We start from the raw sequence: 144,179 nt of genomic DNA, 5'->3' as shown, positions 1-144,179 counted from the left end.
AATTTACTGATTTATGCATACCAACATCTTATAGAATACATATGAATTTGAAATTTCTACGTACAGCGGTATGGCCATTGCGCCAGATCTACGTAATGAAAATATTTATGAATAAATTACACTCAAGCCTCAGAGTAATCATTATGGCATGTTACAGAAACGTTAAAACACACAAATGCTATAGTCCTGCAATGCATGCATGCGATTTTTCTGAATACATGTATTTATATATTCATGAATGAAGTTCCTACGCTTGAAAATATCTTGGTCTTTATGCATTTTGTTTTGTGATTTTAGTTTACCATTCCTTACACTGTGTAAATGAAGGAAAACTTGGTAAAGGGTGCAATTCTACATGCACCATACAATTAGTATACATGCATGTGTTGCAAAACAAAATGTACATGTAATAACCAGACATGTATCGTCATTTTTCATTGGGGGGGGGGGGGGGGGGGGTACAACAGGGGAAAAAATGGAAAATTGGATTCTTCAAAATTTCTTGCCATTCAAAATAATAATTAAAAAAGAGGAACGAAAACAGCAATAAAATAAAACAAAACACCCAAACAAACCAAGATGTTTTGTCCGATGTTCAAAGTCCTAATGTGGGGTGAAGGGTTAAAGAGTCTTTTACTTTGACTACCTCAATAATTTCCCCCTACACTTCATTTTCTTCAATCGTTGGGGGTCGGATGGGGTGGTTAGAGTCCTCTACTATGAGTGCTTCATATCTTCATTTTCTTAATTGGTGGTGTGTGTCTTCTACTATTATATCAGAACTTTCAAGCTGGGGTAAGTGGGGGAGGGTTTGTCACTCAATGTATCTTTTATTTGCATTACAAACTAAGAAAAAATGGATATTGTTATTAAAGGTGGGTGACAGACACTCTTGTCCTCTCCCCTTGATGTTTGATAACGACGCATAATATGATAAATTCGATTATTACATTTTGCATTGGTACAAATTGCGTCGAGTTCGACGCAGAATGTAATAACGCAAAATGGCATAGATATATAAGATCTATTGAGCGCCAAATTAGCATAAAATGAAGTAATTGAAAATAACATTATTTAAAAATATGTTTAATTTTTAATTAATGCGTGCTTTAAATGAATCAAATAAATCTGTATTATCAATTAATGAGAGCAATATTGAGTTACTAGTACTGTTCTCTTTTTATTGAATTAACGATATCATTTGTCTTAATAAGAGCACGATTATTACAAGATCATCGGTGTTCTCTCTCTCTCTCTCTCTCTCTCTCTCTCTCTCTCTCTCTCTCTCGTCGTTCTCTCTCTCTCTCTCACTCTCTCTCTCTCTCTCGCTCTCTCATCCCATACACTCGTACAGTGTTGTATATGCAAATTTATGTACCTAAATGATTTCCTGATTTATAAATCTGTAATACTCTGACCAGTAAATCATATGGTATAAGGATTCATGAACAATACCGGGTAAATATTATACTCTGATACTTCCCCTGATTGAAGATAGCTGATCGGCACGGGCTAGGTGTGTCACAGTCTGTACAATGGACAATGTTGTTTACTGTTGGAATGCAAATGGAGTTTATCGTTTTGTTTCATGGATTATGCAAATAAAGTTTTACTACTACTTAGAGTATTTTCGACAAGTGTACACGTACATCTGCGGTCCTTTACAGATATTACGAGTAGGCCCAGGTAAATAGTCGTCCGCATTCGATGCGTTTTCATGGCGAGCATACATGCCATTTTTATAAGTACAGTAGTATTTATGTCTTTGCCTTTTACTTGAAGTAATTTTGTATACTCTTTGCTTATTCCATTTTATCAATAGATAAAAGATGAAATATTTCTCCGCATTTTTGTATAGTTTTTACATATTTACCACAAATGTACGCACGTTCACGTAAAGAAAAGGCATTCTATATATAAATTTATCCAAATATATATATTTAGAATGATTTACTACTGTACGATATGTTTATTATAATTTTGAGCACTGCATGGTGTTCCAAAACGTGATTTAATTTCTTCTTGATGTCCTATAAATTAGTATCGGAGATGTACGTGTTACCTGTCGAAGCTACCCGTACAGGTAAAGTGAAGCGTAGCAAAGCTCGTCCCCTTATATACCATGCGAACCCCGATACATATAACAATGGAAATTCCAACTAATATGGCGGATTAGCAGAGAAATATGGCGGACATATAGAATTATACTATATTTATTAATTCATGTCAGCTTTAAGTGTCATGTCATTTGGAAGTTTGTCAAATCTACCAAATCCTTTGTCCGTCAGGAATATATCACCAACTTGCAACTTCTCTAAATGCCACAATGGTTCACAATGGCCAAATCAGATTTGTATCCAGCATACAGATTGGAAATGAGCTGCATTAGGTGCAAGGTGAAGATAACGAACAGTGATCAATTTCATAACTCCTACAAGCAATACAAAATAGATAGTTGGGCAAACACGGACCCCTGGACACACCAGAGGTGGGATCAGGTGCCTAGGAGGAGTAAGCATCCCCTGTGTAATACACATTAAAGTCTTTTCTTTGTGGCGACACTTGTAATTACTGTAAGCGAAAGTCTGGCTATTCATATCAATTTGGTCATATTAGGTCACTTCTGTTGCTTCCATTGCGATTTTCAATTCTTCTGACTTTGATATTTCAGTTGAATGGACACTCCCAACAGTGTTCATGATCCCTTCAAACAAAATTTCATGAATATATGAAAAATATCCACAGAAAATGGTGTATACAGCAACATTTATACTCCCCAAAAATTACTAGGTAATTGAATATTGTGAAATCTGCGCTGACCTATGAAATTGATAACTAGTCAGTGTATAGAAAGTGCATTGTTCATTTTTCCTTAAAGAACCGCTAAAACATACCTTTCCAGGGTCTTTCAGTTATGATCTTCCCAATTGTCATGGATGGTTTCCTTAAATTAAGCAAGTATATTTCTCACTGAAAGTTTACAACATCCTAGTCTTCAAGGGAAGCTGTAAGAACAAAAGCAATGCCATTATAGTATTTGGTGTGCATATAAATTTAGATAACACTGAAATGAGAATGATGAAAATACAGAAAAACCACCTGACACTAAACTTAACAACCGTTGTAACTTCCTGGTTTGATGTACTAGTATCTGGTATTGGCAATACTTGTATCATACACTGTACCTTTTTAAATGTTGAGGGTTTGATGCTGTATACTCGTGATCATGTAGATGCACTCCATTGTTGTCTGGTACAGATATATTGGTAGCAGTATCAACTTCGGTTCTTACATGTACATTTGAAGCAAATGCTTCTGCTTCAGCAGGTTTCGTAACTTTGTGTAAAACTTATACGGTACCAATTTTGATGCACCAGATGCGCATTTCGAAAAATGATGTCTCTTCAGTGATGCTCAACCGAAATGTTTGAAATCCGAAATAACTCTGAAGTCTATGAAAAAAAGTAATATACCATAAGTTGCTGTTTTTATTGACTTAAAGTGGCTCACTACACGACAAAGTTGTCGTTTCTGAAATAAGCACAGAATATGAGTGTTACAGTCATTCTTATCAAGGTCATGTGTCACTTTTACATAATTATACAATAAAAATATGTGTCAGTTCTCTTGAAATTTAATCATGCAGAAGCCTATATACAGGCAAGTAGTATCAAGGGTGTACTGTCAACCCTTTCCCCTTTTCCTAGCAAGGCTATTTTTTCTATATTGATACAATAAATTAGTGTCCCTTCACCTTTTCAGGCGGAAGGGAATTATGTAGTAAAAGATGTTAATAAATGTTGATATCAATAACGAAGAAAAACTTACCCCCCCCCCCCCCCCATTTATGAAATTGTAGTACATGTAAAAAAAATTCCATTATCTTATTTTTATCAGTTCGTCTGTCAAAATCTTTTGTAGACCTACTCAACCTCTGAAATATCTAAACAACACGTCCAATATATTCTGTCAGTTTATACACACGTGTGTTAATTTGACATGATTGTTCGTTAAATTATGATAATATTACGTACCTACATCTTTGTATCCACCGCTTCCTTACTGTAGCATCGACTAGGAACCTAAATAAACTACATGACAGAGTTTTCCCAGTCTCGTATATGCAGCCGATCGCTTAACAATACACAAAATTACATACTAGCGCCGACTCTCTGTTACGACTGTATATATTCCACACGTTGTTGTACCCGGAAGTAGTAAAACCGAAAGTGAAACCAAACGAGACTTACAGACCCTATAACATTCCATGCACTAAAAAGTAAGTTACATAGAATTAACAAACCATGGGGCAGAAACACCACGATGTTTGCCAATCGACATCTTTAACTTAAATCCTAGATCTACCATGCATAAGTCTATAATCAAATTAGCGACCTATTTTGTAGTCTTTGTGCTTAGTGTTTTGTCGTTTTGATGTCTGTTTAGGGCGAAAAGACGACAAAACGAAAAGACGACGAAACGATGATTAACGACTTTCCGGCTCGAAACAGAGAAAAAAAGAATTGGGGAGAAAATTGAAGCAATTAGATCTACTATGAATACACCAGTTTCGTTTGTACATACGAGGGTTGTTCGATATGTAATGTGTATTGTACGATATCTCAAAAAGATTCGGCTCAAATAGTGAAATGAATATTACATTCCTTCAAATTATTCTCCGCGGTGTGAAATACATAATTTCAATCTCTGAATCCATTTCTTAATTGAGTCACAGTACGCTGATTTAGGTAGAACTCTGAGGCACTGACTGATGGCTGAACCAAGGGCTTGTCAGTACTTGTAACGACAACCACATAAGAACTTTGTAAGTTTTGGAAAAAGGAAAATGACACATGGGGCTAGATCTGAAGAGTATGGTGTGATAAGACAGTAACCTTCTCCGACTTCAAAGAATTGCTTCCCAAACTCAGATGTATGTGATGGAGCATTATCATGAATTAGATGAACATGCCTAAATCCTGACACAGAGCGTCGTTTATGATAATATTTCTTGAGCTTTTTTAGTATAACATCTCGGTAATAGGACCTGTACCATCACATGAGAAGAATATGCAATAAATAACCTTCTTTGTGCTAATGGTTCTTTTGGCAACTACATGCCTTCTACCGTGTTTAGTTAGTCATACCGTATAGCAGTTTTTATCCGAAGGTCTAATATTTGGATATGTGCAGGGTCAAAGGTAGGCTAATAATTTTAGCGGAATAAAAAAATTTGGCGGACAAGGAAGAGTTATCTCTCTAGCAAATACCGAAGTCGCAATTGGGTATATATTTGGCGAGTGAAATTTTGGCGGAAAACTATCTAACAGCTGACATAAGCCAAATTTATCACCCCGCGGTATTTTGTTTCCAATTTTTCTTAGTGTTTCGAAATAGTGAACCCATGTTTGTCACCAGTAACAATGTTTGTAAATTGTCTTTCATTGAATTTGTGAAAGATTTTGAGCAATTGCTTAGCAGTTTGTAATCGTACCCGTTTTTGGTCATCTGTCAATATATTCGGTATCCATCTGGAAGAAATCTTTCGTACTTTAACAATACGCTTCAAAATGAAATACACCCGCAATAGCGATATACCAATAGCTTTGGCAATATCCCTTTCGATTATTTCCATGATTTTTTTTAAACATCTGCCTTGCCTGTTACGGTCACAGGTCGGCCATATTGTGCTGCATCTTTGACGGACTCTGCCAGTCAGAAATTTCTTTCTCCACCTACGAAAGAGCGAGTACCTGTTCAGAGCGTTGTGTTCATATTTGTAAAAGACACCCATTAAGATGTTATCATACATTTCATTGGTAAATCTTGATAATATCTTGATGTTTGGTATGTAACGTAATTTGAAGTCAATATAAAGTCCTTGTTGAGTAGTGATGTGGTTTTAGTGGCTGGTTTTAAAATATTGGATCTTCAAAACTACTATTCGATTACATCGCTAAATACTGAATCAAAACGTCACAGAATACTTTACATACAATGTATTGTCCAATACTACAGAGATAGAGGTATTTCACAATAAAACGAAATGTCCTTATCTCAAAGCCCTGTGTACGGTGGGAATATTATCCATTGGCACAATATGATTGGAACTAATCTACTTTTAAGTAAGTCAATATATTTATTAAGGATTGGTTGATTGTATATTGTTTAACGTCCATCTCGAGAATGTTTCACTCATATGGAGACGTCACCATTGCCGGTGAAGAGCTACACACGTTAAGGCTATGCTCGGCCCTAACGACTTTTGACCAGGAATGGATCTTTATCGTGCCACACTTGCTGTGACACTTGACTGCTCCATTTAGTCGCCTCTTACGACAAGCAAGGGGTACTGAAGACCTATTCTAACCTGGATCCCCACGGGATCACTTTTTAAGGAGTGTTGACAATGGGACGAAATTGTATTGCAGATATTGTACCAGTTTACATACGAGAGCAACTAAGCTATGACGTTCTGTATTACCTATATTAGTTTCATCTACTAAACTAGTGATTCAATAGAAACAAATCATATATAACATCAAATACTAATACCAAGGGACTGAATCTAGGAGACTCCTGAACGGTATCTCGTGCAGCAAATAAAACAAGATAAACCCCTTCATCCTAGTTTTTATCATAATGATAACAATAAGTCTTCATCGTAGTTTTAAGGGTTGTAGTGCCCCCTTAAGACTCGGAATTATCAGCACTAAGCAGTAGACTTCTACTGTCCAACACCTAACTCGTGCATTAGATGTTGAAACAAACCCGACATAACATTCCAATCTTGATCGAACTGAATAGCCGTAAGCCCTCCTACAAAACTGGAATAGTTGAATAAGGCCTTGTCTTTGCCTTAATATTCCCAAAAGGCATAGCTGCAGGGAATCTTGAGGGTATAGACATACTAGAAGGTAAATACTGGTTCCCTGACCAAAGGTCCTACACAATCCACCAACACTCGACAAAAAGGTTATTAAAAAAAATGGAATGAGTTGGAGACGGCCAGATGGAATTTTCGGATTTAATTTAATTTATCTACCAGCTAGCAAACATGTGGCAAAATGTTGCAAAATTCAAAAAGATCCTTTATCAACTTGGGCCAAAATAAATGATTAAAAATTCTGTTACAAGTCTTAATGACACCTAAATGACCTGTCATGGGTGTGTTGTGGGCCAAACCCCTGATATTTTTTACGATAAATCGCTAGGACCACCATCTGGTGAACAACACATCATGCATCATCCAGGGTGAGTCAGGTGGTCACCCTTTTCGCATAAGGATACCGTCATTGGTGTAGAAGCACTCACCGGTTTTAACAGCCTAATCTGGTGGAAGTGCCCTATTGCTACATTGGACAATTAATATCAGGACCAGTCACTGCTCTCGACTTAGGAAGTCCTTGCTCTGGTATAACTGCGAAATGATAGCATCATCATCACTGGTTTTCAGTGGAGACTCAATGAAACAGGGGATGCGTACTCCTCCTAGGCACCTGATCCCACCTCTGGTGTGTACAGGGATCCGTTTTTGCCCAACTATCTATTTTGTATTGCTTATAAGAGTTATGAGATTGATAATTGTTCGTTATCTTCACCTTTCATGTGACTGTTTTCATGTGAACTGCTATCAAGGTCAGATAGGAAAGTATCACTGCGTTCCATTCCATGAGATGAGCCAGCCGTGTGAAGAGGTTCAACATGGTTAGTCTCGATTTCCTTTCATTTGGTATCCCATAAACTTGGTAACAGTACAGATTGGATATGGAACGTCAATTTCATAATCGAATGCGACGTTGGCTGTGAATTTTTCACATACTATGGGATCTGGTGCAACTTTGCCTCCAGGTAAATCGTTGTCTAGCAACAAGGAAGTTACATGAACAGGAAAAGTAGGTCTTAGATGTATATCTACGATAACTGGTCCTGTAATAAAATCTTATTTCAGATAAATGCTATGCAAGAGCATATACATACATGTACAATAATATCAATCCCATCTGTCTTAACACCCTGTAATGAAACTGAGTCACCAGTCTCCTCAAAAGAAGTAGAGTGCGTGATATCCAAACGAATGGATTGCTTAATCAAGTGGTTAATACCACACACATGTGCAGTATATTTATACTAAAAAGGTTTCCTATAACTCAAATAAATAGAGTCACGTAATGTTTACATCGAATTGACAAACATCGTTCTAAAAATAGAACGTCTCGATTCCTGTCTAGGTCACGGGTGTCAATCAGGTCACAATGTAGTACACAACATCACCCCTATAAAACAATCAGGTCACAATGTAGTACACAACATCACCCCTATAAAACAATCAGGTCACAATGTAGTACACAACATCACCCCTATAAAACAATCAGGTCACAATGTAGTACACAACATCACCCCTATAAAACAATCAGGTCACAATGTAGTACACAACATCACCCCTATAAAACAATCAGGTCACAATGTAGTACACAACATCACCCCTATAAAACAATCAGGTCACAATGTAGTACACAACATCACCCCTATAAAACAATCAGGTCACAATGTAGTACACAACATCACCCCTATAAAACAATCAGGTCACAATGTAGTACACAACATCACCCCTATAAAACAATCAGGTCACAATGTAGTACACAACATCACCCCTATAAAACAATCAGGTCACAATGTAGTACACAACATCACCCCTATAAAACAATCAGGTCACAATGTAGTACACAACATCACCCCTATAAAACAATCAGGTCACAATGTAGTACACAACATCACCCCTATAAAACAATCAGGTCACAATGTAGTACACAACATCACCCCTATAAAACAATCAGGTCACAATGTAGTACACAACATCACCCCTATAAAACAATCAGGTCACAATGTAGTACACAACATCACCCCTATAAAACAATCAGGTCACAATGTAGTACACAACATCACCCCTATAAAACAATCAGGTCACAATGTAGTACACAACATCACCCCTATAAAACAATCAGGTCACAATGTAGTACACAACATCACCCCTATAAAACAATCAGGTCACAATGTAGTACACAACATCACCCCTATAAAACAATCAGGTCACAATGTAGTACACAACATCACCCCTATAAAACAATCAGGTCACAATGTAGTACACAACATCACCCCTATAAAACAATCAGGTCACAATGTAGTACACAACATCACCCCTATAAAACAATCAGGTCACAATGTAGTACACAACATCACCCCTATAAAACAATCAGGTCACAATGTAGTACACAACATCACCCCTATAAAACAATCAGGTCACAATGTAGTACACAACATCACCCCTATAAAACAATCAGGTCACAATGTAGTACACAACATCACCCCTATAAAACAATCAGGTCACAATGTAGTACACAACATCACCCCTATAAAACAATCAGGTCACAATGTAGTACACAACATCACCCCTATAAAACAATCAGGTCACAATGTAGTACACAACATCACCCCTATAAAACAATCAGGTCACAATGTAGTACACAACATCACCCCTATAAAACAATCAGGTCACAATGTAGTACACAACATCACCCCTATAAAACAATCAGGTCACAATGTAGTACACAACATCACCCCTATAAAACAATCAGGTCACAATGTAGTACACAACATCACCCCTATAAAACAATCAGGTCACAATGTAGTACACAACATCACCCCTATAAAACAATCAGGTCACAATGTAGTACACAACATCACCCCTATAAAACAATCAGGTCACAATGTAGTACACAACATCACCCCTATAAAACAATCAGGTCACAATGTAGTACACAACATCACCCCTATAAAACAATCAGGTCACAATGTAGTACACAACATCACCCCTATAAAACAATCAGGTCACAATGTAGTACACAACATCACCCCTATAAAACAATCAGGTCACAATGTAGTACACAACATCACCCCTATAAAACAATCAGGTCACAATGTAGTACACAACATCACCCCTATAAAACAATCAGGTCACAATGTAGTACACAACATCACCCCTATAAAACAATCAGGTCACAATGTAGTACACAACATCACCCCTATAAAACAATCAGGTCACAATGTAGTACACAACATCACCCCTATAAAACAATCAGGTCACAATGTAGTACACAACATCACCCCTATAAAACAATCAGGTCACAATGTAGTACACAACATCACCCCTATAAAACAATCAGGTCACAATGTAGTACACAACATCACCCCTATAAAACAATCAGGTCACAATGTAGTACACAACATCACCCCTATAAAACAATCAGGTCACAATGTAGTACACAACATCACCCCTATAAAACAATCAGGTCACAATGTAGTACACAACATCACCCCTATAAAACAATCAGGTCACAATGTAGTACACAACATCACCCCTATAAAACAATCAGGTCACAATGTAGTACACAACATCACCCCTATAAAACAATCAGGTCACAATGTAGTACACAACATCACCCCTATAAAACAATCAGGTCACAATGTAGTACACAACATCACCCCTATAAAACAATCAGGTCACAATGTAGTACACAACATCACCCCTATAAAACAATCAGGTCACAATGTAGTACACAACATCACCCCTATAAAACAATCAGGTCACAATGTAGTACACAACATCACCCCTATAAAACAATCAGGTCACAATGTAGTACACAACATCACCCCTATAAAACAATCAGGTCACAATGTAGTACACAACATCACCCCTATAAAACAATCAGGTCACAATGTAGTACACAACATCACCCCTATAAAACAATCAGGTCACAATGTAGTACACAACATCACCCCTATAAAACAATCAGGTCACAATGTAGTACACAACATCACCCCTATAAAACAATCAGGTCACAATGTAGTACACAACATCACCCCTATAAAACAATCAGGTCACAATGTAGTACACAACATCACCCCTATAAAACAATCAGGTCACAATGTAGTACACAACATCACCCCTATAAAACAATCAGGTCACAATGTAGTACACAACATCACCCCTATAAAACAATCAGGTCACAATGTAGTACACAACATCACCCCTATAAAACAATCAGGTCACAATGTAGTACACAACATCACCCCTATAAAACAATCAGGTCACAATGTAGTACACAACATCACCCCTATAAAACAATCAGGTCACAATGTAGTACACAACATCACCCCTATAAAACAATCAGGTCACAATGTAGTACACAACATCACCCCTATAAAACAATCAGGTCACAATGTAGTACACAACATCACCCCTATAAAACAATCAGGTCACAATGTAGTACACAACATCACCCCTATAAAACAATCAGGTCACAATGTAGTACACAACATCACCCCTATAAAACAATCAGGTCACAATGTAGTACACAACATCACCCCTATAAAACAATCAGGTCACAATGTAGTACACAACATCACCCCTATAAAACAATCAGGTCACAATGTAGTACACAACATCACCCCTATAAAACAATCAGGTCACAATGTAGTACACAACATCACCCCTATAAAACAATCAGGTCACAATGTAGTACACAACATCACCCCTATAAAACAATCAGGTCACAATGTAGTACACAACATCACCCCTATAAAACAATCAGGTCACAATGTAGTACACAACATCACCCCTATAAAACAATCAGGTCACAATGTAGTACACAACATCACCCCTATAAAACAATCAGGTCACAATGTAGTACACAACATCACCCCTATAAAACAATCAGGTCACAATGTAGTACACAACATCACCCCTATAAAACAATCAGGTCACAATGTAGTACACAACATCACCCCTATAAAACAATCAGGTCACAATGTAGTACACAACATCACCCCTATAAAACAATCAGGTCACAATGTAGTACACAACATCACCCCTATAAAACAATCAGGTCACAATGTAGTACACAACATCACCCCTATAAAACAATCAGGTCACAATGTAGTACACAACATCACCCCTATAAAACAATCAGGTCACAATGTAGTACACAACATCACCCCTATAAAACAATCAGGTCACAATGTAGTACACAACATCACCCCTATAAAACAATCAGGTCACAATGTAGTACACAACATCACCCCTATAAAACAATCAGGTCACAATGTAGTACACAACATCACCCCTATAAAACAATCAGGTCACAATGTAGTACACAACATCACCCCTATAAAACAATCAGGTCACAATGTAGTACACAACATCACCCCTATAAAACAATCAGGTCACAATGTAGTACACAACATCACCCCTATAAAACAATCAGGTCACAATGTAGTACACAACATCACCCCTATAAAACAATCAGGTCACAATGTAGTACACAACATCACCCCTATAAAACAATCAGGTCACAATGTAGTACACAACATCACCCCTATAAAACAATCAGGTCACAATGTAGTACACAACATCACCCCTATAAAACAATCAGGTCACAATGTAGTACACAACATCACCCCTATAAAACAATCAGGTCACAATGTAGTACACAACATCACCCCTATAAAACAATCAGGTCACAATGTAGTACACAACATCACCCCTATAAAACAATCAGGTCACAATGTAGTACACAACATCACCCCTATAAAACAATCAGGTCACAATGTAGTACACAACATCACCCCTATAAAACAATCAGGTCACAATGTAGTACACAACATCACCCCTATAAAACAATCAGGTCACAATGTAGTACACAACATCACCCCTATAAAACAATCAGGTCACAATGTAGTACACAACATCACCCCTATAAAACAATCAGGTCACAATGTAGTACACAACATCACCCCTATAAAACAATCAGGTCACAATGTAGTACACAACATCACCCCTATAAAACAATCAGGTCACAATGTAGTACACAACATCACCCCTATAAAACAATCAGGTCACAATGTAGTACACAACATCACCCCTATAAAACAATCAGGTCACAATGTAGTACACAACATCACCCCTATAAAACAATCAGGTCACAATGTAGTACACAACATCACCCCTATAAAACTGGGTAAATTCCTTGCTTTACAATTCGAGTATCAGGAAGCCAAAAGAGATTTTCATAGGCCTATAATACTGGTATATAACTTATAATAATAGATTCTTGATATATTTTTTTCTTTCTTCATATTTCTCTTGGGATCCAGATTAGAATAGGTACTCAGTTCCCCTTGCTTGTCGTAAAAGGCGACTAAATGAGGCAGTCCTTCGGATGAGACCGCAAAATCCGATGTCCCGTTTCACAACTACTGTAGCGCGATAAAGATACCTCCCTGCTCAATGGTCATAAGCGCCGAGTATAGGCCAAAATTTTGCAGCACTTCAACGACAATAGTGACGTCTCAATATGAGTATAAATATATGAATAATCTTAAGAGGAAATGTAAACAATATGTAATCAATCAATCAATCAATCAATCATTTTATCATTAATCAAGCTGAATACACCATGCTGGGACAGTGAGTGAATACAGCGTGTAATATTTCCGTATTTATTGATTTGTTAGGAATTTATACCTTTAATGGATTTACCCTTGTCTAATCTTGATAAGCGTAACTACAACTTTAATGCCTCTCATAATCTCCATTCTGGGTGTTTATATATTGAATTTATCTCCCCAACAGTGGTTATGATTGGCGTGCATGCCTTTGCACAAAATCCCTGTCCGACTCAATGGGTTCACCATGGGACTTCGTGTTATGCGTTTGTCACCAATCTCAAAGCAAACTGGATTGATGCTGGGGTGAAGTACCCTTTGATATATTTGTGTTTAAAGTCGCGATCTTTTTTATTGATACTTAGAACGGGCAGATTGGGTTTGTGATTATTATATACTCTGTAGAAATCATCTCGTTACAGGCATTCTGCCACGATGCAAATTCCAAGCTGGCAGAAATTGATTCTGCAGATGAGGATAATTTTCTAAGAACGCATTTAACAGCGAAACATATCTCAGGTTGAAATTTTCTTTGCACATTTTATGTAAGTGGGTGACTAATTATATGAATTGTTTCACGGCACAACATGTACTGTTTAATTATCCTCCTACAGCACAAATATTTTTTAATCATAATTTCTCCCTGTAGGTAACACTATCTTCATATTTCTCACATACCGCCTTTTTTCAGAACATTTCTGGGTTGCAGGTACGGACGCGTTTGCAGAAGGTAAGTGGGTATGGGTATTTACACAAGACCCTCTTGATTACACAGAGTGGAGGCCGTCTGTATGGCGCTAGCCCAACACGAGGGTTATCACTGGAATGATGACTTCTGCAGCAAAGCATACGACTTTATATGCGAAAGAGAGTAAGTTTTCTTGCTTGTATATTGTTGTAAGCCCATTTCCATAATTTGTCAAACATGTTAAGACGTCACCAGCTATACATGGTAAATGAAGTGTCAGAGAAGTAACAGAGGGGGTATTTATCAACAAACACCTACCGTGACATGCAGGGGCGTAACGTCAACAGTAGCACAAAAGTCCGGGTTTACACATAATTTTCACTTTAAAAAAAATAAGTCGTCTAGATGGCCATCCCCGCACTTTCTGGTGAGAAATAGTTTATTCTGAACAAATTGTCAGAAAGTAATATATTTTCCCTCAAAAGTTGCCTAATTGGTGTGTACCCAGGCAGGACCAAAAAAAAAAAAAAAACAATCAAGGCGACCCATGGTTTTTCAATGATTGATTGATTAAATATTGTTGAACGCCCCACTCGAGGATATTTCACTCATATGGAGACGTCACTACTGCCGGTGAAGGGCTGCACATTTTAGGCCTATGCTCGGCGATTATAGCCATTGAGCAGGGAGGGATCTTTATCGTGCCACACTTACTGTGACACGAGGCCTCAGTTTTTGTGGCCTCATTTGAAGGACCACCCCGTTTAATCGCCTCTTACCACAAGCAAGGGGGTACTGAGGACCTATTCTAACCCGAATCCCCACGATATGGTTCTTCAATGAACGGCGAATTCACCAGAACATCTCAGTAAGGGTGCAGAGCCCCAACAAAAATAACGTTTAATTACATTTTCGTACATAATTGTATTATTCTGTACCCTAGCTTTAATCTTAATTGTCTTGGGAAGCTTTGGACTAGACTAAAATCAGGGGATTAAAACATTCCCTCAAGTCTGAATCAATATGAATATAAAACAGGCATCTTATGGCATTTCAAAATGCTTCAATCCGAAGTTGCAGAGGGCATAATGTTTTTGACCCATCCGTTAATCTGTCAGTCCGTCAGTCCCTTTCTTCTCAGCGCAATTAACTCATCTAAGACCGTTCAACATAATTTCGTGAAACTTTGTAGTTAAAAAGGACACACTGTGTAGATGTGCATATTCCCAGAAAATTCTGATTCAATAATTTTTCTGGGAGTTATGCCCCTTTTCAACTCAGAATTTCGAGCCCGCGTGTCCTGTTCTTACAGTAATGCATAGCATTACCATTCATTATGTGAGACATTGTCAAGCAATGTTAGAGCGTGGAGTATGTGAGCTTGCTCACGTTTGCTTTCTTTTATTTGTTACGCCACTGACATGGGGCCTCCGTCTTGAGGTGGTGTCCGAAAGACCCGTGCCTTTAACTTCTAATGCTGGGTGCTTGGGAAAGGAACTGTTACTACCTGTGTTCAATGCTTAAGTTCGACGAGATACCAGGATCAAATCCAGGTTGAGGAACGAATGCTCTAAGCACTAGGGTATTCAGGTGTGTAAGTATATATCTCAGTGTGCAGCTTATCATTACACACACACATAGGTAGATAGATAGATAGATAGATCTAATAATGTTCGCAAAATAAAAGTGGCAGATCGTTCGCTTCGTAACCGGGAGGTCGTGAGTTCGAACCCCGCTTGTGCAATCAAAACTAAGACAACGGGTAGTGATTGTTCATTCGCCAAACGCTCAACATCTAGAAGTGGGAATCCTGGGGCGCGTTTTACAAAAGAACTTACGACTTACGACAAACTCTACATACTGGAATTTTCCGGTTTGTTGTAAGGTCATTAACTCTAAAAAAAAAAAAAAAAAAATTAAATGTTGAAAATCAAACCTAAGAAAAGTTTTACGTAATTTACTTTAAGTAATAACTGTGTAATACAATTTAAGATTTGCAACTTTGCCGTAAGTTGTTTTGTAAAACGGGCCCCTGGGTCTTTCGGGTATGACCTTAAAGACGGAGGTCCTGTGTTGTGGCAGACGTTTACACGTTAAAGAGCCCTTACTGGTACGGCCCTGAGCGCTCAGCATAGGTCTAAATTTTTGGTACTTCACCTACAACTGATGACGTCTCCATTTATGTGAAAAAATCACGACGAGGGTGGGGTTAAAACAAATTACCAACCAAAAACAAACGTATAGTTTTGATTGGTCTGAGCAGGTGTTGTGCATTGTCATTGGGGATAAACTCCTCTAAAGTTTCAGAAGGTAGAGCTGTCATATCAAAAGCAGTTCTGAATGCTCACTTCTGCTACGGGGTGGATGATTCAGTGTTACCGAGACCAAATATTCCACCAGTCCTAATGCTTTTAGAGGCATACTGTAGAGACTGTATCTAAATGATTGGATCACATGCGTATCTTTGCATGCAGTTCCTGTTGATACAAGTTGTTCAAATGTGTATTCAATGGTGAATGAAAAAATTATTTCATACTTAGAAATAACGATTGCATTTTCGTGTATGTTGCAGGATAACCTCCGAGGTCGAGAAATGTTGTTTTATATTTTAAATGACATTCGAGATCAAGGAGGTTATCCTGCAACATACACGAAAACAAGAACTTTATTTCTATTCTACTACGGCTCAGAAATATATAGCCGATCGTTTTCTTTTATATATAGCTACAAATTAGGTCACTGTGACGGCATGAGTTTCCGAAACGGCCTACAATGTTTTGTTTCCTGACAAAAAAGTGAGACAGTAAGGGTATTTTAAATGAATATGTATTCTGAAAAAAATATTTCAAGTATTTTGTTTTTTGTTGAAGGTGAACAGGTATTTTTCAAAAGATAACTGAAACTAAATCGTGATTTTCCTTCCCTTACAGAATTGACAATGCAGGGATGATGATTGGATGATTATATTAAAAAGCGAAACATACATTAAAAAGCGATTTTAACCACATCAGCATGTAATATACTACGTCAAATATTTTTAAAATTCTTCTTTCATATTTCTGTTTTGACCACAATTCCGTAAGTTTCAGTAGAATTTTGTATAAAAAGGATATGCAAAATGTATCAGCCATCGGACAGAAATATTACCAAATGTCTTATTGAAGACACCTGCTATCATGCATGTAGAAATCAAGATGAATGAACACCTATTTGTGAATTCTGTAGTATTGAGGCGACATGTTTCATACATGCATAATTCTATTTCCACAACCTGATGATCTAAGTCTGTTACGATAATACATATCTCGTTACTATGGTGACTGATATGTGACATTTTACATCTTGTCGTCTTTTCGTGATTTCGAGGTGAAAAGATGACGAAACAAAAAACGAGAAAACGACAACTGGCAACTTCTCTCCCTGAAATAACGAAAAGACGACAAAATGAAAAGACGACAAAGAAAACTCGCAATTTAGCGACCAATTTTGTCGTCTTTTTACTTGGCGGTTTGTCGTTTTGTCGTTATTTCGAGGCAAAAAAAAAAAAAATACACAACGAACATACGACAAAAAGATGATAAACGATAAAGGACTACAATTCGCAACGTGGAAAGTAGAAAAGATGACAAAGTACAAGCGAAAAGACGACAAGAGAACCAGATTTATTTCTTATTTTATCTGCCATGTAGTTCTTTCAGATCGTATACACATGTAGTTGTACATACATGTATTAGTGGTTATATGAATTCTTGGCAAGGTATATGGACTCGCATTCCCTGTCCAAGTTTATCTTCTCTCGGGCCGTTATACCCTGTGAAGAATCTATATAACGAATGTCGTACCGCAGAGCGGTCAATGTAGAAATCGGACAAACAAAGCAGTCTGAAAATTAGAATAATTTAATTAAACGAAAATGTGATAAAGCTATGTTTGCATACTTGCATATAAGCATTTGCAGTTATGACGTCGATAACTTGAAATAAGGGCGGAGAAATCATTTGCCAGTTACTGACATAGAACGGAATATGCAAAGAGCATGAAATATAATTAGAAATTATAAAGTACAGATGCCTATGATTAGGTAATGCACATGATATATGTTTGCCTAGAAAATACATCAACCCATTTACCCAGAACCGGAGATGTGGACTTGCCGAAGATAGATAGCTTGTTAGATATTATTTATTGCGATAAATCCACGAAACAAAATGATAAAATTCATTAGTATCTGGACAAAACAATACGTTGTCATCTCATTATATGTACAAACTGCAACATACTTCACCCGGGCCAATCAGGATGTCTTCACACTTCATTATACAGACTACGACACACTTCACCCGGGCCAATCAGGATGTCTACCATTAGGGGAGATGTCGGAGTCGAATATTTGTTTGCTATCAAGGTTTGTTATCTCTAATGATGCCGGAAAAAATCAAAGTGTGCAGGTCATGTCTAGCGTTTCGTGCGAACCGTTCACAACCCTCTCCCCGCCCAAAAATATTTCAATCTTTCCTGACGAGAAATTTCTTTAAATCATTTTATTTGTTTTCATTCACGTGTATATAAAATATATAGGTTTATTCAACATCTGTCTTTGGGAAGAGGACTGGAATATACAAATTGCAAATGTATTTTAACGACACGCGGAATGAATGTACCAAAATAGCGAAACAGACGTGACCATTTCATATTCAGTTTCAATGAATTTAATAGAGCAATGGATCGATAAAATTTGATTAATCAATATTCCATGACGATGTAAATTTTGAATATTTTTCTTTTATTTCCGAAATTAAAAAAAGAATTCATTTGTTTTCATTCCAACGTGTTCATAATTTATAGATCTAATAAGCAAAAATAAAATTTACCGCGTCGTAATGAGTAATCGTTTTAAAATGAATCATTATAATTTCTTTCGCAACCTTTTTAATATCTAGAATACTGCAATTATATTGAAACTATTTGAACCAAATAATACCAAAAAATCAAAGCATGCAGGCCACGTCTACCGTTTCGTGCAGACCATTAACAATGCGTGCAAGCCACGCCTACAAAGTGGTCAGCGTTTCGTGCAAACCGTTCACCGTTCCGTGCAAGAATCGTTTCGTACTGTTCCGTGCAAGTGGTGTAGTAGTACGCTTCAGGGTGTGTGGATCAGTACCTGATGCTATATGTACATCTAATAATGTAGACGTGCTCAAGTCTCTATGTTGTTTTTATTACCTTATCATTTCATCCAAATTTTCTGTTTTAGAAAGCTAAATATCTACTCTCTACCATATACTTAAATGTCATCAAACATATGTTTGACATTATTAAAATGTATTAAAGAGAGCACTTATTATTAAACATAGAGACTTGAGCAAGTCTACTAATAATGGTAAGTGTTTGTGTCGGTACATATTTTAGAAGGAGTCATGTAACAACTCTATCTACTGGTTTCACACCTCCAGTTTACGATCCTTTGAATTGGAGATCAAACCTCCGTAATGAAACAAGAATAAGCACTGTTGATCTGACAAATTTTGAAAACACAAACTTAGACGTATACATATGTAAATGACTAGGCTCTAATGATAGTCGTCTTTGATTATTGTAGAACCCGTTGAAATATGCATAAACATATGCATTTCACATTTCTAAAAGTGTAATTATGACCGGAACTAAACTTAGGATGACCGGAACGTAAATTATTACCCGGTACGAAAATCATAGGTATTTAGCGTTTCTATGGGAACTCTAAACTATCCGTAACTAAGTCATGCGACACCGGACGACAATATATACCGTCACACACACTTTGAAGAAGATCATTTCGATTTGCTGACCAATCAACAAAGAGGGAAATAGTATCAAACGCGTTTCTAGAACTATCCATGAGTTGTGCAACTCGGCTTTATATCAATATTTTCTCGTAATCACGAGAAAATTTTCAATTGATTACGAGAGCTTTTCTCGTAATTACGAGCAAATGGAATGTGAATTTAGAATTATTTTTTTTTACATGATACTAATAGGCTTTTGTATGATGTACCTATTTTGATCAAACAGAAGTTTTGTGCTGCTTGGTTTCAGAAGATTGTTGTGTAGACACATAGACGAATCCAGGAAATTGTAAAAGGGGGGGGGGGGGGTATTGATCCTTTAGTTACAATCGCCCCCCCCCCCCCCTTAAATCCTTTGCTTGTGTACATGATATCTTAGGAGGATCTTGAGACGGTTTTCATACATGAAAATGCCTTATTAATTTCCTTGTCCCTCAGTTCTAGCCATTGTTATCGCTATACTCAGATCTGATAATAAATTTTAAAAAGGATGATTTAAAGGTTACTCTAATTAGGCCAGGGCTCTGGGACCGCCTAGGCCCCCAGAAGCTCTGCTGTAATTGGTGTAAAATCCTGCATTCTGAGGATTTCCTGGCACTTCTTTTTCACTTTTAAATTGTCTGCTTCTTGAACAAAACCTTTATGTTTCTCACACTTTTTAAGAAATCTTAAGGTAGCTCATTACCGGTACATTAAATCTTTAATTAATGACTCGTTAAAACACCTCTTGTAAAGTGTGATTTCATCATCGAAAAAGTGATAGAGGGTCTCAATTATTTTATTTGAATTTTTGCGATTTATCCCGGAATGATAAAAAGGCACTTTTTTCCAAATAAAATACTTTAGAGTTCAAATTTCATTTTGATTTGATGCATAATATGAATATCTAAGAAAACAAGCCTAAACGATCAGACAAAAAAATATTGATGAAAATCCAGAATATTATTTGCTTTTTTTTTAATCTACGGAAAAAAAATCTTCTAAAAACATGTCAATTTGAAACAAGAGGCCCATGGACCACATCGCTCACCTTGGCCCATATCTGAAGACGTTCCATATATATTTGCATGTAAAACCGTAGTCCCTATTATGGCCCCAATGGAGGCCATGATTTTTGCAAACTTGAATCTACACTATGTCAGAAAACTTTCATGTAAATGTCAACTTCTTTGGCCCAATGGTTCTTAAGAAGAATATTTTTTAAGATTTTCCCTATATTTGTATGTAAAACTTTGATTCCCTATTGTCGCCCCATCCTACCCCCGGGGGCCATGATTTGAACAAACTCAAATCTGCACTATGTTAGAAAGTTTTCATGTAAATATCAGCTATTCTGGCTCAGTGGTTCTTGAGAAGATTTTTAGAGATTTTTCCTATATATTTGTATGCAAAACTTTGACACCCCCCCCCCCCTCTGTGGCCCCACCCTACCCCCGGTGGCCATGATTTAAACAAACTTGAATCTGCACTATGTCAGAAAGCTTTCATGTAATAATAATCAGCTTTTCTGGCTCAGTGGTTCTTAAGAAGATTTTTAAAGATGTTTCTTATAAACTTTGATCCCCTATTGTGGCCCCATCCAACACCTGGGGGCCATGATTTGAAAAAAGAAAAAAAGAAAAAAAAACTTGAATCTGAACTATGTCAGGACGCTTTCATGTAAATTTCAGCTTTTCTGGCTTAGTGGTTCTTGAGAAGATTTTAAAATGACCCACCCTATTTTTGCATCTTTGTGATTACCCCCCCCCCCCCCCCCCCCCTTTGAAAGGGACATGGCACTTCATTTGAACAAACTTGAAAGCCCTTCACCGAAGGATGCTTTGTGGCAAGTATGGTTGAAATTGGCCCAGCGGTTCTTGAAAAGAAGTTGAAAATGTGAAAAGTTTACGACGCCGCTAACGACGACGACGCCGCCGACAGACAACGGACACATTTTGATCAGAAAAGCTCACCTGAGCCTTTGGCTCAGCTGAGCTAAAAAAGATAGATCAGAGAAATATATTTAAAAAAGAAATTGAAATGAAATGGTCAAATATTGCGATTTTTCTAAATTGAACCCAGCCCGATCGGAATTATAAAAAAAAAAAGTCATAGAGAACATTGTAATCAGAAAATTGCATTCGCTTGATGTAAAGTGGTTTACAAATTAAAATATTTTATAAAGGAAACTAATTTCTTGATGAACAGTGCATACAATCAGCAACAATATAATTATTTTAGTGATTTCTACCAGTTTGAATATAGTGATTACATCTAAATCTTTTTCATTTCGTTTCAATTTCTTTCTATAATAGATTCCTTCGATATATGTCTTTTCTGACATGTGTTTTGAAGATTTTATTCGTAGCTTTAAAAAATCTTAGAAAAAAGCGTTTTTAATTTTCATAAATATTTTTTCTAAAAAAACTTAGAATGTTTATATTTGAATCTTTTAGGCATGTTTTATTAGATATCCATATCATGCACCAAATTTGGACTCAAGAATCTCTTATTTGCAAACGAAGCACCTTTTTATCATTCCGGGAAAAATCACAAAAAAAATCATATGAAATAATTCAGTGAGCTAATTTTAGTGTAGTGAGCTACCTTAAAAGTGATACTTGTGTCTGACGAAAATATCGTAATCTGTATATATCAGTGTTTCGTCTTATTTACCGTAGAATTAAATGATATACTGGTGTTAATGAATTTGAATAATGCAATTACATGCAAGTATCCACCTTTCACGTGATTTAGTCTCGTTAGAATGGAATAACTTAAATTTTTTGGTCCACAAAAAAAGGAGGGGACACCCCTCTGGATCCGCCATATAACAACAAGCACATCATTATGAAATAAATGACCAGTGGCGGATTTAAGGAGGGGGGGGCGCAGCCGGCACCCCCCCTCCCTAAAATTTTCAAATTTAGGTAAATCTTGATAAAGGAAGCAGTAATCTCCTCCACTCCCAACTCCCTACATTATTAGATGTACATATATCATCAGGTCAATAAATGACAAAATTTTCTGATTTCTTGAATTACTTAATTGGGAGAACTTAATTTTTTTTCAAAACCCCTTAAGATTTGCGTCATTTTACTAAATTCACTTTATTAAATGATTGACAACAGTACAGATGACTTAAATAGGAAACATATTCCAAACCGTATAAAATCTGTGAAATTATATACGGATTGCTGTAAAATCCCAGACCCCTGCCTCATAAAGTGCCCCCCCCCCCCCCCCCCCTAACCGCAATTCCTGGATCCGCCCCTGATCACTGGAAGGAAGTCCTTTTTTTATTTATAATTTGTTGTAATTCACTACAGTGCCGGATCCAGGAGTTGTAATTCACTGCAGTGCCAGATCCAGAGGGAGGTCTGGGAGTTGTAATTCACTACAGTGCCGGATCCAGAGGGAGGTCTGGGAGTTGTAATTCACTACAGTGCCGGATCCAGAGGGAGGTCTGGGAGTTGTAATTCACTACAGTGTCGGATCCAGAGGGAGGTCTGGGAGTTGTAATTCACTACAGTGCCGGATCCAGAGGGAGGTCTGGAAGTTGTAATTCACTACAGTGCCGGATCCAGAGGGGGGTCTGGGAGTTGTAATTCACTACTGTGCCGGATCCAGAGGGGGGTCTGGGAGTTGTAATTCACTACAGTGCCGGATCCAGAGGGGGGTCTGGGAGTTGTGTTAAGGACGCCTTAACCCCTTTCGTCAAAAGATATAAACGAGAACTTCAGCCATTGAAAAAATAGGCCGAATATTCTTTATTCTACATTTTCTTGTATCTATTTGACCGCCTTGACGATGTATGACTGTCAAACATACAGTTTCCGACGGGAGTTCATGCGTACTGCGCAGATTTTCTGGCTATGTACAGCTTATGTACCGATCATCGTCCCACGATGACCAAACATATTCCAAAACTGCTTAGAAAGTTCTCTTCTGTTTGAATAAGTATTTCTGGACCGCACACCAGAATTATCTGGCTACCAAAGTTCTCGGTGTGACTCGTCCTTAACGCATGGCCTACAAAAACAGTCAGGATATTCGGATTTTCCGACAGTTCCTTCAATAACTGGTCCAGACGAAGAAGATGTTCTTCCTCTGGATCCCAATTCAAACCATTATACACAAGAATGAGCCCTTATAGCGGCTAATTTCTTTTCGGATAAGTTGACAGTTACAGTGTACTTTTGTCGCCATGATTCGAGGGAAAATTTCGCTTATAAAGTTTCAACGGAGTGTAAACAAGATTTCATTACCGTACAATGTATTAACTCATAATCAATCTGTTTATCATAAAATCGATGTCCGTGTAGATTATCTTCTACATGTAACAATCCATGATAATTATCAATCGTACTCATTCCTAAGCATAACCTACTATATTCTATTTAATTCATGTCATTGTATGCAAAATTTACTACTATTATCTACATGAAAAAGCCAAAACCGTTTCCCTCTCGAGTTGGATTACGCGGTAAGCATCAAAGGATTGCAAGTACCCTCGATCGCCAGATAAGATAGATAAGGTATACACATGTAGCGGTCAGCCGTATTCGATCCCCGGTGGCCAGATAGCTCAGTTGGTAGAGCACCGACTAGATATTCAGGGGGGCTCGGGTTCAAATCCCGGTCTGGTCCGTTGCATTTTCTCCCTTCCTGTTACATTTGGTGCCTTAGACCTGCCCGGTGAAAATGCCTGCCAGGAGAAAGATCTTGGGTGGATGTCTTCAGGTGTGAAGACATTTAAGGAGGGAGGAATGCAGCGGTCAGCCGTATTCGATCGCCGGTGGCCAGTTAGCTCAGTTGGTAGAGCACCTGACTAGATATCCAGGGGGCCAGGGTTCGAATCCCGGTCTGATCCGTTGCATTTTCTCCCTTCCTGTTACACACAAAAGACTATTAACTAAATGTCCATCAATTTCTAACATCCAATCTGAAGCTTGATTTCTCCTGATGGACAAGGGTTCAGAGACCAGGTAACTTTGAAGGCGGTGCTTATTTTCTCGATCTTTAATCAAATAATGCATTTTGAGAGTGGGCCCCTCCTTCCTTTGAAAACCAAAGTTAATGGTAGACCCCCTTTCAAAACTTCCTGGATCCGCCCCAGCGCTAATTCTACAAATCCTAAAACTCCAACACATAATATTGGATAAGCTCGCATGTGCGAGTACATCAATTTATTCATACACGTGTACATGGACATCTGGAGGTTCATTATTCCACTCAACTCATTCTACAACAGAAAAAAAAAAATGTTAAGCATATCAAAACACAAATATGTAATGAGTAACAAAAACGGACGCCTGCTGTATGACCCCCCCCCCCCCCCCCCCCCCCCCCCTTGCGTCCAATGACTATTGCTAATCGTTTTTTAACAATATATATGATTATATTTTTGTACAAAAGGCCGAATTCAATATAAAAAGGGGTATAATCAAAGAAGATATATCTAATTATATATATGCATTGTTTGCAGATTCCAATGTTTTAACTGTTTTATGAAAAGAAATCTTTACGTCTGACGTAAATGTTAGCAAAACTGTGTATTTACTCAAGCGATAACACGTAGATAGTGTATACAGGCTGACACGCCGCACAGGTATTTAATTCTCAGGACTAGACGGAAGGTCGAAAGAACAGGGAGGCCATGTTGGATTTTAAGGTGAGACTAAATTATTATTATAGTAATGCCCGCTGTGTTTTATACCATATTATAATTCTATTTCGTTAATTGTTTTAATCTGTCAAAATCTTTAAATAAATTCCGTTTTTATTTAATCAACAGTAAACTTCTCGTGTGATCCCGGCATCAGAAATGCATCCCCGACGCAGTGCTCAGGAAGTCCTACTGTGTGACCTCTGTGAAACTGTCCCCCTACAGAGTCACTGTGAACTTTGTAATATAAACTTATGCAAGGCCTGTGTTGGGGAGCACCTCTCGGACTCGTCTAAAAGACACAATGTCGTGCCCTTTTTACACAGAAAGTCTACTCACAAATGTCCAGACCACGCCGATAAACACTGTGAATTTTACTGTGAAAAATGCGACATTCCTGTCTGTTCTACCTGCGTGACTTCAGGAAAACACAAAGGTCACGAAATATCAGATATTCTGGAAAAACTCAGCGCTAAAACAGAAAGTTTACAAAAAGATCTAGAAGAACTCGAGACCAGATTTTATCCCCGATATGAAGGAATGGTGTCTGATGTCGAAACTGAGAAAGCTGAATTAGAAAGGAATTACGGGAAACTGACGACAGATGCCGATGAACAAGGAGAAATCCTACACCGAGAGATTACCGCCATTGTCAACCAGCGGAAATCCGCCATTGCGGAGATGAAAATTAAACATCTGGACGCGCTAAATAAAAATACAGAAGAAATCACACAGAAAATGACTGAACTCAAACAGATCATGTCCGACTTGAAATCAATCCTAAAATCAAACGACGTCTCCTTAACCTCTACTTACAAATCTAGGAATTCCGAATTTAAAACATTACCGCCTAAAGTCCGAGTCACATTACCGAGTTTGTCTCCTCAGAAAATAAACAAAGATCAGCTCAATAAAATGTTCGGTTCTCTGTCGCCATTATCCATTAACACAGAACATGGCGACACAATGAAGTCAGCAGAAGCTGTATCGTCTCCTCCAGTCAAACCACTGCTTGATGAGCCGCGCGTCACCGCCACCATAGACACTGGGTATGAATATCTAACCAGTGTTAGCTGTCTGAGTGAAGATCAAGTCTGGACATGCGGGAATAACAACACCATGAAGCTGCTCAACCTCCAGAGTAAACTACTGACATCAATACAAACCAAGTCAGGGGACACACCGCGGGACATAGCAGTGACACGGGACGGAGATCTTGTTTATACTGATAGTAACACTAAAACTATAAACTTAATTAGGAATAAACAGATACAGACCGTGATCACACTACAGGGGTGGATACCTCGCTATGTCTGCTGTACCGCGGGTAACGATCTCCTGGTTACCATGCTCAGTGATGATTGGAAACAATCCAAAGTCGTGCGTTACTCCGGCTCCACAGAGAAACAAAGCATTCAGTTTGATGACCAGGGTCGTCCTCTCTATTCATCTGGTCGTTACACTAAATACCTCAGTGAGAACAGGAACCTGGATATCTGTGTGGCTGACTTTGACGCTAGTGCAGTAGTGGTGGTCAATCAGTCAGGAAAACTCCGATTTAGATACACTGGTCATCCCTCTAATACCAAGCAACCATTTACTCCACACGGCATCACTACAGACAGCCAGAGTCACATCCTGACAGCAGACTATCACCGTATCCACATCCTAGATCAGGACGGACAGTTCCTCCGTTACATTCACTGTGATTTAAAATGTCCATTAGGTTTATGTGTGGACATCAGAGACAACCTCTTTGTGGTTGAGTGGTTCATTGCTAAAGTGAAGAAAATCCAATATCTATAGACACAGTGTTAATTACACATCTCTACAGTGTTAATTACACAGCTCTACACAGTGTTAATTACACAGCTCAACACAGTAATTTACAAAACTGTGTTAATTCCTTCTACTTGTTAATTACATTAGCTTGTTAATTACACCCCTGTGTTAATTACATTCCTATGTACATTACAGTCCTGTGTTAATTACAGTCCTCTGTTTGTGATGTGTAGCATGTACTTGTGTTTGTGAGTTTAACAGAACATTATTTTGTTTGTGAATTAATTCAATATGTGTTTGATTTTCCAATGTTTATATTAGATAAACATGATACAGAGTTCAGTCTTACATTATTACTGAGTACTTACTTAGATTTGTAGTACTGTAACAGAGAGTGACCCCAAACGTCCAGTCTTCATCACAGATCTTCAGATTCAAGGTCACAGTCTTCTGTTTACCATCAATAACATCACACCACTTATCTAAATCTCCACCGTCCTACAAAATAAACAAAGAGTAATCATATCAAACTGAATTGTCAAGGATAGTCTGTGATATGTAAATGTAATGGGAAGGAAAGAAGATATGGCTGAACCGGGAATCGAATCCAAGGCCCTTCTTTCCCATGATATGACTGGACCAGGAATTGGACCCGAGACCCCTGTATTACTAGTCAGGTGCTCCAACCACTGAGCTATCCAAACCAATATCCATGGTTTGACTGGACCGGGAATCAAACCCGACACCCCTGTATTACATATGTAATAGTCAGGTGCTCTAAACACACAAAACTATCCAGGCCAATATCCACAATACAAAGTGAGCTTTTCCAACTGAAATTTATCTGTTGTTATCGAATTTTCCAGGGTTGGCAAAAAAGTGGTCAATATGGGTATTGACCGAGCCGGCGGTCAATACTGGTTAAAACCGGTCAATACTGGTTAATACTGGTCGATTGAAAATTATTTGGTCATTATAGTCTGTGTTATTTATCTTAAATGTTCAAGTGACCATTATGGTAAATACTGTAATTCATAACATGCACTATCAGTTTATAATATACTTATAAGTCACAATATCAAATAAATAATGTACAAATGACTCTGTTGAATTGGGGAAGATGTAAGAGTTTCTGTTCAAATTCTTTAAGTAAAATTTAGGCCTATGTTCAGCGCTTATGGTCATTGAGCAGGGAGGGAGCTTCATCGTGCCACACCTGCTGTGACACGGGACCTCGGTTTTTACGGTCTCATTCGAAGGACCGCCCCATTTAGTCGCCTTTTACGACAAGCAAGGGGTACTGAGGACCTATTCTCACCCAGATCCCCATGGTACCAAAATATTAAGCAACAATTGATCCACATAATGAAAAGACTGAAGTTATCATTATCTTTGCAAGAAATGTACAAAGATAGGAAAATGGACAGTTTAAATCACAATTGACCACTTGGGGAGTATTGACCGGGATGGTTAAAACCAGTTAAAACCACTGATTAAAATGCCCAAACCTGCTTTTTACATTATCATCTTTTTCTCCACAACCACTTGGCTAATTCCAATCAAAACTGGTACCATTCATCCTTAGGTAAAGGGAATTCATGTTTGTTCAAATTATTGATTGTATCTTGTTTAACATTTAAATTTAGACCTATACTCGGCAATTATGACCATTGAGCAGTGAGAGTTCTTTAGCGTGCCATACTTACTGTGACACGGGACATCCGTTTTTAAGGTCGTTTCCGAGGACCCGTGACATTCACACCTGATGTCGATCGCTTGACGATGGAACTGTCACTACCTGTTTTAACAACTTAGGTCTGTCGTGGCCAGGATTCGAACCCCGGGCTTCCACATGTGGGGAGTGCGCTCTAACTTCTAGACCACCACGGCGGTACTGTTTGTTCAAATGAAGGGTGAAAGGGAAAATAATCAAACAAGAGGCCCATGGGCAACATCGCTCACCTGAGTCACCTTGGTCCATATCAGAAGATTTTCCATATCTATTTGCATGTAAAACCGTAGTCCCTATTATGGCCCCAAACCTACCCCTGGAGGCCATGGTTTTTGCAAACTTGAATCTACACTATGTCAGAAAGCTTTCATGTAAATGTGAACTTCTTTGGCCCAATGGTTCTTGAGAAGAAGATTTTTAAAGATTTTCCCTATATATTTGTATGTAAAACTTTGATCCCCTATTGTGACCCCATCCTACCCCAGGGGGCCATGATTTTAACAAACCTGAATCTGCACTATATCAGAAAGCTTTCACATAAATCTCAGCTTTTCTGGCTTAGTGGTTCTGGGAAGAAGATTTTTAAAGATTTTTCCTATATATTTGTATGTAAAACTTTGACCCCCTATTGTGGCCCCATCGACCCCCGGGGGCCATGATCTTAACAATTTAGAATCTGCACTATATCAGGAAGCTTTCAAATAAATCTCAGCTTTTCTGGCTCAGTGGTTCTTGATAAGAAGATTTTAAAAGATTTTTCCTATAAATTTGTATGTACAACTTTGATGCCCCCCTTGAGGCCCCATCCAATCCCCAGGGTCCATGATTTTAACAAACTTGAATCTGCACAACAAAAAACGAAGAAAAAAAACCCCCAAAACAAAAAACAACAAAAAACTTTGACCCCCTATTGTGGCCCCATCTGATCCCCGGGGGCCATGATTTTAACAATTTAGAATCTGTACTATATCTGGAAGCTTTCATATAAATCTCAGCTTTTCTGGCTCAGTGGTTCTTGGGAAGAAGATTTTTAAAGATTTTTCCTATATATTTGTATGTAAAATTTTGATCCCCTATAGTGGCCCCATCCGACCCCCGGGGGCCATGATTTTAACAATTTAGAATCTGCACTACCTAATCTACCTAATAAAGCTTATCTATAAATTTCATCTTTTCTGGTACCCTATTTTTACCTTTTCTTGATTATCTCCCCTTGGAAGGTGGCCTGGCCCTTTATTTTAACAATTTAGAATTCCCTTTAACTAAGGATGTTTTGTGCCAACTTTGGTTAAAATTGACCCAGTGGTTGTTGAGAAGAAGTTGAAAATGTGAAAAGTTTACAGACGGACGGACAGACGGACGGACGCCGGAATATGGGTGATCAGAAAAGCTCACTTGAGCTTTCAGCTCAGGTGAGCTAAAAAAAGGTAAATATAGGGTGGGTCATTTAAAAATCTTCTCTTGAACCACTGGGCTAGAAAAAATGAGATTGATGTAAAAGTTTCCTGATATAGTATAGATTAGATACAAGTTTGTTAAAACCATGGCCTTCCTGGGTTTGGGTAGGACCTCATCAGGGGGTCAAAGTTTTACACGGAGATATATAGGAAAATCTTCTTCACAAGAACGAAAAGGTCATAATTAATCATATCAATATGCAAGCATCCCCAGGTAGTGCAGATTTAAGTTTGTTCAAAATGTGGTCCTCGGGGAAGGGTGGGGGGTGAATAACAATAATAAGTTTTAAGTGGATGTATAGGGAAACGTTTTTGAAAATCTTCATCTAAAACAGCAGGATCATGATTAGTTTATTAGTATAATGTGTAATGTTGAATAAACATTTGAGGGGGTGGGTTGGTGATGTTTTCATAACAATAACACACACACTGGTCCCAGTGTATATACCCAGTCCAAGTATATATACATATACATGTATATAAAACAATATAACTTGTTTAAGTCAAGTTAATATGCAAACACATTTGGATAGTGCAGGTAATTCACTTAAACAAATCATTTGCAAGTGTAGCAGGTTTGTGGATTCAAGTGTTTTATATGTCTAAGACTATAGCAGGGGAAGGGGGGGGGGGTATTGTCCTGTCCTGTATATCTGCCCCCTACTTTAACATTGCTACTAACTTTTGAATTGTGAGTCATATGGCTCTCATATTCCATGTATCGGCATTCTATGTAAAAAGACCGTCCTGATATTACCAGAGATTTCAACCTTGTGACCTAAACCTTAGCATTTTATTTTTTTAAAGAAACCAAAACTTAGACAGTATCCCCTGAACTATTTAAAATACGGCCTTTAGAGTTTGTATATAGATTCCTTTTCCTTTCATTTCACACCATTGTCTTTGACTTTGCAATCTTGACCTTGAAGGTTGACTTATATTTCAAAACTTAGGTGAAACTTGAACCATGCTGCTCATCACTTTTGAATTGTAAGTGATAGGTCATTCATGTTTCATGTGTGCATTTCTTGTGACAAAACCTTTTTGCTATCAAAGTTTTTACTTGTGACATTGGCTTTGGAGTTTGTCCAACTTTTAAGAAAACCTCATCAAGGTCATATCTCCAGAACTATTTAAGCTGGGGATTTCATATTTTGTATATCAGATTCTTTGTCGCAAGACTCTTTGATAAAATGATATTTGATACTGTGACCTTGACCTTGAAGATTCACTCCAGCTGCAAAACTTTTATTGAAACTTCAACTTACTGATAACTTTTAAATACTAGTGAATAAGAGATCTTTCATTTTACTAAATCCAAGAGACCTTGAACAATTCTATATGACCAATCACTTCATGCTGAATTCTTGAGTCGGAGCTAGAGGACATTCTAGGATTTAGCAACTTGTACCTAATTTTTTGGTTAAAACATCAAATTTAGTTGATGAGTAGAAGAATACCCATGTGTTAATAAAATGTCCACACTTAATGCAGAGAGTTAATTACACATGGTCTTTGACTACAGTTTTTTCTTTGGGGTGTTGCTAAAACACGGAACGGAAAACGGAATGGAAGACGGAACGGAAAATATTTGATGCAATAATGTTATGAGGAGGTCAGCATTTTATAAAATCAAAAGGCTTATTATGAACAAGGGAAGCAGAAATTACAGAGATTGCATTATATGGTGGATTTTGTAGATGAATGTACTAATGTACAGGTGCTTGCTTAATATTTGTCATAGTAAGTTTTAATAAAAATACCAAGCAAGTGCCTGTTGGTACCATCCCTTTTCCCAGCTTTGTTACCCATCCCCCGAGATTGTGACAGTCTGTTGTTTCACAAATGAAGAAAAAAATTAGATAAATATACTGAAAAAGACTTGATAACTGAACCCCTTTCAAATTAGAGTACTTTATTTTGGCTGATACCCTAAGAAAAGATTTTATGAGCCTACCCAGTGAATAAAAGCCCTCCCGAAAACAACATTGTAAAAAATAAAATAATCTTTTGAACAATTTTCCCCTGTTCTACACCTGGTACAAAATGTACATTAATTTTATGTATCACATCAAATTTCAAAACGAACGAGTCTGGTGTGGAGAAAAGGTTTGCCTCATTTGGGATGAATCTGTGTGAATGTTCGTACATTTACCAATATCCTGCAGATTAGTGTTGAAACTGAAGAGATCCAGTGGGAAAGAAAGATTGAAACAGAATCAATGGAAACTAGGGTGAACTTTAAGAGGAATCAACATATTTATTTCATAATATATGAAATTGCTAAAAGGCTAACAAAGAATTTATGCTTGAATGGAACTAAAAGTCATCTCACTGTTAAGATATACAAGTATTTAGAGTAGAAATAAACTGCCAGAAATCCTCCCTGTTTAGAATTGGAGTGCTGCGGTCACTAATTCTCTGTTAGTTCAAATAATAATAAATCAAACGCAAGATGTTGAACTTGTTGACTTAATAAAATCATGAGTTATCGCTGTTTCATCACACTCCCTGTTGTACTAAATACATGTACATGTGCGTTAATGACGTTTTGCCAAGGGGGGAGGGAGGGGGGACTGTATATAAACCACTGTTCTTTTCATTCTCTACCCATAGGTGTCACTGCTCGCTAACACCTCTGTCAATGCCAAAATTTCAAAGTTCTTGTAAAACGCTTTGAATATTCTGATACAAACATTTAACTTAATTCGCTTTTAATCAATTCATGATGCAAAATTTTAATATAAAGTTGTTTTATCGCTTGTAAACAATTCACAAATTGTTGATTTTAATCAAAATGATTGATTTTCCCTTGGTTTTTGGCATTATCTTATCTACATTACACGTTTTAATTCTTAAATTCCGTTCCGTTTTCTATTCCGCGTTTTAGCAACACCCTTTTCTTTGTTATTAGCGATTTTTTTTAACTTCTTGAGATTTTACTGCTTACAGTTCTTCAGACACATTAATAGAATCAAAATGAAGAGGATTTGAAGGAAGATGTCTCGGAAAAATTCTTAAAGTTCAATGGCCACAAATAATTGAAATAAAGAAGTAGAGGAAAGAACTGGAGTAGGAGACATCAATACACAAATTAAACCGCGACGTGGATAGGGCATGTCCTGAGAATGGAAAACAACAGACATCCAAAAATAGGCTTTAGATGGACACCACAAGAGCAGAGAAAAAGGGGAAGACCTAAAGGATCTTAGAGAAGAACTGTAGAAGCAGAAATGAAAACAATTGGAACAACAATGAGAGAGGTGGAAAGAAAGGCACAAGACAGAGACAGATGGCGAGCAGCTGTGGAAGCCTTATGCACTGACCAGTGTGAAGAGGACTAAGTAAGTAAGTAAGTTCTTTAAAGAGATAATACAGCTCATTTTGCCCAAATAACTCACAAAATGACAACTTTCCTAGAACGTTCTAAAATTTTGTTGCATTATTGAAGGTATGAAGTTTGCAATTTTGATACATTTCTAAAGTTGAAAATTCTCGTTTAAATGCTAAAATCAATATTTTCTGACGGTCCTTGCAAAAAATATTGAGCCTCCAACAATAATGTTCAGACGCATGACCAATGACAAGGAACAGTGCTGTCTTCCAGTTAGAGAAAGCGAAAAAAGGTAGACCCAGTATTTTACATACACATGTACTATGCGAGAATAACGAGATACGTACAATTCATACGCGAACTAAAATTTACGTGTGGATCAGTATAACCGTAACCAAGAGCTACGAGAAACACATACAGGTCTTTAAAAGTAAGTGTTATTTTTACCTGAACATGTCACACGATTGTTTAACAAACATTGTCTGGTTAATAGGGATATGGAATGGTTTCCGCTAGGGGTATGATTTATAATTTCTTAATTATATGAAAAGTAAGTGTGGATCCCTTAAGGGGTATTTAAATAAGTTTCTATATGACAAATTAGCTGTCATTCTAAATCACGCGAGATAAAATGTCCTAGTAAGCATGAAGAAACCTTTGAATTCCGGATGATCTTCAAAGTGTAGCTGAGAGCACTCTGATGTGTTCAATGTTATAAATTGGCAGTATCAATATCATTTTATTGATACATGATTTAAAAATACTCGATTAGAATATGAAAATGAGCTGTAGCGTGGATCCTTTTCACTTTTATCTCCGATAATATACTACTTTTGAAAACAAGAGGCCCACATGCCTTATTGGTCACCTGAATACTAGTGAAAAAAGTATCGTTACTACTCCCATAGGCTATGAAATCTAGAAAAAAAAAACTCCTCTTCTGAATATCTAAGCTAAATTCTAATGTTCAGCAACAGTATAAAAAAGAAGTGTTCTTAAAACTTTACCGCCCTCAAAAGTGCATACACCGATGAAAGGCTTATAGGTGTATTACAGGGTTCGAAATTAACTTTTTCAAGCACTAGTCCTTACGGACTAGTCACTGTTGATGTTCACTAGTCTGCAAAGCATTTCACTAGTCCGTCCAATATATCATAAAATGATCTTCCATTTTATTCAATAGTATTTAATCAAACTAAACACATCACAGTTGCAAACAATTCAATTTCTGACACCTACAGAAGAAAAAGAGACCACCATATTTTATTTCGCATTCAAGATCTTCAGAAGCATACAATATTAACCTCCGAGTTAATCCTTTTATAAACGTCCATAAGTGCGTTCGAGATCGACGTTCCTGTTGTTTTGGTGCTCAGATCTTAGAGTCACAGTACTGAACGGTACGGTTCGTTTCTTGAACGGTACGGTTCGTTTCTTGCACGGTACGGTACGCTTCTTGAACGGTACGGTTCGCTTCTTGCACGGTACGGTTTGCTAAAAATAGCTGCACGCTTTGTGAACGGTTTGCACGTTTTATTAATGAGGTGGGCGAGGCCTGAACGCTTTGACTTCGTATAAATTGTACGTTTCGATAGTTTGTTTTCACTCGATCGGTCTTATTCGGCTCTTTGATTATCGGCTGCAGGATTTGTGGTTGTGTTAGAATGTGCACATGGGGAAATGAGACGTTATTTTTGATTGCTTCGATGGAATAATTCCATATTGATAACGTACATAAAAGTTAAGAATAAAAGTTTTTAGAATTTGCTTAAGTCTAAGTATTAATGGTTGTTATTACGTTTCAATTTGTTTTTCATTTCTCATCAGACATTTATTAATTTAAGATTTTATAAAAAGTTGTTACATGAACTGCTCCCCGACATGGGCGTGCGTAAGTGTAAAAACAAAGCGTATTAAGTTTCCGGATATAAATTACAGTGCCTAAATTGGAAAAGTTTTTAAGAAGAAGTGAATTTTGTTTTGAATACACTAAAGTCGCAAATGACACAATGATTATTTTCTGCACTTCACATTTATTGTGATTTATCATCGGCATTATGAAAGATCCAGGATATCTGCACGTGAAGTTTGTACGTCCTTTTTTGTCAACATTCAGTCATTCATAATTAATAATGTTAGATATCTGTTGCATTTGTCTTTGAATCAAATAAAATGATGATAATACATATATATTCCTATCCTACGACCTCCTTTCCCATCGGGCGCCATTGTAAAAATAATATACTGTGGCTGAAAAAGTGGGTCACGTGACATAAATTGCACGCTTTCTGCACGGTACGGTACGCTTTCGGGCTTTTGGGGGCGGGGTTTGCATAATATTATCCTGCACGCTTTCTGCACGGTACGGTACGCTTTTTGAACAGGACGGTACGTTTCTTGAACGGTACGGTTCGTTTTTTGCACGGTACGGTACGTTTCTTGAACGGTATGGTTCGTTTCTTGCACGGAACGGTTCGGTTCGTTTTTAAGGTGTAGTAGCACGTTTCAGGGTCTGTATGACTAATTTGGACCCATCATAAAGTCATAACCCTGGCAGTGGGTTGTAAAATTCACAATTTTTTGTACAACCTTTTCTGTTATTCCAAAGTGCATTTAGATTTTATACAGTAACAGCAAACTTACACATAAATACTATATACCAAGTTTGGCCCCGTCCTGGGGTCAGAACCCCTACCCCAGGGATCATGAAATGTACAATTTTGGTAAAAGACTTTCCTGCTCTACATCACTATGCATTTAGTTTTCCTTACATATGTGCGGTTCTTGAGAAGAAGATTTTTTTGAAAATTGGTCAACATTGGGCAGTTTTTGCCCTGCCCCTAAGACCCCTAAGGTGCAGGAATCCTGACATTTACAATTTATGTTCCCCTTGTTCCAAATATGTTTCAAACCAAATTTGAAATGAATTGGAAGGACAGTTATCAAGAAGAAGTTAAAAATGTACATTGTTCACACATTTAAGAACTGACCATTTTGGCCCCACCCTGATACCAAAAACCCCTACCATTGGGATCATCAAATTTACAATTTTGGTAAAGGACTTCCTGTTCTTTCTAAATAACTATTTATACTTTCAATTTAGTATCAATAACACTAAAGAAGATGTTATTTAAGTGTTTTACACATAAACACTATATACCAAGTTTGGCCCCGCCCTGGGGTTAGAACCCCCACCCCGGGGATCATAAAATTTACAATTTTGGTAGAGGCCTTCCTGCTCTACATCACCATAGATTTAGTTTTTCTTACACGTGCGGTTCTTGAGGAGAAGATTTTTGGAAATTGGTCAATTTTGGGCAGTCTTTGGCCCGCCCCTAAAGCCCAAGGGGTGCTGGAGTCCTGAAATTTACAATTTATGTCCCCCTTGTCCTAAAGATGCTTCATATTAAATTTGAAAAGAATTGAACAGGTAGCTTTCAAGAAGAAGTTAAAAATGTTCAATTGTTAACGCATGACGGACGACGCACAACACACGACGACGGATGACAACCAGTTGAAATTATAAAAAAAAACTATCTGTGTCATAGCTTTACACTTGCCTTTACTCAAGGGTCATCATTTTACAAAAAGGGAAGATTTTTCCTATGTATTACTATGTCTATATATTACTATGTGGTCCCATCTAATTCCGTGGTGCCAGAATTTGAACAAACTTGAATCTACACTATGTTAGGTAGCATTCCTATACATTTCAACTTTTGTGGCCTAGCGGTTGCTGAGAAGATTTTTAAATGACTCCACCCTATTTTTTTAATTACCTCCCCTTTGGAAGGAACACGGTCCTCCAATTTGCACAAACTTGAATCCTCTTCACGCAAGCATGCTTTGAGGCAAGTTTGGTTGATATTAGCCCTGTGGTGCTTGAGAAGAAGTCGAAAATGTTGAAAGTGCATGAAGAGACGAAAAGACTGATGCTGGACAAAAGGTGATCAGAATAGCTCACTTTAGCTTTCAGCTCATGTGCGCTATAAAGGATTAATACTATATGCCCCAGCCATTGCATGAATGAGGCATAACACATTTTACATAATTTCATTAACAAACCTGACATTTTCTACAGCAATAGAGCTATCTAAGTCCAACAAAATGTTAGAGTCTCAGGGAAATTATCCTCATCAATCAGCCAGACATCTCAAGTAACTGCTACCCTGTAAAATTGATTTCAACATTAAGTACTAGGTAACCAAAGTGATTTCTTCCCACCATTATATTATGCTATTAGAACACTAATGTCTACAAAAAATCCATGTACGGTAATCATTCTAAATGTACCACATTGATAACAAACCTCAATTTAAAAACACTCATAACACAATATCTAATCTCTGTATACTTCAAGTCCTATACAACATCAATGAAAAGTTTCTCACCCCTCACCTCCCAGCGTAAAGTTCAGAAAATAGTTCTCCATCCCCTCTTGTCTCAACGTAAAGTTCAGAAAATAATTCTCATCCCTATCACCTCACTACATAAAGTTCTGAAAATAATTCTCATCCCTGTCACCTCACAACATAAAGTTCTGAAAATAATTCTCATTCCTGTCACCTCACAACATAAAGTTCTGAAAACAGTTCTCCATCCCTCACCTCCCAACGTAAAGCTCAATAGTTCTCCATCCCTCACCTCCCAACGTAAAGTTCAATAGTTCTCCATCCCTCACCTCCCAATGTAAAGTTCAATAGTTCTCCATCCCTCACCTCCCAACGTAAAGTTCAGAAAATAGTTCTCCACCCCTCACCACCCAACGTAAAGTTCAGAAAATAGTTCTCCAGCCCCTCACCTCCCAGCGTAAATTTAAGAAAATTTCAATAGTTCTCCACCCCCTCATGTCTCAATGTAAAGTTCAGAAAATAGTTCTCCTATCCTAAGGTTATAAGGATTTTCCCCATATGTTCACATGTAAAACTTTGATCCCTATTCTGGCCCCATCCTACCTCCAGGGTCCATGAATTTTGTAAACCTCAATCTGCACTGTGTCAGGAAGCTTTTGAGTAAATGTAAACTTCTTTGACCCAGTGGTTATTGAGAAGAAATTTTTAAAAGATTTTCCCTTTATATTTGTATATGAAACTTTGATCCCTTATTTTGACTCAACCTTTCCTGGGGGCATATTTAAAAAAAAATTGAATTTGCACTATGTCAAGAAGTTTTCTGGTAAATGCAAACTTTTTTGGCTCAGTGATTTTTCAGAAGACGAATTTTAAAAGATTTTCCCGATACATGTATTGATATGTAAAACTTTGATCCCCTATTATGGTCCTATCCTTCGCTCGGGCACCATAATTTTAACAACCTTGAATCTGCACTATATCAGGAAGCTTTCATGTAAATTTGTATTTTTCTGGCACAGCGGTTCTTGAGAAGATTTTAAAGATTTTACCAATACATTTGATTATAAAAGTTTGATCCCACATTGTGGCCGTAATGAACCCCGGGGGTCATGCTTTAACAAACTTAAATTTGTACTATGTCAGGAATCTTTCACGTAAATTTCAGTTCTTCTGGCCCAGTGGTTCCTGACAAGACAATTTTTAAACAACCCCACCCTATTTTTTGGATTTTTGTGATTATCATCCATTTGAAGGGGGTATGGCCCTTCATTTGAACAAACTTGAATCCCCTTTACCCAAGGATGCTTTGTGCCATGATTGGCTGAAATTGGCCAATTGTTTCTGGAGAAGATTTTCAAGTCAACAATGTATTTTCACTATTTCGCTATTAACCCCCTTGGAAAGGGGCATGACCTTTCATTTGCACAAACTTGAATCCCTTTTTGAGAGGTTTGGTTGAAATTGACCCAGTGGTTCTGGAGAAGATTTTTTATAAATGTTAATATAGTTTCACTATTATCTCCTTGGAGAAGGGTGTGGCCCTTCATTTGAACAAATTTGAATTGCCTTTACCCAAGAATGCTTTGTGCCAAGCTTTGTTGAAATTGGACCACTGGCTCTGGAGAAGAAGATGAAAATGTGAAAAGTTTATGATGACCCCTACAACAACGATGAAGGAAAATGGACAAATTTCGGTAAAAAAAAATAAAAATGGCCCCAATGTACATTAATTCAGCCCAAGAAATTTCGGAATGTCCCCACCGTTTTACCATAAATGGAGTCAGTGGCCTATTGTGTTTGTCCTTTCCAGGCACCGATGACCCTATAAATCCTATCCCCTGGAGCCAGACTTCAAACAATTTACAATATGTCAGGAAGGTTTCACATGACTTATAGAGGGTTCATCATTTCTAGCTCAGTAGTTATGGAGACGATTCTTAAATGACCCAATGCTATATTTGTTCATTTGTTGATTATCTAACATTTGAAGGTCTTTAATTTAACGAATTTAATCTTTTAAAGGGACTGATTCACGATTTCCCCTAAAATTTTCTTTCACTTTTAATGATAAAAATCTACAGTACTGTCTAATGTGTTTAAAAGATTTCACATAAATATTAAGGTTAGACATTATCACAGAAGCTCATTTTAGAGAGTTTATTATTTGTTTTGTTAACAGAGATTGCGGTATGTTATTGTTTACGAAATTTTTTAAAAGAAATGGATATCGATCTAAGTTTATTATATCTTTCACATTTCAAGCATTTTGGGGGCAAAATGTATCATCTAGAAGTTCAAATTTGAGATTATGCAAAATTAAGATGTTTTATATTACAAAGACTCGAGTCTTTGTTTACATAACACAGATTTAAGGCTAAAATATTGCTTTTATTCTTGCATTCAGAAAGTCAAAATTTTGGCTGTCAGCATTAAATTAGTTATATTTTTAATGTTTACCATAAAAAAGGAAAATTATCTTTATCAAAAATCGTGAACCAGTCCCTTTAACGGTACTAAGTTTGGTTGAAATTGAGCTATGTGATTATAGAGAAGTTGAAAATAAGTTTACAGACTGAGACAGGTGTACAACAGACAATGGGTGATCAGAAAAGCCCACTTGAGCTTATAGCTCAAACAAGCTAAAAAAAAAAAGATAGAAATTTTACCAACTCCATACAAAAGTTTGTCTCCAGAAATGGATCAGATGCTATGAGAACCTCTGTCTGCTTTTAAGAGATACCGGTAGGAACTGTTCCTACTGCAGGGTGTCACCATCTCATGAGGCCCAGGGAGCTGAAAAACCAAAGTGACAATGAATGCTGGAACGACCAGAAATCAGACAGGTAAATGAAATTTTCAACAAATTAAAGTCGTCATGAATTTTGTCAATAGAAGCCAGCTTGGTCACCTGAGCATTGGTTACATGTAATAATAAGGAGATAAGTTTCCTATATTGACCCTGTTTTGGAGCCTGACCCTGACAGAGGGGCAATGGATTTTACATTTTAAATTCTGGGTTTTTAAGGTCTTCATTTGAAGGGCCTGGGCCTTTCCAATTGGGAAAAATAATGGCATTTGTTTGAACTTGGGAGAAATGTTTCACACAAAGAATAGGGAGAAAACCAATCCAGAGTGAATAAAGGTAACACTGGATTCTTTCTGACTTTCAATTTGGTCAAAGCATACCTCATTCAAATAAGCAGAGGCCAAAATATTAGGTTTACATAACAATTTTGAGGCAAAAATTGTAATCTATGTGCCAGTGAAGATTTATGAACAATTAGGCTACCCTGCTTTGATTTGTTTTCATTGTTTGGGAATTTCAAAGTACAAAATGGGAAAATACCTGCTGTTTTAGCATGGGAATGAAACCTTATTTCAGTGCCCTAAAACCCCTAAAATTAGAGGGCATTTCATACATCATAACAGAGTATTCAGATGGAGGACAATGCATCCCATCCTAAGACATACATACATTGCTGTATCATAATATGTCTCATCTACAGACAGACATACAGACATTGCTGTACCATAATACACAACATCTACAGACAGACATACAGACATTGCTGCACCATAATACGTCTCTTCTAAAGACGGACACACACACATTGCTGTATCATAATACATCCCATCTACAGACAGACATACAGACATTGATGTACCATAATACGTCCCATCTACAGACGGACAAACAGACATTGCTGTACCATAATACGTCCTACCTACAGACAGACATGCAGACATTTCTGTACCATATAATACGTCCCATCTACAGATGGACATACAAACATTGCTGTACCATAATACATCCCATCTACAGACGGACACACATACATTGCTGTACCATAATATGTCCCATCTACAGACGGACACACAGACATTGCTGTACCATAATACTCCACATCTACAGACGGACATACAGACATTGCTGTACCTTAAGTTAATACGTCCCATCTAAAGACAGGTATATAACATGTTGAATATTGGGTAATGCACGACAGACGAAACACAGTGATGGATGCAGACCAACAGCAATAATCACTCAGGTAACCTGGGGAGTCAGTACATCTAATCTACTGTTAATTCTGTAGGTAACTGTATGTAAACTGGTACAATACAGGCAGCTATAACTCATGTCTTTGACTATGAACCAAATTGACAACATTCAATCAACATTTAATATGTAAAATAACATCATTAGCAAGTGCTGTATTATAAGTTACATAGTGTAAGGAAGATAACTGTAAAATCTGCCTTCATACTCATTACAATTGAACTAAACTTTTTTACAATAAAAATGAATACTTCTCTGACTCTCCTCAGGGCAAATGAGGACACCCAGTGATTGCTACACTCCATCAATTTTCAATAAAGTCTTCAGTCTCCAACACCAGGCAATGACGGGGTGGTCAGTTAAGAAAATTCCTTCTGCGCCATTCATACAAGTTCCTAAAAAAATTTAATGATAATTTATTGCCAAAATTGAGAATATAAATGAGGCTGAGCTGATTGAGTCACATGTTGCCAGCTGGTGAATGTCAAGACACTCAGGAGAAATGAGTCCCTACATGAAATCCCTGTTTAGAGTGAGTGGTACCTGCTATAACCCCCTGTACACATTATGTACTCGGGGTGGGTGATTTGTGCTCGCAGCCAGCAATACAAACTGTGTACTCCTTCCTTAAAAGTGTCACCTCAAAGCATGAAATACATGTAATTAAAATGGTGACAAAGAATGAACTTTGCCGAATACATGGTCACTTACTAGATGACAATGATCAGTGAATGAGAAAACGAAGATGACGTTGACTATTGTGTTATGTGGTAGTTTGGGTTTTACTTTTACTTCTGGATTTCGATCCCGATGTAAATTATTCACCCGTTGTATTTGACCACGCCCACTTTATCTTTTTGTCAATCACTTTAATGACAGTTTCTATTGTCTAATTTGCTACATAAAGCCATGCAGCTTACTATTCGTCGAAGCGAGACAGCTGGCCTTGCTAGCTACTCTTCTCCTTCCATTATTCCTATTTTGGTATTATGTTTTGTTCGTCTACTTTGCCGTTTTTACTTACTAAATTATTATTATTACCTTTTTGGGTTGGGATATTTCTTGATAGATTCTAGGCTAAGTTCTAGACTTTAGGAGTGTGTATTTGTCACATTCATACTGTTAATAAATTCGTAAAGTGTTATTTCTCTTATTTTCATTTCTATTTGAATCTATTTCAAGTTTAAAATCATAGTGTAGTTGGGTCGTTTCGAAGTCGCCACTATCAAAATAAAATAAAATAAACACAACGCTAAGTACAGACTATACGAACGCCAGACCTGGTACAGTTAGTTTTATGTGACAAACAAAACCTAGCTCAGACTCATTTTTTAAGGTAGAGACCGATAGCAACCTCGTGATCAGTAAAAATCGTGTATTTTCACGTGAAATTATTTTTCGGAATTCCGTACATCGCCATAGAGTAGTTGAAAAACAAAAAGGGGTTCCGAAAGTACAAGTTGTTGCTGTGACTGAATCGATGATTGAGAGGGTCGTCTCGACGAAAGATATAGAAATTTGGCCATAGTTTAGATTAGGAATACGTCAATGTAATAATAGTGGACTAAATGTTTCGTCCGTGCAGAATGGCACTTTTTACCTCACGAAATCCACCACCATGCATAGCTGCGCTACGTAAACAAAGTTGTTGATGTAGCGTGATCGTGATGTCCGAGTGCTGCGAGTTTCAATACTGTTTATGTAGTCATTGAGAGTTTAAACAAAGTTTCTTCTGAGAAGAGGAATTCGATGGATGTATTCAAATGGACAACGAAATCATAATTTCGTTTGGTAAGTGAAAAAAATGGCAAATTGAATTTGTATTCAACCCACTTTTCCTCTGCTATTTCACAACGCGATTTTATAATAACATCTATAAACGCACAATTTGGAGCTGTTTCATTTTTGTGAATTTGTATTCAACCCACTTTTCCTCTGCTATTTCACAACGCGATTTTATAATAACGTCTATAAACGCACAATTTGGAGCTGTTTCATTTTTTGTGCATTTATGTATTCCATATGTGCCCAAAATATAACTCCTACATGTGCATGTAATTGTAAATGGATGTCATGTATTATATGCCAGATTTGAAAAAAAAATAGGGCTCTCACAAGTTTCAAATCTGGGGTTTCATGTTTCATGCAAGCATGTAGGTCTACAAAACTTTATTTAAAATATTTGTAAAATCACAAGCCCCCCTCATAGGCAAATAAATGTATTGTATGAAAATAAGATATGTATGTCCTTCTCTTGACCCACACTTTGATATTATTAGAATGAACTGGCAGTTTATGAAAACATATCTGTCATCTCATATTGTAATATGATAATTATGATGTTTATTCACCTCATTAAGGACCCGGGGGTGGGAGGGTATGTACAGTTTAAATAGAAAGTAACTATAACAATATGAAATAAATAACAATCATGCAGATGTACTACTACTGCAAGAGTTCACATTGCTGCACTGCACACATTTAACATACATGTAGTGTTACATATGTAATACTGATTTCAGACAAGATTTTCAAAATTAACATAATAAAATACATGTTATGTGTGTAATTTTCAATATATCAGCATTTTAAAGTTCACTAAACATGCATTGAGACACACAATTTTAAAATTGACATTGTCTGACATAGTATAATTAATGATTAATACTGACTGTGCAAATATTAATTATGATGATTTTTTTCTAAGCATCATCCTAAGGACCAGTGCAAGTTGAAATGGGATTCCAGCCAACAACTTCAACAGCAATTTGCCATGAAAATCAGCAAGAAAGGTACAATATTTTCTATCTTAGTAAGATAGAATTTTTCATTTTAACACCAGACATTTATAAAGACAATTCTTAGTATATTAGATATTCATCTCTTTTTCAATATTTGAATATACAGAATATATTTTTTATAACAGGTACTTCATTTACATTGATGATGTCATATCCCCTGGACCCCACAACTTTACAGGTTACAGAGAAAATTCAAGAACTTCTGCAAAATGTGGGACTTGGATAGAATCAATAATGTATTTGTGAGCCCAGAGCAATGGATATATTGTGCAACATACTAAAGTGTGAATTTAATGGAAAACAAGTACATGTACTCATGTATTACATGTCTTTTTTAAAGACAATAATATTGTATCAATATAGAGGAAGTGTCATTGTTGATTATTCTAAGTTTTTGATATATCAAAATCAGTAAACATTTCTAAATGAAAATAAAATACCAATTCTATAACTTTAATCAATGTGTTTGAGATGACCTTCAAAACGGATGCCCAGTGTCACAGTAGATGTGGCACGCTAAAGAACCCTCACTGCTCAATGGCCGTAAGCGCCGAGCAAAGGCCTAAATTTAAAGCCGTTCACCGGTCTTGGTAACGTCTCCATATGAGTAAAAAATTCTCGAGAGAGACGTTAAACAAGATACAATCAATCAATCCATGGGTCGATTGGGTGGAAATCTTTCCATTGATATTAAATATAAAGTTGTTATTTAAACATATTTGGTGCACTATGCTGTATAATCATATCAATTTCTTATAATAGGTAATCGTGTCTGGTTATTATAAAAAAAATGTATGAAAAATATCTAAATATTAATGCAATCATTGTGAGTGCAAAAAGGTCAATCGCAAGAGCACATACATAAATGCATTGGCGGATATAAGGGGTGGGGTGGGGTGGGGTAGGGGGCAACCGGCGCGACCCCCCTAAAATTTTCAAGTTTAAAGTAAATCATGGTCTCTTGTTTAGAGAAATATATACGATAAAAGCCATAATTTCCTCCACTCTCAGAGAAATAAATGTCTGACAAAATCTTTTGATTTATTGAATTACTTTTAGTGGGAGAACTGCTACTTTTTCCAAAAACCCTTAAAATTTGCGTTATTTTATTAATTTCACCTTATTAAAAATGACAGAAAATAATAAAAATTACTACATAGGAGACATATTTTAAGCCCTAAAAAATCTGTAAAATCCAGGAGTTTCTGGGGAATCGCCCCCCGCCCCCTTCAAGGCGGCCCCCAGACCCCTGCCTCATACAGTTGCACCCCCCCTCCCAACTTCAATTCCTGATCCGCCCCTGAAATAGCTTATAGAAACCTTCTTATTGTCATGTTCAATTTTCAAAGAGGTAATTTGGGAATGCTTAAACATTCTAAGTTATAAAAAGGTCAGTAGTTTATCTCTGCTGGCTGAATCTTTCTTCTCAATGCACCGAGTGCAATTCATGACGTCTATGTTCCTGCTCATTCTTTCTCCTCCATACCATGCAGTATATTAAAGGGGTTGGGATGTAATGGAGACATTTGTTTTAACAAATATAAATTGTATTTCAATTTTTTGTGGGGATTTTTATTTGGGAAAACTCTTGATATTAATCATCAAATATGATGACGTATGATAAATCTATATTCTGAGTGTAAGTGCACAAAGGTCAACAACAAGAACTACAACAAAATATAAGCTAAAATTTGAAATACATACTTTCTGTATTATATTTATTAATTTAAAAAAGGTATTACAAAGAATCTTCGAATTTCAGCAAGCTGTTTTTGATGGATTGTTTACAACATCTTTTAATAACCCTTTTTCTTACGAAAATGTGTAGTTTGTTAAAAGGGGGTGGGGTTAGGAATTTTTTGCTACTTCCATATTGAACCCCATTATGGTGTATGATTTTTTTCATATATTTTACTTACTAATAGACTGACCACTTAATGAAATAAAATAAGAAATTTGATGGGTAATTTTTTTGCAGCGTAAGCAAAGGTATGACCCTGTGTGCAAATATTGTGCACTGTTTTAAGGTAATTGGCCAATGTAGCTCTGTTGAAGTAATGTTGTTGCATGTTAATAATGATTGCTGAACTTGAAATTGATGTGTAATATACAATTATGTGAAAGGTTGTTTGGAACCATATATGACAAGTTATTATCCTTTTTACAATAAAAATGTTATAGCTCTATTTGTATATTGCTCTCTACTTATTTTTCTTCACTTTTTACGCTTTACAAGGACTAAAGAAGGTGTTGTTAAAATCGCCATATTTCTCAAAAACAAGGTCGATTACCTACATTGATTTTTTATTATGTTTTATATCGAAGCTTCATTATAAACATATATCAAAATAAAAAAAATTCAATGGTTATTTTTTTTAGCATCAACCTATCAATCTCTACCTTAAATAGTATCTTTAAATTATGTAACAAAAAGACTTGATTTATTTCTTCTAGAGATTATGAATACCGTGTATATATATTATTTTCTTTTCTTAATTATTTACTAGCAGTTAACATGGTTATTAGGTACAATATATATACTATGTCTAAGTGTTAGTAAGTTTAACAATGAATGCTTGAAATCTAAGAACTTGTTTTTAATAAATTTAGTATTTCATTACATTCATCAATCATGAAATTTGAGCCATCCGTTTTCATATCCATTGGGCACAAGGGGCGGTGAACGTTCTCAAACGATTATTTAAAAATATAAGTTGATAGCCGGCCAAGTGAAACTTATTTAAAATAATGTAGCTCTGTACCTTGTAATGCTTCTCAAGAAACTTCTCTGATGGGACGAACAGTCCCGGTCACTCTTCTGATAATGGACTAGGCAGATCCATTCCATGTCTCACAGTGTGCAGGGTAGTGCTACAATCCCCCATCATTAGCTTAGTGGACAACATCCTAGATAAAACAGACAATACGAATTAAATAAAAAAGTTTAAACATAAACAATTAGCTCAGTACAAAAACAAAACAAGCAACACTGACACAAAGTAGACAGGATTACGAGCCCGCGACAAAAAAGTGGACATCCTGAGCAGCGTTCAGATCCAAATCGTTTAAGTTTTACAATAATTCTTTGATTTCAATATTCTTTTAATTATTACACTAAATGATGCAGTTTTGATGTTGTGCCCCACAACAAAATCCCACAGGTGGATATAGTGCATCTTCCCCTACCTGGACTCAGGGGTCGCGATGTTAACTATGAATCTACAAGACATGGAGATGCTAGTACACATAATTAAAAAAATAGAATTCATCATGATTTGGTCCTTTAAAAGATTTTCATTAAAAATACTTTATTCATACCTAATAATATGGGACTTTCGAGATATGGATCCACTCTGACTTTTATCGCGCGTTGAACGTAATTGTAGGGCATGCCACTTCCGGATTACAATAACAACTAAGTAAACAAACATGGAATATTTCAATTGCTATCAATTTCCTGCATTTAAATGTTATCTTTGAAAGAAAGGAATCACTACAACCATTTTATAGGAAAATACCATTGATTAAATTAGGCGAGTCGGTGCGGGTAATAAATCTAGGGAATATCTTGAGGATATCGGTAAAACTTCACGCCTTGCATCCAATGGTACGCGTCTAAATGCACCTTTTCCCCTCCATCTAATTTACACTCAGGTACTAGGCACTAATAGTGACTTGGATCGTCATCGTGGGACTGCGCATAGCTCTTTACGGACTGTCTGTTAGTGAAACACCATATGTATGGATGTCAACTTTGCCCTACAATTGGTTGTTATCACGTGACCGTGGTGTATAAACGTCAAATATAATCGGTCGTTCCTGCATATCCCGAAAGTTCTGTATTACAACTCTTTTGTGACTCCATCCTAATCCCAGAGGTCATCTTAACATGAAATAACTGTAATCTACAGTGAGTGAGGATGCCCATCTGAGTTGCAGCATCTGACATCTCTTTTTAAAAAAACAAAAACCTCAGTTCTGTGTATTCCTCCTAGTGACCTCATCTTGAACACAAGAGTCGTGTTATGTACAAATTACAGTACAAGATGATGCTTGCATATTTATTTGGAAAATGAATTTAAATTTGTGGTTCCTAAAAAGAAAATTTATTTTGGAAGAAAACAATTTTTCCTCTTGTGACCTCACCCTGACCTCAGTAGTCATTGTATGGACAGACTTGAATGTACACTTCATGAGGATGCATGTATATTAATTTAACTTATATATTTATTCCAATAACCATTATGGTTCTTAAGATATACGACAGAGACTTGATGAGCCTTACTGCTCACACCAGCTTTTGTATGTCTGTATTTCTGTAGCCACTGTCCGAGATCATTGTGTCTACAAACTGGAATCTACACTACATGAGGGTGCGGACATTACAACATAAAGAATCATATCATTGAGGTCTATGTCATCATGTTTTGGTATGGAACCGTGGTCTATACCAAGTTTTAAACCAATTTCGAACACTAATTATATATATCATTGTTTTTGACTGCGGATGACTCCATTTACCTGATCAGGATATGGGGCTCACGGCGGGTGTGACCGGTCAACAGGGGATGCTTACTCCTCCTAGGCACCTGATCCCACCTCTGGTGTGTCCAGGGGTCCGTGTTTGCCCAACTATCTATTTTGTATTGCTTGTAGGAATTATGAGATTGATCACTGTTCGTTATCTTCACCTTGCATCATTGTTGATTTTAAATGCATTTTGAAAGAATTCTTTCAAAATGCATTTCTATATAAAACTTTAGACTTTTATGCTGTCCCATACTAGGCCTAATGAGTGGGTGGTGGTCACATAGGTGTGCATAAATTAAAATTTTCTAAAGTCCTTACTCCTAACACAGAGGCCACAAATTAAACAACTTGAACCTTTATATCAAATAGCGTACCTCATGCATCATTGACCCCAGAGACAGCTGTGACCTAATCCAGTGGCGGATCTACAGCCCCCCCCCCCCTCCACATTTGGTTGAATGATTTTTTTAAAAGAATTTTTAGTCATTTTATGGTCTTGGGTGGAAAAAGTCCACATTTAGGTCGCATCCCATTCAAAATTGCCTAGATCTGCCACTGGTGTAAACAAATTGAAAGTTACGTTAGGCCTAGGTTGACAATCCACAAGCACTTGTTTCATACATGAGTAGGTACCACAGACACTTGTTTCTGTAAATGACTTATGACCTCTGTATACTAATAATAACATTAGTGTACAGAGGTCATAAATCATTCACAGAAACAAGTGCCTGTGGTAGGTACCTATTTACCCCTCCTTATGAAACAAGTGTCTGTGTGACAATCCCATAGATATTTCTTTTATGCAACTCACATATATATAGATAATTGACCAGACAATATATTCAGTGTATTACCTAATAACACTGTACCCGACAGTCTGTTTTGCTAAGTACCCTAAAATAAGCTTTTCTTCCGAATTCGGCATCCATTTTTGCTTTCACAGCAAGTGTCTTCTGCTTCTTAAAGAAAGACAACTCTTGTAGATTTGTAGTGGTATAAATGAACACGAATCAGTGGCGGATCCAGAAAATTCTTTCTAAAGGGGGGTTGAATTGAAGACCGCAAAAGAGCAAAAGCTGATAATTCTTGGTTCCTAACGTTGAAATAAAACCCACCTGCTAGATCCGCTACTGTAAATTATGAAGTGCTCAGCTAAAATTATCATTTCAAAATATCCACTCCACACACAAGTTATGAAATTGTCAGAATATTGTAGATCCATGCCACATTTTTTACGCTTTGGCTGTAAGGTTGATTTGAACAAACTTTTCTCGCAATATTCAGATACGAAATATTAAACCACATGAAGACAAGCAGTCATATTTCAAACCCCTGAAGATACTCCCTCCCCCCCCTTAATTGATTTGTAAATGACAAATGATATACCAAAGTTCGAGCTGTGATTCTGCAATTTAAATGCTAAAGGCGATTTTTCTAAGTGAAAAAAAAAAATCAAAAGTGATAAACAAAAGTTTTTGCAATAAATGAGTGAAAATATATGTCTTGTGTGTTAATTGTTTACCTGTCTGTTTATTAGTAGTATTATAGACTACCCATGCAAATAGTTCTGTTATTTCAATCAGCGCCAGGCCGCTTTAGTGCAGACAGATCTCATGTAGATTAGATTAATAACCCCAGGTAGTTTGGGCCTTCAGAAAATCGATAATAATGCAATGTGTATATAAGATGGGTGTTTGACATTTAAAGATAGCATTATCGTCTCCATATCGTATTCATCGATAGAAATCTCACGTGTTTCACTGAACACGTGGCTGACTATTGAGTTAACTTACGCGTATTCATTTTGAGCTTTTCACACGATAGATTACAGCCACCCACCCTCAGCTTCTGCATTGGCGTTTTTCTTCGTTTCTAAAAAGATTTGAAATTATATTACAAAGTATGTGTTTCGTTGTAAATATCATGTTCTATATCAAGACGACGAGGCTGATATTCACGGTTCTATGTACTTTGAATACGATGACGGATTGACGGAGTGGCGTAGCCACCCCTTCTTCCTAAAAAAAAATGAAATTCGATGCAAATTTTGGTCTCTTGTTTAGAAATAATGTAAACGATAAAAGAAGCAATAATTTCCTACACTCTCGAAAAAGTAAATGACAGAATCTTTTGATTTGTTGAATTACCTTTATTGGGAGAAATTACATTTTTCCCCTCAAAATTTGCGTCATTTTATTATTTTCACTTTGTTGAATTGACAATACTAAAGATGACTACTACATCTAGGACATTTTTCAAGCTCTATAAAATGATTAAAATCCAGGAGGCTCCAGGGGCTTTGTTAGAATCCCGGCTGCGACAGACCTAAGTCGTTAAAACAGGTAGTGACAGTTCCATCGCCAAACGCTCGACATCCGGAACCCGTTTCACAAAAAGGCCTACGACCAGACGTAAGCTTAGTCGGGCGTAAAAACACGACAAAGTCATAAAACAGGACTAAGTCGCGTTTCATAAAACAGACTACGTTTGCACCCGACTAAATATGGCTTAAATTTAGGCCTGCTCATGACTAGGCGTAACTCTTTGTCTGTAAACAATTACACGAATAATGGCGACGGTGTTGATTTTGAAGCAACGCAGACAGCGGCAGATGAGAAGAGAAAACCTTAGGGTTTTCAGAGACCGGTCAAATTGACTATATGAATCAAATTACGATTTTTTTTTTTAAAAATCCACATCAGAAATATCTTATTCCTATCGTTATAAACTGAACAAAATTCTGCTTTAATTAAAGTGGAATTCATTGCATTGATTTTTTGTAACAAATAACGTCACACCTACTACTTGTATTTGAAACATTGTTGTTTTGTACGAAATAGCGAAATTTCAAAGAGCTATGTTTGAATTCTTCATTTCACTACCGTCTCCAAATAATGGTAGTGTACGATTACAACACATTGAACAATTGTTCAATATTTTTACTTTATTTCGTCTATTTGAATTATTTGAAGTTTAAACAAAGAAAATATCGAATGTTCAAACTTTAATGCTACAAAATATCATGCTTTGTTGAAATTAATATATTATTACCGCGCTGTATCCAAATTCTTGTGCTTTGTTGAGAACTTGCATTATTTCCACAAAGATTTCTAGCGAAATTGAAAAAAGCCAAGAATACTGCTTGGTTAGAATGTTTACATTAATCACCGGTAATTATGTAAATTGGGAAAAGGATATCAAACAATCGTTCCAGTTTCATACAGATGATTTCATGATAATATTGTGATCTGGTTTAGTCCTCATTACTTTGCCCACAAATTACATGCAACTTCATACAACTTCAATTCCAGAAGGGAGGGGGTGTCCGGACCTCCACTCTAGATCCACGCATGATTAGGATATAGTCATTAGGCGGTGTTTTGTGCACATGCCACTAAATGCTAAGTGACCGACGGTGAGTGGGATGGTTAGAGTGTAAATGCAGGAAAAGAAAGTTCTCCTTATGTATGAATATCGCGTTTTAATACTTCAACACCAGTTCCACGATTTAATGATGAAAATAGTAACCAATGACTAGCTATCATGTATTTTTAAATAAGACTATGTCAAAGAACACGTGCGTCAGTTATCGACAAATGTCAGGTGATTCTATAAACAAATAATTATTACAGCGACGTAGCAACAGGAGAATTTGGCCCACACATTCCTTTGTTTTGAGAATGTAGCTTTCCCATAAATTTTACATGAGAATTTTGATTTACCCCCCCCCCCCCTTATGGTAGAACTGAATGCTTGCAAATTTTAAGCATGAAACGATTTGAGTTGTAGATCTGTTGACATTGATTGCAAATGCAGTCAGAGTCGTTCGTTTCTTCGTTTCTACTAAAGATATTTTCTTAAAGCTGTATGGTCCGAATTACAATATTTTTTTTCCATCTCGTAAAAATGCTATTAAATCATCGCACGTATGTAGTTATAAGGCTGTATGACATATCCTACATTATTTCATCTGTTTTAACCCAAATTATTTGATTTTAAATCGATGTTTACAAATAACCGAGTCACCCTGCCATTTCAAGTGACAGTCACGTGACCAGTTCAAACTTTCAGATCATCGTTGGTCTTATCTGTGTATTTTGTTTCAACAGTACCGTGCCATAAGTTTAATAGAAATAAAAATATCAAATACCTCTTAGTAATTCGTTGTTTTACGCTCTTTCAGCCTTAAAACTAGACAGTTGCTTATGAGTTAATACATCATGTTGGGATTCCCCTGACGCGCGTGGGTCTATTGATAGACGTCTATTATGGGATGATTTATACATGTACCCGCTATATTTACGTTCTAAACAATATTCTCACTGTTTTCTTTTACATACAGATGTTTTCAAGCATGTAATTAAGGAAAAGTTAATAACTTTATAAAGTAATTAATCTGCTTTAAAGTAATTATGTACAAAAATAATACAAGAACATCGGGTCATACAGCTTTAAACAATTTTTAAATCTATTTTTTTTTTACATGTAATAATGAGGGTTCACCGGGTTTGTCCTTTTGGAACACACAATAAAAGCATATACTTTATCTTTTAGCTTACAAATGAGTAATAATTTAGATATCTAGATACAACATCGTTCATCTATCAACTACCAACATTCACTTTTATAGCAGGGTAGATGCGAATATTTCATTACCATATGTATCATGAAGTAACCTCTTCTAAATGAGTTCGACAACTTTGTAATATTTAAACGACAGATCGATGAAATTGGAATTGTTTTGATAGGAAACATACATGTCATAAAAATACAGGTACTGCAGCATGTAAATTATGAAGACTATATTGTAATGAATTGATTTTCAAATGTATATAATTAAAGCCTGTATGTTTGACTTGCTACTAATTCAATTTTTACGGGGAAAATATAACCGAATTTTGCATTCGAACTCTCGCACTATTATGCTCTGATGTAAAGGTACCGATTAAGCTATCGCGCTTTCATTTTCGATATATTATTAAACTTTTTATTTTATAAACAAAGATTGCAATCGGTTGTAGACGTGCATTTTTTTAAAAATCAGGCCAAAGCCATAATACAATTCAAACTTAATAACATACATATTGTGTATCATGAATGGTTTTTTTTTTATTTTCAGATGGACAATCATTAGATGTGTCTGACATATAGCTTAATACAATATTAGAATAGCATTTGAAATTACACATATAACATACCCAATAAGTTATAATTAGCCTAAACGTACGTTAGAATATTATGACTGGCAAGGCATATTTAGACATGTATTCAGATACGCATTATGGCCGGTGTTATAGAGCCATACTCCCCCCACCCCCCTAGTGAGCCTTCCCCCCGGAAGTCTGGATCTAGAGTGAGCCTTCCCCCCTACGGAAGTCTGGCTCTAGAGTGAGCTTTCCCCGCGGAAGTCTGGCTCTAGAGTGAACCTTCCCCCCGGTAGTCTCGCTCTAGAGTGAGCCTCCCCCAGCATACGTGCTATAGAATAAACCTTACCCCCAGGGGGAAGACTCACTCTAGAGCCATGACACCCTCTTGAAGTATCGCTCTAGAGGGACACCCCCGCTTTCATCCCCTCCTATACAAACTATAAAATAAATTTTAATTTATCGGGCAGGGCATTACTTACTTATCTACCCCTCTACCTACCTACCTACCTACCTACCCATACCTATATACCTACCTACTTTTAAAAAAAAATGTTTTATTTTTGTATTTTCAACACATTTATACATACAAACATTCAAACTGTAATCTACACTCGCTCATACACACTTGCAATTACTCTGTGCACCTTCTGTATCAACAATAACAGTGAATTGTATATATGTTATATACATGTATAATATATACATACACACGCATAAAAATATATACACACATAAAAATACATATATACATATACACATTCAAAGATAAAGGTAATTATTTTATTTTTCATATAAATGTATTATGATTTTCAACAAAATACTTGTCCATTATATTATCATACAATGCCCATTTACCAAGCATTTTGGATTTGCAATGAAAAACATTTTGACAATATTTTTCTAAATTTCTATAGTATTTAAACAAATTAATGGCATCTGACAATTTGGGGTTTGAGTCCCGTGATCTGGAGTAATAAATGTGTTTTTTGCTAACAAAAGAAGAACATTTTCCAAACAACTTCCATCAATATTGCTTAGTAACACACTTCTTTTTGTGATTTTATAACCTTTGTACCATTTCACATAATCTCTCCAGAAGACAGATACATATACCCAGTCATAAAAGATATGAGTGACTGTTTCTCTTTTTTCAAAATGAACACAAGTCATTATCTACAAGTTTAAGTTTGCGAAGGAAAGAAATTGTAGCTACATGTATATAACACATAAGAATACGGTATTGAAAATAAATTAATTTTGTTTCTAATTTGTGCATAAAGATGCATTCATATAATGAAGTTACCAACATTTTTCTGAAATAGTTTCACTGAGATAAGCTTCTCACTTCTCTCTTTTGAGTTGTGGGGCTATGAACTTCTTTTCCTTCAAAACTTGATATAAAAATTTAACATAAGAACTAGAGTTCATTTTCTGTACAATACACTGATTTGGACTCAACAATTCATGATGTACTTTGCAATGTTTTTAAAATCAGCAATTTTTCTTTTAATTTCAATCCCAAGGTGTAATAACTTGCATTCCCAAAGAAGAAAAAGATAGACGCTATATAAAAAATTGGCGACCAATATCATTATTAATGTTGATTCCAAAATTGGTTCTAGGGCCATAGCAAATCGTTTAAAGAGAGTACTAAAAAGCATCACAAGTGACTCTCAGAAGAGTTTTTTAAAGGGACGATTTATTGGTGAAAACACTCGTTTTTTTTGTTTGTATGGTTTGATTGACTATCTAAAAAAGCAAAATTAGCCAGGATTGTTATTATTATTAGATTTTGAAAAAGCATTTGATTCATTGGAATGGGATTTTATTGTAAAGACACTCAGGTTCTTCAATTTTGGGGAATCTATTGTAAAATGGTTTCTTACTCTATACACCTCTAGTACCAGTTGTATAATTAACAATGGAAACTTGTATAAATTCTTCAGTCTTGAACGAGGCTGTAAACAAGGAGATCCATTGACACCATATATCTTTATTATTACAGTAGAATTGTTGGCAAAAGCACTTAAAGAAAATCGAAATATTAAGGGCGTAACTGTGGCTGGAAAAGAAAACAAATTAGGCCAGTATGCGGACGACTCTTTATTAACGTTAGATGGCATTGAAAAATCACTTAGAGAATCTATGAGAGTTATTGATATGTTTAGAATGATTTCTGGACTACGTTTAAATATTTCAAAACCACAAGCAATTTGGTTGGGGAGCATATCAGGTTCGGCGGAAACTTTGTGTAATGATTTGAAAATGAAATGAGGAAATAGCAATTTTAAGCTCCTCGGAATAGTATTTACATAAAATCTGGAATACATGACTTTATGTAATTATCAATCTAAAATCAATGCCATTAAAAAATTGCTAGGTTTGTGGACTAAACGGGATTGAACTCCAATAGGTAAAATCACAATTATCAAAACTTTAGCACTCCCAAAGCTCATACACTTATTTTCAGCATTGCCTGGAAAAGTTGAATAAAATATTTTTTAAATTCATTTGGGGATACAAAGTAGAAAAGTTGAAAAGAAATACAATTTGGATAATTATGATGAAGGGGGACTAAGTATGGTACATTTGGCATCTTTTATATCTTATATTAAGCTGAAATGGGTACCTGGCTGATAATGAGGGTAGATGGCAACATATGTTGCATAGTATTTTAAATCTTAGAAATGTGTATTTCATTTTTCACCTATCCAAAGAAAAAACTTAATGAATTTGTAAATCATATTGACAATGTGTTTTGGAAAGATGTGTTTAAAGCTCTATCAAGAGTTAAAGAAAGCTCTCTTTCTGTTACAGATTATTTGAATTTAGATATAAGAAACTTAGTTGATATTTTAAAAAAATGGAATTTTAATACAAATTGGGTTGACAGAGGCATTAAGACCTTGAATGACTTAGTTTTGCAGAATGAAACATTCAAATACTTTACTGATATAAAAGATGTGGTTAGTACAAAGAACTTTTTGAGCTATTATTGTCTTATTTCAAAAGTACCCTACCTACCAACTTACCTACCTCTCTACCTGAAGTTGTACAAGTTTAAAAGCATAACCGATATGTGTACACAGATGAAAAGAAACATAAATTCGAAATTTCCTCATTTCATTTTTCAAACTTCTAAAACTAACCAAGACATAGGTATTGTGTGGGTCAAAGTTCAAGGTCTATGGGTCAAACAAAATTGATTATCAATTCCAATGTGTTTTATTCAACGTTTTCTTCTCTTGAGTTTGATGAACGACTTAAGCAAAATCATTAAATGCCCTGCTGAAAAAGGTCTTGGTTACTAAACAATCTCCATAAAGTGATAGTAGTTTACCAGGAATAAATGGAGGGGGAAGTCCTGTTATGGGAGGAAGTCTAACTCTACAACCAGTGATAGAGTAGGTCTACCCACGGGGAAGTCTATCTCTAGAGTGAGACTTCCCCGGGGGTTCTCCTGCTCTAGAGTGAGCCTTCCCCAAGGGGGAAGGCTCACTCTAGAGCCAGGCTTCCGGGGGAAGGCTCACTCTAGAGCCAGGCTTCCGGGGGAAGGCTCATTTTAGAGCCAGGCTTCCGGGGGGGGGGGAAGTTTCATTATGGGGGAAGGCTCACTCTACAACACCGGCAGTGGTAACGTCTCCATATGAGTGAAATATTCTCGAGGGGGACGTTAAACAATAGTCAATCAATCAATCATATCTGTGACTAATTATGTAGAATAGAATTTGTAAAAGTTTCAAATCGTTTTCACTGATGTTGTTGTAAGTGTGTCAATTGAACTCGCTATAAATAGATTTGTGTATTCAGCCCACGTTACAAATTGGGGGCTCGTTCGGGATAATCGAACTTTTAGTACTTTTGGTAAATTTCAAAAGCGATATCTTGTATATTTTGATCACAATATATAATTAGGAAGTTCATTTAATTCTGAACACACCAGTTCATATGATTTTTAACTTGGATTCTTTTTTGGTGCACTTCTAAAAAATTTTGCTCAGACTTTGAAAGGTTGAAACAAATTATTTTGGTTGAAGAATTCAAGAACTGTGACCGGACGACAGGGGATGCTTACTCCTCCTAGGCACCTGATCCCATCCCTGGTGTGTCCAGGGGTCCGTGTGTGCCCGACTATCTATTTTGTATTGCTTATAGAAGTTATGAAATTGATCACTGTTCGTTATCTTCACCTTTCCTTCATCCTGAAATTAGAACATACTTAGATGAACGGAACGTTGAAAATCTAGAACAAGCTGTGATTGCAGCAAATGACTATGCACTTACTCATAGGGTGTCTTTTGTGAAACCAAATAATCAACAGAAAATAACCAACTCTGATGGTTCTCGAGGAGGGCTAGACCCTACACAAGGAACTCCTTCTAAGTTAGGCTACTCGGAGATCAAAGGTAATGACTTCAAGAATACTGAAACATTCAACCACATTCCAACTTGTAACTATTGTAAAAAGAAGGGTCACATTAGGTCAGAATGTTTGGCATTACAGAAAAAAGCCTGTTAATACTGGTAACTAGCCAAGCCACAGTGCCCTTAAATCTGTGACAGGCAAGTTTGCCTGTAGTAGTTTTGAGGATGGTAAACCAAAGCCAGAGCATGTTGTTCTTAGAGAGGAATTTAGACCTTTTGCATTTCAAGGTTTAGTGTATGTAAATGGTATTGCCTTACACCCTATTTAATATTGAGGGATACAGGTGCTTCTCAGTCTTTGTTATTAGAGGACGTGCTGCCACTGTCTGAGAAGACACATACTGGTTCTGATGCTTTGATTCAGGGTGTAGAGTTAGGGCTTGTTAAAGTTCCTCTTCATGAAGAACACATGGAGTCAGTTTTAGTATCTGGGCATGTAGTGGTAGGGGTCAGACCTACTTTACCAGTTAAGAGGGTTTCTCTTTTGTTAGGAAATGATTTAGCGGGAGATAAGGTTGTACCTGACCCGATTATTTGTGAAAAGCCTAGTCTTATTTTGGATGAAGAGAATAAAGAATTGTTTCCTTCTTGTGCATTGACAAGGTCTATGGCTAAGAAACTTGGGCATGCTGAACAGACGGCAAGTCAGAAGTTAGATATAGAAGATGACTCTTCTTTAGGTCTCAATGATACATTTTTGTCAGATCTGTTAAAAGCAGAAAGTTATTCTTCTGAGAACCAACAATCTCGGTCTGAAAACGACGCGTTTGGTTTACAGGAAATGTTAGACAACACTCCTCTTACTAGAGATAAGTTGATATCCGAACAAGAGTCGGATGTTGAATTGCAAGGTCTTAATGAACAGGTTTTTTTCTCCAGAGGAGACAGATAAGGTTCCTGTTTGTTATTATAAAAAGCAGAGTGTTCTCATGAGAAATGGCGTCCCCCCAGACGCTTTAGTAGAAAATGAGTAGCAGATTTACCCTCAGATTGTAGTACCTAGGACATACCGTAAAACAATCATAGGTCTCGCCCATGACACACCAATGTCGGATCACTTGGGTGTCAAGAAAACCTACCTTAAACCTTCTGGCCAAAGATAAGAAGGGATATAGTGGACTAATGTAAGTCTTACCATGTGTGCTAAGTCGGAGGGAAACATAATCAAAAAATCCCTGGCGCTCCTTTGAAACCTATCCCTGCTTTTGATGAGCCATTTGCCAAGGTCATTATAGACTGTGTAGGTCCTTTACACAAAACCAAGACAGGTAATCAGTACTTGTTCACAATTATGTGTGCATCAACACGCTTCCCAGAAGCAATTCCGCTTCGCAATATTAAAGCAAAAACAATTGTCAATGCATTGACTAAGTTCTTCACAAATTTTGATTTACCCCAATCAGTACAATCTGATCAAGGTTCCAACTTTACTTCTAAGGTGTTTAAACAAGTCATGCAGGAGTTGGGGGGTAGACATCATACATCTAGTGCTTATCATCCAGAGTCACAGGGGGACCTGAAGAGGTTTCTTCACACTTTGAAAAATATGATGCGAACCTATTGTTTGTCAAATGAAAAAGAATGGAATCAGGGAATCCCCTTTCTTTTATTTGCTGTAAGGGATGCAAAGCAAGAATCGTTTGGTTTTAGTCCTATCTAACTTGTTGATGGTCACACTGTGCGAGGACCATTGAAGTTGCTAAAAGTTAAATGGTTAGGTGAAGAAAGTCAGCCCAATCTCCACTTTTTGGCACGCTGGTTTTGGCTATATTTAGCTCTAAAACTTCATAGTTATTTCGGATTTCAAACATTTCGGTTGAGCATCACTGAAGAGACATTGTATGTCGAAATGCGCATCTGGTGCATCAAAATTGGTACCGTATAAGTTTTACACTATGTAGAAAAAATTCAAAGAGAGGCTATCCCAAACCTGGGAATTAGCAAGAGAAAAATTTAAGGCTAGTCAAGCAAAAAAAAATATGAAAACGTGGTATGACAAACGTACCAAGACCAGAACATTTAATCCATTAGACAAGGTCATTGTTTTACTACCTATTCCAGGTACGCCATTGCGCGCCAAATACCTTTGTCCATTTGGAGTTGAGCAAAAGGTCAATGAATTGAATTACATTATCAAAACTCCTGGTCGGCGCAATAGTTAACAGCTCTGCCACATTAACATGATAAAACAATATCATGACAGAAATTACGCAAATCATCCCAAAGTAGAATCAGTCGCCACTACTGGAACTGAGGTCACTACACCAAATCAAGACCAACATAAGTCTACTCCGAGATTGAAAAACTCAGACATTTTGTCTGACATAGAGTGTAAACTTGGTCATTTCTGTGGAAACGAGGGGGTTATTTATATTTGGTCTTTCCTACCCCCCCCCCTCTCATTTCTGTCCAAGCCTTCATAAAGTATGTGGGAAATCAGTCGCGCTTCGGTTTGAATTTATTTCAGCTTACATTTGATGTGAATCGTTCGAAAACTTACATAAATCAATTCATGAATGATTTTGCCGCAAGGGAATACAATTGAAACCATTCAACTCCACACTAGAGCAACGATAATCGTCGTCATTTCAAACACTACATCCTTTTGCCATCAAATCCCCATCTCTTGTAAAGAACCCAGTAACACGTTACAGTGCTATACCTTATACATTATTATTGGAGATGCATGTGTTACCTGTCGAGGCTATCCGCACAGGTAAATCGGAAACACTGATGTGAATGAATTGTAAAACGTACTGAAATCGCCTCCTTTACACCATACAAACCCTGATACAATTAATAACAGACTATTTATCTAATGTGGAGGGACGAAAAGTGGTTAGTTATGATATCGTTTTGTCGTCATTTCGCCTCGAAATAATAACAAGACAACGAAACACCAGGGGAAAAGAGGATTTAATTTGTCGCGAATTTGCTGGGTTTTCTTTGTCGTTTCGTTTTGTCATCCTTTCGTCTCGGAAAAACGAAAAGGTGAGAAAATGTAAATTGATACACATCAGCCACCACATGTGACACAATTATTGTCAATCGGAATCGATTGAAAATCCTTTAAATCGTTCATTTGTATTGCTTGAGAGACTACAAACCGGATTTAAACCTCTTTAATCTAGATTGAAGCCATCACCGTCTTATTAAAGGGAATTGAAAGTTCATGGAAATGAAACTTGCTTGACGAGAAATAACATAATCTAGTATATATAGACTGAACGATAAGCGGGTTGGACTTTCCAGATTTGTTATATGTCTATCACACACGTTCATGGAACCTGTGATAACAACTACCCGCAGTGTAGAAGCTGTACCTAATCGCGGCATTGTTCATCAAACTACCGCAGCCGCCGTCAACCAGACAGATGTTGCGGCGAGTACTTCCACCGCCGTGGCGGTACCTGGTGGTGTCGGTACCAGAACCATCGCAGTAGCCGCCAGCCAAGGCAATGTGGCTGCACTGGAAACGACGACAAAACTGGTAGAAACCTCATCTCGAAGCGATGTACCAGATGATCCAAAAGCCCATCTGATGTTTTATTTGAAGTGTCTCAAAGGTGTTTTGTAAAACTTCTACGATATATGTTCGGGTATTTTAGAGGAAAACGATCGAGACTTCGTTGACAAACTGATTAAATATAAGGAATACGCAGCACTGTCCACGGAGGAGAGCGATATGGTGCTGATATTGGCGCGGGCATTAAGACCCACGCTTTTCATTAACAAGTGTCTTTTTGAAAACGACAAGATGTGCAAGAATAGTGCGAACAAATTTTACAAAATAGAGCAGGTGGAAAAGTCATTGGCAGTCACGGACGATGTTATCGTCAGGGGAGAAAGATCGTCAGTCTTGAAAGTGATGTACTATAAATCGTTCTACATGGAGAAACATTACTACGGCCCGATGCGGAAATTGGAATTTCGATTTCATCAAATTGATAAAGGACTTCACGTGTAAGTAAACACGCTTTAACTATACAATAGCATCAATAAGTAAACTTATCACTTGATCTTATCTTTAACAAGTAAATTATAGGTTACAAATACAGTGCATGATATGTTTGATTTTTACTAGATTGCGCTTCTCAGAAAAATACCACTTGCATCTCCTCATCTCTCTACTGTTTCCTGTTTGGGTGGTAGTTTGGGTAGCTTTAGTAAGTATATTTGGTAAAGTCGTAATTTACATTACCTGAAATTCATGTACTTAATTTCACTTCACAGAAAGTAAATGGCAATCTCCACCCAGAGTTATCGTTCCTTACACTTATATATACCTCTGTCAACGTCTAAAAATAAGCATTCTTGTTATTCCACATGTAAATCCACCTTTTTACGGCTAATAAAACTAAGAACTACTTTATAAACTAGCGTGAAAATGTAGGACAAGTAATTATATGTAGACTCTAGTTTCCCCCCATTACTATACATTCTTCTTGTACAGTGTACCTATGTATAGGCCCGGTGCAATATGCAACTTCCGAAATATCACCTCTTCTGTGATAGAGGTGCGTTTAGTGTTCTGCTGAACGCTTGGATGGGTACAAGATGTATGCATATACTATAGACTAGCTATATAAATACGGATAAAAGTAATGAAAGTGTAAATTTTGTTTATATCAGCTGTTGTTATATATTAAACTGACAATATTAAGAATAATATTTGATTGAATTAGCCCATTAGATTAAATATGAAATTATTTTCATATCCTCTTCTGCACGGGTGATATTCTAATCAAAGAAAAATGGTGATTATCGATTTTTGTTTGACCTGTTTTATTATTAATTGCAACTAATGTTTCTGATATTGTGTGCCCCTACAGTTTGGGTGGTTGCATGATGTCTGATAATCGGCCTTTAGGCAATATATTATGTATGAAGGCAGCGATAAGCATTTGTACCCAATGCGTGTGGACGATAGTATGTTTTGTGTCTCAGTGTGCGTAAGAGTTCCACAAAGGGAAAGAATTATTGGGTAACTCGGAAATTGCGTATAGAACAACCCGATATCCGCGTTTCAACCCAAATCAATGCTTCTTGTGTCACAAAAAGACTTGGCATCTGCTCAGTATTTATTTATTTACGTATATTTTTGTAACTGAAGTCGAAACCATACTTTATTTGAGTATACGTGCCATTTTACAAAATCCAAGAGACGATGACAGAGGTTTTTGCGAGAACAAGGAACGACAACTTTGGGTAGAGAATGGTAAAATGTGTTATTGAATGATACACGTTACCCAAGAATGCTTGTCATATTATATTGTGCACACAAATAATTCAATATTCTAATCATTATTTTGATCGATCTCTCTCTCTTTCTCTCTTTCTATCTCCCCCTCTCTCAAGGATAATCTTATTTGGTAAAAATAACGTTTAAATGTCATACACGTTTTGATTCTCTCCCTCACTTTATCTCTCTCTCTCTCTCTCTTTTGTCTCTCAATGTTAATCTTATTATCTGATAAAAAAAAAAACAACGTAAAATTAATGTTATCTAAACAATAAATTGCTTTCTTAGTTATTTCATTGAGTGATGAAGGTATCTAACATTGCAGAAAAACATCGTAACCTACGTAAGTATTTCCCCCTGCAATGATTGCTACCTGTACCTTCATCACCCGATGAAACAATAAAAGAAAGACATTTTTATTGATTATATTTCTATGCAACGTTGTAAGGTATAAACTTGGTTGAAGTGCTAATCATGTGGTTGACCCATTCGTTACTTTAAACAGCCAGTGCACCCTTTGACTTTGATGACGCTCCATATTTGGTAATGATGGTACTAAAAAAAACCGGATCGAACTAGTTTGCAACAAAATACATAATTTCATTGTCACAGAGGAAAGCAATGTCAATGAAGAGAAAATATTCAGTATATGTAGAGATACACATATAAATTTCACTGTATAACAGTTGTGTTGATTTTGTATACCTATGTAGTGGTCCGAAGGTGGCAGGTCAATTCGTGCCTAGCACCTCCAGGACCACTACAACTACAATGTAGAATCAGTGGTGTTGATTTTATTTATTTCAGTGCTTTATGGAAAATGATCCCACCGACGAATGAATACACCTGGAGTCCATTTAATAGTTATGACAGTGTGTGGCGATGTAAATGTGCATATGAGATTTTTATGGACTTGAAAAGATGTTTATATATATATATATAAAATTCATACATTTTAGATAGATGCATTGCCCCGTAAAAGAAAATTTAAATTGCATTACGGGTAAAGAGAGTTGATATTTTAGTTATGAATAAAATTTGATTTGTAGGTACATGTATATATAAATGTGTCGTTAAATGTCAGAAGAAAAAAATCATAATGTAGGCCTGGTAGTGCTAAGCTTTGATATATCCATTTTCTCACAGTCTGTCTGGGTCTCTGTCCAAGGACATGAATAAAGGTGACTGGGTGTTTTCTTTGAGGTAAAGATCTTGCTACAACTAAACAATTACCCGTCTTTTTCTCATACCTTCCTTCTAGAAATTAAAAATACTCAGTCTTAGTCCTTTCTACCGACAACTAGTACATCCTTAAACGACACGAAACACCTTGATGCAATGTTATTTACAAATCATCAACGTGATAATTGTTTTGGTTTTTTTTGTGTTGATTGAATCTAATCAGTTGTAAATGGCTAATAAATGTTTTCAAACTCAAGGGCGCATATAACGTGACACATACAGCTAGGTAATGGCGCTTAAAATAGCGAAAGTACACACACACACACACACACACACACAACCACAACCACACACACACACACACACACACACACACACACACACACACACACACATATATATATATATATATATATATATCCAATAATAAAAGTCAAGAAACACAAAACTCGAATAACATTTCACTGTTAGCGTTTTCGGCTTTAATGCCTCTTCAGACAGTATCAAATACCGAATTCAGACATTATCAAATACCGAATTCTTTATTTACAAACTATATATATATATATATATATATATATATATATATATATATATCTCACAAGATTTGAATTTCGTCGCTTTCAAACTCGAAAACTACGCAAAATATTTTATTTAAACACATTTAAATGAATTCTAGGCATTAAAAAAATCAATTTTGCTGAAAAAAGGAAGAAAAAAGTTTAGAAACATGCGTTGTGTCCTTTAAGTGTATAATATATTTACTACGTTTATCGTGAATTTGGCATTCAATGCATCTCTAAATTTAAGGGTGCGGGAAATGAATTAAAGGATAGACTATATTATTGAAAATTATTTTTATAGATATCTTAATGAATATTGGGTAGATACAGAATTCATTGTTCAAAACATTAGGTCTATATATAGTGTACATGTTTACAATGTACATGACTGACATACATACGAGGAATTTTGTCGTGTTTGTTTTTGTATGTTTCCAAGAAATTACTTGTTATTTCCTCTGACGACAGGCATTCATTCTAGACAATATATTGCTTCGCCATGAGCCCATTTAAAAACCTCTGAACGTCTTTACACCATTTCGCTGCCTATTGTTCTGATGTAATTTTTAATTACTAATACACATTCTAAGTCTACTATGACGTCATATAGTATTAAAAAACTAATAATGAGCGGAATACTTGTACAAATGTAACAACAACAAAAAAGAAAGTCATATGATCACTATTTTAAAACATCTCTGTCTTATTTAAAAGCAATTCCTTCCATCTGCATTACTCAGTACGCCTAGGCAGAGATCATGTTTACGTCCTACATTATCTAATGACATGCTTGTTTTAGTGATTATTATCATTTTGATTAGTTTTTCGCACAAATCTAACATTGAGATATATAACTGACCACGGGTAAGATGCATGTGACCCAAATTTACCATTACGCATGCGTGTACATTTAATGAGAATTAGCTTCGCTTTGCGTTCACACTGAGCTAATGCGAAGTAAAAATTCGCATTAATTAAATCGCGAGGTAAATTTAATTCGAAGTAAACTAATGCGCATTTTAAGCAATCTCCGTGTGAACGCAGTTCATATTTAATTAGTTTTGAGGAGAGGCATGGTTCACGGGACTGATGCACGATTTTCCTCCACATTTTTTTTTCACTTTAAATGATCAAAATCTACAGTCTGATATGTTTATAAGGTTTCACACAAAAAAAATTAATGTTATTCATAATGACAGAAGCTCATTATAGAGAGTTTATTATTTGTTTTGAAAACAAGATTGAGGTGTATTAATGTTTACGGGGTTTTCAAAATAAATGGATATTGACCCTTGAGTTTATTATATATATCACATCTCAAGTATACTTTAGGTAACATATGCCATTTAAAAGTTAGAATTTGTGATTGTACAAAATGAGGATGTTTTAAATTACAAAATTAACGTAACGTTTCACAGGTTTGTTTGTTTGCATAAAAACTCGAGTCTTTGTTTACATAACACAGAATCAAAGCTAAGATATTGCCTTTATCCTTGCATTAAGACGGCCCAAATTTTGGTTGTCAACATCAAATGAGCTGTATCTTCAATTTATAGCATCGACATTGAAAAACATTTCTTTCGAAAAACTTGAACCAATATGCGATGCTGATTTCAGATATACTTCGTTATTTTTCTTAAGTCGTGCTGGATGGATATGTGCAGTCTTTTTACTCTCAAAATGCCCTTACTTCGCTATCTAGTTGGAGGAAAGGGTGATTAGTAAAACACTTCATTTAATTCAAGAAAAGAAATACTTTTATTGAAAATCATTTCACACCATCATTCCTAATATATACAAGACTTTTATGCATTAATAAAATAGATGCAACAAATCAACAATTACAGGAAGGTTAATTAGAGATTTGTACATTAATATTTTCACTCTGACAGAACAGCATACTGCATGTAACTAAATTCGTTTGAAATATATATTATAGTAATATTTCACGTATCAACAAATAAATGCATAATTATTAGAAAAAATCAGTTATAGCTAACCAGATATCATAAAATGGCGTCAAAAGGTTGAAAAGTGTGTCCCAAGGCAGTCCAGTAGGTATTCGGTAATAGCTCTTTGATTTCCGGACATGTACCGGACAGGAAACGGTCAATAAACAGACTTCACCGATTGAGTAAAGGATAAGTGCCCGGTAAACAAAAGTTCATGTGCACCCATGAGAAACTGGCGTGCTACCGGTGTCCAAGAACATTTAATTGATCGGGTCATGACCCGTGTCTAATGGACATCAACAAAAGCAAACAGAAAAATTATACAAAGAGTTATACAAAAACTTACGAAAATACACAGTTGTTGTACACTAATCAAACACAAATTTATAAATCAAAATAAACTACATATACAAAGAATCATGGGGGGAAACCACGAAAATACACAGCTGTTGTAAGCTGATCAAACAACTTTCGCTGAGTGAATGGTAAGTATATAGAATATGTGAGGAGAAAAAAATTAAAGAATTCAATGAATGCACTTTCATTATATTTTTGTGCTACAACTTCCGGTTCTGTTCTAAAATGCGTTAGCAGCGTATCACAAATTTATAATATACTGAAAATGTCCAATAAAGCACATAGAGGTTTTCTTTTGTTAAAGTACATGCGATACTCAAGAAAATTAAAGAAACCACATTACCGTGAAATGGGTATTTTCTGTGGTTAGAAAGTTTTGCGATTTTGATCCGTAAATGGTAGCAAATTATATTGAATGTCTGCGTTTCCAGTATCTGCGGTTGCATTATACATTTAAATGTCCCTATATTTGTCTGAATGCATGTATATGTTTGCAATTGTAGTTGTTTTGGAATTTTCTTATCCGCGAAATTCCACAAGAAATGGACAACCGCAGAAGATACCCGTTATATTGGTAGTTCTTAGTACATGTTATGTATAATCTTGTAGCTGTATCAATGCGAGTGAATGCTCTGGCTACCAGTGATTTAACATGAACGGAAAACTCTCATTCGTATAAAGTAACGTCGCAATAAATTGTGCTTAAAACTAAATCATTAATGATTTTATATGGATTGCATGTAACTGTTGTCGATGGGTCACACCTGGCGTGGGCGCAATAACTTGATGGTAAATTGAGTAATTCGCAGTCAAAATCGGTGTGCTAGGAACGGTCTAACAAACGATACGAAACACGTCAGACAGCATTTGACCCAATGATAGGTTGTATCGACAAACTAGATCGTTATAGCGACCATAACATTTGCGAAATGCTGAATTTAAACAAGATTGTTGAAAACATTTTAACGGCAACTTGTTTGTCAATAACCTTTCTCGATTTAAGAACAGATCATACGCAGAACAAGCTCTTGCGTATCGAATCAGTTAAGAGACATATACATCATATGCAGGTGATAATGATATATTGCTACATAAATATGGGAAGTTGACGATGGATAAGATGAAATCATCCCGTTTATCATTAAGTTGAATTGTTAGTTTGTCGTTAACATGTACGTGTAATAGAATATCTAAGTACGAAGCAGATGAGGAAGATTCTATGAAGCCTTTTATTTCAAATACACTATGATATATTCAATTGACATATGAATAAAATCATTATTGTTAATAGATGAAAATTCGTCGATGTATCTGGATGTCAAGTGGAAGGCCAAAGCAACGTATTTTGTCTTGTCAAAAAGAAGCTTTTAAATAAATTCAGCCTTACAAGCATATAAAAACAGTTCAGCTAGCAAAGGAGCACATGAACATATCATTTATAAGTTGATTCATCAACAAACAGCTTTATATTATATACACAATTGCGCTTAGAAATAAACAAAGCAGAGACTATTACTACAAAATCAGTTCATTGGATACCAGTTTTTGTTATAGAATTATTTTCACATTTTCGGATAACCATGGTAAAGAAAATGTAATATTTTCGACTGAATTAACCATAAAGCTAGTTAATGCACAAACTGCCGCTACAAGCACTTCACTTAACTTTATGGATTTTTTATTTACTCTCATATTTTGATTCGTCAAATAGTAAGAAACGCTGATCGATGAACTCAGCTGTGAATCCTGTTGAAATAGCATATCATGTAGGATTCATAATCACTCTAATTCCGGGTAACTTTAAACATTTTTGAGTACTTTTGTAATTCTTGATACATTGCAATTCTTTTCTCATAGCCAGGTTCCCGTTTCAAAGTTTCAGATTTAATCATGTCATCAATGGTATCACCAACTGAATTTGCCAGTGGACTCTTGCTAATACCTTGCAGCTCATTTTTGCACTTTGTGATTCTCTGGACTTTATCATGAAGCCTTTGGAGAAATGCTTCTATGTCGCTATTAAGATATCCCAGATATTCATCATACGTTAGCTGTCTACCCTTTTCTTGTTCATAATTCGCCTTCATCTCTTTGTAGGATTTGGTGACCTTTTCACTGACATATTTGTAAACATATGGGGTGTTTTTATGGACAGACCATATGCAGTGACCAGTACAGACTGTGCAGTATCCATCTGACGACATTGCTACACAGCGAATTTTGTCGTCATCATCCGGAATCCTACAGTCCTCGTGACATGTGAAGAAGCACTGCATACAATTTGTAACATGGTTACCTGGTTCTAGATCGCTTTTGATTTGTCGGATTTCTTCTATTGTAAAGGACGTGTCGCCACTAGACTCGATAATATCTCGATCTTTAGCGAAAATTTTTACTCGAGTTTTCATTTCTTCCAGTTTGACAAGATCATCACTTACCTCTGGTTGGATATTTGCGATATCTGATTTTAGCTCCTCTCTTTTTGTGGGAGTCGGCATTTGTACGTTTGCTCTGATGCCTTCTGGGGACGTTATTGTAATGAAGTCAAAAAATAAACGTAGACGTTTATCATTGATTCGCCACAGAAACGGTGAGTACTCGTCATCACTGTGAAAAATGGCAGACCAGTTAACGGAAAACGACGAATTAGGAGCAATTCTATGATACCGAAAAAACTGTTCAATTCTAGCATCACCTGCATCATCAGAATTGTAAAACGCACAGAGCTTTGACATTAAATGATCTGGAAAATAGTGCAAAATGGACTTGATGTATTTTATCTGCTCTGGTGATAATTCAAAATCATTCCCTTTTGAGACCAAACAAAGACAATTGATTCTTTTCCAGTCTGAATTGCTAAGTGACTCCATTAGTTCGCGTATCATGCCATTATTTTCTTTAGTGAATGATTCTAATCTTGGAAAGTCGATTATCGTTAAAGGAAACGAAATTCTTCCAACTTCGTACTCGTTAAATTGGTATATCTTAATCCAATCCCCGTAATCCTGAAAGAAAAATGTAGGCTTAATTTTTTTCCCTTCATTTTCTAATATGATATGGATTACTAACAAAAATTCCTACCAAATATGGTACGTAGACGGAATTCAGTTAATATTCACACAAGTGATGCCACCTCCTCAGTAAATTATAAAATCAAGAGTAATGCTGTTAAAATTCCGACATATTTCACATGTAAAAGATCTTTAAACATTTATTTATACAAAATAAAAACAAAACGATTATTTGAATTCCGATCTACACGGATGCATGTAATGTTATATTGCATACTGGAAGTGTTTGTGTGGACATGTAGAAAGTGTACAGCATTTAATTTTGTATATAAAACGTGATTTAGTTGGACAGTATGTAATGCATAACCCGATTTCTCAACTTGTTGCGCATGGTACATGTAAATGTGCATTCGATTCCTTGGAAGGGAATATATGTAGGATACCGAAATAAAACTGTTATAGAATTTTGTAATACTACTTGAAAACGCTTTAATGTCGCCTAACCCCAATTATACCACATTATCTCCTAGGTATGCGTCCATTATCAATCAATCTTTACTTCAATTCAATGGTTAAATGATTATCAAATAATCTAAATCTTTCACAAAAATATATTTTTTTGTACATTTTGTGAATTCATGAAGAATTTACATTGTTATTTGCTAAAATAATAGAAAACTTCACATTTACACAACAACACCCTATTCCATAATTTGGGTATGGATAAGTGAAGATAAAGAATAATTATCATTATCATAAATATCACAAAATCCCACACATGTTTCAAGGGAAAGGGACATTTATGAACTTTTAACAGAATTAAAGCAAGGTTCCCATGAGGTATTAACTCATATCTAAAGATTTGATAAACATAACTATATATAAACACACGGCCTTTCCATTGAGGGTCGGTACTTTCGGTTTAGCATAAAATCAATGTACGTGTAAATTCTATTTCAACAATCCAAAATTATCAATCGTACAGTTAATGTTAATTTAATTTGTTGTTAATATTATCTTTGCATATTTTATTATCACTAATTGCAACGTATGACGAGCTAATGTCATTGTGTGATAACTTGATTATACGTACATCTTCTTGTGTATTTTAGCTACAAAAATCCTGTTAATCTTATTCTTTCTTTTTAATCAATGCCTAGGCATCACATGTTATAATCTATTATAATTCATGTAATTGTATGGCAGAGTGTGTTACAGCATACAGTGTAGAACCAAATTGTTCCCGTCAAAGCTGTTCCATTATCGAGCTGGTTTTCGCTGTAAACATCAAACGACCGAAAGTTACTTTGACGAACGCGTTGATCGCCAGGTAAGGTGTACATGATGACTAGTTACTATTATTTTGTAGTATCCAATCCAAGGCTTTAATTCAGCTGATTGACAGGGGATCACAAGGCGGTGCTATTTCCTCTCCTTTAAATCCGATATACAATCATATTCTGTTTTGACTTGACTCGATCGATATTTTTACAAAACAAAGGCAATGCAGCTGTAATGGGGACATTTTGTCCTTGAATGCTCATAAACAAAAGTTATTCTATCATAGCCCAAATATTGTGTGAAATATTTGTTCAAGAAAGAAAGAAAGTTCATAGGCATTAAAGCTATTGATAAATAAGTAGCCCGAATTCTTTTAAGACATTGAAAAGTATAAGGATTGAAGTTATATCACATGATTAACCATAATTTCTTGGTAATATGGTAGTCCATAAGTACATTTCCCGAGTAATAAATATGATCGCAATATTTTCATACCTGATCGGAAATATCCAGTGGTAAGCAAAATCGAAAGTCGTCATCGAATCTAACTCCGAGGACATAGTTCATAATCCCTTCAATGAGGGTTGTTTTACCGGAATGAGGTGTACTGATCAGTAGTATACTTTTCCCAGCTATTAGTCGTTGGCCCTCATTTGTATCTCCTAAGAAAACAAACAATCATTACTGCAAACTAAGTTTACTTCACATGACAGATTCGTTTACTTTGAACCAATCCTTAAAAATCTTTCATGTCTCCTATGTGTTTAAAATTTGTCATTGCAAACCAGATTATTGTTTAAAAATTGCAAAATGCAGCCATTGTGGATAAAATTATTTTACATATCTGAATACGCATGTTCTTATGCTGAAGAACAAAAATATAAGATCCGTTTCGTTTACCTATGAATATTTTCCGTATCTTCAAACGTACATAATTTTCAGCATTCCATTGAACAGCATATCTGGACAAAATATTTGGTGTCCCCTCTTGACACAAAGTAGAATTTTGCTTTATCTTGAAAGCTAAAGTCCTTGTACTGATTTCATCGCTATCCTCCCCAGGAGGCCCAATTTTGTTTCTTAAACATGCACATACTCTTGCTCTATACTTAGTATTCGGTGGAAGATGCGTTACAGTTATAGTACAAGCACCACCCAACGTTTTTAACGACTTCCATTTGTCTGGTGTAGACGCCTTTCTGAAATAAACAATGTAGTATTCCGGAACTGCAAATATTGGTCTGTCCCAAGATATAGTAAAGGAGGAGTGGGTTGCATCCATAAAGTGCGGCTTTCCCTTAACCTGAAATTAAAGATAAAGATATATTTCTAAACAACTACTGTATACAATAGTTAGGGTTCCTTTTTCAGTGTCTGAATCATCTATTCTCACCCTTAACTTGGAAGAAGATTTATTCCAGTAGAGTAGCAAACATGCTAATGCAACTGCCACAATTACCACTCCGATTATGAAACACGAATGAAATAGTCCTTCTAATATCATTGTGAAATATGGATCAAGTATTCCTTCGAATATGGTACCCATCATCAATTCGTTGAAATATGTATCTGGGTGTTTTCCTTATCCCGTTAACGCAAAATATTAATTCTGATTATAATATATCTGTGTGAACATGACACGGTACAGACTTCGATGTTGGTCTGGCTATTGAAAACGTTATCCCGCTGCACATGCATGTACATGATTGTATATTAACTTGAAATAATCTTCGTAACCAGATCACAATTCCTTGAGTCACAGTTCAAAGTTACTGCATGTTTAAATGCCTTACAAAGATATATGCTCCAAAAGGACGTTCTGGATTGATGGAAGTAAATAATAGCTTTTGAAAGCTCATTAAATATGCCATGGCTGCGATACAACCAACATAGTTACCCATAGTTACATTTGTCCATCGAGATAATGTAATAAAATATAAGATATAGTATCGAAACTGAAACTGCTCAAATTTATTTTGGCTTGAGAAGGCAGGTGATGTACACTGTATTGTACAAGCAATAGATCCAACTAAATGTGCTTCATTGGTGGAGGATCAAACCTTTTCTCAAGAGAAGCAGCAGTACTACACTCCCTCACAACATTCCCTGTCATATAAACATTAAAACTGTCAACTCTAATCATTTTCACTATTACGATCTTTTAGCTTACACCTGCTTTGACAAATACGGACTCTAAATCAACGTATTTCTGTTCCATACATACACACACACACAAAAACTATTTCTCTGTCTCTCTCACACACACACACACACAGACAGAGCGAGAGAGAGAGAGAGAGAGAGAGAGAGAGAGAGAGAAAGAGAGAGAGACACCAGACTTGCCTATCGTATTACGCCTCCTGTTTTCGGATACAAAAGGTCATATTACCTTTATTGACCACTGATAGCAACGTCAAGGGATCAGTAGTCACCATACTTATGATTAATTAGTCTGTACGATGAATCTAATGAATCTAAATCTAGCGCGTGTCATGTCAGTAAGCCTATAGGTAGATGAAATAGTAGCTTGAATATACTCATTTACAAATATTTCAGAAGAATCACCCACGCGTAAACAACTGAGAAACGAAACTACAGTAACTACGAACGTTCAAACAACAATTTGATAGTTCGCTTTACTGAGCTTCTGAGAAACGATGATTACTAAATTACTCATCGATTGGCTGTTTGATTGATTGATTGATTGAATATTGTTTTACGTCACTCTCGAGAATATTTCACTCATATGGAGACGTCACCACTGCCGGTGAAGGGCTGCGAAATTTAGGCCTATGCTCGGTGCTTATGGTCATTGAGCAGGGATGGATCTTTATCGTGCCACACCTGCTGTGTCACGGGACCTCGGCTTTTGCGGTTTTATCCGAAGTACCGCCCCATTTAGTCGCCTCTTACGACAAGCAAGGGGGTAATGACGACGCATTCTAACCTGGATCCCCACGAGATAAGATTGGCTGTTTGATTCCCATGACTTAACACTATTTAGCATATCAAAAATAGTACCACCGCTCCCGTTAGCCACCGCCACCACCACTTACAACAACATTAGCGACTCATTTTAGAATTCAGAACATTTGGATTTTCTAGTTGTAGAGTTTCATACACGAACCTTAGTGCCTCGTGACCATCGTAACTCTACAACTCGAAAACTCAAAGATTCCCAATTCTGAAATGCGTGGTTGATTATGTAGTCGTTGCTGTTGTTGGGTGTGTTGTTGTTGTTGGGTGTGTTGTCGTTGCTGTTGTTGGGTGTGTTGTTGTTGTTGTTGTTGGGTGTGTTGTTGTTGTTGTTATCATTGCTGTGCCTCCACTACCTGTGACTGCAGATTTTTAAACATCAACTATAAGATTTTATTGATGCATCATTTTACATATTTTCAGTTGATATTCCCCATCTCCCGTGCAATTAGAAAGGATTTTATAATGTAAATCCAATTATTATCAATGAGAAACTTCAGCATATTTTTATTTCAAATTGATAGTACTTGTTCGTGGAATCAGAGTGGTGTTTAAGAAATTAAGTTTTTGTATGACTGATTACCAGATATGAATATTGCCTTTTTCCATTTTTGTTGAAGAAGCAACTGTCTATGATGTTAAAAAGTATAGTCAATCATTATTTTAATTTCTCGCGAGGAATGGTTGTGCAAAGTGTTGTAAAGTCAAGTTTTGATGCTGTTGAATTGAGAAAAGTTTTGTGTATTCACATTTCCTAAAAGTTGTTTTTAAAATTAATTTTAGAACCTGCATTTTTTTGCATCACATAAATTTGGCATATATTGTGGTTAAGTACGTTTGAAGTTTCTCCTTCAAACTTGTTCATAGTTTCATGAGGAGTAAATATGTGGGCTTGGTAGAACATTTACTCGATAAAGTAATGTATCGTTCTTTATAAAGGTTTTCGTGAAGTTTAGGAAGCCAGTATAGGTACGGTAAATCATAGTCATCCAACCCAATGACTGGGATATTAGATGTGTCTAAAACTGAAGCATGTTTTTGAAGAATATAATCTTTTAAAAGGGCAGTTGGAGTGTAAGTACGATTACCAAATGTGGAATTAACGCCAAGTTCCTATGAAATACATTAAATTTTGTAATAATGAGCCTTATAATGACAATGTTGTTAATAGCTTTATCAGCTGGAACCAAAACATATTCATTGTGTAATCTATTGAGTTCTTTTATCACTTCTGGTTTACTGAGCACAGACGGATATATTGTACCCACTTGTTGATGTGTCTAAAGCGGGCTGTTGATATTCCTTTTATACTTTTAATCCATTCTGACAATGTATCAGTTCTTCCTATTCATATTTAGCCCAACGTCTGACTTCATCTTCGACAGAATTCATAATAGAGATGAAGTTATGTCGCCAATTGAAAGACCGTAGTTCTCTGCACCTCTGTCGGCGTGGGTTCGAATCCCGCTCGCGCCGGTAAGTGAAAAAGTTTCCCAGTTTACTTTCGGAAGGTCGGTGGTATCTTCCCAGGTACATTGTATCTGGATTCTCTCCTCCTCCAATAAAAACTGGGTGCCACCAGATAACTGAAATATTGTTGAATGTGGCGGAAAATATCAATCAATCAATCAATCAGCCGTAGTTCTCTGAATTTAAGACCTTTTAAAATAAATTTTTATCTTCAGTATATGAACATCACCAGTAATGCCATGTCCATTTTGGATCAACTACTGTGACATTCGGATCACGCTCGTCCGTTTCCGTAACCGGAAAAAGAGTCGAACTTGGATCGGCGCACAAATTGCATAAAATCTACGCATTTATTTGCCGGGAGTGTGCATGAAGTTAAAAGGCTAGAACCGGATGTGTTATTTAGAAGTAAGATTAAAATTTTCAGCACAGAGTGACTTTAGTATCATTAACGTCTTATTCACTCTAAAACATAAACATGCAAGTGGAATTTGATAGTGATAGAACACTTTAGATATATATGTATGCTATCTTAAATGAAATTGATTTAGCCCCAACACTCGTGCTTCATATTGATTGATTGATTTTATTTTGCTTAACGTCCCTCTCGAAAATTCATCACTCATATGAAGACGTCAGAATTGCTGGTAAACGGCTCCAAACTTTAAACCTATGCTCGGCGCTTATGGACATTGAGCAGGGAGTGATCTTGATTGTGCCACACCTGCTGTGACACGGTACCTCGGTTTTTGCGGTCTCATCCGAAGTACCGCCCCATTTAGTCGCCTCTTATGACAAGCACGGGGTACTGTGGACCCATTATAACCTTCATAAACGTCATAGTTACATTTATGTACACATAACATTTTTTAATGACGTCGTTCTACAAACGAGGTTGATTGGCTGTTACAGAAATACCCGAGTTGTTATGATTGCTACTGTGATACGGGACCTCGGTTTTTGTTGTCTCACATAAAGAACCACAGCGACTCCATTCAGTCGCCCCGGATGGCAAGGGATACTGAGGACCTATTCTAACCCGGATCCCCACGGGGGTTCCAGAGTAGAAGGGTAACTGCGCACTTGATCTCCAGTTGATGTGAGACTAGGTTCAAAGGCAATTTAAACATGCATGGGTATTTATAAACATAAAATATGTTGCACTGTAGCTACATGTACTGGATATATGGATTAGTTCGTTCTATTTTTGGTATATATTTCAGTGTGATATTGTGTATTGGCACACCTGTGACATTACAATGTACTTATGTAGTAATGCATGATGTTTCTCTATTGCACTTTATGTACAAAACTACTTTTTTTGTGGTTTGAGCGAATAAAAGGAATGAATGGGTGAGGTGACAAAATGTCATCATATTACGTGGAGGAAACATGCCTCCCTAAGATCAAACTCCCCGCCGAGGCCTATCTAGATAAAGACCTCTCCCGGTTCACGCAGTACAGAAACAGATTTCTATATTGTGAATCCGCGATCTCACGCGGACAAATAACATTAAAGAAATAGTTTGTAGTTAAAACTTGAAAATATTGCCATTAAAATCATTAATAAAAATATGGATTCTAAGAAATACGAAGAAAAATATTCCCATTCTAATGTAATTTTGCATTTCGCTTGATGTTGACATTCTTGTTTTGAATTGTTTGCGTTTGATGTTATGTTTTTGCGTCATTTTACTGTGACTTCACACAGTGTACGCTGCCATGCGGTTTTGTAGTTCCTGAGAAATCCCTATTCCATAATGTCAACTGGAGTATTTTGGTTTGTGAGCAATCTAAACAGTAATGCTTTTTATAGAAATGTGTACACCTTTAAATAAAGAAATTAATTTCCCTGGATATTAGACCACTGGGATATGTTTGTCCACATTAATTTTTAGTTTGGTTTGTGTATTAATTAAGTGGAATAATATCAACAATATACCAATAGCCCTTCTAGAGGAAACTGCGTTTTCATGAAATGTTTGATACTTGCCGATATTGACTACAAAAATGTTTCATTTGAGTTTCGTCAGTATATTTCATCTTTATGGGAAAAATTAATGGCGTCGAATTGCAGAGCATTGTGTTCATTCAGAACGAAATAAAATATATTTATATCTTATATTTTATATCTATATATTTTATATCTTATATAAAAATAATCATAACTGAAATACGTTACTGTCGTAAACTTGTTATTAATATTTTGAAATTCACTCCCCATTTGACATTGCTTTTTGCAATAATCTTAATATCATATCAGTCAAATCAATCTAAAATCAAATTCTGATTAAAACTAATGCAATCCATTGTTGGGGAAAATATCATTTAAGACTTTAGTAAAACAGTCAACATAACTAAAGCAAAATTTCTCTAAAAGATTTATTAACAATAAATGTACCTTGCATGCAGTAAAAGGAAAAAAAACATATTCATTTATTTGTGCAAACAAAAATATACAACACGCACAATTAGAAATTGCAGCTACTTATCAGTTTTTGCTCTATGCCGTGCTCCACATTGACAGTAGGCATTTAAAACCAATAACACAAAACACATTATGTGGGACGTTTACTTTGAGTAGATGGGGATTTGGTGTTATATTTTGCTTTACATAGAAAACTGGTCTAATGGATGTCAGAATGTCTCGGAAAAACATACAAGAACATGTGTATCACGCAGGTATAATTACGATCGACTCCCTAAAACACATAATGGAATATTGAAATAGAGATACCTGCAATCAAATATCTTGCTTAAAATGGGTTGCAGAGTTGAATTTTAAATTTCAGGGAGGGGGGGATCTTGTTCTTTTCACATTATTGTTTATTTCAATACTTTGCGTCGTGGAAGATTTTATCGAGCAAAGACGAGAGGTATATTATACGAATAGATATTAATTATCGAAAGGAAATAATTAAATGCGTGGATATATGCTTTCCCACCGTACGCTTATTCTATATCCATAATGTAAATCATAGTGCAAATGTAAGTGAAAGTAGTGAAAATCAGACTAATAAAAAATACGAAAAAAATACAAATAAAATAATTTTTAAAAAATGTCGGATCACTTTTAAAACGACAAATGCACATCTTCAGTATATCATAACAACTGCACACAGTTTGGGTTAGAGATGTTAGAAGAGTTGATTACACAAAGTAAGTCCCCTATTACAGGAACACCCGCCCGCCAACCCATCCTCCATTCACCATTCTATAAGCCGGATGCACGTTGCGCAACCCGGCCAAAATGAGTTGTCAAAAAAGACAAGAAAAAAGAAATTTCATTTTAGAAAGTTCATGGAGATATGAATTCCAATCCTTCACGTCAGCGTGATGAGTTGCAGTCTCTACCCTCAAGAATTTAGAAGAAAAAAACGAAATTTATTTCTTCGATAGACTGCAAAGTACATCGATATTTTACCATACTATTTTGACAAGCTATCAATGATTTCTTGATGCTAAAGTAGAAAAAAAAACAGTCAAACAATCCTGCTGGATTTACCGGAAAAGGGATATTGTGGATTCACACCACTGGTGTTTTATAAAGATACTATTTCCATTAGTCCCTTCATGTTTACCATAAAGAAGTAAAAATGACTAGATTAAACAAGAAGAGCGCAATCACGTTCAATTTGTCAAGGGGGTTAGTTTTCTTTTCACACACTTTTCAACGATCGGCCGGCCATGATGTACTCAAGAATCTGGCGATGGCGTATTTTCCTGAATCGTTCTTTTACATTTGCTTCTTCTGAAAAAAAAATGAAAAGGGAAATATATAGTCCATACATTCTTTGGATAACAAAATAAAAATTTAATGATAAATAAAGCTTTCGTTAGTTGAAAAATCAGGTGTAACAAAAATAATGGACAAGGACAGATATTGAGAAATAGCCCTAAAACAACTCAACGACACAAAATACGTACGAAACTGCATTCTTGCATAGTTGGATAAAATGTCTAGGTAAAACGGATTCAAAAACGTTTCAGAAAATAATCACTTTTAAGCAAGGACATTACAATGGGAACTGAAGTAGCATCTGCTTCCACAACATTGAGTTTAAAAGTCTCAATGACTGAAGCTACATGTTAAATCATTTGAGGACGATTTTGCAATTTGCATCAAGGATAAGTAGAACACTAATTACGTAATTGAAATCCATTGTGTCAGAGACCCTGGTCCACTTTATAACAACTGAAGTTATTGGATGCACTATAACACCATTGTAATAAGGCTCACAAACTCCAGCAACTTAAAAAAAGAACTGCTGGGATAATTTATTTCATTTTCTTCACTTTTCCTTCTTTCCTTCCGTTTCCCGCCAATTTCCGTTTCTCGCCAACTCTGCCATGCTTTTCATAAAAAAATCAGCATGAATTCGATTTGTACAGTTCCTTGGTAGTTTGAACTGTTGATATAGATGTGCTTATACCATTACAGTGTAAGTCATAACAAACGGCTATCATAGTAATGTGTGCTCAATTTTCAATTGTCAATGATTTTCATTAAAGTTAATTCTTCCATGCCCATAAACTACCTACACAGGTAAAATTGCAACATATGTTTAACATATGATTGGATATTCATATGATATGTATGTTTAACATACGTTAAACATGTGATTTTATCATGATATTACAAATAAATGTACAGCTATATGTGTCTATAATATGAAAAACAAAAGAAATGTCATAGAGAGCTGTTGCAGAAGTACTGTAAAAGGTATAGATTGTTCCTCTTTTCATTTCAGGTGCAGCGCAAACTGAATATAATAACTATGTACTCAGAGACATATTAAATAAATGCTGGTTCCTTCCGACGTGAATTGTTTTCTTTTTTCTGGAGAGGTACTTTGAAAGGGCATGTATGTCCAAAAGATGGTAAACGTTGATTGCTTGTATTTCAACATCATGTAAACAAAATAAATATTTATCTATCACGGAGTTATACCGACATTTTATCTACTGTATATTATCAACACATGTTCGAAAACATATATGCTGTGTGTCCCTTCACGATTATCGTGTTTTAAAACATGTCGAGTATATTTTTAAAGTATCATATACAGATGTTTAATCTATGTTAAACATATGTTTGATATATTTTATACATATATTAATCATATGTTAAACATATTTTTTCATATATGTTAAACATATGTTTAATATATCATAATTCCAATGTTAATTATTACAATTATTTTGACTGGACAAAAATAAAGCTGAACGAGAGTTTACTCATCAATAAATACGAAAACGCGATGTATTCATACACGCCTGAAAACAAATAACATAATGCTGGGAAACTATACAAATTTTTGCAATTGTTAATAAAGAGCATGAATTGGAATTATAAGAATCAAACATTCTTTTTTAAAGAATTTATCGATGTGTAAACTCCGGATATTTTACTCACAAACTTAACATAAAAGTGCTTCGCACTTTTATTCAGTTTGTGAGTTTTCACATCGATAAATTTTTCAAAAATAATGTTTAATCCTATATTAAACATATGTTGAATATAAACATGATGTTTCATTTATACATGTAAATGATATGAAACTCATAAGAAAAAACATGTGAATATCATATGAACAAAATGTAAGTTTATCATAAAGTAATGTAAACATGTTATTCATACTATAAACATATGTTTACATTGTGTGCTCCTTTTATATTATTATAAAAACATATATGGTAATCAATTTTACCTGTGTACACTGGCAAGAATCCAACATGTATTTGCCATATATGTGTTGTGGATTTCATTTATTAAGATCAAGTATGAATAATAAATAATTGACAACATTTTTTTCTCCTGTTCATTGTCTGTCTATCCTTATAATGAAGTACAAACATCTTCGGAAATCACTGAACCGTTTGAATGACGAAATCATGGAGGGAAACAATCAGTTTTGATTTTCTCCTCTGTGTACAAAATCTGAAAGCCATCAATATCCTGCATATTTCTCAAAACCAATATGCCATGAAACATGTTCGAACTAATCTTTACATATGTACATTCAGAGAGCAAAGATATTACAAGAACTACGACTTTTAAAACGAAAAATTTAATTCCATGAAATAGATAATGTTAATTAAGTTCATGTTTATGGTTGACTGAAATTGTTTTTGCAGATTTAAAAGAGGTTTTGATAGTTAGAATTATAATACGTTCCCACCCCGTGCATTGATTCTATATGTATAGGCATTTAATACATATAACAATCTTTAATTGATGAATTAAACCACGCGTTTGATTATCTATTTATAGAGCTCATGAAAATTAATATAACAAGCATTCTGGAAGTGTTGCATAGCAATACATAGTCCCCAAACGAAGGCAAAAATTATTCGACTGTATTAATATTCGAAGTTCATTATGAGACTAAGGTTATGGTAAAGGGGAAAATTGGGAAACCAGAATATTCAGGTACAAAGGCTAGACCAGGAAAACTTCAAAATCGATCTGTCACTTGTTATGGCAAAGCAACCATCATGATTTACTGAATATCAAATGAATATCTGTAAGCACAACAACAAAAAAGCTAGGAAAACTGGCAATTCATGTTTTGTTTTAAAGTCCAAGGGTTATAACTTAGTGAAAAATCAATAAACCAAGACAAAATTCGAACTTGATCGGAAATTTGTTATGATAAAGCAATGAACTAAATTCAAATGAATATCTGGAAGCATATAAAACAAGAGGCCCAAGGGCATAGAATCGCTCTTCTGATAAATTGTACAACCCCACCATTTCTATTTTTAGCCTCTTAGTATTCTAAATCTTTAGTTAAATCCTAAGAATTCAAAAAAGTAGGTCAATGTGACCTACTTTTTGGTTTACACATTTTGAGAACCCAAGAAATATCAACTGACAAAGTTTGATGATTTTAAGCCAATTAGTATCTGAATATTGAAATATAGCTGTCAAATTCCAATCGTAGGTCATGGTGACCTACTTTTTGGTCAGCGAACTCCGAACATGCAAGACCCATCAACTTACAAAGTTTGATGACTGTAGGTCAAATAGTATCTGAAATATATAAATATTGTCGTCAAATTCCAAAAGTAGGTCAAGGTGACCTACTTTTTGATCCAAACCCTTCGAACATGCAAGACCCAACAACTGACAAAGTTTGATGACTGTAGGTCAAATAGTATCTGAAATATATAAATATAGCCGTCCAATTCCAAAAGTAGGTCAAAGTGACCTACTTTTTTGTCGATACACTTCGAACACTCAAGATGCATCAACTGACAAAGTTTGATGATTGTAGGTCAAATAGTGTCTGAAATATAGTAATTTAGCTGTCAAATACCAAAAGTAGGTCACGGTGACCTACTTTTTGGTCGACACAAACCGAAGACTGAAGACGCATCAACTGACAAAGTTTGATGATCCTAGGTTTTACAGTGCCCAAAATATGCATCTAAAATTGAAAATGTGAAATTTGAATATCTGCAAAATTCAAAAAGTAGGTCACTATGACCTACTTTTTTGTAAATATGTTTCAAGGCCTCAAGATGCATCAACTTACAAGATTTGATGATTCTAAACCTCTCGGTATTTGAAATAACAACTTAGAATATATCTATAAATGACAAGCCATAAAATTCAAAAAGTAGGTCACGGTGACCTATTTTTCAGTTGACGCATTTCAAGGTCCCATGATCCACCAACTGACAAGTTTTGATGATCATAGGCTTCAAAGTGTTCAAGATATGCATCAAAATTAATTTTAAAATAAATACCTGCAAAATTCAAAAGTAGGTCACCGTGACCTACTTTTGAAACAACTTGACACAAGGTCCTAAGATGCATCAACTGTCAAAATTTGATGATCCTAGTCCTTATAATGACTAAAATATCAAAGATTTAAGAAAATATAAATTTAGGTCAACTTTGAAGTGACGTTGAGACCACGCCCTTTGCCCCAGGGTAATGCCTTGAACAATTTTTAATCTACAACATATCCTTATTCTTATGTGTAAGTTTGGTGATAATCTGCCCAGTGGTTCTTGAGAAGAAGATTTTTTAGCAACCACTACTTTTGTTTGTATTTTCCTGATTATCTCCCCTTGTTAAAGGGTCACATCCCTCTATTTAGTATGTATGAAAGCCCTTGGGAAAATGATACCCTGTAACAAAATTGGCCAAGGGGTTCTTGAGTTATAGCCCTTTTTCTAAAAAGTTTACGCACACCGCACACCGCACAAATGGCCATAGCATTAGCTCTTTGAACCTTTGGCTCACAAGAGCTAAAAAGTCCGGACAACTGATAATTCATGCTGTTTTTCAAAGTCCAAGGGCCATACCTTAGTGAAAAATAAATGGACCGAGACGACATTTGGACTTGATCTGTAACTTGTTATGGCAAAGAAATGTAACAAATATCAAATGGATATATGCAAGCACGTCAAAAAGAAAAAGTCCGGAAAACTAATAATTCATGCTATTTTTCTAAGTCCAAGGGCCATAACTTAGTGAAAAGTCAACGGACCGAGACGAAATTCAAATTTGATCTGTAACTTGTCATGGCAAAGAAATGTACCAAATATCAAATGTATATCTGCAAGCACATGAAAAAAGTCCGGAAAACTGATTTGCGGGACTGACTGACAAACACACAGACAGACAGACGGAATGAGCGCAAACCTAAAATTCCCTTCGACTTCGTCGGTAGGGGACTAATTAGCAAATGAAAATGTTTTATGAAGCTTACTTTTGCACTTTTGTATACATTTATACACCATGAGTATTGGGAAGAAGACAAAATCGAGATGGGCAAACATCCTGTTTTTGAAATCCTCTACGATGTGGTATCTCTCATATTGCCACATGAGTTCCGCCTCTTTTGCTACTTCCTCATACTTTGTCCTGAAATCAAAAGTAATCTGTGTACGTAATTCTGAAAATAACTTTCAAATAGGCACTGAGCCTAAGAAACTTATAAGATAGTATATCTTTGTCCATCCTCCATATTTAGCCACATGATTCTTTTCACATGGTTATACTCACTAGTATATTGTTATTTGATTATAATATAACTCTACCATACCAATGACATGTCTTTGAAGGCTTCATTAAACTAAACTAAATGCAAATCGGCACAAATGAGATCAAGATGGGCCATAGGTACAGGTATTACTATATCACAGTGCGTTTCATCTAAAAGGCAAAACTTCAGATGGAGGGTAGAAAAGAACAACCATTTCCATGTGTTGTGGTTACCTCACTTCAGATATTTGAAACAATCCAATCCCAATGAACAAAAAGATTCGAGATTAAAATAAACCCCATCTAATTAATAGCAATGTGACTCACGTGAAAATTGCAATACTGACATTGACGATTAGAACATTTGCTACCAGCATGTAGATTGCTATTGCGGTCTTCACACTCCAATCAATCTCTGCATTACCTGAAAATTATATTTGTATCAATATTCCATCCTGAGACTCTGAAGAAACAAACACGAAGTACATTACCTTGTGAGTGATTTAAAATAAATGTGAAATAAACTATTTGCAGAAAGAGTGTCCTGAACAAAAATAAAATTTCACACTGTAAATGTATCAACTTCGGCGTGAACGACATTTAGCGAAATTAGTGTGCTTGGATTTGTGTACATGGGGTGTCCATACATACATGTACAATAACGCTAAGTGACTGGAACGGAAATGATTATAAAAACTGCACATATATAATTGGATTGATGTGTGTGCATTAGTTTAAAACTATTTTATTGATCGTGGTAATGTGAATATTGCAACATTGTCACATCATAGTACAACCCCTCCTACTTTTTTCGTGTTTCACCTTGATAAGTTATGTCGTTTTGTTGATAGTTACAGCCGAAATTGTCGATCTAGTTTTATTATAACTCCTTTGTTGTTGACATTGATATGTCATTGTATTTTCATTGATTTTACTGGATCATTTGCTTATCCGTCCACTGCCGCCATACTTGTTGTTTGTATTTTTCCCATGATGCACCAGTGTTTGTGCATTTTTAGACATTCAGCACATTTTGACGGAGTATTTGATTTTTCATAATTCTTTTGCCGACATTTTCCATTTTAGAATATAACTGTGTCGTGTGAAGTTTTTATTAATCTATTGATACTTTATGAAACATATCTCGTATGATTACGCACGTTTGAGATGTCGTTACGGGATAGAGACTATGCTTGAATGGCTGGTAATTATGGGATGAAAGTATCTATTGTGATTGGTTATTAATTCATGCGGGTTTTGCAGTGCTTATAAATACTCATGCGCTGATTATCGTTTGTTCTTTTCCATTTTCAATATTTGATATATTGCTATACCATAATAAGACTGTGAATCGTTTGCCATTTTGATTACCTTTTACGTTGACCTCTTTATATAAAGGTCAAATAATAGAATTTTTGGAGCACGCTTTGTCCGGACCATAACTTTTTTGTCTTTTGACATACGCCTTTGATGTTTGGTATGTGGGTATACAATGATAGGTTATACACCGTAACTTAAGACTTCAGATTTCCCACAGAGAGAATTTGCAGATAACCCGAAATCATGAGCCAAAAATGGTACATTATTGTCAGTAAACAAGATTCTCAAAATTAGCATCTGTTTTAACATACGATGTACCCCAAGTTGACAGGAAGATCACACATTTAATGGACATTCCGAATTTCCTCATTTTGCGATTGATTTATCTTTATTTTATACTAGTGGAAAAAAGAAACTGTGCATTATGCAAAGTGAGGATAACGAACAGTGATCAATCTCATAACTCTTACAAGTAATACAAAATAGATAGTTGGGCAAACACGGACCCCTGGACACACCAGAGGTGGGATCAGGTGCCTAGGAGAAGTAAGCATCCCCTGTTGACCTGTCACACCCGCCGTGAGCCCTATATCCTGATCAGGTAAACGGAGGTATCCGCAGTCAGAATCAGTGTGCCAAGAACGGCTTAACAGTCGGTATGAAACACGTCAGACAGCATTTGACCCAATGATAGATTGTATTATTTAATATATGAAAAAATAATAAAAAATAACAATGAACAATTTTTTTTGGTTTACTGTTAACAAATGTATTCGTTACAACAATTCATAATCAATTAATGTTAACGTTGAATAACGTCAATTTCAGCACACTCAAAAGAGACTGGTATTCGAATTTGAATTAACAAAGTTAACGCGTGTTACCAACATTTCCATTCACGCATGCTTGACAACGGCGAATCATTGATGCCACTAAAGTGTTCAGAAATGGTTGAGGGATGTTGTTCCAGATGTTGGTTAAAGTTTGGCCTAAATCAGTAAATGTCACTGGCTGATTTGGTAAACGACGTAGACGTCGTTCCATTTCATCCCAGACGTGCTCGATCGGCGATAAATCGGGGAAAACAGCTGGTCATGGCAAGACATCGACACTCTGTTGAACACAAAAGTCCCTGACTATGCGTGCAATATGTGGCCTTGCGTTGTCTTGCTGCAGAATGATGTGATTTTGCTGTCTCTGTATGAAGGGTATCACATGGCGCTGAATAATTTCGTCTCAATAGGGTACACCAGTGATATTTCCATTGATAATTTGTAGAGAGGTTCTTCCACGTGCTGTTATTTCACCCCACACCATACCGCTACCTCCACCGAATTGTCGACGTTGCACAACACAAGCGTCCTAGTATCGCTCCCCAACGCGACGATACACTCTATAACGGCCGTCACTGCTATGCAAATAAAATCTGGATTCATCAGTGAACAGAATATTGGCCCAGTCCTGTATTATGAATCGCAGATGTCGTCTGCACCACGCTAGTCTAGCGGTACGATGACGTTGGACGTCTTGATCTGATGTTGTGCTCGCGCAGACGATTATGCAGTTCTTGGACTGATTGGTTGAAGTCCAGGAAGGCTACGAGCAGTCTACTTGCTGTCTGGAAACGATTTCTCGGGTGCACAAGTCTAATGTGGTTGTCCTGTCGACGCGACGTCACACGAGGACGCCGAGAACGTGGTCGATCCCGAGTGTTACCAGATTGTTGGAAACGTCTCCATAATGACAGGATGGTGTCCGATGAACTCCAAAGTGTCTTGCTACGATATTTTGTGCCATTCAAGCTTGGGGCATCCAAACACCACGTTGATATTCGCTGAGTTGTGGTATGACAGAAGGGTAAATATTGTCAATACTAAAGTGTTTTCCTTAACGAAAAGTGTCCAAACAAACCTTTTACACTAAAGTATTGGCTAGTAAAACTCGTACGTACGAACACTTCACTAAACAACATGTGTTCACTAACCATGGGAAAGTCCATGCATCTGAGTCGCGTACTATTCGATATTGTTCCAAAACATCACGTTTATTGATTGTTTAGATTTTATAAATATAAACAATAAATATAGAAAATTTATACTAAATTTTATAATGTACAGTTTCTTTTTTCCGCTAGTATACATATTTGAAGAATATATGGTTTCAGAAAATATAGAACACGCACTTGTCTACTGTACATGTACCTCTTAATCTTGCATATTTTGTACATCAGAAATGATGCATTGGCAAACGTGTGATAAATGTTCCTAAAAGCTAAATGTACATCAAATTTAAAACAAAGTACCTCAATAACTTCTGACACCCTAAATGTGATCAAAGCTGTGTTAGTCCCGTGGCTTTATATTTTTCATTCCTGGTCGTGAAAATGGGGTCCTTATCCTACCTTGTGCTGTGCTTTACATTTGATTTTACAGTTCATACTTGCCTACATCTATGCCCATCTTCTCTTCAAATGTTTCTCCAAAGAATTGGTAGTAGGGGTAATAAAAGATAAACCAGATGTGCCAATGGTAAAAACTCCCAGAAAACAAGTCTGGACAACGTTGATGCAGGATGGCGTGATAGAAAGTGCCAACACCCAACACAAAGAATATTGTCATCGAACAGAACTGCAGCAAGTGCACGATCTGGAAAAAAATAGCATAGAGCTAGACAGCATTGTACTGAACACAGAAAAACACAATGGATGTCGATGAATATGTTCTGAGAAACAAAAATCACAAAATCATTATTTGGTTGTCATAAAATTTCAGGATAGCGCTGACCATTATGTAATGGATAAATAACGAGATGGTGTTGGATAGTAGAAAGAAAGCATTGCCACCGAGGGTCGAAGGCCCGAGTTCGGATTGTTTTCTCTTAAGTATTGGTTATTTATCTTACATTAATAAATCCCTTAATTTAGCCTCTGCTAATAAATTCATTTGCTGAAGGGGATGATTACTCCACCTCGTCACCTAATACCACCTCTGGTGTGTCCAAGGGTCCGTGTATTCCCAACTCTCTATTTTGTATTGCGTCTAGGAGTTATGAGATTGACCACTGTTCATTATCTTCACCTTCATATTGTCTATTACATGGGACCATTCTTCTATTCGACAGTAATACTGTCTATAAAAAAGTTTTACACAAATTCTCACATCATTTCGTGAAAGAAGGGAAATGGATTCAGTTGATAATTCCCCCCCCCCCCCCCCCCACAAATTGAGTTAGCTAGGGTGAGGATATAGATACTGTTTTCAATTATATTATTGTGGGAATTGAAATCTGAGGGAAATTAGAGAACATTGTGTTCAGCAAACTTTGACCTGATAGTGATCATGGTGATGTATCTGATATTTAAGAATTGGAAACGAATTCCAACGGCGTTTTAAATGAGTTCCAAGAAGAAAGTACTACGTGTAGTATCTTTTCGAAAGATAAATACTGCTCTTTTTGTTACAACTAATTTTGATGCATCTTTGCACTTTCGCTCCAGTAACAAAACCAGCTAAAGACAAATGATACACAGATAAGCCCGTTGGAATTAACATAATTTCTTTAAGTTGAGATAAGCTTGTGTAAAACACTGGCTTAGTGGGATTTTGATCTAATTAACTAAGACCACTAGAATGTACGCTGCTAACTTACAGTACAATTTGAATGTGGAAAAAATGGTCGCTGTTCTGATGCAGTCGACATGGAGCAGTGAACAGGATCAAGAAGCGAGTGACGTTATACAGCAGTGAACAGGATCATAAAGCGAGTGACGTTATATAGCAGTGAACAGGATCAAGAAGCGAGTGACGTTATATAGCAGTGAACAGGATCATAAAGCGAGTGACGTTATACAGCAGTGAACAGGATCATAAAGCGAGTGACGTTATATAGCAGTGAACAGGATCATAAAGCGAGTGACGTTATACAGCAGTGAACAGGATCATAAAGCGAGTGACGTTATATAGCAGTGAACAGGATCATAAAGCGAGTGACGTTATATAGCAGTGAACAGGATCAAGAAGCGAGTGACGTTATATAGCAGTGAACAGGATCAAGAAGTGAGTGACGTTATATAGCAGTGAACAGGATCAAGAAGTGAGTGACGTTATATAGCAGTGAACAGGATCATAAAGCGAGAGACGTTATACAGCAGTGAACAGGATCATAAAGCGAGTGACGTTATACAGCAGTGAACAGGATCATAAAGCGAGTGACGTTATACAGCAGTGAACAGGATCATGAACCGAGTGACGTTATATAGCAGTGAACAGAATCAAGAAGCGAGTGACGTTTATGCATGGGATTATGTAAAGAGCCGAGTTTCAATGAACGTGATATAAGTAATTATGTGGATATATCAGCTTAGTGCGTACTGCAAATCAAGAAATGTGTTTGCCTGTGGAATTTAAAATGTAACAAAATTTACGTGCAATCCTCAGTTCTTTCTTATTTGCAAGTTTTAAACCAACAGTTGAACAGTTATCTATTCAACAGTAAACCGTTACTATTCAACGGTTTAGTCATTGAACAGTTAACTATTCAACTGCTAAGTATTGAGTAGTTAAACTATTCACTGACTAAACACAATGGATGACGTCACTGATTTGTTTTAAAGTTTGAGTCTCACATACAGAAAGTTAACAGCGTTCTGTCGAAGTTCTCTTAGGCGCTGTATTATAACTAAAGGCGAAATAATAGTTCCGATTTGTTTCAAATATGAACAATTACTAACCATATGTTTTAGGAATATAAACGTCGTTCCGGTGTAGCGGTTGAGGACAAACACACGCATGTAGCGCATGTATGAGAATATCAGGAGAAGGCCAGCAAATCGTGTGATCATTAGAAAATCGTTGGTGGATTTCTGTCGTGATAATAACGTACATCCTACCAGAACAAAACAGACCAGTCCCAAAAACTTCCACAAGTCGTTCATGCGAGCCCGAAATCGATACCGAGATTTTCTTCTTGTTTTTACTCTCATGTATGTTACACGTTCCAACATGGAAATCACCTGTTCGAATTATCAATGGAACAACTATGATTAAATACATAAATCACGCAATAGACACACATGCATGCTTTAAAGGCAATAACACCAAAACACTAGAAACAGGATACTTGTCACTCGATGTTTTATCCTGATTATTACATTTCATCATACAATTAGAATATGTTCATATGGCATGAGTACCCCCACCCCTTCCTTTTCCAATATTTTAAGATAATTTTTTCATCGGACAAATTGGGTTTCCCCCCAAAATTTGAGCCGCTTATAACACTAATTAACACAACTAATGTATATCCGAACAAATTACAAAATACTGATGGAATTCGGATAGAAAACATCAATTTTTGGGAATTTTTTTAAATATGTGTAATGGAGTTTTTTTTTAAACCCACATCGTTAATTCTTGTAAACTACACGTAGTGTTAGATTTAAATAAAAACTGCAGTTTGGCCGATGGCGATCTTATTTCAAAATACACCATATATTTAACTTTAAAAAGGGGGTGGTGGTAACGCTAAGAGCGTTTTGTTTACATCGCGGTAATATCGCACTTGTTCGCGAGATTTGTTCATTTTCTTACCAATGGCGCACAAGAGTTATCGCGATAACTCTGACGAGCTAGTAATGAGAAGCATGTATACATGACTGAGATAAAAATGGATAGTTCAGTCGTATTTGAGCTTGGAACGATCATGAATTTGTACGTAAAACTTTAAAAAAAATCATTTACGGAAATATAGAATGATCTACATAAAGTTTATGTAGAAAAGGGACCTTCTCAATAAGTAAGTGCATGAAACGTTTTAGTGACGGAAGGGAGACCGTTAAAGATAGTGTTGTAAAGTGTTGAAAAGTTGTACGTTTCGAGGCTGCTCATTTGTGAAAACATCCTTTGATTTCATTTTTTAATGAAATATGATTTTTTTTAAGAATCCACATGTCATGTACATGACTTATCACACGTTTTGTGGCACAATGCGCCTGAAGTTTCTCCTTCAAAGCAGTTAATGTTTATATAAGAAGGAAAGATAAGGGCTGATAGAAAATTTACAGAATCCAGTCATAAAGTTTTGTTTGAGAGGGTTTTTGTGAAGTTTGGAAATATAATATAGGTACGGTAACACAAATTGATTATCCTATTGATGGGGATATTTAAATATGTTGGTAGAACATTTACTCGACCCAGCAATGTATCTTTCTTTGTAAGTGATTTTGTAAAGATTTTGAAATCTAGTATAGGTACGGTAACTCAAATTGTTTGTCTCATTGACGGGGATATCAAAAGTATTTAAAAATGGAGGGGACATGAGATAGAAGGCGAATGACAAGTTCATTTAAACTACAGTTGTAATATCGAGCCTTGCAAATAAAGACAATGTTGTCCGCTCGAATCAATGCATACTCCTCGTGTAACTATATAATTCTTTACATCACTTCTGATTCAGAGAACACGGAAGGATAGATCAGGCGAATTTTCTGTTTTAATAATACTTATAATCCACTTATACTTTTTATTAATTCTGACAATGTGTCAAGTTTTTCCTTTTCATATTTACCCCCATTGTCTGGTAAACTCCAGATGTCGATATGTATCCCAGTGAACTCCTAAAAACGTCGTCATATGAGTGAAATGTTTGGAGAGGGACGGTAAACAATATAATCACAACAACCTCCCACGTCTACTCCATACTGAACATAAACTTGGAGGGACAAACTATCACATCTGCTCCATACTGAACATAAACTTGAAGGGACAAACTAACACGTCAACCTCATGACAAACGGTATCTCTTTAGCTTTTACATCGTCATCTTCCCATTGTTATGAAGCAATATTCCATGATCTGCATATGACGTTTCAATTCTCTGCACTGATTGAGTCGAGAGCATGGTCTGTGTATGATCAAGTTTTAAACAGGAAAAAGGCTATATCTTGCCTAAATTCATAATTTCGTAACGTCTATGATTGTATGGTATTATTTGCAAATACTATCTGTCATTCGGCAGAATGATGTCTGATGTATTTCATATATGCAACAATGGTTAAGCCACTCTTCACATATCGATTTTGACTATGTTTAACAAACCAAGATATAGGGTTTACATCGGGTGTGATCGATCAACAGGGAAATTGTTCTTCTCCTAGACAGCTGATCCAACGTCTGGTGTTTCCGGGGCTCCGTGTTTTCCCTTCCCTCAGTTCTATTTTCTATAGGATTGATGGGGTTCGATATCTTCACTTATTCATCCAAACAATCGATGGTAATTGACAAATTTGGCGTATCATCGGTGAGATACATGTACACACTTAATATGATAAAAACAAAACAACACAATATACGATACCAAAACGTTTTTCACATCGTGAAGGAAGTCGAGGACCGTCCAAAGATATAGAAATACTTCGCACAATCGTGGGAAGAAAGACATGTTTCTGAAGTACATCACATTCGTCAACAGGAAATAGCTGTATAGCAGAATGGCCACGCCAAACACGATCTATTAAAAATGAATAAGTCAAATAAAACAATAACAGAGAACATACTCGATGTATGCTGTAGCATCATGAAAGGTGGAGATAATGGACAGTGATCAATCTCATAACTCCTATAAAGGTGAAGATAATGAACAGTGATCAATGTCATAAATCTTATAAAGGTGAAGATAACGAACGGTGATCAATCTCATAAATCCCATAAGCAATACAAAATAGAGGGTTGTGCAAACAATATATATTTTCCAGCAGTTTTTCTATTTGTTATTTTATTTGTGTTCGCGTCCATTATAATTGTTAATTATAATAAACACTTAATAATTGTTTTCCCCGTACAAATAGGAATATAATGACCTGTTTCAAGTAATTGTTAACCGTTATCAAAAACTGTTCGCATCCTTTCATCAAAATATGTGTTTGTGTTTGATAAATTATTCCCCCAAAAATTTAGATAATAAACAATTGTCTCCCTAGCTCCCAAAATTTAAAGTGCTCCAAATTACACACATACCTTAATGTACCGCATGGTATGTAGGAGAGAGCATGATCAAGTACATAGACATTTTGATCTGCACTGTGTGCAGTGAGGAAAATAATGGAGAAAAGATTCAACTATGATGTAACAATTACCATTGTTAGACCGTTCTTGGCACACTGATTTTGACTACGGATTACTTCGTTTACCTGATCAACACACAGGGTTCACGGCGGGTGTGACCGGTCGACAGGGGATGATTACCCCTCCTAGACACCTGATCCCACCTCAGGTATACCTAGGGGTCAATGTTTGCCCAACTCATAATTTTGTATTCCTTATAAGAGTTACGAGATTGAACACTGCTCGTTATATTCACCTTTTCATACAAATCTTATGACTGTTATAATACAGGAAGGAAATCAAAAACGATATGCATGTAGTAAAAAAAAAACCACTCCTCTTTGATCCACTGTAAATTGTAGGAAAATATTTGATCCCTAGGTCATAACAACGTGAACACCGTTAATGATAATGAAGTATTGTACAAAATTTCAAAGCAATTGATAAACCATATACATGTAGGAAAAGAAGTGTGGACATGCTACATGTACTTTAAACTCTCTATCTAGCTATATAGGAGAAGTGCTCACAAGCTATTTCACATCCCACATCCCTCTTAGATCAACTATAACTTCTTTTTTTAAAATGGATCCTTACGTTCCAACAATATGCACATCTACAGATTTTTACAAAGTTTCAATTCTCTCCGATAAGTCATACCGTAGGAGAAGCGTTCACGATATTATGTGACAAACATGGACAGCAGGACAGACGTACAGATAATACAAAACAAGATGTCTCACCCTAGAAGAGAGGATACATAGTTCCCAAATCTGAACAACAGTAAACATCAGTCATACATTACTTAATCCCGTGGGGACCGGGTTAAAACAGGTCCTAAGTAGCTCTTGCTTATCGTAAGAAGTGACTAAATGGGGTGGTCCTTCGAATGAGACCATAAAACCTAGGCTCCGTGTCACAGCAGGTGTGGCACGACAAATACCCATCCCTGCTCAAAGGGCATAAGCCTAAATTTTGCAGCCTTTCACCGGCAATGGTGACGTCTCCATATAAGTGAAAAATTGTCGAGAGGGAATTCAAACAATATATAATCAATCATCAGGACAACTTACGTAGTGTAAAACAAAATGGAAACATGGTGCGTTCATAGCCGTGCATGGGTGCTTCTGAAGTAAAAAAAAATATAAGTTTTATTATCGCAATTACATTTTAGTGAATCCATCAATATGCATAAGATTACACACATGGTAGATCAATATTCAAAATCTGTACCGTACACATTCTATTATATTAGCAATTCATTCCGTACATATGAGGTTAATACACACACACAAAATTAAATCAGGGGTAATTTACCATGATCCATGGTTGAGAAAAAAAATGCATTGTCATTTAAAAAAGTAATACCCAGAGGTCCTTGGAAATGTATCGTTTACAGTTTGGTGTCAAGCCATTGTACCATTGTTTCTCCATCAATCCAACCGAGCATGGATGTGCTATGATATCATACATCTGGAATTCGTGTGCAAACGAGATCGGCCTTGCCTGAATTTCCCAAACAGTTTCCAAGCTATTCAGAACTTTGAATGACACTTTTCTGTCCGTCTCATAAAGGGCATCCATCATATTCAACACCCGTTTTATGAACATCCTTGAGAACAATTATCATAGCATTAGTAAGTAAAATGTAAAGATAGAATATTTTCAAAACAGCATGTATTTGATTGCGTGTTGTTTTACATTTGCATTCAATAATTTCCCCTTATATATAGACGACACTAACTTTAGATGAGCTACCACAAGTTTTTACCTATGCATAGAGCTCATTGCGTAGCAGGGAGGAAGTGTTGCCATTCCAGAACCTTCCGTAGCATGGTACCCCTGTCTTTGATGTCATAGCTGACATATTCTAATGTATTTTAGCAGTGTTTATTATTTATGTAAGATATATATACAACATTCGGGTTCCAGTTACTGTCATTTAAATTCGTGGGGCCCAATTTCTGTGAATTGCTGAATTTTTACGGGTTCGTGGGGACGTAATTTCGTGGATTTATATAATTGTAAGAAAGATAATCCTGGAATAATATAGTTGTCTTTATTCGTTGAGGATGTAAATTCGTGGGTGAGGGATACCCACGAATTCCACAAAAATTGAGCTACCACGAATTCTAATGATTCCAAAGTATACAAAATATTGCGATGGAAAATGTTCCATTTCTGCGAAAGCACAGAAGGTTCATTCGAAATACGAGATTCGAGATTTGGAATTCGAAATTCAATAATGTCAATTATTTTATTCCCATATCAAAGCAGTTGCCATTAATTTACGATACCATATGGGTGTTCTGTATCATATAGGCAGTTTCGATTGATAAAACGGAGTATAGTACGTACAGTGTAATATTACCATGGTTTGACAAAATGATTAGAACAATCCAACTGTTTGCAAAATATGTATGTTTATATTCAATGTTTTAATGAACAGGTATATCACTTCGTTTCATAAACACATTTGTGTAGTGTTGTTGAAGATCAGAAAACATAATTTTCTTACAATTTTAATGTAAACATGATAAAAAAATATTCTCGAATATCTTTAATTATTTTCATGCTTGCTTCTTAATCTCCATGGGAAAAAAAGGATTCAAGTTTGTTCAAACGAAGGGTCATACCCTTGTCAAAGGGAAAAATAATCACGAAAATGCAAAACTAGGGTGAGGTCATTTAAGATCATCTTCTAAAGAACCAGTGGGCCAGAAAAAGTTCAAATTTAAATGACACTTTCCTGACATAGTGGAAATTCAAGTTTGTTGAAATCATGGCGACCGGCGATAGAGTGCATATTTTGTTTATAAATCATGTACATCCCTTATGGCAAGAGTTTCCATGCGATCTAATGGTGTATGATCTTATGAACTTGACCTGTATGTTTGACATACGTTCAATAAAAATCTTACCGATTCAATAAATCCTTAACTAGATCTATATAAAGTAGTTTTTTTATACCCTGTATTTGAATTTATTAAGGCAAGACCTTTCATTTCATATCATATCCTTTGGCCCTGAACTCTGAGTTTGACCTACGTTTAAGAAAATATAAGCCAACAAGTATATTACTATCTTAGGTAGGGCTTCTCTATTTTGTTTAGAGATTCTTTATGGCAAACCATTGTGACACATTGGTGTTTGATCTTTTGACATTGGAGTTTAACCTACTTTTACAAACCTGACCTATTTAATACCCCCTGAACTAATTCAGGTAGGGTTTTCATATATATATATATACGAGGGTTATTCGATATGTAGTCTGTATTATACCACAGCGCGATAACGCTTTGCATGATTTCGTGAATAGCTCTATCCAATACCTTTCCAACGATATAAACACGAGCCTTCAACTCCATATAGTTTTAAACGTATTGTCATTTCAGTAGAGCCAGTAGTTGACCACTGTTGTAAAAATGGTTGGGAAACGGGTTTTGAATATTGAAAAATTTAGAGCTTATAAAAAAGTTCGCACTAAACTAGGTTATTTGATAATGTAGATTTTACTAATTTGAGGGAAGTGTGTGCGTCTGATAAGGTATCTTATCAGACAGTTCGTAGGTGGAGAAAGAAATTTCTGACCGGAATAGAGTCCTTCACAGATGTAGTAACACCTCGCCGACATGTGACTATAACAGACAAATGTCGCAAAGGTCAGGGAAATAATTGAAAGTGATGGCAGATACACGATTCATAATATTGCCAAAGCTGTTTGCATATCGCCATCACGGATGCATTTCATTTTGAAGCGTATTTTGAAAGTACGAAAAATTTCTGCCAGATGGATACCACATATATTGACAGATAGCCAAAAACAAGTACGAGTACAAACCGCTAAGCAGTTGCTCAAAATGTTTCCCAAATTCAATCAAAGACAATTTGCATACATTGTTACTGGTGACGAAATATGGGTTCACTATTTCGAACCAGTAAGAAAAATTGCAAACAAACTATGACTAACTAAACACGGTAGAAGGTCTGTAGTTTCCAAAAGGACCATAAGCACAAAGAAGATTCTACATTGCATATTCTTCTCATGTGGTGGTATAGCCGTACAAATTCCGGTGCCGAAGGGCAAAGGTGTTACAGGTCATTATTACCGAGATGTTATACTAAACAAGCTTAAGAAATGTCATCATAAACGACGCCCTGTGTCAGGATTTAGACATGTTCGTCTACTTCATGATAATGCTCCATCACATACATCTGACCTTGTGAAGCGATTTTTTAAGTAGGAGAAGGTTACCGTCTTGCCACACCCACCATACTCTCCAGATCTAGCCCTATGCGACTTTTTCCTTTTTCCAAAACTTAAAAAGGTCTTATCTGGTCGTCTTTACAAGTCCCGGCAACCCCTTGGCTCAGCCACCAGTCAGTGCCTCAGAGGTCTACCTAAATCAGCGTACCGTGACGCATTTCAGAAAGGGATTCAGAGATTGAAATTATGTATTTCAAACCGCGGAGAATACTTTGAAGGGATGTAACGTTCATTTCACTATTTGAGTCGAATGCTCTTAAGATATCGTACAATACACATTGCCCTCGTATATTCTTTATGACAACGTCTTGTTAGACTTTAATGTTGACCTTGAACAACGACAGGGCCAAAGCGGCCTCTTTTATCTGTATGCCCTTCAATGAACAAAGTAGCCTAATCAATTACACCGTGTTAGCAGACACGTTACAATACTAAGCTGAGCTTGTAGTCATGCACGCTTGGGAAATTTGCACCAAAGATCTGAAATGTGTACGTCAACATGATCTCGATATCCCTAAACCACTTACTTGATTTTGATATTTTGCCGGAAGGCATCTAACATATCCTTTCTGAAAGTAGTATAATTTCGTTTATATTTTGGTTTTTGTTTTAGTGCTAGATCTACCACATGGACACGCTCTTGAGAACAATTTTATGCCCATTTCGCCATATATACACAGAGGTTGGTTTATCTTCAAGGTGATACATGTATGAAGTATTTCGTTTAAACATTTTGAACTCGTATCTACCAAAATATAATTATACGTCTTTACTTTGAGTGGTTTTCCAGATTCTCAGCTGTTTTCCTGTCTTGCACTCGTGCTATGGAGGACATCTTTTTGAGAACCAACGCACTTACAAGTCCAGTATCTATCACAAGTAATTGAACAACATTCGATAAACTACTCAACTTCATGTCATGATTAAATATATACAAGTCCATCGGTTCATGTTATTTGTAATTGAAGGAATGACAAAGTACGGTAGTCTGTCTTTGGATCAGACCAACATTCTTCTAGGAACAATCCCGTAGTTGATTTTGACAGCGTTAACATTCAGTGTGTAATCTAGTGAAAGAGTGCTCCCTATGGTATTAAATATGATATTATTTTTAACCATAGCACGATAACTAATGCTAGATGTGTGATTAGTGAAAGTTTTCTGAAGAATAAAGTTTAATATTTTTCATAGTTTGATTTCTGTGAGTACATGTTTTGATAATTTACCAAACGTTTGATTTTTGTTACAACTCATTTTATCCCCGACGAGAATACAGATATGTCAAACTATAAATCGCGTCATCCAATTACCTGTTATATTTCTAAACAGTCAGAAATTGACGAAAGTTTTATAAGAAATCATATATTGCTGGTTTTGGCAAGGTAGAAAAACTGGTCAAAATGAAACTGGTTATGCTAGTTGCGGATCGCACCGGAGATAATTGATATAGTCACCTTGGCTTCACCAGGCCGTGAACATTAACTTACACAGTTGATTGGCCACTCGTCTCCAAACTAACGTAGCTATATGCGTTCTGTTTGCTACAAGACACCATAGCAAAATTGCCTGCAAGAAAATCTGGCGTCGAAGATATTCCTTTCGTCTGTTAGTCCTGCAGTTTGCAGACAGTCGTGGGTCCTCCGTTTCTACAAGGTATGTAAAGTGAAGATAACGAACATTGATCAATCTCATAACTCCTACAAGCAATACAAAATAGATAGTTGGGCAAACACGGACCCCTGGACACACCAGAGGTGGGATCAGGTGCCTAGGAGGAGTAAGCATTCCCTGTTGACCGGTCACACCCGCCGTGAGCCCCATATCCTGATCAGGTAAACGGAGTCATCCGCAGTCAAATCAGTGTGCCAAGAACGGCTTAACAATCGGTATGAAACACATCAGACAGCATTTGTGTAATAAATAAAGTGTGCACACCCAAATAAAATAAAACACAAATAACTATGGGGATATGCAAGGTGAAGATAACGAACAGTGTTCAATCTCATAACTCCTATAAGCAATACAAAAATAGATAGTTGGGCAATCACGGACCCCTGGACACACCAGAGGTGGGATCAGGTGCCTAGGAGGAGTAAGCATCCCCTGTTGACCGTTCATACCTGCCGTGAGCCCTATATCCTGATCAGGTAAACGGAGTTATCCGCAGTCAAAATCAGTGTGCCAAGAACGGCTTAACAATCGGTATGAAACACATCAGACAGCATTTGTGTAATAAATAAAGTGTGCACACCCAAATAAAATAAAACACAAATAACTATGGGGATATGCAAGGTGAAGATAACGAACAGTGTTCAATCTCATAACTCCTATAAGCAATACAAAAATAGATAGTTGGGCAATCACGGACCCCTGGACACACCAGAGGTGGGATCAGGTGCCTAGGAGGAGTAAGCATCCCCTGTTGACCGTTCATACCTGCCGTGAGCCCTATATCCTGATCAGGTAAACGGAGTTATCCGCAGTCAAAATCAGTGTGCCAAGAACGGCTTAACAATCGGTATGAAACACGTCAGACAGCATTTGACCCAATGCGAGGTTGTATTGACGAACTAGATCGTTATAACAACCATAGAATTTGCGAAATGCTGACTTCAATTGAGACTGTTGAAATTCTTGTACCATCAACTTGTTTGTCAGTAGCTTGCCTCGATTTAAAAACTGACTATACGCAGAACAAGCTCTTGCATATCGAATAAGTTGAGATATATAAACACCATATGCAGGTGATAATGGCGTATTGCTACACAAATATGGGAATGACGATGGAGAAGCTGAAATCATCCCGTTTGTCATACAGTTGAGTTGTCAGTCTGCCGTTAATGTCTACTTTCAATAAAATATCTAAGTATGAAGCAGAAGTGGACGACTCTGTGGTGTCCTTTATTTCGAGCACACAGGGATATATCAAAAATATGTTTGTATGTTGTGTGAGTTTAAAAAACAGTACTCAGAAGTCAGTGTTTTATAAAAAATAATTCATTCTTTAATATCCAGAACCCAGTAACACGACAATTAGTTCACTTAAACATACACAGGACTTCCCATTAACTCGTACATTTATATAGCGTTAACTGGACGTTAAAGCGATGCAAGCTGTAAATGACGGTAATGTTTTTACAAAAAGTCAAGTATGCACCAAACAACACCTATCGATATAATTAATATACTCCCCAAGATCTGAAGAAAAAATCAGCAGAATAAACAAGGGGTTATTGTTTGATAGCATACCTACAATGAGCGTTTCGTATCAACCGTCATTGGGAATGATGATTGCCGAACATAATCGGGTTGCTGCGACCGAGACGGAAACTGGTCTGAGTAACTACACGTGTCGTTTGTTTTAAAATGTAACATCGTGTCATAAATGAAAAGAAATACTATAAGTCTTAGAAAGTTATAATTACGCAAATGTGCCACCCAAAAGTAATTTTGATAGTGTATTCTCTATAAGAAATGTTAAATTGTGTTTGCAAATCTGACACATCCTCAGTGTAGCTCGCTTTTTCCGAAATGGCGATCCCCAAGGCTAAAGCATCTTCGTGCAACTGGACCCTGATAGTTGACTTATCTAAGAAAATTGCTTTCAGAAAAAAACAACATATTTTTGGTGACTAACCTGATGTTTCTGCAATAATGGTGCAATTATTCGCAATGTCTCAATAATTTACATGTTCGGCATTGGTTTTAATTGTGGCCACACATCTGTGTAAAACATAAACGCTATGTATTGCATTGTCTTTTCAGCACTGTAACTCAACAGCACTCAACACCCAAAATGTTGGATTTAATTACAGATACGGGGTCAAATGAAGAAGGATTAAAAAGCACTAAAAATGACCAACGAAACAAACATTGGGTTTACCTCAGGCCTTTGTAGTTTAGATTTAGTGCTAGTTTGTTTCTTCTTTTTGTTACATTTACATCTATATAAGTATTTTATCGTCCTGAAGAAGGATCAGGTTGGCTAGAAAATGTAACAATTCAATACTGTCTATGTCGTTGATCTTTTTAGTGATATATGCATATATAATATAAAAGAATGAATGAAGAAATCGTCACAGTTGTTAAATAATCTATAAGAATAAAATCCAAAATTATCACATAATGTTGAACGATCAGTTCCTGCTAGTACTTTAGTCTTACGGCTCTTCCGGCAGTTTGTCTTGCATGGTTCAAAGTTACATAGTAACGTTGAACAATAAACGTTCATTGAGACATATTGCGCCAAAACAATATTACAACGCATATATAATAATCAACATGGAATAGACATTGAAAAACTGTTTACGATTAGATGTTTAATTTAAAAGGTTTTATGAAATACTCTTCCTTTGCTAAACGAAGATTTTCATTGCTATTCGGATGTTTATAAAAAGAAAATTTTCATTTCTGCACTTGGTAAAATGGTGTCTTATGGACACAAGGATCTTTGAGTTGCTACTTGTAGACACGAACCTGCGCATTTAATTTACTGATATCTCCAATGCAGAATTTTGCGTAGGTCGAGCAAATGACACAGTAAATACAATTTTACCATTTGCAGTTCAACGGGAACTTGGCGCATGTTTTCAATTCGATTTAAGCTGGATTTTGATTCCCTTCTACAGGTACCTGGTCTAGAGTCGTGGCCTTTTTTATATATGGAATATCTCCCTGGGTATTAAAACGGCCTCAAGTTAGCATGTTATGGCTATTGATAAAATATCTGTGTTGTATGAAATTGATTTTCTTCATGATCTTAAATTGTTTCAAAAATTGGAAAGACATATTTGGTATCAAAAACTATATTAATGTAACATGGAATTACATGTCACTAGCAAACAGGTTTTCCCATCATTTTGGGAATTACATTGTTTTGGTGCAGCATGAATTACATTGTAGTGGTGCAGCGTGAATTACATTGTAGTACATTATAGTGGTGCGGCGTGAATTACATTATAGTGGTGCGGCGTGAATTACATTGTAGTAGTGCGGAGTGAATAACATTGTAGTGGTGCGGCGTGAATTACATTGTAGTGGTGCGGAGTGAATAACATTGTAGTGGTGCGGAGTGAATAACATTGTAGTGATGCGCCATGAATTACATTATAGTGGTGTGTTGTGAATTACATTGTAGTGGTGCGGCGTGAATTACATTGTAGTGGTTTGCCGTGAATTACATTGTAGTGGTGCGGCGTGAACTAGATTGTAGTGGTGCTGCGTGAATTACATTGTAGTGGTGAGGAGTGAATTACATTGTAGTGGTGCTGTGTAAATGGCATTGTAGTGGTGCGCCGTGAATTACATTGTAGTGGTGCTGCGTGAATTACATTGTAGTGGTGCGGCGTGAATTACATTGTAGTGGTGAGGAGTGAATTACATTGTAGTGGTGCGGCGTGAATTACATTGTAGTGGTGAGGAGTGAACTACACTTGTTTGGCACGCTGTTTTTGGCTATATATTTAGATCTAAAACTTCATAGTTATTTCGGATTTCAAACACTTCGGTTGAGCATCACTGAAGAGACATTATTTGTCGAAATGCGCATCTGGTGCATCAAAATTGGTACCGTATAAGTTTTACATTATGACCCCTGGGTCGAGGCCTCTGCTGGTGGACTGTTAGTCCCCGAGGGTCTCTACAGCCCAGTAGCTAAGTACTTCGTTACTAGCTTGAAAATACGGATGTATATTTAATTGCTGTTATAAAATTTAGAAATTCATTTCAAAATTAAGGATTATCTCCCTCATGCATAGCTCTTATCCTTGGGCGAATTTGGCTCCTCTTGTTTGGCACGCTGTTTTTGGCTATATTTAGATCTAAAACTTCATAGTTATTTCGGATTTCAAACATTTCGGTTGAGCATCACTGAAGAGACATTATTTGTCGAAATGCGCATCTGGTGCATCAAAATTGGTACCATATAAGTTTTACATTGTAGTGGTGCTGTGTAAATGGCATTGTAGTGGTGCGCCGTGAATTACATTGTAGTGATGCTGCGTGAATTACATTGTAGTGGTGGGGGTGAATTACATAGTAGTGGTGAGACGTGAATAACATTGTTGTGGTGCGGCGTGAATTACATTGTAGTGGTGCGCCGTCAATTACATTGTAGTGGTGCAGCGTGAATTACATTGTAGTAGTGCGCCGTGAATTACATTGTAGTGGTGCGGGGTGAATTACATTGTAGTGGTGCAGGGTGAATTACATTGTAGTGGTGCGGCGTGAATTACATTGTAGTGGTTCGCCGTGAATTACATTGTAGTGGTTCAGCGTGAATTACATTGTAGTAGTGCGCCGTGAATTACATTGTAGTGGTGCGGGGTGAATTACATTGTAGTGGTGCAGGGTGAATTACATTGTAGTGGTGCGCCGTGAATTACATTGTAGTGGTTCTCCGTGAATTACATTGTAGTGGTTCAGCGTGAATTACATTGTAGTGGTGCGCCGTGAATTACATTGTAGTGGTTCAGCGTGAATTACATTGTAGTGGTGCGGCGTGAATTACATTGTAGTGGTGCGCCGTGAATGACATTGTAGTGGTGCAGCGTGAATTACATTGTAGTGGTGCGCCGTGAATTACATTGTAGTGGTGCGCCGTGAATTACATTGTAGTGGTGAATCTCGCTTTCTTAGTGCAGGTGAACTCCCTGACGAAATTTGTTTTTAAATTAAGAAATCAAACGAATTTTCCATCGAATCAGCATTGTTGTCATGATATAACTCAACTCCGGATTCCTAGACATACCAGACAGGGGATCAAGTACCAATGGCAAATAAGGACCCCCTGTTGACCGGTCACATCCGCCGTGAGTCCTATATCTCGATCAGGTTAATGGAGTAATCCGCAGTCAAAATCAGTGTGTAAAGAACGATCAAATAAATATTATGAAACACGTCAGACATCATTTGACCCATTGAGAAGCTGTTTTGACAAACTAGATAGTTATGAAGCAAATTCGGTATGATCTCTAAATATATATTCCTATATATCCCTTTATTCAAGCTACATTTATGAATCCGGAAGTGGATTATAAGCTACCAATACATGGACCAATCAAATATCTAGATTTTAGTCAATCATAATACTCAGTCACTATCCAATTAACGTTAAGCTGTAGGGTATAAATACTATGCAACCAAGTCAGTCTACATATATCACGACCGAGAGAACATCGATCAAAAGAGAAAGCTTAACAACGGTAAGATATGGGCAGGGCTGAGTAAGTATTTCCTATACAAAGTCAGTAATAATATAATTTAATTAAATACTTTCAATAGGAATGAGAAATTACTCACCTTTACCCTTACTTCCGCTACATTATTCTCATTTATACAGACTGAGTCGAATTGAGCAAAGACAAACATTGAGCAATATTGAGTAATTGAAGTGAGTAATTTTGAGTTGATCAAATTTCGCTATAATTGTAAGGAATATCGTTGTTTCTTTGTACAATAGCTAATCATTTGAACTGATTATTGTCTCAAATCATTTTACTGCCAATCACTGTTCAATATCTTGGAATAAACCCGAGAGGACCCACATCGCTAATCAATATTTTGAGTAAGTAGCTCAGTCTAAATTGAGAAACCATCGTCGCACGCTACAGTTATAACCACAATAAAAATGCTGACTATAAACGCGACTATCGAAAACCCTGGAACATCGACTTGTTTGTCAGTAGGCTGCCTCGATTTTAAACTGATCACACGCAGAACAAGCTCTTGTGTATGGAATCAGAATACATCACAATGAGCGTTTGCTTTTCAAAGTTACCATGTAACTATGAAACGTTCAAGACAAGTTACATGAGGAACCGTATGACGGAAGTACTAACAGGAACTGATTGATGACTATTGTGTGATAATCTAGGATTATACTGTAATCTAATTAATTCTTACTATGATACTTCAAAACTTTACGACATATTTTGAGCGCATGATCATGCGAGTTTTCTCCATCACACAGATCAGTTGAGCGTTTTCGTCCAATTGCTTCCTAAAAACAGAAGACATAATTCATCATTACTAACGTTTAAATCAAGGATGTGTGCAGATACAGAGAGTGCCCTAATAGATATCAACCACTGTGATATTCAAAAATGTGCAGATTTTACCCAATTTTAAGCTTTTTCTTTATCCTATCTATGATGTTATAGAAGAATAAGCTTACGATGTTTCAGTATACTATGGTTGATATCTGTTCTAATTAGGGTCTTTAATTGTACGATACGTTACTAAACACAATACATGACAATAATTATGAGCATAAACGTCACATCGATGTTTTTTAGTTCTTGGTTAATATGGTCTTGCCAAGTAACCCATGTTTGTTACTTGATACAGGCAAAGAAAACAGGAAATTGATTTAGACTGACAAAATGTCATTTATTTTGAAAATGACGGAAGTTACTAAACTAGTGGGGGTCAGAATGATGCGAACAAAACATGCAATATTATATGTATCACATAGGTATGATTATCCAATCTTACCTCCTGCAACACATAATGTAATATTGAAACAGTGCTGCCTGCAATCAATGACAGTGGATTTTATTTGGAGTGCAATTTATATGCAGTTCTGAAACCATCTGGATATCTGACGATTTTTTGTTCTTTGTATTTAACCTCTGTATTCGTGACAGATTAAGTTTGATATTTTAATCATGCAATTTTACATGTTACATGATTTTTTTATTGGTTGTAAAATAGTTGGAATATCATATCCAACGAAAAATAATTTCCGGAATTACTTTCTATTGGAATGTTGGGGATTCCTCATGATGCTTCGTATCTATAGATAGGGAATCCTGAAAAGCAAAACTTAACAATTCTATCGATCTATATAAATTTATTCAACAAAAACAAACAAATATCAAATATAAATGATAAGTATTTAGGAGGATATACAAATTACATTTTTTAATTCGGATAAGAATTGCCGATTGGTCTCCCTGAAAATTAATGATACCATGGTACCGTTGGATGATGGTTTATGTGTATTTGCCTTACTTAGATATGCTAGGGAAGTGACGTTAAGACCCCAAGAAACAAAGCAGTAATAATCCAAACGTATAGTCTTGTGAATTGGAAATTTGTGGTTTTGACGCCTATACCATTTTCTGTAAGATGTCATTCTTCCATACCACATGATTTTTTTAAATCCTGGACGATGTGCACGCTTTTGAATCATAATATTTAGATTCAACTGTGGGAGGTTGTACTATTTTCTAAATACATATCGCAGTTTTTCTGCTTGGTTTTCTGTTTGCCATCTCTTTTCACGAAGAAAAATAAGGTAGAATAGTCATGGTCCTTCTGAGAGTTGGTTAGGGTTTTCTCTTTTGGCTCTTGGTTTCTCTGGCTACGATGGGTATATTAATACGGGAGAATGTCGTCTTTCGTAAAATTAAAGAGATTTTGCCGACACGCAGTAGATAGTCTATGACAATTGTTGAAGAATTTGATAATTATGGTGACATTATTCGCGCAACTTCCTGAGGGCGTTTTACATCTACCCTTGTCTTGTCGGACTCCCAATGGTCAACTCATCCTTTTACCATATTTTAAGAAATATCTGCTGCTAATTTCCTTGAAAACCACATTAATTTCGTCCACACACTTAACACCCACTTTGAAAGGTTCCTCTGAAGTTTCCTCATAAACTTTGGAGAATAAAGCATATTGAAATGGATGACTTGGAAAACCAATGAAGTATATGTATTTCCCCCTACTGGTTCGAACTTTTATTGACCATATTGGTCATATTATCTATTATGAGTTGTTGGCATCTCTCTCATCGTCGTATGTTTGATTTGTTTAAAATTTCGTAAGAGAATTAAGAAAAAAGTTAATTTTTAACATACGACATAACATACGACTTTTGATAATGTAAAACTTATACGGTACAAATTTTGATGCACATCTGTTCATTTCGACAGATAATATCTCAGTGATGCTCAACCGAAATGTTTGAAATCCGAAATAACGATAAACTTGTTAGAGTTATTTTAGGGGAAAACAAAGTGCCCAAGAGTGGAGTCAAATTCGTCCAAGGATAAGAGCTATGCATGAGGGAGATAATACTTCATTTTGAAAAGAATTTCTAAATTTTATTACAGAAATCAAATATACATCCGTATTTTCAAGCTGGTAACGAAGTACTTAGCTACTGGGCTGTAGAGACCCTCGGAGACTAACAGTCCACCAGCAGAGGCCTCGACCCAGGACCCAGATAATAACATTTGTATACGTCGTACAAAGAGACAAGAAACCTGGGTTTGGAAAGTCGAGTGGTAACCTCTTCTGCACCACCCACTAATTCAGATTCTGACGTTCTACTCATGCCGCGAGTATCTCCAGAGGCAATGAGGACGACCTCGGAAGATAGACCCACCTACCCAAAACTTGAGTTGATAAATCACCGCCATTCAACGGTGCTGGGGTCAGCACCCATTGTCATTCCGACGTAAGACATTTAGGACAACTCCGGTTCTGTCAGACATGGGATGTAAACCACGTCTCGTGTAAATCAACGGCCTTACTCATCGACATGGATTTCTAGCGGATTTAAACTATTGTCATATACTCTGAAAAACCGGTATGTGTATTACCCGTGCACTCTTCTAGCTAACAAGTTTTATTAATACTATGTGACTACCATTGGACTTCTAGTTAACATAGCTAGACTAGTGTTGTACAAGGTGAGGGAAGAACATTTCAAAGATATCAACGGAAGTTCATTGCATATATTTACTAGGATTTAGTTAAATGAAAGATGAAGATAACGAACAGTGATCAATCTCGTAACCCCTATTAGCAATGCAAAATAGATAGTTGGTTAAGCACGGACCCCTGGACACACCAGAGGTGAGATCAGGTGCCTAGTAGGAGAAAGCATCCCCTGTCGATTGGTCACACCCGCCGTGAGCCCTATATCCTGATCAGGTAAACGGAGTTATTCGTAGTCAAAATCAGTGTACCGGGAACGGCCTAACAATCGGTATGAAACACGTCAGATAACATTTGACCCAATGATAGGTTGTATTGACGAACTAGATCGTTATAACAACCATAGAATTTGCGAAATACTGACTTCAGTCGAGGCTGTTGAACCCCCTGTACCATCAACTTGTTTGTCAGTAGCTTGCCTTGATTTGAAAACTGACCACACGCAGAGTTCAAGCTCTTGTGTATTGAATCGGTTGGGGGATATAAACACCATATGCAGGTTATAATGGAACATAGCTATATAAATATGGGAAGTTGAAAATGAAGAATGTGGATTGTCTCCATTATTCCTAGGATTAAAAATCCCTCTCACTAGATTTGTTTTAGATTTCATTTTGTTATCATGATATTACAGAGAATTAACGTCGTAGTGTAGCACTTATGTACATTTTCATAAAGTAACGCGAAAATCAGCACGAATACGGTTAGTGAAGTGATTGAAAACATTTATAACTATACCCAGAGTTTTGTGCATTTCCCATATTTGTGTAGCAATATTCCATTATCACTTACATATGGTGTTTATATATCTCAACTTATTCGATATGCAAGAGCTTGTTCTGCGTATAGTCAGTTTTTAAATCGAGGCAAGCTACTGACAAACAAGTTGATGGTACAGGGATTTCAACAGTCCCGATTGAAGTCAGCATTTTGCAAATTCTATGGTCGTTATAACGATCTAGTTCGTCAGTACAACCTCGCATTGGGTCAAATGCTGTCTGACGTGTTTCATACCGATTGTTAAGCCGTTCTTGGCACACTGAATTTGACTGCGGATAACTCCGTTTACCTGATCAGGATATAGGGATCACGGCGGGTGTGACCGGTCAACAGGGGATGCTTACTCCTCCTAGGCACCTGATCCCACATCTGGTGTGTCCAGGGGTCTGTGTTTGCCCAACTATTTATTTTATATTGCTTATAGGAGTTATGAGATTGATCACTGTTCGTTATCTTTACCTTGCATGCATCCTTAGTAATTTATATAAAAACCATATTTTTGTAAAGGCATGTTGGTTGATAAATTACAGTCACAAAATTCCAATTGTCTGACATGGACAGCTCATGAAGTATTCATTTAATTTAAATCTATACCATTTAAATACCTTCAAAACCCAGTGCATTCCTGTATAGCTTTCCTTTTGACTGCCTTTCTCGGTTATTTGGAATTGTGACTGGAAAAGAAGTTTTATAAAGTATATTCAAATGCGATGAGCATGATTGTATGCTGCTTTTGTATGTATCCATCGATTTTGGGTATTCTAAACACCGCAGTAATATGCAAATCATATTTAATTAGATTTTAGCTAACTTGAAATCGTGAAGCTTTTCTCAGGTCAACAACACCAAAACCTATGACTTTTCAACACTTTACACAACCATTCCTCACGATAAATTAAAGACTACATTTTTTTTTAAATTATAGACAGTTGCTTCTTCAACAAAATACAAAATGAAAATTTCCATATCTAGTGATCAGTCATCCTAAAAACTATTTTGTTAAACACCACTTTGATTCCACACACAAGTATACTGAAGTTGAAATGATAAATATGCCATAGTTCCTCATTGACAATATCTTTGTGGTCTTTGGTGATCAGGTCTTCCAACAGTCTGACGGAATTCCCATATGCACGAATTATGGTCCTTTCTTAGCTGACCGTGTAAGAGACAATTTGTTTACTAGACTTTACACAAGTTTGTGACGTCACGATTTTTCGTGCATAATATTCTTATGTGTAGAGCCTGTAAATTTATGGCAGATACATGTAGCAAGAATTGTTAGCCATGGACAGTTGCTTACTAGTATTCAGTTTTGTACTGACATATGAATTTTCAACGGCAAAAACTTCTAAATTAGTGAGTGTTAACTCTGTGTGTTATTATTGTGATGTTCAGAAATACAGGACAGTGCAGTAGGTTGATATTTTTATTTGATAGTATGCATACTTAGTGATTGCAGTATAAAGTTATCCTTTAAGTATACAGTACGTTTATATTTACACTCATTATATGTAATGCTATCGATGACGTTTTGGGTATTAAGGAAACAATTCTCATCTCTAGCAAGTACAGACCTGTTTTTATATTCGTGAAAAATGAAGATAACGAACAATGATCAATCTCATAACACCTATAAGCAATACAAAGTAGATAGTTGGGCAAACACGGAACCCTGGACAAACCATAGATGGGAACAGGTGCCTAGGATGATTAAGCATCCCCTGTCGATCGGTCACCCCCGCCGTGAGCCCTATATCCTGATCAGGTACACGGAGTTATCCGTAGTCAAAATCAGTGTGCCAAGAACGGCATAATAATCGGTATGAAACATGTCAGACAGCATTTAATCCAATGATAGGTTGTTTTGACGAACTAGATCGTTTTAACGACCATATAATTTTTGAAATGCTTTCTTCAATCGAGACTGTTGAAACCCCTGTACCATCAACTTGTTTGTCAGTAGCTTGCGGCAGAATTTATTCAGAAACTTCTACATGAGAGGACAAAATATCTTGCTGTGGCCTTCAATTTGACATTTTGATATATCGACGATGTATTATCTATCAACAATAATAACTTTCATTCATATGGCGATTCGATATATCCCTGCTAACTCGAAATAAAAGACACCACAGAGTTGTCGACTTCTACTTCACACTTACATATTTTATTGAAAGTAGATATTAAGGTAGCTCATTACACTAAAATGTTATTCAATGGCTCGTTAAAACACCTCTTATGAAATATGATTTCACCATCGAAATTGTGATACAAGCTCTCATTTATTTTATATGATTTTTTGGTGATTTTCCCCTGAATAATAAAAAAAAGCGTTTTGTTTGCAAATAAAGATTGTAGAGTCCAAATTTCATTGTGATTTGTTGCATGACATTAATATTTACGGAAAAGTATCTAAAAACTCAGATATAAACGTTCTAATTTTTTTAGAAAGAAATATTTAGGAAAATTGAAAACGTTATTTGTTAATATTTTTCAAATTTACCGTTACAACCTACAAACCATGTCAGTTAGAGAAGAAATATATCGACGAAATATATTTTTAAACGAAATTAAAACGAAATGACCAAATTTTCGATATATATCATTATGTTCAAACTAGAGAAAAAAGTACAGTATGTATCGATCCCGATCAAAAATGAAAGAAATTACTAAAATAATCATATTGTTGATAATTGCATGCACTGTTCATCAAGAATTAAGTTTCCTTTATAAATTCATGTAATTTGTAGACCATTTTACATCAAAGAGAATGTATTTTTCTGATCACAATGTTCACAATGACTACTCTTTATAATTCTGATTGGGTTTGGTTCAAATTTCAAAAGTCGTAATATTTCTGAATTTTTACCAATTCATTTCAATTTCTATTTGAAATATATCTCTGATACATCTTTTTTTTTCTAATTAACAGGTGTTTTGAAAATTTTATTCGTATATTTAAAAAATAGAAAATAATGTTTTCATATTTCATAAACATTGTTTTATTTAAACAATTAAAACGTCTATATGAGTCGTTCAGGCATGTTGTTTAGATATTCATGTTATGCATCAAATCACACCGAAATTTGGACTCTAGAATATCTTATTTTCAAACAAAGCACCCTTTTTTATATTTCCAGGATAAATCACAAAAACATCGTTTAAAATGATTGAGAGCTTGTATCACTCTTTCGATGGTAAAATTATACTTCATAAGAAGTGTTTAACGAACCATTGGATAAAAGTTTAGTGTAATGAGCTACCTTAACAGCAAACTAACAACTCAACTTTATGACAAATGTGATGATTTCAGCTTCTCCATCATCAACTTCCCATATTTATGTAGCAATATTACATTATCACCTGCATATGGAGTTTATATCTCTCAAATGATTCGATACGCAAGAGCTTGTGCTGGGTATGGTCAGGTTTGAAATCGAGGCAAGCTACTGATATCCCGTTTGTCATAAAGTTGAGTTGTTAGTTTGCCGTTAATATCTACTTTCAATAAAATATCTAAGTATGACGCAGAAGTGGACGACTATGTGGTATCTTTTGTTACGAGTTAACTGGGATATATCGATATATGAATATTGTCAATAGATAATACGTTGTCGATATATCTAAATGTCGAATTGAAGGCCACAGCAGGAGAGTTTCTCTTTTTGCATAGGTTTTTTTTTTAATAGAATCTGCTTCATATGAATATAAAAACAGGTCAGCTAACAAAGGAGCACAATTCGTGTCCATGGGTATTAATATCATCCAAGTATCTATTATATGTTTTGAAAACGAATTTTCTGATTACCTTATAAAGCTTGTTTATCTGCTCTATTGAAAGATTGACGTTCAAATCCAGAAGAACTCCCACATAATCTGTCCTGTTAGCACTTAAAGCGACCATGAGCAACTCCTGAAGTGGAAGCCAAATACATGTAACACATGATAACAAGACTCAAAACATTTCTTTAAATTATGAATACGGTCTCATCTGTCGAGGCACCAAGATTACATGGACTGGGGGTTGTCCCCAAAGAGTCGTAGACGTTGTCCTTAACTTTGTAAATATTTGTTCAATTAACACGACATTTTGCATGAAAGTCATGAAACAAATATTAGTAGATATGGATGTCTTTCATAATATGATCATGATAATTTATCAGAACGCCGCTTATAAAGTGTGTCGGCGCACTCTAAAAAACGTGATATTGTATATTTATCTTCATTGAAGTTCATTCTCTTATCATCTGTGCAACATCTAATTTAAATTTATAAACGTGAAATCTGCTAAGAATTTGAAAATATCACATACACGGCGCCGTAGATTCCTGGCTTCATCTTTAAACCGTACCTGATTTAAGATCTGCGGAATATGACGATGTTAAGCATTTACATGGCCCACATGGATGTTATAAAGCACTGTGTAGAACAGTATGTGTCTTCATCAGTAGAGCATTAGTATATAAATGACACGCGAAATGCAAAGACCGTGTAGATTTAGCTTCGGAAATGGGAGGGCTTAAGGAGAACGACAGTTACCAAATTCAGAACTTTATGGGTCGAAATCGTTGGCAAATAACCATTAGCATAACAGAAATAGTGCATATAACTACAAGAGTCATTCACAAGATTCCCTCGGATGATCTAAGTATGAGAGGAACATCTATGGCTGCTGACGCATGATGAAATGGTCAGGCAAGTAAAAATATTCCAGATGATTCTTAAAAGATATCACAAATACCTAAACCTTTTCGATGATATAAATACAATGAACAAAATGTACCTATCATTATGAAGCAGAATCAAATATTCAATCGAATGTGTAGAAAACCAGGGAATCACCGCACCCTAAAACGGCTAAATCAACAGCTATGGGCGTTTATGGATATAGGAGTAATTTCACGTCACGCAGTTCAGCATGATAGGACTGTTACTTCAAATTAGGCCTATCATTGTAGGGTAATCTAACTTAAATTGGTTAATACAATTCAAAAGCTTCAACATTTACATTACTTCCCAGAAATGACGCAACGGAGCTTCTTTTAAAGAACACATTGTGAGGACCGATATTTGCAACGGATAAAGCAATTCGAAGGATGGTGTTGTGTTTCAATGCATCCGCCAATCAAGAATGGTTTGGAAGTCTCTTCGACAAACAGATATGGCCACACGTGAAATATGTTGCACACAATCACCAGTATTTTAAAACAGAACATTAATGTGACATTTTTGCAAAAGCAACGGACGGTTGCTTAGGTACACTGACGTACATTATTATGCTTTATCTATTTAAACAGCTGTTTGTTATTAATATATGTAATTTGTAATTTAAGATTAACTATTCCTATTCATCATAAAAAGAAAAATAAACTGATATCAACTAAGAAAAGCTGACTTATTAATCATAACTACGACTGTTGGGACAACCCTCGTACGTCACCAATTATGTATCCTGACCTGTTAATTCTATGGTGGATTTACGTTGTATCTAGTATGCATACTTTGACACCGAGTCGTATAATCATAGTTTCCGCTTTCATTTGAAAAGTTATGTGTGAAGTTATTCTAATGTGTAGCGATAACTACCTGTGCCTCGTTTGGTTCATCTTCTGTTGACGGGTAGTATTTTCGTTGTTTTAAAAACTTAGAATATCGAAAGAATAGATCAAGAGGAAGTGACAACGGCGAGGAGAAGGTGGTTGATGACAATGCCTCGTGTGCATCAGCCATGTTCCACGATTCCGTCAGCTGTTTCCAGTTCTCTGGCTTCATGTAAGTGCTCTTTCTGATCCTAATACTTGTGTTCATGTCTGGCTTAAGTGTATGCCCTCCAACATAATTTATTAAATTTGTCAGTTACATTGAATCATTCATACTGATAATCAGCAAACCTTCCAAATACTGAATCCAATCTGACTTTCACCCATAAAGGAAATACGAATGTATTAACATACAATTAAACTTTGTTAGTAAACTTATATTAACATATATCCATACTTTATGATGTCAGCAATCTATCAAATGTAGCAATTATAAACGGCGACCATAAGTTAAATACCAAGTGCGCCGGCATCGTCATCGTCATCTTCCCAATGATCGGTGTCTTCAAGTGACCAGGCGATGTGCACCACCTCTCCGACAGTCGCTGCAAATTGTTCTTCATTCTTTTCATGAAGGTCAAATACATTTACCTATGAAAAATTGTATTTCGTGTCACCAGTGCTGTAAATCTCGAGAATTTAATCTAGATAATATTTGGAAAAAGAAATAAACATTGTACAACTTAAGACTGTACACAATTTCAATTGTCTTCTCAGAAAATTTCAAGGTACACGGAGGAATTCAATATAGTTCAATGCACAATTTATGTCTTTTAAATTTCTTTTAACTTTTTTCTTAAGAATTCATCTCACAGTAGAGAAAGCTGTTATGTATAGAAGATGGGGATATCTACAATGAAACATTGAAATCAAACCCATAATTTGCTTCATTTTCTTTTAAAAAGTACACTTGTAGATGAAAGTGAACAAGGGTAACCACTGCAAAATCGTATTCCTAAATCTACCGTTCGACGATTAAACATCAGCCCAAAAAGCATACCGGCTAGTCAACGAAGTTTGAAAGGACTGCAGATGTACGTTAGTGATTTTAGTTTTTGGTTCGTGATAACAACATGTTATGTTGCTATCCCTGAATTAACAAAAGTAAATAGAACAGTGGTTATCAATCCTATATACAATGCAAAATCGGGAATTAAACAAACACGGATCCTTAAAACACTAAACATCAGATTCAGGTGCCCAGGAAGAATATAGACAGGTTGCATCTGCCGTTAGCCTCTGTTTTGATTAAGCAAACAGAGTAGTTCGTCGTTAAAATTAGAATTAGGAAAATATCGTTTTATCACACTAAAACTGATGTCTTCCCTTCCATTTTCCATAGTTTTAAAAGATTTTTAGGATGGTCTTTGTAGTGGAAAATTACGAGATGTGGAACATAACATTCATATAAATGTATATGTGCGTCAACCAAGTCACAGTGTTGTGAACATATGATAGTAAATTAAACTTATCAACATACCAAATATCAAAGGCCTTTATCAAAAGACAAAAACGTTATGGTCCAAACAACAAAAATACCCCAACAATTCTATTATTCGACATTTACATAACATGTCAAGGTCAAAAGTCATCAAAAGTGACACGTGACACACTATCTTATAAAATACCCATATATATATATACTAAATGTCAAAAGGCTATTTCAGGGGACAAAAACTTTATGTTCCGAACATCAAAAATGCCCCCAAAATTGTATTATTTGGCATTTACATAAAAGGTCAAAGGTCATCAAAAATGGCACCCGACACCCTGTCTTATCATGGTATAATCACATACCTAATGTCAAAGACCAATGTCAAAAGACAGAAAAGTTATGGTGTGGACAATGAAATATCCAACTTTTTTATTGATTGACGTTTCATAAAAGGTCATGTTCAAAGGTCATCAAAATTGGTACACGACACACTGTCATATCGTGGTATACCCGCACACCAATTATCAAAGGCCTATGTCAAGCGACAAAAAATGTATGGTCCGGACAATAAAAATACCCCAACAATTACTTTTGCATACAAGGTTAAGGCCAAAGGTCATCAAAATGGCACGAGAAGGACGTTAAACAATATTCAATCAATCTATTGATCAAGAGATCACAAGTTTTACAGTCTTGGGCAGAGCATTTGGAGATGGAGCACATGTTGTCCGAAAACGCGGGTATGTTAAGGCAGGTCATGCTTCATTTATGCACGTAAACTGCAATAATTTTTAAAATCTGTCTTACACAGAGAGAGGGAGCTACTAAATCTTAAAAACTATTTTGGTTGTTTACATGAGAACATTTTGTATCATAACAACATGACAAACATGCGCTTCCGTATGACGTCATTGCACGACTGTTATAAATAGATCATGGAGGTACCTTAATAGAAAATGTAAAAGTAACACATAATCCCAAGATTTAAATATTGGTCTAACTGGCGATCGTTACGGTAAAACACCCATAGTATATCAGAATTACTGATAGAATCCTACCACTTTCAATAAGAAATAATTATTGAACATTTAAACACGAAACCATCTAGCCCATGTTTTACATTTTGCACTGATGGTTGATGCTATGCAGTTTTCTTTAAAAGTTTTCTTAACAGACGATTCTATCAGTAATTGCCGTGTACATTAGTTTATGACCTTTCAAACGGTGTATAAAAAGTTTCTAAAAGTATGAGGCCTAATGTGCTACTTTTGCAGTTTTATTTCAGTCTGTGACAGAGGAAAATCGGATCGACATGCTAAATGGAATGTTTTCTCCGTTAAACAAAATTGTCAATGAAAGATATCAACATACCATCTTAATATCAATAAATTCCCAGCGTTTCACATATATATACCATATATCCCATGTCATATATTTCAAATACTCCACATTTTGTCGATATTTGCATGGCACATATAAACAAATTCCTTGCATGTGTCAACGTCACTCGATGTATAGTCATGACGTCATCAGTTTACTTTCATATCGATCAGACAGAAATTACACAACAGCAGTATAGCATTTCGAATTTCGTTGGATCTTAGTAGCTGCATGGTTTATTTCATGCATAAATAAAACTTGAATAAAAAATAAAATCGGAATTTAATATATACTTAGTGATATACTTACTTCAATTATGACATCACATTGTTTCGCGGATTTTATCCCAGTAAAAATTTTCATAACCTGCCTTAACGTACCCGAGAAAGTATCATCAAAATATCCCGTGTGTAAACTTTATACTTTTGACTTGGGAATATGAACTCTTATTTTTGTTTACTTAAACTGGCGATAGGACGATTGCACATATATTGAAGTTTTGATAACCATGGTAGACTATATACCGAGCAAATTATATCCTAGAGGTCAAGATGTTCACCAGTAGAGATGAATGTTCGATGTTTAAATATCAACCTTTGTGTAAGAATCTGCCAAACGCGATGAATGATAACGAATCAACACCAAACACAGAGAATAAGAGCATTTATTCCATATGTAACTTGCAAGATGAGTCCTAATCGGTTAAATGTTCGGACTCTTTCGATTGATTGAATGTTGTGCTGTTTTCCGCCACACTCAACACTTTTTCAGTCATCTGATGGCGTCCAATTTATATTGGTGGAAGAGAGAACCCAGATACAAGGTACCTGGGAAGATACCACCGACCTTCCCAAAGCAAACTGGGAATCTTTCTCACTTACCGGCGCGAGAGGGATTCGAATCCTCGCCGACCAGAGATGAGAAGCTGTGTGATTTTGAGCGCGATGTTCTAATCACTCGGCCACGGAGACCCCCCCCCCCCCCCCACACTCTCTTGAAGCTTTGGGTACATAAAGTGACGTTACAAGGCAATGTGTGCACGCACATAAATTTTAATGTTATCCTGTAGAACATATATTATATGCATGCATTATTCACGATTAAACGCATTGTATTGTAACGTTCTTTGCCCTACTTTGACAAACACGTAGCACATCTCATCTGAATTACCTTATTTCAATAACAAAATAATTACATGAAATGGGCCGTTCCTAGCAAAAAAGGACGCTTATCTTTCCCAAAAATGTTTTTCAAAAAACGTCATTATGAAAAAATGTGATGTTATTTTTGCATACGTGTAAAGAAAAGGGTTACCAATCACGAGTTGGTTGTCATCTTTGATTGACTGTAATAAATGTCAATTGGTTATATAGAAAATTAATTCGTTATTCGGGTCTTGCGAAAGATTTACAGGGGCTAAACCGCCGGTTTATACCCACACCTCAGGTTGGACGGGTTAAATCCGCACACACCCTCTGCACCTAGATAAATATTGATTTAATTCTTTCAAACTTATGGAGCATCAAATGATCATAAACTCAAATAAATGAAGATATATTTAATTATCCCATCGCGTTGCACGATTGATTGATTTAATATTGTTTAACATCCCTCTCAAGAATCTTTCACTCATATGGAGACGTCACCACTGTCTGTGAAAGGCTGCACAATTTAGGCCTATGATCAGCGCTTATGGCCATTTTACAGTGAAGGATCCTTGTCGTGCGACACCTGCTGTGACACGGGACCTTTGGTTTTTGCAATCTCTTCCGAAGGATAGTCCCCATTTAGTTGCCTCTTACGACAAATAAGGGGGTACTGAGGACATATTCTAACCCGGATCAGGAGATATAGCATCGCTAATGTGCATGTCCGCTACAAGACTGGGCACCATTCAAAGAGACCCCTTGCAATAAGGATTATCAAACTTCGCATACTTAGGTGGCATTGTGAGATCTAGAGAACGATTTATTTTCAAGCAAATTGGTGATATGTTGTTTTTAATATTGCGTCATTACAACATTTGAAAACCTGCATTTATGTACGAGTTAACAATATATAAATTGAATAAAGTGAAAGTAAAATTAGAATAGTGATTATTAATGAATTGGGGTATAATGACGGTGTGTAGCAATTCAGGTGAAGTGGTGAATTATTTTGTGTTGCATGATGCTCTATTATTGAACGTCTTGAGACGTTGTATATGAATTAAAAGTGCCATTCGTCAGCATTGTGAGATCTAGAGAACGAACTCTTTTATATTTTCAAGCAAATCGGTGATATGTTGTTTTTAATATTGCGTCATTACAATATTTGAAAACCTGCATTTATGTACGAGTTAACAATATATACTTTGAATAAAGTGAAAGTAAAATTAGTATTGTCAGATAGTGGGTTAACTATTAATGAATTGCGGTATGATGACAGCGTGTACAAATTCAGGTGAAGTGGTGAACTAACTTAGTGTTTGCATGATGCTCTATTATTGAACGTCTTGAGACGTTGTATATGAATTAAAAGTGCCATTCGTCAGGACGCTTTGAGTAATTAAGATAATTTGATAAAGACAGTTCTATAACCATCGCAGTTTCATTACCGTTAACAATATACATTTAGAATGAATACGTCAGACATGGGGAAGTACGTAATTCCCGAAAGGAAAAGACATTTGACAAGCTTCAGCAATTTCTCATCACCAGGATATTTTCGTTTCGTCCCATGAGGATCCAGGTTAGAATAGGTCCTCGGTACCCCTTACTTGTCGTAAGAGGCGATTGAATGGGACGGTCCTTCGGGTGAGACCGTAAAAACCGAGGTCCCGTTTCAAAGCAGGTTTGGCACGATAAAGATCCCTCCCTGCTCAAAGGTTGTAAGCGTCGAACATAGGCTTAAAATTTCGCAGCCCTTAATCGGCAATGGTGGCGTCTCCATATCAGTGAAATATTCTCAAGAGGGACGTTAAACAATATACAATCAATATGAAAAAAAAAACCAAGTGTAACGTGTGTTATCCTAGTTCAAGATGGCGACAGGTAAGTACGAATAGGTTATTTTGCACCTAATATACACATATCTGAAGTATATACTGTGAGAAATGGCAAGCTCATGTCAAAATAACTGGCAGTAAAACGGCATATCCATGACATCATAATCCCAATTCTACGTCAATTTGATCAACTGCAAGCTTGAACTATCACATTTAATTTTGCAACCAAAGCATGACTTTCGATCTCACAAGCAAACTGAGCTGTTACATTATGTGAAATGTATAGCGCATGGATAGCAAATGTTTTTATTGACTTAAAACATAACTTGATGGATCTTATGTTTTATAGCACTGTACTTCATTACATGTTTAAGTGTTTCTACACCAAGATAAGCTATAAACCAGTAACACACTTTGCTTTCAAATCCATTGCGTTAATAATAGTGCTAAAATGTGTATGCCATTGTTCCACGAAATTATAAGTCGTTAGTGAACGTGCAATTTCATTAACTGAGCAACACATTCTATTTTTAGTAACTTCTTACATATACGTAAATCATCATGACATCAATATGATAATCTTATAATCCAATACCATGCATTGTAATCAAATTCACTCCTTACCAAACTAAGAAATCCCATGAGGTCTATTAATCCCTCAGGACCTATTTTTCAGTAAACTGACTCCATTAAAAATGAAACAAAAATTACGGAAAGAAAATTGTAATCTCACCAGGTCATGCCTTTTTCCGATGAATTTGAGACTCTGTGAAAGATCAGTCATCTCGCCTTCGTCGAGCTTTATCCCGAATAACGTTGGAATTAACGTCGTCAATCGTATCTTCTTTTGTTTCTTTACTAGGTCCCTGTTTGTATGATTGATGGTACAATACAGTGACTTCAGAAAATACATGCTAATGTGTCGAATATAATACATATTATAGAATAACCATTTTAACAGCAAAATTGCCTTCAAATATAAACAGTATTGTGTTCAAAAATACAAAAATGACTGACCTACAACAAATAAACATCTGGAATACATAAGTTCAGAATAGAAAAAGTACCCGGATTATCCTTTTTAATTATATACACATGTATATCATTCTCCTTTATAAATCTGATTACCTATCCATTTCCTGTATCAGAGTATGAAGACAAGCAAAGTAAAAGGTTAACGAACAGTGACTGAAAAGGATGTCATAAAATCATTTTGTGTTTAGAGTTTACAGATATGTAGCCAGTAAATCTGCTGCCCCGCCTGTTCCCTTGACAACAACGACAGGTGTTCCATTCTTTGTCGCCAATTTGACGTGTTCCACAGCTGACAATTCTCCTTCCACGAGTATTATCACCAAGGCATTCTTCTCTGTAACAAGTAGGCAAAAATTCACGAATGTTTAAAGAATTTCGCTCCTCAACTTCTGAGCACACACGCATTGGTAGATATTATTGACTAGAGACTGTGTCAACATTTATATCAATGGCACAAATATACATACATTCATTATTCAACCCTTTTCTGTGACAAATAGAGAAAAAATTACGGATGTTTAAAGAATTTCGCTCCTTTAAATTCCCTAAATTACTATGCTTTTACATTTGTATGTAAATGTGTGAAGCTATTTAAAACTATCTCTAGATACAATTTGACATCATCAATTTAGTGAAAGTTTTAATTTATAATGATCTAATGAAAAGGCGTTTTATAAAACAAACATGCAGACCTGTTGTAAAAGTATATCGTATGAGGACATAAATTTATTGTCTATTTCACAGTGGAGAGAAACAAATTATATTTTAAGATAAGGATTTTAGTTTTCGTGAACGGTAATATGATCTATTGAATGGTACCTATATTTGTATTTGCTTTCCTATGTTTATTTTGAAAACAAGCTAAACATTGGATTTTCGTTAAGGACATTAACCATGGTATCAAAGAGTACATGTAGACGCAGGAACTTAAACCACAAAACATACAGTTCAAATAACGAAACAGAAGCACATGGCCTTCCATGCTCCTGCTTTAGGACAGGAGCTACCAGTGTCATTAAAACTTATAGTGAATCACAGGCATCTTTATCATACAATGTTCCTGTTCAAATTGCAGACATTTCCTGCGTGAAATTGCCTTACCCCCAATATTCTAGTCACATAATGAAAAAAAATGCCAATTATTTAGTCACGTAAATATCAATCATTTATTTGGGGTCTATGATGAAAATGTAATGAACTTAATGAGTCAGTAAATTTTTCACAACAAATGTCAATTGAAGACACGTGTATAGGTAACATCTAACAATGCAATGACTCTTACTGAATGTACAGGTAACACCTAACAATGTAATGACTCACTGAATGTACAGGTAACATCTAACAATGTAATGACACTCACTGAATGTACAGGTAACATCTAACAATGTAATGACTCTTACTGAATGTACAGGTAACATCTAACAATGTAATGACTCTCACTGAATGTACAGGTAACATCTAACAATGTAATGATTCTCACTGAATGTACAGGTAACACCTAACAATGTAATGACTCTCACTGAATGTACAGGTAACATCTAACAATGCAATGACTCTCACTGAATGTACGGGTAATACCTAACAATGTAATGACTCTCACTGAATGTACAGGTAACACCTAATAAGATAATGACTCTCACTGAATGTACAGGTAACATCTAACAATGTAATGACTCTCACTGAATGTACAGGTAACACCTAATAAGATAATGACTTTCACTGAATGTACAGGTAACATCTAACAATGTAATGACTCACTGAATGTACAGGTAACATCTAACAATGTAATGACTCTCACTGAATGTACAGGTAACACCTAATAAGATAATGACTCTCACTGAATGTACAGGTAATACCTAACAATGTAATGACTCACTGAATGTACAGGTAATACCTAACAATGGAATGACTCTCACTGAATGTACAGGTAACACTTAACAATGTAATGACACTCACTGAATGTACAGGTAATACCTAACAATGTAATGACTCACTGAATGTACAGGTAATACCTAACAATGTAATGACTCTCACTGAATGTACAGGTAATATCTAACAATGCAATGACTCTCACTGAATGTACAGGTAACATCTAACAATGTAATGACTCACTGAATGTACAGGTAACATTTAAAAATGTAATGACTCATTGAATGTACAGGTAACATCTAACAATGTAATGACTCTCACTGAATGTACAGGTAACTCCTAGCAGTGTAATGACCTACTGAATGTACAGGTAACATCTAACAATGTAATGATTCTCACTGAATGTACAGGTAACACCTAACAATGTAATGACTCTCACTGAATGTACAGGTAACATCTAACAATGTAATGACTCTCACTGAATGTACAGGTAACACCTAACAATATAATGACTCACTGAATGTACAGGTAACACCTAACAATGTAATGATTCTCACTGAATGTACAGGTAACATCTAACAATGTAATGACTCACTGAATGTACAGGTAATACCTAACAATGTAATGACTTTCACTGAATGTACAGGTAACACTTAACAATGTAATGACTCTCACTGAATGTACAGGTAACACCTAACAATGTAATGACTCTCACTGAATGTACAGGTAACACCTAATAAGATAATGACTCTCACTGAATGTACAGGTAACACCTAACAATGTAATGATTCTCACTGAATGTACAGGTAACATCTAACAATGTAATGACTCTCACTGAATGTACCGGTAACACCTAATAAGATAATGACTCTCACTGAATGTACAGGTAACATCTAACAATGTAATGACTCTCACTGAATGTACAGGTAACATCTAACAATGTAATGACTCTCACTGAATGTACAGGTAACACTTAACAATGTAATGACTCACTGAATGTACATGTAACATCTAACAATGTAATGACTCTCACTGAATGTACAGGTAACACTTAACAATGTAATGACTCTCACTGAATGTACATGTAACATCTAACAATGTAATGACTCTCACTGAATGTACCGGTAACACCTAATAAGATAATGACTCTCACTGAATGTACAGGTAACATCTAACAATGTAATGACTCTCACTGAATGTACAGGTAATACCTAACAATGTAATGACTCTCACTGAATGTACAGGTAACACTTAACAATGTAATGACTCACTGAATGTACATGTAACATCTAACAATGTAATGACTCTCACTGAATGTACAGGTAACACTTAACAATGTAATGACTCTCACTGAATGTACATGTAACATCTAACAATGTAATGACTCTCACTGAATGTACAGGTAACACCTAATAAGATAATGACTCTCACTGAATGTACAAGTAACACCTAACAATGTAATGACTCTCACTGAATGTACAGGTAATACCTAATAAGATAATGACTCTCAATGAATGTACAGGTAACACCTAACAAAGTAATGACTCTCACTGAATGTACAGGTAACATCTAACAATGTAATGACTCTCACTGAATGTACAGGTAACACTTAACAATGTAATGACTCTCACTGAATGTACAGGTAACATTTAACAATGTAATGACTCTCACTGAATGTACAGGTAACACCTAATAAGATAATGACTCTCACTGAATGTACAGGTAACACCTAACAATGTAATGACTCTCACTGAATGTACAGGTAATACCTAACAATGTAATGACTCTCACTGAATGTACAGGTAACATCTAACAATGTAATGACTCTCACTGAATGTACAGGTAACACTTAATAAGATAATGACTCTCACTGAATGTACAGGTAACACCTAACAATGTTATGACTCTCACTGAATGTACAGGTAATACCTAACAATGTAATGACTCTCACTGAATGTACAGGTAACACCTAACAATGTAATGACTCTCACTGAATGTACAGGTAACATCTAACAATGTAATGACTCTCACTGAATGTACAGGTAACATCTAACAATGTAATGACTCTCACTGAATGTACAGGTAACATCTAACAATGTAATGACTCTCACTGAATGTACAGGTAATACCTAATAAGATAATGACTCTCAATGAATGTACAGGTAACACCTAACAATGTAATGACTCTCACTGAATGCACAGATAACATCTAACAATGTAATGACTCACTGAATGTACAGGTAACATCTAACAATGTAATGACTCACTGAATGTACAGGTAACACCTAACAATGTAATGACTCTCACTGAATGTACAGGTAATACCTAATAAGATAATGACTCTCACTGAATGTACAGGTAACATCTAGCAAGGTCATGACTCACTGAATGTACAGGTAACATCTAACAATGTAATGACTCTCATTGTAATTCATAAAATTCATGACAAGGCATGAGTAGTTGACATTTAGGATACAAAATGTTTCAGAAAGAATGTGGTTAAGGTTGATGATTATTCATAGCTATTTGCTTAAAAGAAAAGTGAAGATACCGAATAGTGATCAATCACAAAACTCTTATTAGCAATACAAAATAGAGAGTTGGGCTAACACCGACCCCTGCATATACCAGAGGTAGGATCAGGTGTCTAGGAGGAATAAGCACCCCTTATTGACCGGTCACACTCGCCGTGACACTATGTAGTCTTTATATAAAATACCAACATTCACTTTTTAAATTTCCTTAATACATTTGATCTTAGAATTTACTCTATCATCTGAAATTCACCTATAAGTTTCATTATTGTCGTTTGAATATTTATAACCACTTAGAATTATACATGGTACCTCCCGGCTTCGGTTTCTCCAATGTTTTCTCTATTGCAAATCTGTGTTCAATATAATCCACGTCCGATAACTCTTTGCCTTCGAAAAAAGTCATGAAAACCTCATCATCTTTGGATTTCTAGGAGAAAAACATAACATCAAGTTAATGAAACAGTATTTCTCCACTATTTTTACACAACAAGGTATAAACATTATTATCCATGTGGGGGATAATCTATGTGTAGATGTAAATCATTATAGGGGAGAAATTGTTTACTGGGTAAAAATTATGAATATATAGATTCATAAATGTGGGAATATAAATTCCTGTAAACAAGTGAATCACAGATATATATTACGTGGTTTAGTTCTTTTCATCATTCTTTGGTGACTTAACTAGGCACGAGGCATGTTTTTATTGCAAATTAATGTAGGGAATTGCGAATTCGGGAAATTTTGCAAAATTATCTGCCAAATTTGAGAGTAGTATTTAAAACCCATGTACAATGCAAATCTTGAGAAAATAAATTGTTGAGAATCTAAGTGATAGATAGATAGATAGATAGATAGATAGATAGATAGATAGATAGATAGATAGATAGATAGATAGATACATTGTAGATTAATTGTATATCCATGTATATATCGTACTAATTAATGGATGTTCTTTTCATAGACATACATGTACAAGATATATTATTCATTATAATCTCTTTAAAAACACAAATCAACTTCTTTAGTATGCATGAAGAATATATTCATTGAATCAATAAGGTTTTCCATACAAACGTGCATGGTATCGCCAATGTATCTTTTAAAGTGTTCCATATCATGTTCTTCACTTCCTCTATTTAAAGCATGTCTAGATTGGATCGAGTATTTTTATTTCTAGTCGTTATTTTCGCTTCACAACCATTGCAAATTGTTATTGGGTATCCTCGTGATATACATATGCATACACGATATATAAAGCGATATACACTGTAAGAGTTAATGTATGTATGTATGTGAATAATACATAGATCTGTGTAAACTCTAATATATTGTATATATGTATATAATACCCATAGTGATGTTCACTGTAACAGTTTGTACATGTCGGTATACACGTCAATAGTATGTACATGTATGTATATAATACCTAGATCGGTGTACACTTTAATATATTGAACATGTATGTGTATCCTACATGTAATGGTGTTTACTTTAACAGTTTGCACTAATATATGTACATGTAAATGGCTTGATTATCTGTGATCCTCTAAACTCTAAACAAAGACTTGGTAGATATCTTGTTGGTGTTCCATGTACTTTTCGCATACAACTTTTAAGTTCAAGAAGGCGTTTGATAGGATGTAGCATGGAGCGCTGTGGACTACTATGAATAAATACAACATGGGTCAAAAGCTCATAAATACCATCAAGCAACTGTATGTAAAAGCCAGCAGTGTAGTACTTGTGCAAGGCACAATTGGAGACTAGTTCCACACACCTGGTGGGGTCCGTCAGGTCTGTCTACTCTCACTAACACTGTTCAACATCTTCCTGGAGCGCATAATGTTAGAGGCCCTCAAAAATCACCACGGTACAGTCAGCATATAGGAGGAAAGGGTACGATTTGCTGATTATGATAATGGGTTGGCTGGAGAGGAAGAAGAGCTGGTCAGTCTCGATAACCCCCTAGACAAAACATCTTCTAGATTTGGCATGGAGATCAGTGCCGAGAAGACAAAAATGATGACAAACAGCACAAAACCAATTGAAAGAAAGAGTACAGTCAGTGGAACAGAATTAGACTGTAAAGCAGTTCAAATTCCTATGAGTCATCCTTGACAATCAGGGCTCCAAGACTGAAATCCTCGCTATAACTGCTCAAACAGCAGCAGTGCTGACAAGACTGAGACTTATACGGAGGGACAAAAACATCAGTCTCACATCCAAACAGAATATACTACATGCATTGATCATTTCAGTCTTTCAGTATGCTTGCGAAACATGGACGCTGACAGCAGAACTGCAGAGAAAAATCCAAACTGGAAGTGAGATGTTACAGAAGACTACTCGTGCACAGAACATGTCACAAAGGAGAAAGTCCGGAAAATCATGAACCAGCACTTGAGCCACCATGAAGAGCTAGTGACCACTGTAAAGAAAACAAATAGCTGAACTGGTAGGTCCTTGTCACCAGAGGTAGTGAACTGTCAAATACCATACTTCAGGGCATTGTGCAGGGAGAAAGATGACGATGGAGACAGAAAAAGAGATAGACAGACAATATTGGGGAGTGGACAGGGGAACATTTCGCACAACCCAGTATCTCGCCCATGACTGTCATATGTGGAAATGGAGCAGCATTCACTGATGTAGTGCCTTGGCAACCCTAGAGGTTTAAGGGGCCAGTGACACTGAATGATCGTGAAACTAAAGCATACGTAAAACTTAAAGCGTTAACATCATAAACTGCTAATCTCAGAGACAGGTCATGGTAGTTCAGTGTTATGGGTGCTCACTTTAAAAACGGAAGGTCCCAGGTTTAAATATCGATCCCGACGCTGTGTCAAACCTAACATCTTTAACAATGCCAAGAGAAAGGGGACGTCAAAGGTCTTTCGGATTTCACCTTTAAATTGAACTTTCCATTTCACTGTTACCATTGGCAACACAACGAACATCCACTGCCATGGTGGAAAGCGTCATGTATGCATGTACTTCACAATATGTGTGATGGATTCGCGCACGGGACGTAAAATAAAAATACAATAAACCATGAGCTCAAAATAACTTAACACACGATGTAGCATAAATTGAAATATTTTTAAAAAGCACAGAAATTATGATTTTCATAATATACACATCACTGAAACTTACAGAAGAACTGTTGTCTTCTTCAAAAGCCTCCGGCAAATCAAAGTACAGGCTAGTGTCCTCCACTGCTCTAGAGGGAATGGATATCAGGCGAATTGCTGACTTCTTGTTGCTCGCGGCTAAATACACGTATTCCTCCATCATCTCATGAATTGTTTTGGAGACTTTTAAGGGTTCTCCATTGGTTAGTATCCAGCTCCCTGTTAATTCAATAAAAACCATTACAAGGGTTACTTCCGTGTTTTCCTTAAATATTGATGTTTCTGTGTTGGTGAGTACTGATCATTCTCTGATATCAGTTTATATCATTAAAGGCACACCTTTCCTTACATTTAAGATGAAATATGTAATTGCTAACTACTAGTGTACAAGTGTTCATATCGGATAAAAGATTGTCTCTTTTAAAGTTAGACATAAACATGTATGTACTTTAGTGTGTGTTCAGGGTATGTGCATTGTTTAATAATGTTACAGTCTCAAACACAACACTGATTCTAAAGAGTCTATGCTGCATTGCGTAATCAATGTTTTCTTTGCGAATGTGATGCATGCTATGACTCCTCCGCTTGCATGCACAGTTTATTCTGAAGAAAAAGCGTGCATACTACCTGTGAAGTTAACTAGTACGGTAAAACCAGTGATACTTTAATTTTCAAAAGGACAAAAACAGATATTTTGATTTGTTTCACAAAAATATCGTTCATGTGTTGAAAACATTTGGTGATGTTTGATAATTAACCTTGGTAGAGTGAATCATTAATTAACATTATCTATTACGTTTTCTTGTAAAACTTTAATACTTTGATTTGCTATAGTTTTAATATTGTAGTCAAGTATAGCAAAACCTGTGACACGTCCATTATTTCAGTGCACTGTAACTAGAGTACAGACTTTGATCCTGCATCTATCGATAACTTAACTCGGCTACTGATTTACTGTGGGAAAATAGTTGATCCGTTTATACAGGTAGCATGCAATCACAAACCTCCCTTGGCTTTGGCCGCATATATCAAACACAAACCTCCCGTTGCTTTAGCCGCATATATCAAAGCCTCCTGAAAACGAGACTTGGACCAAGGCTTTGGAATAAAGTTTTCAGAGTCGCCAATGACGGAGAATATCATGTTTGGTCGTGTTTGGCCATCGTAGAACTTCTTCATGAATAATGGTACCGACTTCTTCCGTCTTTGCGTTTGATCCATGTCTCCTTTAGGGCTAAAATCATTAAAAATCACTCAAAAGCAACGAATACATGCTTCTGCGTATGCACCATATGCTTTGTTTGGGGACAATCAAGATCTTAACAAGATGTATTTGTGAATAACATATGCCCCCGTATGACAGCAAAGTCATTGTTATCACAACGGGAAGTCTTGTCACAAAAATACACCTGTGAAATATGAAAGCCTTATCACCACCCATTCAAACGTTATGGGCAAGTTTGTGCAATATTTTACGGACAAAACGAGAGACGGACATATCGAAAACTGTATGTCACCGAATCTTTGATCACGAAGACTTCAAAACAAGATATTTGATTACAAACACAACCTGATATCATGTTGAATGCTATCTGACAAGTTTTATATTAAACGTTGGGCCGTTTATTACGTAACGATTTTGACCACGGATTACTCCACTAACCTAAACAAAGGAAAATGCTCAAGGCGATTATGATCGATCAACAAGGGATGCTTACCCTTCGTATGCTTACCCCTCGTATGCACTTCATCTCATCTCTGGTGTGTAAATACTAACACAATATAAGGCGTGAAGCGTTATAAATTATTAATAAATACATCGTATGTCTTGCTTAACTTCTGTCTCTAGAATTGTTCACTCATAAGGAGACTTCACCATGATCGGAGAATGGCTTCAAATTTAGGCCTTTGCTCGGTGCTTACGGCCATTGAGCAGTGTGGGTTCTTTAACGTGCCACACCTACTGTTACACGGGGCATCCGTTTTCAAGATCATCTCCGAGGACCCGTGACATTCACACCTGATGTCGAGCGTTTGGCGATGGGACTATCACTACCTGTTTTAACGACTTAGATCTGTCGCGGTCGGGATTCGAACTCCGGCCTCCCGTTATTGATTATTGATATGATGATTTCAGATAAATGTACTTGAGCACAGTTTTATGAGTTATACTACACATTACAATAACCAAGTTCCTACCATAAAAGAAATTGATTTCGATTGTAGCAGTCAATATGATTGGGTTATCCCAGATAGTTTAGATCAAAGCAACATAACTTTTAGTGACGTCATATACATGTAAGGTCAAAGATTTTGCTTAAGATAAACCTTATCTTATTCAAAAGCGCATACGTCACGTAAAATAGATTATAGGGAAATAGACTTGGTCGATATCTGACAGGCGTGAATAAAAAGAGAGAAAAAAAAAATATTGTTATCTGAGAAAATGTATCTATTTCCTTGTGTAACACCGAGTGTTGACGATAAATAAAGATACATGTAAATGCATGAAATGGCGAACCATTGAAATATGTATTTTTACACTAGTGTTGTTAATGAATTAAATGTACGTAAATACATGTACATGTACAAATATGAGAATTCGTGTCTCAGAAGAAAACACAGTTACCTGTGGAAGGTCGTGTGCAGGCGCGGATCTAGCAATTTTTCAAAGGGTGGGGGGTTGAAGAGGAAATGCAGGGGCGGATCCAGGAATTGCTGTTACGGGGGCACCACTTTATGAGGCAGAAGGTTTGGGGGCCGCCTTGAGGTCCCAGTGGGTCCAGGGCGAAGCCCTGGTGGGGGCCCAGGGGGCGAAGCTCCCGGATTTTAAAGATTTTATAGAGCTTAAAATATGTCTCCTATTTAAGTCATTTTTACTATTTTCTATCATTCTTAATAAGGTGGAATTAGTAAAATGACGCAAATTTTAAGGGTTCTTAAAAAAATTAAGTTCTTCCAATGAAGTAATTCAAGAAATCAAAAAGATTTTGTCATTCATTTCTCCGGGAGTGGAAGAAATTATTGCTTCTTTTATCGTTTAGTACAATTATCTAAACAATATACCACGATTTACCTTAAATTTGAAAATTTTAGGGGGGGGGGGGGCGCCAGTTGAATTCGCCACTACAGAGAGAGTTGTTATAACATACCTTAACATAGTTAAACGACAACTTAACAGGAATGCTATCAATTTGTATTTCTAAATTCAAATTTGGATTAATGTTATTGTATAATTATCAGACGTAGATCTGTCACTCTTGCTTTTAAAACGAATCATGTTTTAAAATGCATTCCGATTTACTCCCAGTAATTCATTTTTTTTAAAAAATAAAATGAAATATTACAGATACAAACTATATAAAAGATAATTTGAATTATCATCACCTGATAGAAACGTTGACGCACAATTGTATAAACAATATCCACCCCCCCCCCCCAGGACTTTAATAACTCTACAGTCTCAGTCTCTCTCTCTCTCTCTCTCTCTCTCTCTCTCTCTCATCTCTCTTTTTTTTTTTTTTTTTTTTTTTTAGTGAATCCAAGGGGGGGGGGGGGGGGGGGGGGGGGGGGGGGGAGGGGTGCAACCCCCGTAACCCACTCTAGATCCGCCACTGGTGTGCGAGTGTGTGGTAATATATTGTCCTCATAATGATTGATTTTCGATTTAGTATTATGGTTTAACACTGTTTTATAAAGATTATTTTAATGCAAGGTGTATGTTTGTATGATTCTCTTAGATTTTCATTAGGTTACTGTATCCCTTTTCCATTCTCGGTGATCTTGTAACGAGATTGTGTTTCGCAGGGTGTGAGTTCTCCTCTGTGCAGGGTATAATGGAGTAAACAATATTATATGAGTTATTACCCTTGATAGTGTTTTTTATATAATCAATAGTAAATATAAATCTGTTCACGTTCTAATGATTTTCTAATTTATTTGTTCTACGTGAATAGCAGTGATAAAATTCCTACAAAAGATATACGTCTAGCATGAAAAAAGTTTGATTCATTAATGAAAGGGTAATGAACTGTGAAATATTGAAACAACCCATATATAAATATATATACTTACCTTATGGCCCTCCAAGTTTTCTTTGAAATAAAATTCTGGGAACGTCTACTTTTTCATTCATTCCATTATCGAATGGAATGAATGTTTACACGTACATACTTTTTCGAATGGAAAAGATTCAAATGCGCTCGCCTTAACATATGATGATAATATTAAAAAATATATAGATAGAAAAATATATAATAAGTAGAGTCGGAATTAGATTTGATTGATATCTGATGGGTGTAAAAAAAAAAATCCGACTAAAAAATGCAGATATCATATACCACGTATCTATTTCCGTGTATAGCTGCTGAAAAATGCGATACTGAAATTTTACAAAAACAATTATTCTTGAATGGATAAAAGAACTTTTTGGAGTTGATATTGTGAGGAATATATTAATTTTGTATTCTTAGAAAACATTATAGAAACTGTAATATTTCCAATTTAACAATGTGCATAGTAAACAATTAGCACATATATAGAAAAATGTTTAAAACAACTTCCCTCATTTGAAGGAGCCAAAAAGGAAATTTTGTACTGAATATATATTCACCTTCATATATTGATATTGTACATGTATGAATGAGGTATAAATGTTGTGGTTTTGTGTATATAAAAGCCTCACATGACAGTGTCCATAACAATAGTTTTAGTTTTGCAGAATCCAAGCCTCCCCACTCTCGGCTGTAAACCTATATGTATTGATCATTATGTGATGGGGCAATAAAAAAAATTAAAGAGAAAAAAAAATTCATATGTAAAATAAAAATAAAATTGAAGAGTGTTAGTACCTGTTTAATATTCATCCACCTGAATTTAAGATGGATCCGCCTACATTTTTCATGAGTCACTATGCGAGTTATTTCCCCTTATTACAGATTTAGATCAACATAAAAGTTTATTGTTAAATAATGATGAAAGTGAAGCAGATGAAATTCACATGACTGGTAAATGATTAGAAGCTGACCTTTTTGCACTTAAGACTTTTTGGAAGAGTTGTCTGCCTTTGTAAAAATAAGAAAAATCTAATTTTCTAAAATGTGTGTGGTCAATGATTAATTTTATATCATATTTTCTTAAAAAGAAAGTGTATGTAACTTTCTACCAAGAGATTATTATGAAAATATAATTTGTTTTTAAAATATTGTAATAAAACATGGTTTTCCCATATACTTCAATGTAAAATTCTAGGTGAAATAAATCAAGCAGTAAACAAAATTTTGAAAATTCCTATGGTGGATTATGTTTATTTGATGAACCCTTCAAAATGATACCATGATTACAAATATTCCACCATCCATTTATGATATATGAAATATGGTCATTATACATTGAATACCTTAAGGAATTGTTTCTAAGAATTAAGTATAATGACTTAAAAATAGTATAACTGAACAAAATAGTTTAGTACCTAATTACATTTATATGTGTTCCTTGTGCGGTTTTCATGCAAGCAATGCGTGGTCTTGATGTGATAAAGTTTGTAAATATTACCTAGTCCTCGATTTGTTTAGATCAGAATCATGATGTCCTCAGTACATGTATATCAGCAATTCTCCATTCTTACATGTAATATTTATCAATATTGTCGAAAACCAAAACACACAAAAAACATGCAATACGACATGTCTAAGAACACGTGTAAAACCAACACATATGTATATATATAAACATTATTAATTTATCATTTCACACAAAACAAAACTACTTGTTGCTAAATGTACACTAGGTGTCAATAAATAAAGCATGTTAAGTATCTCGAATTGGTATCTCTAGTGTAACATTTTTGTTAAAATATTTTTTTCGCGTGTGATTTAATCTTTTGAAAGTTAAATTTTGTGTACATCAACTTACACCTCTTCTTGCACTTCAATTATATACTCAAATGAGAAAAAAACAATCATCAGTCTCTTAGCAACCATGGGTCTGCCTCCTCTTACTATTACATGCAAACTTGGTTATTTTTACATGCAGAGATAGATCTGCAGTCGGATAGGCTACCCTCCTCCCTCTTAAAAAACCCAGCATTGTTGTGAATGGCAGTGGAAATGTAAACTTTAACTGATGAATGGAACTGAAAGATCAACCTTTGCCGCCTTCCTTCTCGAGCTTTGGATTATCATTATTTTTAATTTTTTGTTTAATTTACTTGTCAAGAAATTTTAGGCAATATTATGAAAACACCCCCCCCCCCCCCTCCTCTTATGCCTGCCTGGTTGTATCACATGATTCCATTGCGCTTTTAACAGACTACTATTGAAATATCCTCGGTATCAATTGCATAATTTGAACAGAAAGAAACGTCAAATACTGTAATACACCTATAACACCCCCTCCCCCCACTCCTCCACCAACTCTACAATTTGACAAAGTGCATACTTTTGTAACGTACGCTTTACTATATATTATTTCTTAATGTATTATTCAATAATAAGCGCGCCCCCAATTTCCGGTGTAAGGGGAGCGACTGCTAAAATGTAGACCATTAAACATATCTAAGCTGACAAAATGAAAACGTTTACACCAGAAGGAAATGAAATTAAGACCCGTGATAATAGAACTAGCATACCACGGAATCATTTCTCTACAGACGATATACAGGAACAACAGGTTTCATTCTTTCGATACAAGTTTACGTTTTACAGACAAACGTCTATACCTGTAAAATTGTTTTGTGATTCGCTTTAAATGTTTAGTTAACTGAATGCAAAACCAGGTATATTTTAAAAACAAGTATGTTTGACATCGTTACTGTGATTTGTTGGTAAATCAGTAAATTATATGATTTGTTTCGACCCCAGTGGCGTAGCTTCCAATGAGGCAACCGAGGCAGCTGCCTCGGTAAAAAAAACAAAAAACCTTTTACGTTGTTAAAATGTCGATAGCTTCGCCCCCCCCCCCCCCCCCAGAACCCCTGCCTTCGGTAATATTCGAACCCAAGCTACGCCTATGGACCCAGGGTGCATCTTATCCGTCAATTACAACATTGAGGTTTATAGTTAATTATAGATAATCATCTTAAGGATGAGTCCTAAACACGAATCATACTTTTCCGTCAAATATTTCTGTACAAAATGAATATACAAACATGTAAAACTTGCACCATTACAAACTGAATCTAAGCCAAGTTGACGACATTGTTGTATTTGCTTCGGTAGATGAGTGACATTGACATAAGGCGCGTCTTCGGCGCCTTCAAATAACCGAAACCTGTGACTATGCAAAAGGAAAAAAACTAACAACAAAGAAGATTGCCCTCTGGTTCTGAAGGGTTTTGCGCAGGGTTAGCCATCTTACTATGTAAGAAGGCAAATCCTACAGGAACACAAACAAGCTCTAATCAAGAGCTCACGAATCTGGACGAGAATGTTCTTTGAATGGATTAAATCATCAGTCAGTGACGTAGTTACACAATAGCACTGTATGCACGTGCTTACAAAAATTTTCGTTAAATTTTTATTACATATTACAAAAAAATGTCCTCAGCTTCTGGGGGCTGACGCCCCCCAGACCCCCTGCTTACAAATATTTCAAACCTAGCTCCGCCACTGTCAGCAATGCTTAGAACAAAACATAAACGAATAACATATTATGTCGTCCAGTATTCAGCTCTAAAAATGATACAGAGGAAGAAACAAAAGATGACATTAGCAACACACTCCAGAGTGTTTAGAAAGAGACGTCACCATCTTGATTGTAGATCAAAGTGTCAAAATTAGATATGATAAAACAGGATATGATGAGGCAAGGCGACAACACGGACCAGACTATACGTTTGGACAATCAATACGCTGATCGTAGGTAGTTCAATATTCCATCACAAAAGCATCCACAAAGTCATATGGGTATCATCAGACCACACAACTGAAAAACAAATTGACATATCTGTATTAATGAACAATTCAGAAGATATATATAGGATGCTAGCTTCAGATTACAGATGAAAGCGATGATCAAGCTAAAGCTCAAGAAAAACAAAGTAAGAATACACTCACAGAGATTCAAATACACCACCAACTCCTCAAATATATCCAAATATTATAGGAATATCAGATCACTGTAAAAACAAATATCAAGTTCCAAAGGAAATATGCGGACAGATAACAGCAGAGTAGTGTGGGAACTGCCTAAAAGGGAGCTTCAGTACACGAAATACTTGGATTGGAGAAATACTAACATGAGGAATGGATTACAAGCAACATTCGGGAAAGCAATGAAGAGGACAGATAAGAGCTTGCACAACATTAGCATCGTCGGAAACCCACTGTCGGTCGCACTACGTTTACCACCCGTGGTACAAAACGCTGATATTTTCGCTGGAAGGTGTGTCTCGGCTTCTGTATGCGATTGGCCGCTTTACCATTCCTTATTGCAATATTCAACCAATGAAAAAGCACCTTATTTTCAGTGTTCGGGAGCATAGAAAAACATGCTTTCGAAGCAAAGATTTTGACTAGTATAAGTTAGACAAATTTGAAGTTACAAAGCTTTCAGCGAGATGCTTTATCTGTATTATTGAAACGGATGGTGTATTTGTGTGTATAAAGAATGGGGAGGAAAAAACCTGACATGTGTTACCAAGCGTGTACTACTGTGTACCAGTCTATATACAGGTTTACACATTCAGCACTCGTAGTCTCGCCACTTTTATCCATCATACGGGAGTAATGTGTTTTTTAACAGACTCCGTATTTCACCGGTTTATATGCCTATAGGTATGTTAACCTTACTTGCGTATTAAGTTAATTTGTTCCATTTGTGTTGTCGGCACAATTTGAACCAGTAAATATGACCTTCTTTACATACATGTACCTCTCTCGTGTAAACACTATCGATTTCTAACCTACGATAACTACAATATGGCATGTGAACGGAATTGTAAGACCATATTTTAATTCTAATTTGCATCTAATTTTTAGATTGTATCATGTATGATTGATTTTATTCACGTGCTATGTAGGAGGGATGATAATAAACATCCCAGTGACGGATCCAGGATTTTCGAAAAGTATGGGGGGGGGGGGAGGGGGCATGTGAAAGTGAAATATTAGCCAACTTAATCAGCCATTTTGGGTGCCAAATCTGGAGTTTTTATCTATATATCTCTGATAGTGGCACACAACAAAACACACACACTTTCAAGGGCGCCGCCATTACTGCCGACACTTTCAGTTCTGGGAATAATTACGACGATTCCCATTGATCCTCGATAGGTCACGTAAGGTCATGTATTTTAATTAGTTATGCGAAAATATCGTCTTTGTGTCTCATGGTAGGTAAACGTAGTGCGACAGACCGTGGGTTTCCGACGATGCAACATTAGATGATATTTAAAGCCTGGACAGCAAAAGAATTGAAGAAGTTTAATGTTATATATACCTGCTATATCCAAGGGTCCATGTTCGCCAAACTCTATTTTGTATTGTTTATAAGAGTTATGAGATTGATCACTGTTCGTTATCTTCGCCTTTCACTATACGTATCTTGTTACACGTCGTACAGTGTATTAATAACGAGAAACAGTCAGACCTCAAAGTTACAATTTGCAAGGTCAGAGCAGCATCACTGCAACTCAGAGACATCTTGATGGTCAACGAAATTACACTATGCACCAAAAACGTTATACCAACAATTTTTAGGCGATGTCCTTGTATGATTCAGAACAGGAATAGAAAGGACACTCACTTCAATAAACAGACATTAATCAACTCACGTCTGAGAAAATTCCTCAAGATCAAAATCAACAAAACCGAACTGTGACATAGAACAAACGAAGCCCCAAATAAGAAAGAGATAATGAAAGGTAAAGATTATGAACAGTGATTAATCTCATAACTCCGAGAAGGAATACAAAATAGAGTTGTACAAACACGGACCCCTGGATATACCAGAGGTGGGAATAAGTGCCTAGAGGTTTAAGCACCCCATGTCGACCGGCCACACCCGCCGAGAGCCTTATGTTTTGATCAGTTAATGCCAAGAACGTCCTAACTACATGTAACAGTCGGTATGGAACAAGTCAGACAGCATTTAACCCAATATCTTAATTAATGATAGGTTGTATTGGTAAACTAAATCATTATATCGATATATCATTATTATATTATGTGAGTTTTGGGGTCGCATAGGACTTTAATATATAGTTGAAGGTATATTTGGGCACAACTACAGCAGGAAATTATGATTTTTTTAAAATATCAGATTTATGAGACAGCGATGCACAAATGCAGCGATGTAAGGCCTCAACCGCGCGCATTTTTTTCCTGGGCCGTAAATCGGGAGGGTTTATAATGGGTGGATCTGTTGCTCTCAGATCTGTTCCAATATTTTTGTCAGAGAGCTACAGTTCTGCAGCTACATGTACCTCAAAATCTGATCAAATACAAAAGCAAAGGTGAACTAGAGGGGATACTATAATACGCTGTAAGTGAAAAAAGATTCAAGATGATACCTGCACTGTACGTCACGGCAGGATGTCGACCCTCAACTTATATCAATGACGAACAACTCCAGTTATCATATCGAAACCACGTGCTTATCGACGACTGTGAAACAACATACATTAACAAACAGTCTATATATTTTATTTTTCTGTCAGACAGGAATTTGTTGTAATCGTTGTATGATCCGTCATAGCGAAATTCGTGAGGGGAAAAAAATCTGAAAAATAAAAAAAAATCAATTTATTTCTCACCTCAAGTTCTTAAACCAACACACAGAGGAGAAAACTAGGGGTGTATATATGTTCAGCGTGTCGCATACAGGATGTCACAATTGTAATGCCTCTACCACAGGCCATGCAATCTACTTATCGGCTTACAATTACCTATACCCAACAAATTTTACCAGTAATTAAATTAGGGTGTTTTTAATATTCCCTCGTCAAGTGTTGGTTTTCTCGCTGACAATTTATTAATTCTTTTTATTACGGTACATATGAATGTCAACAGCATTACAAATACTCTCTAATTACATACTTTTAATCAAAATCCATCATACTTAGTAGAGTAATCGAATATGCATAGGACCACACATACACGACGGGGGTGACGTATACCCCAAAAGTGCGTTTAAGTTGTTGTTATTGACTTAGTTTTTAAAGAATTTAAAAAGCGTTTTACAAGAATTTTGAAAGTTCGGCATAGACAGATGTGTTGGCGAGCAGCGACACCTATGGGTAGAGAATGGAAAGAACACAAGTCTCGTAAGATAGCGTGGAAAAAATATCCAAGTGACATTACCGTCTGGAAATCTATAGTTATGAGCGTTTGAATGGATCTGAATAAAAGTTATATAGACTGTATCCCGAAACTGATGAACACAATGTCATACCCGTAAGTGTGTTGTTTGGCACCCCATCCTCTCATGATAGAAACTTTATCTGCAGGTATACATTGTTGACAACCGACATGAAGACTGGGGGCGTTGAAGTATGATTGATTGAATAGATTGTTTGACTTCCCTCTCGAGAATTTTTCACCCAATGGAGACGTCAACATTGCCAGTGAAGGGCTGCGCAATTTAGGCCTATGCTCGGCGCGTTTGGCCATTGCGCAGTGAGGGTACTCCGGGTGTATCAGTCTCTTTCATCGCTGTCTTTGCAGTTCTTCTCCATGTCCTATATATCGCCACCTTCTGCGCTTCAATCTCCATGTCTATGTACCAATGAACGATCGACAAGGGATGCTTACTCCTCTTATACCCATCATCCCACCTCTGGCGTGTGAACGATCGACAAGGGATGCTTACTCCTCTTATACCCATCATCCCACCTCTGGCGTGTGAACGATCGACAAGGGATGCTTACTCCTCTTATACCCATCATCCCACCTCTGGCGTGTGAACGATCGACAAGGGATGCTTACTCCTCTTATACCCATCACCCCACCTCTGGCGTGTGCAGGGGCCTGTATTTGCTCTACATCTAATTTGTATTCTTTATAGGAATTATGAGATTGATCATTGTTTAATATCTTCCCTTTTTCATGTACACATGCAAACATATATGTAGGTACTTTTGTCAGTAAAATATACCCGTGTAGATTAGTTTATCACGCCTTAGACAAAATTGTTGAAATCTAATTGGTCAGATCTTGGTCACATGACGCCGTGAAAAAAAAAAACCGTATCATGCAAAAAATATCCGTATTGAGCGAGTTATTTATTGTCGGGTTCGACTTGCAGCATTATTCTTAAACAAAAGGAAAGACATTTGACTAATTTGTATGATATAGACCCCCACATAAACAGTTAGAGGTCTTCAACGTGATAAATTTGTTATACAGTTAGTTAGTGACCTGATACTCAGCTTCACCTCGCCCGATACAGGTTTTCTTTTCACACCATCTATTTGTCCGTATCAGGTCACTAACTAACCGTGTCACTAATACTATTATCCTCTCTCAGTTTGCTGATACTCGCCCGTGTGACTTCCAACAGAACTGTCTGTAAAATCAGCTTTTGTTTGAGAATTTGTCAGTCACAGAGACATCACTAGCTATAGGTGAGCTGTGTATGGCGACCCGGGCGGTATCAGTGAGAACAGTTTATCGTGCCAATGTCTACCGTGAAAACAGATCTGGAAAAAAAAATCCCTTCGCTTCTTCTTCTGGGTGCGTAGTGGAGG

The 144,179-nt window shown here is 36.2% G+C and overlaps 4 protein-coding genes and 4 long non-coding RNA genes across 9 annotated transcripts; 5 read left to right on the top strand and 3 right to left on the bottom strand.

Annotated features, from left to right (window-relative positions):
* The first annotated feature begins 6,044 nt into the window (after positions 1-6,044).
* Positions 6,045-14,051, top strand: LOC130053172 (uncharacterized). The gene is made up of 3 exons (XR_008801664.1): positions 6,045-6,125; positions 13,691-13,809; positions 13,926-14,051. It is a non-coding gene; the product is annotated as an uncharacterized LOC130053172 (long non-coding RNA).
* Positions 14,052-25,158: 11,107 nt separating this feature from the next.
* Positions 25,159-40,967, bottom strand: LOC130053171 (uncharacterized). Its single transcript, XR_008801663.1, has 3 exons — positions 38,037-40,967; positions 27,817-27,946; positions 25,159-25,243 (listed from the first exon to the last, which is right to left on the bottom strand). It is a non-coding gene; the product is annotated as an uncharacterized LOC130053171 (long non-coding RNA).
* LOC125677387 (E3 ubiquitin-protein ligase TRIM71-like) lies at positions 25,555-27,786 on the top strand. Its single transcript, XM_056159847.1, has 2 exons — positions 25,555-25,672; positions 25,796-27,786. The coding sequence occupies exon 2, from the start codon at positions 25,826-25,828 to the stop codon at positions 27,470-27,472; it is 1,647 nt and encodes a 548-aa protein (XP_056015822.1). The 5' UTR covers positions 25,555-25,672; positions 25,796-25,825; the 3' UTR covers positions 27,473-27,786.
* Positions 40,968-45,092: 4,125 nt separating the features above from the next.
* LOC125657429 (uncharacterized) lies at positions 45,093-45,633 on the top strand. The gene is made up of 2 exons (XR_008801662.1): positions 45,093-45,172; positions 45,307-45,633. It is a non-coding gene; the product is annotated as an uncharacterized LOC125657429 (long non-coding RNA).
* A 17,307-nt stretch (positions 45,634-62,940) lies between these two features.
* On the top strand, positions 62,941-65,461 carry LOC125677391 (uncharacterized). The gene is made up of 3 exons (XM_048915437.2): positions 62,941-63,246; positions 63,368-63,449; positions 65,333-65,461. Exons 1-3 carry the CDS (start codon positions 62,969-62,971, stop codon positions 65,363-65,365), a joined length of 393 nt encoding a protein of 130 aa, XP_048771394.2. The 5' UTR covers positions 62,941-62,968; the 3' UTR covers positions 65,366-65,461.
* Positions 65,462-68,004: 2,543 nt separating this feature from the next.
* Positions 68,005-74,719, bottom strand: LOC125677388 (uncharacterized). The gene is made up of 4 exons (XM_048915428.2): positions 74,265-74,719; positions 73,772-74,174; positions 73,367-73,533; positions 68,005-71,584 (listed from the first exon to the last, which is right to left on the bottom strand). The coding sequence occupies exons 1-4, from the start codon at positions 74,418-74,420 to the stop codon at positions 70,364-70,366; spliced, it is 1,947 nt and encodes a 648-aa protein (XP_048771385.2). The 5' UTR covers positions 74,421-74,719; the 3' UTR covers positions 68,005-70,363.
* On the top strand, positions 72,820-82,134 carry LOC125677398 (uncharacterized). The gene is made up of 3 exons (XR_007371107.2): positions 72,820-72,920; positions 77,533-77,725; positions 82,069-82,134. It is a non-coding gene; the product is annotated as an uncharacterized LOC125677398 (long non-coding RNA).
* LOC125677386 (transient receptor potential cation channel subfamily M member 8-like) lies at positions 79,682-135,717 on the bottom strand. 2 transcript variants are annotated; one of them, XM_048915425.2, is made up of 21 exons: positions 135,569-135,717; positions 132,535-132,728; positions 131,517-131,713; positions 128,670-128,787; positions 124,150-124,288; positions 123,653-123,785; positions 117,577-117,709; positions 117,105-117,346; positions 115,327-115,431; positions 112,121-112,189; positions 107,907-108,003; positions 101,492-101,650; positions 100,778-100,874; positions 97,106-97,349; positions 96,811-96,864; positions 94,992-95,144; positions 92,368-92,649; positions 90,082-90,283; positions 86,646-86,742; positions 86,044-86,198; positions 79,682-81,068 (listed from the first exon to the last, which is right to left on the bottom strand). In XM_048915425.2, exons 2-21 carry the CDS (start codon positions 132,713-132,715, stop codon positions 80,977-80,979), a joined length of 2,949 nt encoding a protein of 982 aa, XP_048771382.2. In that variant the 5' UTR covers positions 132,716-132,728; positions 135,569-135,717; the 3' UTR covers positions 79,682-80,976. The 2 variants fall into 2 exon arrangements, with proteins under 2 accessions (XP_048771382.2, XP_048771384.2); XM_048915427.2 differs by lacking the exon at positions 92,368-92,649.
* Between the last annotated feature and the right edge of the window lie 8,462 nt (positions 135,718-144,179).

The sequence above is a fragment of the Ostrea edulis genome, chromosome 3 (genome assembly GCF_947568905.1).
Source record: "Ostrea edulis chromosome 3, xbOstEdul1.1, whole genome shotgun sequence".
NCBI classification, from domain to species: domain Eukaryota; kingdom Metazoa; phylum Mollusca; class Bivalvia; order Ostreida; family Ostreidae; genus Ostrea; species Ostrea edulis.
Note: the sequence above shows the minus strand (reverse complement) of the source record. Positions and strands in the feature narration are given on the sequence as shown.

Excerpts from the sequence above, each read along its gene's own strand:
- LOC125677388 (XM_048915428.2), bottom strand. The coding sequence starts at position 74,420 with ATGATGGGTACCATATTCGAAGGAATACTTGATCCATATTTCACAATG. Across the intron at positions 73,534-73,771 it reads GATACGGAAAATATTCATAG|GAGATACAAATGAGGGCCAA; the intron begins GTAAACGAAACG and ends TTGTTTTCTTAG. Across the intron at positions 71,585-73,366 it reads CACTGGATATTTCCGATCAG|GATTACGGGGATTGGATTAA; the intron begins GTATGAAAATAT and ends TTTTTCTTTCAG.
- LOC125677386 (XM_048915425.2), bottom strand. The coding sequence starts at position 132,715 with ATGGATCAAACGCAAAGACGGAAGAAGTCGGTACCATTATTCATGAAG. Across the intron at positions 108,004-112,120 it reads GAATGCACTGGGTTTTGAAG|GAAGCAATTGGACGAAAACG; the intron begins GTATTTAAATGG and ends TTCTGTTTTTAG. Across the intron at positions 86,199-86,645 it reads GTCAGTATTGCAATTTTCAC|GACAAAGTATGAGGAAGTAG; the intron begins GTGAGTCACATT and ends TTTTGATTTCAG.
- LOC125677387 (XM_056159847.1), top strand. The coding sequence starts at position 25,826 with ATGCATCCCCGACGCAGTGCTCAGGAAGTCCTACTGTGTGACCTCTGT.
- LOC125677391 (XM_048915437.2), top strand. The coding sequence starts at position 62,969 with ATGGTGCTGATATTGGCGCGGGCATTAAGACCCACGCTTTTCATTAAC. Across the intron at positions 63,247-63,367 it reads ATTGATAAAGGACTTCACGT|ATTGCGCTTCTCAGAAAAAT; the intron begins GTAAGTAAACAC and ends GATTTTTACTAG. Across the intron at positions 63,450-65,332 it reads TGGTAGTTTGGGTAGCTTTA|TGCTTTATGGAAAATGATCC; the intron begins GTAAGTATATTT and ends TATTTATTTCAG.